Here is a 144179-nt window from a genome sequence, read left to right on the forward strand (position 1 = left end):
TGTAGCTACCATCTATCATCATATAACACTATTATAATACAACTGACTATATTTCCTATATAGTACTTTTCATCCCCATGACTTATTGATTTCATAACTGGAAACCTGTACCTCTCATTTCCCTTTACCCATTTTGCCCATTCCCCCTTCTGGCAAGCACCAGTTTATTTTCTACACCTATGGGTCTGTTTCTGCTTTTTGTTTATTATGTTTTGTTTTTAGATTACACATATAAGTGAAATCATATGGTATTTGTCTTTCTCTGTTTAACTTATTTCACTTAGCATAATACTCTCTAGGGTCCATCCAGCTTGTTGTAAATAGCAAGATCTCACTTTTCATATGGCTGAGTAATATTGGAGAGCAAAGAAAACCATCTATAAAACAAAAAGGCAACCTACTGAAGGAGAGAAGAGTAGTATATCCAATAAGAGGTTAATATCCAAAAACTATAAAGAACTTCTATGCACTGATGGGAATGTAAGCTGGGACAGCCACTAGAGAAAATGGTGTGGAATTTCCTTTAAAAATTAAAAATAGGAATACCAGGAGCTTAGGGAGATGGCAGAGTAGGAGGACCCTAAGTTCACCCCATCCTGTGTTTACAATTAGATATTACTCACATTTGAGTAACTAAACCAGTGAATAATCCAAAAACTGGCAGAAAAAATTCCACAACCAGATGAAGAAAAGAAGCCATACTGAAGAGCTTAGGAAGGGCAGAACAGTGGTCAGGAGATGCTTGCAGGAGGGAAGGAGCTGTGGGTTCAGAGAGGGGAAAGCACCAGAGAGTCCACATGGGGAACATAAATTCCCATAACATCTCACCTTGAAAACCAGAGAGGCTGAATTCCATGGGTTTGTATAACTAGTGGGACTTGGATCCTGGAGTTTTAAAAGTCAGCTGACTCAGCACTGAGAAAGCTGGGAGGGAGAGTGATAGCTGGGTCCCCACCCTTAAAGAGACAGCAGACCCTAGAGAGGCAACATAGAAGGAACAGTTCGGACAACCACTGGGGCAAATGGCAGGGAGATCTGTTTATACTGATTTTGGAGTGTGTTAGCAAACTTCTCTTTGAACAAACCTGGCAGGGGACATTTTCCTCCCCCATTCCCCAGTTATAAACACATCACCACCTGTGGAAGGCAGCTTTGCACAGACACTTGCTACCTGAACTACTAACAGTGTTCCTTGCTCATGACTTCTCCTGAGGACTAGCCCTCTACAAGTCTGTTGACATCTACTCTGGGCTCAGCACAAATTTTAACTCCACATGCACCCACCCACCTGCTGCCTCCTTGTACAATGTCCCCAGCAGCCACCTTGCTTCAGGAGATTGGGCCTAGGACTAGCGACTCAGCACAAATTTTGCTAACACCACACACATCATCTGTCCTGTTGCCACCCTCACAGATGCCATGCACCCTCGACCACTGACAACACCTTCACCCACAATGCCCCCAGCTGCCACTGCCACCTTTTGCCACACCCTGCAGCCACCACACCGTGGGGGATCTAGCTCAAGGCTAGAGGCTCAGTGCAAATTTTGCCAACACTGCCACCCACTCATGAGCCTCCCTGTGATCATGTCCCCTCAGAGTCTCCCTGGGTCTCACTAACATCACAAAGAGCAAGCACAGCCCACAATAGCTAAAAGTCAGTGCAGACAGCTGGACTGAAAGAAAAAGTGACTCCAACACAATAACAGGATGCAAGTAACACACATAGGAGACTCCATTGAAATGCCAGGCTCTGGTGGAAAGGAGACATTACCCTGAAGGGCACTACAGGGACTCTTTTTCATAAAGCCACTACTTTCAAGAGCACTACTTTCAAGCACAAAAACATAGCTGACTCTCTTAACACACAGGAACAGACACAGAGGGGTAGAAAAAATTAGGAGACAGAAAAATGTGTCCCAAATGAAAGAACATGACAAATTCACAGCCGGAGATTTATGTGAAATAGAAATAAGTACTATGCCTGATAGAGAATTCAAAGTAATGATCATAAAGTTACTCACTGGACTTCAGAAAAGGGGGAAGACAGCAGTGAAACCCTTGACAAAGACATAAAAAATACCATATCAGAGATGAAGAACTCAATAAGTGAAATTGAAAGTACAATAGATGGAATACATAGTAGGCTACAAGAAACAGAGGAAGGTACCAGTGACCTGGAGGATAGAGTAATGGAAAGCAATCAATATGAAAGTTGAGAGACAAAACAAAACAAAAAGCAAAAACCAAAATGAAAAAAGAAACAAAAATAAAACCCTGCATAATAAGAATAGACTTAGAGAACTCAGTGACTCCATCAAGCATAGTAACATTCACATTTTAGGTATCTAGAAGGAGGAGAGAGAGAAGGGGGGACAGAAAATGTATTTAAATAAAAACTGAAAATTCCCTGAATCTGGGGAGGGAAACAGAGATCCAGATTTAGGAGGGACAGAGGTATCCCAAAAAATTCAACCTAAGGGATACACATCAAGACACAGTAATTAAAATGGCAAAAGAAAATCATATTATAAAAAAAAAGAATTTTAAAGGTTGCAAGAGAAAAGAACACACTTATATACAAAGGTAACTCCATAAGGCTATCAGTAGATATCTCAGCAGAAACTTTGCAGTCCAGAAGAGAGTGGCATGATGTATCCAAAGTTTGGAAAGGGAAAAATCTGCAACCAGGAATACTTTATCCAGGAAGGTTACCATTCAGAATAGAAGGAGCGATAGTTTCTCATACAAACAAAAGTTAAAAGAATTCATGATCACTAAGCCAGACCTACAAGAAAATGTGCAAGGAAACTCTGTGCATTGGAAACAAAAACCATAAGTAAGAGAGAGAGGGGCAGAAGGTATATTGGAGCAAATTATAGCAGAGAACTTCCCTAATTTGGGGAAGGAAACAGGCATCAAAATCCAGGAGGCACAGAGATTCCCTCTCAAAATCAATAAAAATAGGTCAACACCCAGACATCTAATTCTAACACTTACGAGTCTCAGAGACAAACAGAAAATCCTGAAAGCAGCTTGGGAGAAGAGATCTGTAACTTACAATGGTAGAAACATTAGATTGGCAACAGACCTATCCACAGAGACCTGGCAGGCTGGAAAAGACTGGAATGATATATTAAGACATACTACATTTAATAAATGAGAAAAATATGCAGCCAAGAATACTACATCCAGCTAAGCTGTCACTGAAAATAGAAGGAGAGATAAAAATCTTCCAGGACAAACAAAAACTAAAGGAATTTGCAAACACGAAACCAGCCTTACAAGAAATATTGAAAGGGGTCCTTTAAGCAGAGAGGGCCTAAAAGTAACATAGACCAGAAAGGAGCACAGACAATATACAGTAACAGTCACCTTACAGGCAATACAATGGCACTAAATTCCTACCTTTCAATAGTTACCCTGAATGTAAATGGGCTAAATGTCCCAATCAAAAGACATAAGGTATCAGATTGGATTAAAAAAAAAAGACCCATCGATATGCTGCCTGCAAGAGACACATTTTAGACCCAATGACACCCCCAGATTGAAAGTGAGGAGGTGGAGGGCGCCTGGGTGGCTCAGTTGTTAAGCGTCTGCCTTCAGCTCAGGTCATGATCCCAGGATCCTGAGATCGAGTCCCACATCGGGCTTCCTCCTTGGCGGGAAGCGTGCTCTCCATCTCCCACTCCCACTGCTTGTGTTCCTGCTCTTGTTATCTCTGTCTCTGTCAAATAAATAAATAAAATCTCTAAAAAAAAAGAAAGCGAAGAAGTGGAAAACGATTTACTATGCTAATGGACACCAAAAGAAGGCTGGGGTGGCAATCCTTATAACAGACAAATTAGATTTTAAACCAAAGACTATAATAAGAGATGAGGAAGGACACTATATCATACTCAAAGGGTCTATCCAACAAGAAGATCTAACAATTGTAAATATCTATGCCCCTAACATAGGAGCAGCCATTTATATAAGCCAATTAATAACAAAAGCAAAGAAACACATCGACAATAGTACAATAATAGTGGGGGACTTTAACACCTCCCTCACTGAAATGGACAGATCATCTAAGCAAAAGATCAACAAGGAAATAAAGACTTTAAATGACACACTGGACCAAATGGACTTCACAGATATATTCAGAACATTCCATCCCAAAGCAACAGAATACACATTCTTCTCTAGTGTCTATGGAACATTCTCCAGAATAGATCACATCCTAGGTCACAAATCAGGTCTCAACCGGTACCAAAAGATTGGGATCATTCCCTGCATATTTTCAGGCCACAATGCTTTGATACTAGAACTCAGTCACAAGAAGAAAGTCAGAAAGAACTCAAATACATGGAGGCTAAAGAGCATCCTACTAAACAATGAATGGGTCAACCAGGAAATTAAAGAAGAATTAAAAATATTGGTGGATACACATGAAAATGAAAACACAGCTGTTCAAAATCTTTGGGATGCAGCAAAGGCAGTCCTGAGAAAAGTATATAGCAATATAAGCCTTTCTGTAGAAACAAGAAAGGTGTCAAATACACAACCTAACCCTACACTTAAAGGAGCTGTAGAGAGAACAGTGAATAAAGCCTAAACCCATCAGGAGAAGAGAAATAATAAAGATCAGAGCAGAAATCACTGAAATAGAAACAAAAAACAAACAAACAAACAAACAAAACAGTAGAACAGGTCAATGAAACTAGGAGCTGGTTCTTTGAAATAATTAGTAAGATTGATAAACCGCTGGCCAGACTTAACAAAAAGAAAAGAGAAAGGACCCAAATAAATAAAACCATGAATGAAAGAGGAGAGATCACAACCAACACCAAAGAAATACAAACAATTATAAAAACATTACGAGCAAATATATGCCAGCAAATTAGATAATCTGGAAGAAATGGATGCATTCCTAAAGATGTCTCAACTACCAAAACTGAACCAGGAAGAAATAGAAAACCTGAACAGACCTCTAAACACTAAAGAAAATGAAGCAGTCAACAAAAATCTCCCAACAAACAAGACCACAGGGCCAGATGGTTTCCCAGGGCAATTTACCAAACATTTCAAGAACAATTAATACCTATTCTTCTGAAACTGTTCCAAAAAATAGAAATGGAAGGAAAACTTCCAAACTCGTTTTATGAGGCCACCATTACCTTGATCCCCAAACCAGACAAAGACCCCATCAAAAAGGAGAATACAGACCAATATCCCTGATGAATATGGATGCAAAAATTCTCACCAAAATACTAGCCAATAGGATCCAACAGTATGTTAAAAGGATTATTCACCATGACCAAGTGGGATTTATCCCTGGGCTGCAAGGTTGGTTCAACACACACAAGTCAATCAATGTGATACAATACATTAACAAAAGAAAGAACAAGAATCATATGATCCTCTCAATAGATGCAGAAAAAGCATTTGACAAGTACAGCATTCTTTCTTGATCAAAACTCTTCAGAGTATAGTGATAGAGGGTACATACCTCAATATCATAAAAGCCATCTCTGAAAAACCTACAGCAAATATCATCCTCAGTGGGGAAAAACTGAGAGCTTTCCCCCTAAGGTCAGGAACATGGCAGGGATGTCCACTATCACCACTGCTATTCAGCATAGTGTTAAAAGTCCTATCCACAGCAATCAGACAACAAAAAGAAATAAAAGGCATCTGAATCGGCAAAGAAGAAGTCAAACTTTCACTCTTTGGAGATGATATGATACTTTATGTGGAAAACCCAAAAGACTCCACCCCAAAACTGCTAGAACTCATACAGGAGTTCAGTAAAGTGGCAGCATATAAAATCAATGCACAGAAATCAGTGGCATTCCTATATACCAACACAATACAGAGGAAAGAGAAATTAAGGAGTCAGTCCCATTTACAATTGCACTCAAAACCATAAGATACCTAGGTATAAATCTAACCAAAGCAGCAAAGAATCTGTACTCAGAAAACTATAAAATACTCATGAGAGAAATTGAGGAAGACACAAAGAAATGGAAAAACATTCCATGCTCATGGATTGGAAGAACAAATATTGTGAAGATGTCAATGCTACATATTCTACATATTCAATGCAATCTACATATTCAATGCAATCCCTATCAAAACACCATCCACTTTTTTCAAAGAAATGGAACACATCATCCTAAAATTTGTATGGAACCAGAAAAGACCCAGAGGAACGTTGATAAAGAAAAGCAAAGCTGCAGCATCACAATTCCGGACTTCTGACTCTATTACAAAGCTGTCATCATCAAGACAGTATGGTACTGGCACAAAAACAGACACATAGATCAATGGAACAGAATAGAGAGCCCAGAAATCGACCCTTAACACTATGGTCAACTAATCTTTGACAAAACAGGAAAGAATGTCCAATGGAAAAAAGACAATCTCTTCAACAAATGGTGTTGGGAAAACTGGACAGCCACATGCAGAAGAATGAAACTGGACCATTTCCTTACACCACACACAAAAATAAACTCCAAATGTTTGAAAGACCTAAATGTGAGACAGGAGTCCATCAAAATCTTAAACGAGAACACAGGCAGCAACCTCTTCAACCTCAGCCACAGCAACTTGCCCCTAGAAACATCGCCAAAGGCAAGGGAAGCAAGGGCAAAAATGAACTATTGGGACTTCATTAAGATAAAAAGCTTTTGCACAGCAAAAGGAACAGTCAACAAAACCAAAAGGCAAGGTGGTTTAGCCACTCTGGAAAACAGTATGGAGGTTTTCAAAAATTAAATATAGAGCTACCATACTACCCAGGAATTGCACTACTGGGGATTTACCCCAAAGATACAAATGTAGGGATCCGAAAGGGTATATGCACCTAGATGTTTATAGCTGCATTGTCCACAATAGGCAAACTATGGAAAGAGCCAAGATGTCCATCGTCAGATGAATGGATAAAGAAGCTGTGGTATATATATATATAAAGGAATATTATGCAGTCATCAAAAGGAATGAAATCTTGCCATTTGCAATGATGTAGATGGAACTGAAGGGTATTATGCTGAGCGAAATAAGTCAATAAGAGAAAGACATGTGTCATATGACCTCACTGATATAAGGAATTCTTAATCTCAGGAAATAAACTGAAGGTTGCTGGAGTGGTGGGAGGGTGGGAGTGATGGGGTGGCTGGGTGATAGACATTGGGAGTGTATGTGCTATGGTGAGTGGTGTGAATTGTGTAGACTGTTGAATCACAGACCTCTACCTCTGAAACAAATAATACATTATATGTTAAAAAAATAAAAAGAAGAAGATAGCAGAAGGGTAAAATGAAGGGGGAGGATTCGGAGGGGAAGACAAACAATGAGAGACTATGGACTCTGGAAACAAAGTGAGGGTTCTAGAGGGGATGGGGGATGGGGGGATGGGTTAGCCTGGTGATGGTTATTAAAGAGGGCACATACTGCCTGGATCACTGGGTGTTATACACAAACAATGAATCATGGAACACTACATCAAAAACTAATGAATTAATGTATGGTGATTAACATAACATAATAAGAAAAGAAAAAAGGTAAACAATCAAATATTAACATATTTTTCCTCCTTCACACACACACAAAGCATCAGTAATAGATAAGCAAAAGAGTAAGAAACCCAAGTAAATCAGTAAAGAAAACAAGCAAACCATGAAACAGAGATTAGAAAGGATCAGAAAAACAAAACAAAACAAAAACAACCGCTAAAGAAGTAACTAAATGTCAATAAATACATATCTATTATTATTTTGAAAGGAAATAGACTAAGTGCTCTAATCAAAATACATAGGATGACAGAATGGATTAAAAAGAAGACCCGTTTCTATGCTAAAGACACATGTAGATTGAAAGTAAAGGGATGGAGAAAAATTTATAATGCAAATGAATTCAAAAGAAAGCGAAAGTACCAATATTTATATTAGACAAAATAGACTTTAAAACAAAGTCTGTAACAGGAGGCAAAGAAGAGCACTAATATTGTATAAAGGACAATCCAACAAGCAGATCTAACAATTATAAATATGCACCCAACATGGGAGCACCCAAGTACATAAAACTGTTAATAACAAACATAAAGGAATTAATCAATAGTAATACAATAATAGCAGGGGACTTTGATACCTCATTTACATCGATGGACAGATCATCTAAACAGAAAATCAATAAGGAAAGAGTGGCTTTGAAGGACCACATGGACTTAAACATATTTTCAGATTATTCCACCCTAAAATAGCAGAATACACATTCTTTCAAATGCACGTGGAACATTCTCCTGGAATAGATCACATATTTGGCCACAAAACTAGTCTCAAAAAATTAAAAAAAATATTGAAGTTATACCATGCACCTTTTCTGAACACAATGGTATGAAACTAGAAGTAAACCACAAGAAAAAAAATCTGGAAAGACCAGAAATACATGGAAGTTAAACAACATGCTACTAAACAATGAATGGATCAACTAGGAAATCAAGAAGAAATAAAAAAATAAATGGAAATAAAGGAAAATGAACACAATGGTCCAAATCCTTTGGGGTGCAGCAAAAGCAGTTCTGAGTGAAGTTTATAGTAGTACAGGCCTACCTCAAGTGCAAGAAAAATCTCAAATAAGCAACATAACCTTACACTTAAAGGTGCTAGAAAAGGAACAACAAACAAAACCCAAACCCATTAGAAGGTAGGAAATAATAAAGATTAGAGCAGAAATAAATTATATACAAACTACAAAAACAATAAAACACATCAATGAAACAAGGAGCTTGTTCTTTTAAAAGATCAAGAAAATTGATAAACTTCTAGCCAGACTCATTAATAAAGGGGGAGGGACTAAAACAAACAAAATAACAAATGAAGGAGGAGAAATAACAACTAACAACACAGAATTACAACTATAAGAGAATATAAGAAAAACAGCATGCCAACAAAATAGACAGGCTAGAAGAAATGGATTAATTCCTAGAAACATATAACTTACCAACACTGAAGCAGGAAGAAATAGAAAACTTGAATAGACCAATTACCAGCAGAGATTGAACCAGTAATCTAAATACTTCCAACAAACAAAAGTCCAGGACCAGATGGCTTCACAGGAGAGTTCTACCTAACATTTCAAGAACAGTTAATACTTATTATTGTCAAACTATTCCACAAAATGTAAGAGGAAGAAAAACTTCCAAATTCATTCTATAAGACCAGCATTATGCTAATACCAAAACCAGATAAAGACATCACAAAAAGAGAGAACTACAGGTCAAAATTTCTGATGAATATAGATGCAAAAATCCTCAACAAAATACTAGCAGGCCAAATCCAACAATACATTTAAAAAAATTCACCACAATCAAATGGGATTTATTCCTGGGTTGTAGGGTAGCTCAATATTTGCAAATCAATCAATGTGATACATCACATCAGTAGGGAAAAGGATACAAAACATATGATCATTTCAACAGACACAGTAAAAGCATTTGACAAAGCACAACATCCATTCATGCTGAAAGCCCTCTACAAAGTAGTTTCAGAGGAAACATACCTCAACACAATAATGGTCATATATGAAAAACCCACAGCAAACATCATCCTCAATGTGGAAAAACTGAGAACTTTTCCCCTAAGGTCAGAAATAAGACAAGGATGTCCATTTTCACACTTTTATTCAGCATAGTACTAGAAGTCTTAACCACAGTAATTAGAAACAAAAATAAATAAAGGGTGTCCAAATTGGGAAGGAAGAAGTAAAACTTTCACTATTTGCAGATGACATGATACTATATAGAAAACCCCGAAGACTCCACCAAAAAGCTACTTGAAGTGATAAATTAATTCTGTAAATTCACAGGATACAAAACCAATGGGCAGAAATCTGTTGCGTTTCTATACACTAATAATGAGGCAGCAGAAATAGAAATTAAGAAAAAAAATCCCATTTACAATTGCACAAAAAAATAATAAGATGCCTAGGAATAAAACTAACAAAAGAGCTGAAAGACCTATAATCTGAAAACTATAAAACACTGATGAAAGAAATTGAAGATGACACAAAGAAATGGAAAGACATTCCATGCTCATGGATTGAAAGGACAAATATTGTTAAAATATTTATACTACCTAAAGTAATCTACAGATTTAATGCAATCCCTATCAAAATACCAACAGCATTTTTCACAGAACTAGAACAAAAAAAATCCTAAAATTTATATAGAAGCATAAAAGACCCCAAATATCCAAAACAATTTTGAAAAAGAAAAGCAAAGCTGAAGGTATATTAAAAGATGTAGTAATCAAAACAGTATGGAAGTGACACAAACATAAACACATAATTCAATGGAACAGAACAGAAAACCCAGAAATAAACCCATAGTTATATGGTCATTTTTCAACAAAGCAGGAAAGAATATCCGATGGGAAAAAGACAGTCTCTTCAACAAATGAGGTTGGGAAAACTGGACAGCCACATGCAAAAGAATGAAACTGGATCACTTTCCTACACCATACACAAAAAATAAGTTAAAAATATGTTAAAGACCTAAATGTAAGACCTGAAGCAATAAAAATCCTAAAAGAGAGCACAGGCATTAACTTCTCTGACATTGGCCATAGTAACTTTTTTCTAGCTAGGCCCCCTGAGGCAAGAAAAAGAAAAGCAAAAATGAACTATTGGGACTACATCAAAATTAAAAGTTTCTGTACATTGAAGGAAACAATCAACAAAAACTAAAAGGGAACCTACTGAATGGGAGAAATTATTTTCAAATGACATATTCAATTAATGGTTAGTGTCCCAAAATATATAAGGAACTTCTACAACTCAACACCAAAAAACTAAACAGTCCAATTTAAAAATGGGCAGAAAACATGAATAGACATTTTTCCAAAGACATAGAGATGGCCAACAGACACATGAAAATATGCTCAACATCGCTCATCATCAGGGAAATGCCAATCAAAACTACAGTGCAATATCACCTCACACCTGTCAGAAGGGCTAAAATCAACAAAATCAACACAAGAAACAACAGGTGTTGGAGAGGATGTGGAGAAAAGGTACACCTTTGTAAACCCTTGGTGGGAATTCAAACTGATGTATCCACTGTGGAAAACAGTATGGGAGTCCCTCAGAACTACCCAATGATCCAGTAATCATACTACTGGGTATTTACCCCCAAAATACAAAAACACTAATTCAAAGGGATGCAGCCCTATGTTTATTACAGCATTATTTACAATAGCCAAATTATGGAAGCAGCCCATGTCCATTAATTGATGAATGGATAAAGAAGATATATATATCTTATATATATATAATGGAATATAATTCAACCATAGAGAGGAATGAAATCTTGCCATTTGCAACAACATGGATGGAGCTATAGAGTATAATGCTAACTGAAATATGTCAGCCAGAGAAAGACAAATACTGTGTGATTTCTCTCATATGTGGAATTTAAGAAACAAAACAAATGAACACAGGAGAAAAAGAGAGACAAACCAAGAAGCAGACTCTTATCTACAGAGAACAGGCTGATGGTTGCTGGGGGGGAGGTGGGTTGGGGGATGAGTGGAATAGGTCGATGGGTATTAAGGAGTGCACTTGTTGTGATGAGCACCAGGTGATGTATGGAATTATTGAATACTATATTGTACTCCTGATACTGATATAACACTGTATGTAACTATACTGGAATTAAAGTTAAAGTAAATTAAATAATAAAATTAAATTAAATTAAATTAAATAAAAAATAGAAGTACCATATGATCCAGTAATTCCACTACTGGATATTTACCCAAAGAAAATGTAAACAGTAATTCAAAGAGACATATGCACCATTATGTTTATTGCAGCATTATTGACAATAGCCAGGATACAGAGGCAACCTAAGTGCTCGCTGATAGATGAATGGATAAAGATGTGATATTTGTATACAATGATGTGTAACACTTAAAAAAAAGATTCTTTCCGGAGCAAGTGGGTGGTTCAGTCAGTTAAGTGTCTGCCTTCAGCTGGGGTTATGATCCCAGGGTCCTAGGATCGAGTCCTGAATTGGGCTCCCTGCTCAGCAGGTTGTCTGCTTCTCCCTCTCCCTTTGCTCCTCCCCTCCACTTGTACTCTCTCTCATACACTCTCTCTTTCTCTCTCAAATAAATAAATAAAATATTAAAAAATTCTTTCCTAATGTTTCAATGTCTTTCCTTACATTACCCATATGTTATTGCATGTCATCTACCTTTTCCATTAAAGCTCTTAACATGTTTATCATAGTTATTTTGATTCTCTGTTAATTTCAAAATTTGTGTCATATCTGAGTATGGTTCTGATGCTTGCTTTATCTCTTAAGACTGCTTTTCCTTTCCTTTTAGGTATGCCTTGAAATTTTTTTTCTTATGGAAATCCAGAAATGATTTGTTGGATAATAGGAACTGAGATAAATAGGTAGTTAGTATTAGGTTTTATGTTAATCTGGTTAGGAATTGCTTGCCAATTTTTAATGTTTGCTATAGTTTTAAGTGCCAAAGACTTCAAATTTCTTTAATGTTCCTGTTTTTGTCTCCCCTGTTGTCTTTGAGTTTCCCTAAGAATTCATCCTGAGATAGAGCATAAATTTTATGGTGCTGTCATCTGTAATCCACTGTTTTTACACTATAGCCCTGTCAGTATGTGGTAAACACTCTATAATATTGTAATTAAAGTTCAATCTCCTGGTGGCATTTTTCTCAGGGCTGTGATCTCCAAAAGTGTTTCTTAATTCTCCCTTCAACCCCCTAGGTAGGCTAGGAAGCTTAAGAGGGCCTAGAGTCAGGGCAATGCCTTTCCCCTAAGTCTGATGGAACTATGAAAAGTCTTCCCTGGAGAATGTTCTGGGAAATTTTCAAGAGGATTCCTTTTCCCCTCTCTGTCAGAGCCATGATGGCATTTTAGTTGGCTCTTCTTCATGACAGTCTGGTGAGATTTCTGGAGATAAAACTTTTGAAGGTTGGAGAATCCCTTAGAATCTGTCCCTCAGGAGTCTTCCTTGAAGCTAGTCCACTCTCAACTTCCATTAATTCATAAAAGTTACCATTTAAGTTTTCCTATCACTTTCTGGCACCAGTAACTTCTTCTTTAGGTAAGTATGTGTTGGTTGTAACTATGAATTCACCTGTCTTTCCAGAGTTGGGGTTGTTTTCATTGTGACCTCAATTCTCTGATGGGTACTAGAAAACCATCAATTCTGTTTGTTCAGCTGTGTGTGTGTGTGTGTGTGTGTGTGTGTGTGGTTAGGATGAGATTGACCAATTTCCTAGCTTTTTACATATTGTGGCTCTAATGATATCTTTATATCAGAAAGTCTAATCTTCAATAATCATGGGTATTTTGGGGGTGCACTTCTTTATAACTTTAAATATCACACTGACATGGAATCAATTTAACCTTCACACTGGGCAGGCTCTACCAAGCATTATTTAAATATACCCTTTTTATAACATTTTAATAAATAGCACCTAATTTTCCTTACTCAAATTTTTCAAGGTAGTTATAGATTTTGGGATGCCTACCTGGTTTGCCAGGACTGCTATTTTTTGGTAATGACAAAGTGAGCTCTTAGTGACCATGGCTCTCATTGGTAATTCCCCTTCCCAGGTACGGCTGCTCAATCCCAAAGGAGATATTTTATTTAAACTGGGACAATCAGGGTGGATTTTTAATGTGGAACAGGAAAGTCCATATATTCCTGTTGACAGAACTTCAATTGACATTTGTCTTTCCTGAGACTTACTTATCTGTTCTTTGAATTATATGAAACTCCATCAATTTTTAAATGCATTTCCTTTTGGATGAGCAGTAATAATAACACTTTCCATGTGACAGTCACTCAGTTTTTGATGCCTTCTAACATATCAACTCATTTGATTCTCACAGCCACCTTGGAAGTTAATTACTATTTTTTCCCACTTTTAGTGATGAGGAAATTAAAGCAGAGGAACATCAAATACTTTTACCAAGTTCTCAAAGCTAGTAAGTTATGAAGGAAGGTTTCAAATGCTTGAGTCAATTGAAGATCTGATCAACTATGGGATAGATTAGTATCAAGTAAAAAATATTTGGAGACAGTTGATATCTCTGGTGAGAAAAAAATGAAGACTTTGATTCAAGTAATCAAAGAAGTGGTGGTAGAAGGGATAGGCCAAAAGTATGCAGTGTGTGTTGGTAGGGTGTTGGTAGGGGTAGAACTAGATGATAACTCAAAACCTTTTATTCTGGAAACCTGGGTGGATGGTGACATCATTTTCTGACATAAAAAGAACAACTTTAAAGAGGTGGAGAGAGAAATTGAAAGAGATTCAAATGAGTTAAACTTAGGGCTTGATGACTTTAGGATCTTATGAAATACACATATGGATATATCTACAACTTTAGAAGTGTATATTCATTTCAGAAGATAATTTTAATCTGGAGATATAGGTTTGGAAGTCACTAATTAAACTAGTTAAATTAGATTCTTATTTTATTTATTCGAGAGAGAAAAAGAGGGTGAGTGGGAGGGAGAGGGAGAGAGAATCTGAAGCAGACTTCACTTTGAGCTCAGGGCCAGTTGTGGGGCTCGATCCTATGACCGCCATGAGATCATGACCTAAGCCAAAACCAAGAGTTGGATACTTAATGACTGAGCCACCCAAGCACCCCAAATTAGATACTTATTAAATCAAACAAGTGGATATAGTTTTTAAAAAATATTTTATTTATTTATTTATTTATTTGACAGAGAGAGAGAGCACAAGCAGGGGGAGCTGCAGAGGGAGAGGGAGAAGCAGACTCCTCACCGAGCAGGCAGCCTGATGTGGGATCCATCCCAGGACCCTGGGATCATGGCCTGAGCTACAGGCAGATGCTTAATTGACTGAGCCACCCAGGCATCCCTGGATATAATTTTCTAGACATTAAATATATTTTTAAAAGATAGGTGAAGTCCTCTAAATTTCGGAGAAAGGGGAACCCTCCTACATTGTTGGTGGGAATGCAAGCTGGTGCAGCCACTCTGGAAAAGAGTATGGTGTTTTCTCACAAAGTTGAAAATAGAGCTACGCTACAACCGCAAAGGAGATGTTTTATTTAAACTGGGACAATCAGGGTAGATTTTTAATGTGGAACAGGAAAGTCCACTGTTGATAACAGTGATAGAACACACAGTGTGTGCTTACCATGTTCTAAACATTACTTGTTCTAAACATTTCATAAGTATTTAATTTTTAAAATAACCTAAGGGTGTTAATAATTTTTCTTCTTTTTTTAAAGAGCTCTCATAGAATATTATTTCAATGCATTCTTCTAAGCATCAGATAAAAATAGATCAGAGTTGACTCCTGGGCTTAAAACATTTTGTCAGTCCATGTCAGGGAATTTTTAATGATGGTTAACCAGCTGTGACCTATTAGGCTAAAGCAGTATTGGGATTATTTATGTAAATTTATAGGGTGGAAATTATTGAAGATATCTATTACATACCAATTAAATAAGTTAGTGCTACTTTCAGAGGTAATATCCTAGAAAAAAAATTTTAATTTAATTTTATTATGTTATCTTAGTCGCCATACATCATTAGTTTTTGATGTAGTGTTCCATAATTCATTGTTTGCATATAACACCCAGTGCTCCATGGAATACATGCCCTCTTTAATACCCAACACCGGGCTAACCCATCGCCCCAACCCCTCCCCTCTAAAACCCTCAGTTTGTTTCTCAGAGTCCATAGTCTCTCATGATTCATCTCCCACTCCAATTTGCCCCCCTTTATTTTTCCCTTCCTACTATCATCTTCTTCTTCTTCTTCTTCTTCTTCTTCTTCTTCTTCTTCTTCTTCTTCTTCTTCTTCTTCTTCTTCTTCTTCTTCTTCTTCTTCTTCTTTAACATATAATGTATTATTTGTTTCAGAGGTACAGGTCTGTGATTCAGCAGTCTTACACAATTCACAGCCCTCACCATAGCACATACCCTCCCCAATGTCCATCATCCAGCCACCCAATCCCTCCCACCCCCCACCACTCCAGCAACCCTCAGTTTGTTTCCTGAGATTGAGTCTCTCTGGTTTCATCTTGTTTCATTTTTTCCTCCCTTCCCCTATGCTCCTCTGTCTTATTTCTCAAATTCCTCATATCAGCGAGATCATATGACACTTGTCTTTCTCTGATTGACTTATTTCGCTTAACATAATACCCTCTAGTTCCATCCACAACATTGCAAATGGCAAAATTTCGGTTTTTTGGATGGCTGCATAATATTCCATTGTGTATATATATATAATATACCAAATCTTCTTTATCCATTCATCTATTGATGGACATCTTGGCTCTTTCCATAGTTTGGCTATTGTGGACATTGCTGCTATAAATATTGGGGTGCACGAACCCTTTCAAGTCACTGTATTTGTATCTTTGGGGTAAATACCCAGTAGTGCAATTGCTGGGTTGTAGCGTAGCTCTGTTTTCAACTTTGTGAGGAACCTCCATACTGTTTTCCAGAGTGGATGCACCAGCTTGCATTCCCACCAACAGTGTAGGAGGGTTCCCCTTTCTCCACATCCCCACCAACATCTGTCCTTTCTTGACTTGCATCGGACTGGTGTGAGGTGGTATCTCACTGGGGTTTTGATTTATATTTCCCTGATGCCGAGTGATGTTGAACACTTTTTAATGTGTCTGTTGGCCACTTGGATATCTTTGCAGAAATGTCTGTTCATGCCTTCTGCCCATTTCTTGATTGGATTATTTGTTCTTTGGGTGTTGAGTTTGAGAAGTTATTTATAGATTTTGGATACTACCCCTTTTTATTTTACTTAATTTATTTTTTTATTTTATTATGTTATATTAATCACCATACATTACATCATTAGTTTTTGATGTAGTGTTCCATGATTCATTGTTTGCATATAACACCCAGTGCTCCATTCAGTACGTGTTCTCTTTAATACCCATTTCCAGGCTAACCCATCCCCCACCCCCTCCCCTCTAGAACCCTCAGTTTGTTTTTTAGAGTCCATAGTCTCTCATGGCTCATCTCCCCCTCCGAGTTCCCCTGCTCCATTTTTCCCTTCCTAATATCTTCTTCTTTTTCTAAATATATAATGTATTTTTTGTTTCAGAGGTACAGGTCTGTGATTCAACAGTCTTACACAATTCACAGCACTTACCATAGCACATACCCTCCCTAATGTCTATTACCCAGCCACCCCATCCCTTCCACCCCCACCACTCCAGCAGCCCTCAGTTTATTTCCTGAGATTAAGAATTCCTCATATCAGTGAGATCATATGATACATATCTTTCTCTGATTGACTTTCTTCCTCGGCATAGTACCCTCCAGTTCCATTCACATCATTTCAAATGGCAAAATTTCATTCCTTTTGATGGTTGCATAATATTCCATTATATATATATATATATATATATACCACATCTTCTTTATCCATTCACCTGTCGATGAATATATTGACTCTTTCCATGGTTTGGCTATTGTGGACATTGCTGTTATAAACACCGGGGTGCATGTATCCCTTCAGGTCCCTACCTTTGTATCTTCGGGGTAAATACCTAGTAGTGCAATTGCTGGGTCGTAGGGTAGCTCTATTTTCAACTTTTTGAGGAACCTCCATACTGTTTTCCAGAGTGGTTGTACCAGCTTGCATTCCCATCAACAGTGTAGGAGGGTTCCCTTTTCTCCCCATCCCTGCCAACATCTGTCATTTCCTGACTTGCATTCTGACTGGTGTGAGGTGGTATCTCATTGAGGTTTTGATTTGTATTTCTCTGATGCCGACTGATGTTGACACTTTTTCATGTGTCTGTTGACCAATTGGATGTCTTTTTGGAAAAATGTCTGTTCATGTCTTCTACCCATTTCTTGATTGGATCATTTGTTCTTTGGGTGTTGAGTACGGTAAGTTCTTTATAGATTTTGTTACTAGCCCTTTATCTGATATGTCATTTGTAAATATCTTCTCCCATTCTGTTGGTTGTCTTTTGGTTTTGTTGACTGTTTCCTTTACTGTGCAAGAGCTTTTTATCTTGATGACGTCCCAATAGTTCATATTTGCCCTTGATTCTCTTGCCTTTGGTGATGTGTCTAGGAAGAAGTTGCTGCAGTTGAGGTTGAAGAGATTGCTGCCTCTGTTCTTCTCATGGATTTTGATAGATTCCTGTCTCACATTGAGGTTTTTCATCCATTTCGAGTCTATTTTTGTGTGTGGTGTAAAGAAATGGTCCACTTTCATTCTTCTGCATGTGGCTGTCCAAATTTCCCAACACCATTTGTTGAAGAGACTCTTTTTTCCATTGGACATGCTTTCCTGCTTTGTGGAAGATTAGTTGACCATAGAATTGAGGTTCTATTTGTGGGCTCTCTATTTTGTTCCATTGATCTATGTGTCTGTTTTTGTGCCAGTACCATACTGTCTTGATGATGACAGCTTTGTAACAAAACTTGAAGTCCAGAATTCTGATGCCACCAGGTTTGCTTTTCTTTTTCAACATTCCTCTGGCTATTTGGGGTCTTTTCTGGTTACATACAAATTTTAGGATTAGTTGTTCCATTTCCTTGAAAAAATGGATGATATTTTGATAGGGATTGCATTAAATGTGTACATTGCTCTAGGTAGCATAGACATTTTCAAAATATTTGTTTTTCCAATCCATGAGCATGGAAGTTTTTTCCATTTCTTTGTGTCCTCCTCAATTTCTTTCCTTAGTATTCTATAGTTTTCTTAGTACAGATCCTTTACCTCCTTGGTTAGATTTTTTTTCCTAGGTATCTTATGGTTTTGGGTGCACCTGTAAATGGGATGGACTCCTTAATATCTCTTTCTTCTGTCTTGTTGTTGGTGTATAGAAATGTCACTGATTTCTGTGCATTGATTTTATATGCTGCCACTTTACTGAACTCCTGTATGAGTTCTAGCAGTTTTGGGGTGGAGTCTTTTGGGTTTTCCACATAGAGTATATCATCTGCAAACAGTGACGTTTGACTTCTTCTTTGCTGATTCGGATGACTTTTATTTCTTTTTGTTGTCTGATTGCTGAGGCTAGGACTTCTACTACTATGTGGAATAGCAGTGGTGATAGTGGACATCCCTGCCGTGTTCCTGGCCTTAGGTGGAAAGCTCTCAGTTTTTCCCCATTGAGAATGAAATTTGCTGTGGGTTTTTCATAGATGGCTTTTATGATATTGAGGTATGTACCCTCTATCCCTACACTATGAAGAGTTTTAATCAAGAAAGAATGCTGTACTTGTCAAATGCTTTTTCTGCATGAATTGAGAGGATCATATGATTCTTGTTCTTTCTTTTATTAATGTATTGTATCACATTGACTTGTGGATGTTGAACCAAACTTTCAGCCCTGGGATAAGTTCCACTTGGTTGTGGTGAATAATCCTTTTAATGTACTGTTGGATCTTATTGGCTAGTATTTTGGTGAGAATTTTTGCATCCATGTTAATCAAGGATATTGGTCTGTAATTCTCCTTTTTGATGAGGTCTTTGTCTGGTTTGGGGATCAAGGTAATGGTGGCCTCATAAAACGAGTTTGGAAGTTTTCCTTCTATTTCTATTTTTTGGAACAGTTTCAGAAGAATAAGTATTAATTGTTCTTGAAATGTTTGGTAGAATTCCCCTGGGAAGCCATTTGGCCCTGGGCTGTTGTTTGTTGGGAGATTTTTGATGACTGCTTCAATTTCCTTACTGGTTATGGGTCTGTTCAGGTTTTCTATTTCTTCCTGTTTCAGTTTTGGTAGTTTATACCTCTCTAGGAATGCATCCATTTCTACCAGATTATCTAATTTGCTAGCATGTAGTTTCTCATAATATGTTCTTATAATTGTTTGTATTTCTTTCATGTTTGTTGTGATCGCTCTTCTTTTTTTCATGATTTTATTTTTTGGGGTCCTTTCTCTTTTCTTTTCATAAGTCTAGCCAGGGTTTTATCAATCTTATTAATTCTTTCGAAGAACCAGCTCCTTGTTCGTTGATCTGTTCTACTGTTCTTTTGGTCTCTATTTCATTAATATGCTTTGATCTTTATTATTTCTCTTCTCCTGCTGGATTTGGGCTTTATTTGTTGTTCTTTCTCCAGCTCCTTTAGGTGTAGGGTTAGGTTGTGTATTTGACACCTTTCTTGTTTCTACAGAAAGGCTTGTATTGCTATACTTTCCTTTTAGGACCACCTTTGCTGCATAACAATTTTGAACAGTTGTGTTTTCATTTTCATGTGTTTCCACCAATATTTTCAATTCTTCTTTCATTTCCTGGTTGACCCATTCATTGTTTAGTAGGATGCTTTTTAGCCTCCATGTATTTGAGTTCTTTCCGCCTTTCTCTTGTGGTTGAGTTCCAGTTTCAAAGCACTGTGGTCTGAATATATGTAGGGAATGATCCCAATATTTTGGTACCGGTTGAAACCTGATTTGTGACCTAGGATGTGATCTATTCTGGAGAATGTTCCGTGGGCACTAGAGAAGAATGTGTATTTTGTTGCTTTGGGATGGAATGTTCTGAATATATCTGTGAAGTCCATTTAGTCCAGTGTGTCATTTAAAGTCTTTATTTCTTTGTTGATATTTTGCTTAGATGATCTGTCCATTTCAGCGAGGGGGGTGTTAAGGTCCCCTACTATTATTTTTTGTTGTCGATGTGTTTCTTTGCTTTTGTTATTATTGCCTTATATAATTGGCTGCTCCCATGTTAGGGGCATAGATATTTACAATTGTTAGATCTTCTTGTTGGATAGACCCTTTGAGTATGATATAGTGTCCTTCCTCATCTCTTATTATAGTCTTTGGTTTAAAATCTAATTTGTCTGATATAAGGACTGCCACCCCAGCTTTCTTTTGGTGTCCATTACCATGGTAAATGGTTTTCCACCCCCTCATTTTCAATCTGGAGGTGTCTTTGTGTATAAAATGAGTCTCTTGTAGACAGCATATTGATGGGTCTTGTGTTTTTCACCAATCTGATAGCCTCTGTCTTTTGATTGGGGCATTTAGCCCATTTACATACAGGGTAACTACTGAAAGATATTAATTTAGTGCCATTGCGTTGCCTGTAAATAGACTGTTACTGTATATTGTCTCTATTCCTTTCTGGTCTATGTTACTTTTAGGCTCTCTCTGTGCTTAGAGGACCCCTTTCAATATTTCTCATAGGGCTGTTTTGGTGTTTGCAAATTCTTTTAGTTTTTGTTTGTCTTAGAAGCTTTTTATCTCTCTTTCTATTTTCAATGACAGCCTAGCTGGATATAGTATTCTTGGCTGCATATTTTTCTCATTTAATGCTCTGAAGATATCATGCCAGTCCTTTCTGGCCTGCTAGTTCTCTGTGGATAGATCCACTGCCAATCTAATGTTTCTACCATTGTAGGTTACAGATGTCTTGTCCCGAGCTGCTTTCAGGATTTTCTTCTTGTCTCTGAGAGTTGTAATTTTTACTATTAGATGTTGAGGTGTTGACCTATTTTTATTGATTTTCTGGGGGAACCCTGTGCCTCCTGGATTTTCATACCTTTTTCCTTCCCCAAATTATGGAAATTCTCTGCTATAATTTGCTCCTTATACCTTCTCTCTCATCTTCTTCTTCTGGGATCCCAGTTATTCTATATTGTTTTGTCTTACAGTATCACTTATCTCTCGAATTCTGCCCTCATTATCCAGTAGTTGTTTCTCTCTCTTTTTCTCAGCCTCTTTATTTTCCATCATTTGGTCTTCTATATCACTGATTCTCTCTTCTGCTTCATTTATCCTAGCAGTTAGTGTCTCCATTTTTGATTGCACCTCATTAATAGACTTTTTGATTTCGACTTGGTTAGATTTTAGTTCTTTTATTTCTCCAGAAAGGGTTTCTCTAATAACTTCCATGCTTTTTTCAAGCCCAGCTAGTATTTTTAAAATCATCCTTCTGAAGTCTAGTTCCAACATCTTACTAATGTCTGTATTGAGTAGGTCCCTGGCAGTGGTACTGCCTCTCATTCTTTTTGTTGGGGTGATTTTTTCCGTCTTGTCATTTTGTCCAGAGGAGAATAGATGAATGAGAACAAAATGTTACCAGGGTAACAACGTCCCCAGAAAATATACTCTAAACAAATCAGAAAAGACCTGAAACCGGGGAAAAGAAAGGGAAAGGAAGAAAAAAGAAAGAATAGAAAGAAAAAGAAAAAGATGAAAACAAACAAAAACAGAACAAAACAACAACAAAAAACAGAATATGATCAAATATGAACAGGTTGGTACATAGATCAGTGCCACCCACTAGATTTTACGTCTATTTCCCTGTTAGAAAAAAGTGCCTCCCAAAATTTTAAAGAAAGAAAAACTTATATATGTACAAAAATAAGGGTTAATACAATGAAGGGATGGAATATGACTGTAAAGATGAAAATTATAAAAAATTTTATAAAAGGATTTGATAAGAAGTTGGTTTAAAAAAGAAAAGAGAGGATTTTAAAAAAAGGAAGAAAAAGGGAGAGAATGTGATCAGGAAGCAGCCTAGAACAAAGCCATATGCTAGAGATTTAGGGTATATTTTGATCTGTTAGAAGAAACTGTATCCCAAAATTTAAAGAGAGAACAACTTATATATATATGCCAAAAATAAGGGTAACTACTATGAAGGGATAGAATATGACTCTAAAAATGAAAAATAAAAATGTTTTTTTAAAAAAGGGATTCATCAGATGGTTGAAAAAGGGAAAAGTAAAAATTAAAAAAAACAAGATACTTAAAAAAATTAACTTTGAAAGACTAAAGAATCATGGTAAAAAGCCATGAATTCTATGTGCAGTATTCCCCTAGCACAGGAGTTCTGCCATTCTCATTGATCTGTAAACTTGGTCTTGGCTGGCTGTTCTTGCTGATCTTCTGGGGGAGGGGTCTGTTGCCATGGTTCCCAAATGTTTTTGTTGGAGGCAGAATTGTTCCGTCCTTCCCGGGTCTGGGGCTAAGTAATTTGCTTGGGTTTGTTCTCTGGAACTTTTGTTCCCTGCAAGCATTCTATACAGCTTTGGAGGATGAGAGTGAAAATGGCGGCTTCCCGATCTCCACCCCGGAGGACCCGAGAACTCAGAGACCTGTTCCTCAGTGAGCCCCTAGAGAAAAGCAGTCAATCACTCCTGTCTCCTCCGTCTCTGGCTGCACTCCGTGCTCATCCGGCCTGTGACCAAGCATTTCTATCTCTGACACTTGACCCTGGTGGAGTCTCCAAACCCAGCAGATCCCTGCAGTGCACTCCCGCACTGCTTCTTCTTGGGGAGGAAGGGGAGTCTCCCTGGATCTGTTGCTTGTTGGGTCCCTGCTGGAAGAGCAGTGGCCCGACTGTGGTGCAGATCAAGATTTATGGCAACCCTGAGCTGAGAGCCCATTCCTCGGCTCTGTCTCTGCTGCTGGCTTCCCCATTCTGATACCTGGGAGCTCTGCCACACTCAGGCACCCCAGGTCTTTCTGTGACACCAAGGGTCCTGAGACAACACTGCCTTGTGAGGTAAAAATGTTACCCCAGGTAAAATGTTTTGCAAATTATAAAAACTTTATATATGCAAATGATTATTATAGGAATCTACAATCAAATATTAATTCGTGTTAGAAATGAAGATAGGTATGATATATAAATTCTTAAAGTGACTGAAGATTATATATATATGGATAGAGAGACAGAAAGAGACAGAGAAAGATAGAGACAGAAAGAGAAAACTGTGCCCCAAACATTGATTTATGGTTATTACACAAATTAATTTATTTACCCATACCACAATCTAATCTCAGATATAGTCACCATTAGTTTCCCCATTTTATAAATGAGAAAAATAAACACATATAATTTATGTAACTGCATAAGATCATATAACTAGAAAGTGAGAAAATAGATTTAAACTGACTATAGAGATCTCATTATTAATTATTATATTGTACTTACTGAAGTTTTTTTCTAGCTCTAAGATTCTATGATCCTAAGAGGGTGAAAGAGTAGGAGACCCTATTTCAACCAGTCCCCTGAATTTAGCTGGATATATATCAAACCATCCTGAACACCCATGAAATTAGCCCAAGATGTAAGAATATATATCTGGATCTCTAGAACAGAATATCTCTGGCAGTCTTGAGGTATGAAGCATGGAGCCACAACTCAGAAGGGGGAGGGAGCCACCATAAGCTGATGCTGGGAAGGTGATATAACACTGGACTGCAAAAGCATTCCGTGCTGGGAACCAGGCACAAACTTGCAGACCAGTAGTGGCGGGAAAAAGACTTTAGTCCAGCCCCCTGACAAGATCCAGGAGCTGCAGGTGCATGCATGCAAACCAGGGACAGCTCACGGTTTTAGAAACACAAAGGGCAGAGATGTGCCTGGCCCTGGAATCCACCTCTGGGAGTGTTGCTGTGGGGCTCACAACCAGGCAGGCTGTGGTTTTTAGCAGCACAGACAGAAACAGAGACTGTGTGTCCTGGAGAGCTCAGTGAAGAGCAGACTGTGATCTCTCTGTTCTGACAGAGGTTTGGATGTAGTTACTTCTGTTCTGACTCTCTGAAGAGACATGGAAAGCCACCAGGGAAAGCCACCAGAGAACAAAAGCCGAAAAACAAGTTTTCACTGAACCCGCCCCCCCCACAGGGGGCAGGGCAACTCTGCCCAAGCAGGGTCCCCTGAGTAATAGTGCAGCATGCCCCTCCCACTGAAAGACAGGCTGGAAGAACAAGAGGACAACAAGCCTAAGGTCCCTATAAAACAGGTGCATCTTGCTTGGGTCATGGTTAACATTTTGATTCTGTACATTTCCTCACCCACCTCCCAACAGAATGACTAAGAGGAGGAATCCTCATCAAAGGAAAGACTCAGAGACTGTGGCTTCTGCCACAGATCTAGTGGATATGAATATTAACAGGGTGTCAGAAATAGACTTCAGAGTAACAACAATTATGAAGTTGATATCTAGGCTTGAGAAAAATATTAGAGACAATATAGAATCTCTAAGGGCAGAAATGAGATCTAATCAGGACGAACTTAAAAATGCTATGAATGAAATGCAGTCTAAACTGGATACTCTGACTGCCGGGGTAAATGAGACAGAAGAACAAATTAGTGAGCCAGAAGATAAACTGACAGAAAAGAAGGAAACTGAGGAAGCTGGGTAAAACAGATTAAAGCCCAAGAGATCAGACTGAGATTAATGACACCATGAAATGTTCCAATGTCAGAATTACTGGGATCCCTGAGAGGATGGAGAGAAAGGTCTAGAAGATATATTTGAGCAAGTCGTAGCTGAGAACTTCCCTAATCTGAGGAAGGAAACAAGCATTCGTGTCCAAGAGGCAGAGAAGACCCCTCCCAAGATTAATGAGAACAGACTGATGCCCCGATATAATAATAATAGTACAATTTGCAATTATTAGATCCAAGGAAACAACTCTGAAAGCAGCAAGGGGGAAGAGATTTCTTATGTACAGAGAGAGGAACATCAGAATAACATCAGACCTGTCCACAGAGACTTAGCAAACCAGAAAGGGCTGGCAAGACATATTTAGGATACTAAATGAGAAGAACATGCAGCCAAGGATACTTTATCCACCAAGGCTGTCATTCAGAATGGATACAGAGACAAGGAGCTTCCAAGACCAGCAGAAAATGAAAGAATAAGTGACCACCAAGCTGGCTCTGCAAGAAATATTAAGGGGGATTCTATAAAGGAAGAAAGACCCCCAAGAGTAATATACACCAGAAATTTACAGAGACAATCTATACAAGCAAGGACTTCACAGGGAACATGATGACAATAAACTCGTCTTTCAATAATCACTCTCAATGTGAACGGCCTAAATGCTCCCATGAAATGGCATGTGGTTACATATTGGATAAAAAGACATGACGCATCCATATGCTATCTACCAGAGACTCATTTTGAACCTAAAGATACATCCAGGCTGAGAGTGAGGGGATGGAGAACCATTTTTCATGCCAACAGACCTCAAAAGAAAGGTGGGGTAGCAATTCTCATATCAGACAAATTAGACTTGAAGCTAAAGAGTAGTAAGAGATACAGAAGGACACGATATCATTCTTAAACGGTCTATCCAACAAGAAAATCTAACAATTGTAAATATCTATGCCACCAACATGGGAGCAGCCAACTACATATGCCAACTGTTAGCCAAAATAAAGAAACATATTGATAATTACTTCAATAGTAGGAAATCTCAACACTCCACTCTCAGAAATAGACAGATCATCTAAACAGAAAATCAACAAAGAAACAAGAGCTATGAATGACACACTGGACCAGAAGGACTTCATAGATATATACAGAACATTCCACCCTAAAACAACAGAATACTCATTCTTCTCAAATGCACATGGAACTTTCTCCAGAATAGACCACATACTAGGTCACAAATCAGGTCTCAACCAATACCAAAAGACTGAGATTATTCCCTGCATATTATTATACCACAATGCTTTGAAACTGGAATTCAGTCACAAGGAAGAGTTTGGAAGGAATTCAAACACTTGGAAGCTAAAGACCACCTTGCTAAAGAATTATTGGATCAACCAGGAAATTAGAGCTCAAACATTCATGGAAACCAATGAGAACAAAAATACATCAGTCCAAAACCTATGGGATACTGCAAAGGCAGTCTTAAGGGGGGAAATACATAGCCATCCAAGCCTCATTCAAAAAATAGAAAAATCCCAAATGCACAAGCTAACTCTACAACTTAAGGAACTGGAGAAAGAACAAATAAAACCTTAACCAAGCAGGAGAAAAGAGATAATAAAAATAAGTGCAGAGATCAAAGAATTAGAAACCATAAATACAGTAGAGCAGATCAACAAAAGTAGAAGCTGGTTCACTGAAGAATTAATAAGATCAATAAACCTCTGGCCAGACCTATCCAAAAGAAGAGAAGGGACCCAAGTTAATAAAATTATGAATGAAAAGGGAGAGATCAGAACTAACACCAAGACATACAAACAGTTGCTAGAAATTATTACCAGCAACAATATGCCAACAAATTAAGCAACCTAGAAGAAATGGATACCTTCCTGGAGACCTATAAACTACAAACTGAAAGAGGAAGAAATTGACAATCTGAAGAGACAAATAACCAGTAATGAATTTGGAGCAATATCAAAAATTTCCCAAAATACAAGAGTCCAGGGCCCTGATGTATTCCTAGGGGAATTCTACCATTCAAAGAAGAAATAATACCTATTCTTCTTAAGCAATTTCAAAAAGTAGAAACAGAAGGAAACTTCCAAACTTCTTCTATGAAGCCAGCATTACTTTGACCCCAAAACCAGGCAAAGACCCCATTAAAAAAGAGAAGTACAGACACTTGATAGTCTTAGGGTAGGGGCTGGTCATGCTAGAAAGATTTATTTTGGGAATCCTTCAAATTTGTAATAGGTGTCAGAAGTGAAAGGAGTCTTGGGGATGATTTTCTCTTACCATTGCAGTTTGGATAACTACAGTTAAGTACCAACTGATGGGGGGGCGGAGCAAGATGGTGGAGGAGTAGTAGACCTGGCTTTCGTCTGATCTCAGGAATTCAACTGAATAGGGATCAAACCATTCTGAACACCTATGAACTCAACAGGAGACTGAAGAAGAGAGTAGCAACAACTCTCTGAACAGAGAAGCGACCACTTACTGGAAGTCGGGCCACTACTCCTCCAGCAGGGACCCAACAAGCGGCAGATCTGGGGAGACTCCCCTCCCTCCCCCGGGAGGAATGGCGCAGGAGTGCACTGCAGGGATCTGCTGGGTTTGGAGACTCCACACGGGGTCGGGTGCCAGAGATAGAAACACTCGGTCACAGGCCGGGTGAGCGCGGAGTGCGGCTGGAGACTGGGGACACAGGAGTGACTGCTTTTCTCTAGGGGCGCACTGAGGAGCGGGGCCCTGAGTTCTCACCTCCTCTAAGTGGAGATTGGGAGGCCACCATTTTCACCCTGGTCCTCCAAAGCTGTACCAGAGCTTGCAGGGAACAAAAGCTCCTGAGAGCAAACCCGAGCAGCTTGCTTAACCTGGACCGACAAGGATGGGCAATTCTTCCACCGGCAAAGACATTTGGCAACCACAGCAACAGGCCCCTCCCCCAGAAGATCAGCCAACACGAACATCAGCACGAACAGCCAACAAGCCAAGACCAAGTTTACCGATCAAGGAGAACGGGAGAACTCCAGCGCTAGGGGAATACTACACATAGAATTCATGGCTTTTTTTTTTTTTTTTACCATGATTCATTAGTTTTTCAAAGTTAATTTTTTAAACGTTTTTTTTTAATATTTCTTTTTCCCTTTTTCAACCAACATCTTATCAATCCCTTTTTTAAAATTTTTTTTTTATTTTTCATTTTTAGAGTCATATTTTATCCCTTCATAGTAGTTACCCTTATTTTTGGCATATATATATATATATAAGTTGTTCTCTCTTTGAAATTTTGAGATACAGTTTCTTCCAACAGATCAAAATATACCCTAAATCACTAGTGTATGGCTTTGTTCTAGTCTCCTGCCTGATCACATTCTCTCCCTTTCTTTTTCTTTTTCTTAAATCTTCTTTTTTCTTTTTTCAAACAACTTCTTATCATATCAATTCCTTCTATAAAATCTTTATAATTTTCATCTTTAAGGTCATCTTCCATCCCTTTATTGTATCAACCCTTAATTTGTACGTATATACGTCTTTCTTCCTTTAAAATTTTAGGAGGCACTTTTTTCTAACAGACCAAAATACGCCCCAAATCTACTGTGTGGCACTGATCTATGCACTAGCCTGATCATATTTGATCATATTCGGTTTTGTTCTATTGTTCTGTTTTTGTATTTATCTTTTCCTTTTTGTTTTTTTCTCTTTATTTTTTCTTTCTTTCCCTTTCTTTTCCCCTGGTTTCAGGTCTTTTCTGATTTGAATACAGTATATTTGCTGGGGACGTTGTTAACCTGTTAGCATTTTGTTCTCTCATTCATATATTCTCCTCTGGACAAAATGACAAGACGAAAAAAATCGCCTCAGCAAAAAGAACAAGAGGTGGTACCATCAGCCAGGGACCTACTCAATACGGATATGAGTACGACGTCGGAACTAGAGTTCAGAATCATGACTTTAAAGATACTAGCTGGGCTTGAAAAAAGCGTGGAAGTCATTAGAGAAACTTTCTGGAAAAATAAAAGAACTAAAATCTAACCAAGTCGAAATCAAAAAGGCTATTAATGAGGTGCAATAAAAAACGGGGGCACTAACTGCTAGGATAAATGAGGCAGAAGAGAGAATCAGCGATATAGAAGACCAAATAATGGAAAATAAAGAGGCTGAGAAAAAGAGAGAGAAACAACTAGAGGATCACGAGGGCAGAATTCGAGAGATAAGCGATATGATAAGATGAAACAACATTAGAATAATTGGAATCCCAGAAGAAGAAGAAAGAGAGAGAGGGGCGGAAGGTATATTGGAGCAAATAATAGCAGAGAACTTCCCTAATGTGAGGAAGGAAACAGGCATCAAAGTCCAGGAGGCACAGAGAACCCCTCTTAAAATCAATAAAAATAGGTCAACACCCCGACATCTAATAGTAAAACTTACGAGTCTCAGAGACAAAGAGAAAATCCTGAAAGCAGCTCAGGAGAAGATATATGTAACCTACAATGGTAGAAACATTAGATTGGCAACAGACCTATCCACAGAGACCTGGTAGGCCAGAAAGAACTGGCATATCTTCAGAGCACTAAACGAGAAAAATATGCAACCAAGAATACTATATCCAGCTAGGCTCTCATTCAAAATAGAAGGAGAGATAAAAAGCTTCCAAGACAAACAAAAAGGAAAGGAACAGAGAAAATATACAGTTAACAGTCACCTTACAGGCAATACAATGGCACTAAATTCATACCTTTCAATAGTTACCCTGAATGTAAACGGGCTAAATGCCCCAATCAAAAGAAACAGGCTATCAGATTGGATTAAAAAACAAGACCCATCTATATGCTGTCTGCAAGAGACTCATTTTAGACCCAAAGACACCCCCACATTGAAAGTGAGGGGGTGGAAAACCATTTACCATGCTAATGGACACCAAAAGAAAGCTGGGGTGGCAATCCTTATATCAGACAAATTAGATTTTAAAACAAAAACTGTAATAAGAGATGAGGAAGGACACTATATCCTACTTAAAGGGTCTATCCAACAAGAAGATCTAACAATTGTAAATATCTATGCCCCAACATGGGAGCAGCCAATTATATAAGGCAATTAATAACAAAAGAGAAGAAACACATCGACAACAATACAATAATAGTGAGGGAGTTTAACACACCCCTGACTGAAATGGACAGATCATCTAAGCAAAAGATCAACAAGGAAATAAAGGCTTTAAATGACACACTGGACCAAATGGACTTCACAGACATATTCAGAACATTCCATCCCAAAACAACGGAATACACATTCTTCGCTAGTGCCCATGGAACATTTTCCAGAATTGATCACATCCTAGGTCACAAATCAGATCTCAACCAGTACCAAAAGATTGGGACTATTCCCTGCATATTTTTAGACCACAATGCTTTGAAACTAGAACTCAATCACAAGAGGAAAGTTGGAACGAACTCAAATACATGGAGGCTAAAGAGCATCCTACTAAAGAAGGAATGGGTCAACCAGGAAATTAAAGAATTAAAAAAATTCATGGAAACCAATGAAAATGAAAACACAACTGTTCAAAATCTTTGGGATACAGCAAAGGCAGTCCTGAGAGGAAAATATATAGCAATAGTAGCCTTTCTCAAGAAACAAGAAAGGTCTCAAATACACAACCTAACCCTACACCTAAAGGAGCTGGAGAAAGAAGAGCAAATAAAGCCTAAACCCAGCAGAAGAGAAATAATAAAGATCAGAGCAGAAATCAATGAACTAGAAACCAAAAGAACAGTAGAACAGATCAACAAAACTAGGAAATGGTTCTTTGAAAGAGTTAACAAGATTGATAAACCCCTGGCAAGACTGATCAAAAAGAAAAGAGAAATGACCCAAATCAACAAAATCATGAGTGAAAGAGGAGAGATCACAACCAACACCAAAGAAATACAAACCTTATAAGAACATATTATGAGCAACTCTATGCTAGCAAATTAGATAACCCGGAAGAAATGGGTTCATTCCTAGAGATGTATCAACTACCAAAATTGAACCAGGAAGAAATAGAAAACCTGAACAGACCTATAACCACTATGGAAATTGAAGCAGTCATCAAAAATCTCCCAAGAAACAAAAGCCCAAGGCCAGATGGCTTCCCAGGGGAGTTCTATCAGACATTTAAAGAATAATTAATACCTATTCTCCTGAAATTGTTCCAAAAATAGAAATGGAAGGAAAACTTCCAAACTCATTTTATGAGGCCACCATTACCTTGATCCCCAAACCAGACAAAGACCCCATCAAAAAGGAGAATTACAGACCAATATTCTTGATGAACATGGATGCAAAAATTCTCACCAAAATACTAGCCAATAGGATCTAACAGTACATTAAAAGGATTATTCACCATGACCAAGTGGGATTTATCCCTGGGCTGCAAGGCTGGTTCAACATCCGCAAATCAATCAACGTGATACAATACATTAACAAAAGACAGAACAAGAATCATATGATCCTCTCAATAGATGCAGAAAAAGCATTTGACAAAGTACAGCATCCTTTCTTGATCAAAACTCTTCAGAGTATAGTGATAGAGGGTACATACCTCAACATCATAAAAGCCATCTATGAAAAACTTACAGCGAATATCATTCTCAATGGGGAAAAGCTGAGAGCTTTTCCCCTGAGGTCAGGAACGTGGCAGGGATGTCCACTATCACCACTGCTATTCAACATAGTACTAGAAGTCCTAGCCACAGCAATCAGACAACAAAGAGAAATCAAAGGCATCCAAATCAGCAAAGATGAAGTCAAACTCTCACTCTTTGCAGATGATATGATACTGTATATTGAAAACCCAAAAGACTGCACCCCAAAACTACTAGAACTCATACCGGAATTCAGGAAAGTAGCAGGATATAAAATCAATGCACAGAAATCTGTGGCATTCCTATACACAAACAACAAGACAGAAGAGAGACAAATCAACGAGTCGATCCCATTTACAATTGCACCCAAAACCATAAGATACCTAGGAATAAATCTAACCAAAGAGGCAAAGGATCTGTACTCAGAAAACTATAAAATACTCATGAAAGAAATTGAAGAAGACACAAAGAAATGGAAAAACGTTCCATGCTCATGGATTGGGAGAACCAACATTGTGAAGATGTCAATGCTACCTAGAGCAATCTACACATTCAATGCAATCCCCATCAAAATACCATCCATCTTTTTCAAAGAAATGGAACAAATAATCCTAAAATTTGTATGGAACCTGAAGAGACCCCGAATAGCCAGAGGAATATTGAAAAAGAAAAGCAAAGCTGACGGCATCACCATTCCGGACTTCCAGCTCTATTACAAAGCTGTCATCATCAAGACGGTATGGTACTGGCACAAAAACAGACACATAGATCAATGGAACAGAATCGAGAGCCCAGAAATGGATCCTCCACTCTATGGTCAACTCATCTTTGACAAAGCAGGAAAGAATGTCCAATGGCAAAAAGACAGTCTCTTCAACAAATGGTGTTGGGAAATTTGGACAGCCACATGCAGAAGAATGAAACTGGACCATTTCCTTACACCACACACAAAAATAGACAAAATGGTTGAAAGACCTAAACGTGAGACAGGAGTCCATCAAAATCCTAAAGAAGAACACAGGTAGCAACCTCTTCAACCTAAGCCGCAGCAACTTCTTCCTAGAAACATCACCAAAGGCAAGAGAAGCAAGGGCAAAAATGAACTATTGGGATTTCATCAAGATAAAAAGCTTTTGCATAGCAAAAGAAACTGTCCACAAAAGCAAAAGACAACCGACAGAATGGGAGAAAATATTTGCAAATGACATATCAGATAAAGGGCTAGTATCCAAAATCTGTAAAGAACTTATCAAACTCAACACCCCAAGAACAAATAATCCAATCAAGAAATGGGCAGAAGACATGAACAAACATTTTTCCAAAGAAGACATCCAAATGGCCAACGGACACATGAAAAAGTGCTCAACATCGCTCGGCATCAGGGAAATCCAAATCAAAACCTCAATGAGATACCTCCTCACACCAGTCAGAATGGGTAAAATTAACAAGTCAGGAAAGGACAGATGTGGCGGGGATGTGGAGAAAGGGGAACCCTCTTACACTGTTGGTGGGAATGCAAGCTGGTGCAACCACTCTGGAAAACCGTATGGAAGTTCCTCAAACAGTTGAAAATAGAGCTACCATACGATCCAGCAATTACACTACTGGGTATTTACCACAAAGGTACAAATGTAAGGATCCGAAGGGGCACCTGCACCCCAATGTTTATAGCAGCAATGTCCACAATAGTCAAAGTGTGGAAAGAGCCAAGACGTCCATCGAGAAATGAATGGATAAAGAAGATTTGATATATATACACAATGGAATATTATGCAGCCATCAAAAGGAATGAGATCTTGCCATTTGCAATGACGTGGATGGAACTGGAGGGTGTTATGCTGAGTGAAATAAGTCAATCAGAGAAAGACATGTATCATATGACCTCACTGATATGAGGAATTCTTAATCTCAGGAAACAAACTGAGTGTTGCTGGAGTGGTGGGGGGTGGGAAGATGGGGTGGCTGGGTGGTAGACATTGGGTCGTGTATGTGCTATGGTGAGCACTGTGAATTGTGGAAGACTGCTGAATCACAGATCTGTACTTCTGATACAAATAATGCAACATATGTTAAGAAAAAAGAAAAAGAAGAAGATAGCAGGAGGGAAAGAATGAAGGAGAATAAGTCGGAGGGGGAGACGAACCATGAGAGACGATGGACTCTGAAAAACAAACTGAGGGTTCTAGAGGGAAGGAAGGTGGAGGGATGGGTTAGTCTGGAGATGGGTATTAAAGAGGGCACATTCTGCGTGAAGCAGTGGGTGTTATGCACAATGAACCATGGAACACTACATCAAGAACTAATAATGTAATGTATGGTGACTAACATAACAATAAAAAAATTTAAGAAAAAAGTACCAACTGATAGGGGTCTACGGACATGCATATGTGTTCCATTATACCTAGCAATGATATCTGGCCTCACAAGTCCCTCAAAAGAAGAAAATTCACTTGGAGGTTCTTTTAAAATAGTCTAAATTTGGTAAGTTGAGGAAAATCAGCATTAGGCAAACCTCTTTTTATGCATCCATTTGAAATTAGAACGATCTTAATGGGTTTGAATGATTTTTCAGGGGTTGCAAAAAAAAACAAAACAAAACAAAACAAAAACCTTATGGGCCCAGGCAGATTACCTAAGTGAAGCACTAGGTAAGATCTGTGGTGAACTGAAGAACATATGCCTAGTCTAATGACATTCAGGGTTAACAAAAAATGTGAAACACTAGAAGGACTATAGAAAGCATCTGTAACAGAAGCTGGCCCAGAGACGACCAGTTTTTGCCTTTTCTCTATAATCTGAGCAGAAGTCTCCAGTTGCAGGTTGGTTATTTTTTATAAATGAATATTTTAAGATCATTCAACTTTTCTATTTCCCTCTCTTAATTTTTTTTAAGAATCTGTTCATTCAACTCAATTTATTTCAAAGTTACTGGCATAAAGTTGTTTGTCATACCTTCTATGACTTTTTTTAATGTTTATAGAATCTATGGTAATGCTTCATTTTAAATTTCTAACTTTGATTATTTGTGCCTTCTATCTACTTTTCTTGGTGTCTTATCATGGGTTTATTAATTTTGATAGTTTCTCCAAAAATAAACTTTGTTGGTTTTCTTTAAAAAAAAAAAAAGAAGTACAGAACAATATCCTTGATGAATATGCATGACAAAATTCTCAACAAGATTCTAGCTAATAGTATCCAATGGTACATTAAAAGGATCATCCAACACAACCAGGTGGAATACATTCCTGGGGTGCAAGGTGGTTCAATATTCGAAAATCAATCAGTGTGATAGAACACATTAATAAAAGAAGAGACAAGAACCCTAGATCCTTTCAATTGATGCAGAAAAAACTTTTGACAAAATACAGCCTCCTTTCCTGATTAAAACTCTTCAGAGTGTAGGGGTAGAGGGAACATTACTCAATTTCATAAAAACCATCTATGAAAAGCTCACAGCGAATATCATTCTCAATGATATTGATATACATGACAAGGATGCCCACTCTTACCACTCTTGTTCAACATAGTACTAGAAGTCCCAGCATCAGCAATCAGACAACAGAAAGAAATAAAAGGCATTCAAATTGACAAAGAAGAAGTCAAACTCACTCTCTCTTTGTAGATGACATGATACTTTATGTGGAAAACCCAAAAGACTCCACCCCATAATTGTTAGAACTCATAGAGAAATTCAGGAACATGGCAAGATACAAAATCAATGCACAGAAATCAGTTGCTTTTCTATACACTAACAATGTAACTGTAGAAAGAGAAATTAGGGAATCGATGACAATAGCACCAAAAACCTTAAGATACCTAGGAACAAACCTAACCAAAGAGGTAAAGGATCTATATTCTAGAAACTACAGAACACTTATGAAAGAAATTGAAAAAGATAAGAAAAGTTGGAAAAATATTCCATGCTCACGGATTGGAAGAATAAACATTGGTAAAATGTCTATGCTGCCCAGAGAAATCCATACTTTCAATACCAACCCAATCAATAGAACAATGGCATTTTTCAAAGAACTGGAACTAACAATCCTAAAATTTGTATGGAACCAGAAAGACCTTTAATCTCCAAGGTTATGTTGAGAAAGAAAAACAACCCTGGGGGCATCACGTTGCCTGATTTCAAGCTATATTACAAAGCAGTTATCACCAAGACAGCATGGTACTGGCACAAAAACAGACACATAGATGAAAGGAACAGAATAGAGAGCCCAGAAATGGACCCTCAACTCTATGGTCAACTGATCTTTGACAAATCAGGAAAAAATATCCAATGGAAAAAAGACAGTCTCTTCAATAAATGGTGCTGGGAAAATTTGACAGCTATATACAGAAGAATGAAACTCGACCATTCTCTTACACCATACACAAAGATAAACTCAAAATGGATGAAAGACCTCAATGTGAGACAGGAATCCATCAAAATCCTAGAGAACATAGGCAGTAACCCCTTTGACATTGGCCATAGCAACTTCTTTCAAGACTTGTCTCCAAAGGCATGGGAAACAAAAGTAAAAATTAACTTTCCAGACTTCATCAAGATAAAAAGTTTCTGCACAGCAAAGGAAAAAGTCAACAAAACAAAGAGGCAACCCACAGAATGTGAGAAGATATTTGCAAATGACATTACAGATAAAAGGCTGGTATCCAAGATCTATAAAGAACTTCTCAAGCTCAACACCCAAAAATAAAATAATCAAGTCAACAATAGGCAGAAGATATGAACAGACACTTCTCCAAAGACATATGTCTGGCTAACAGACACATAAAAAAATGTTCAATATCATTAGCCATTGGGGAAATTAAAATCAAAACCACATTGAGATACCACCTTACACCAGTTAGAATGGCAAGAACTAACAAGGCAGGAAACAACAAATGTTGGTGATGATGTGGAGAAAGAGGAAACTGCCTACAGTGTCAGTAGGAATGCAAGCTATTACAGCCACTTTGGAAAACAGTATGGATGTTCCTCAAAAAGTTAAAAATAGAGCTACCCCGTGACCCAGCAATTACATTACTAGGTATTTATCCCGAAGACACAGATGTACTGAAAAGAAGTGACACATGCACCCAATGTTCATAGCAGCAATGTCTGCAATAGCCAAACTGTGGAAAGAGCCGAGATGCCCTTCAACAGATGAATGGATAAAGAAGATGTGGTTCATATAAACAATGGAATATTACTCAGCCATCAGAAAAGATCAATACCCACCATTTGCATTGACATGGATGGAACTGGAGGGGATAATGCTAAATGAAATAAGTCAAGCAGAGAAAGACAATTATCATATGGTTTCATTTATATGTGGTACATAAGCAATAGCACAGAGGACATTAAAGGAAGGAAGGGAAAACTGAAAGGGGGGGCAGTCAGAGGGGAAGAGGAACCATGAGAGACTATCAACTGTAGGAAACAAATTGAGCATTTCAGAGGGGAAAGGGGTGGCGGGATTGTTAACCCAGTGATGTGTATTAAGGAGAACACATATTGCAATGAGCACTGGGTATTATATGCAAACAATGAATCATGGAACACTACATCCAAAACTAATGAAGTACTGTATGGTGACTAACATAATAAAAAAACAAACAAACATTCTGTGATCCCAGATAAACAAAAATTAACATAAAATTCAAAAGAATCTTTACTGAGTATAGGAGATGAGACATAAATGGAGAGAAAGCAACAATAGTAGGGATTCCACTTAAATTCTAGCATTAAATTACACATACCCACACAGACACATACATCCCAAGACACGTTGAAAATGAAATGTTTCTTTCATCTGAATCCTTCCAATTCCAGCTAAAACAATCCTTAGAGACCTCATCTGAGAACAACTAAAAAAAAAAAAAAGTTGTGAATGCACAAACAGGCTTCTTTGTGCATATACAAGGTATATGACTCCTTTTATTAAAATAGAGACATAAAATTAAAACAAAAACACAATAAGAACTCATGAGAGTCTTGGGCTGATATTTAGGATTCAAATAATAAACTAGCCATGAGAATTTGAAATGAGTAATTAAAGAAACCAAAGAAATTAATCCTTACACCTTCTAAAAGAGACAGTTTATGAAATCAGGTCTAGTTTCTTTAAAGTACTACATTAAGTATAGAATCTGTTGCTGACATCAGCATGACTATATTGAGAAAGTCTTTATCTCTCATGAGGAATATGACATGGTAAATTGTTTAGATCAAATGTCAGGAAGATTTATTCAAAATCTTTACAAGAAAATTGTGAATTTATATGAATTTGTCCTGTCTGATCTATAAATAAACATGAGTGAATAAATGGAAGATCAGCTTTGTCATGAGTAATCAGAGACTGTAGATGAAATAGTTAGGGATGGATAGATACTGAAAATAAGGACAAATGCATGCTAAATTATTATCTTTGAATTATAAGTCTAAAAATATCTTAACTCACAAGACTTAATGATTAAAAAAATGATAATTTAAGGAAGGATGGGGGAGTAGAAGCATCCTGAGCTCACCCTGTCCCATGTTTTCAATCAGATATCAGTCCATATCCAAATCAATAAACAGAAGAGTGATCCAAAGCCTGGCAGAACAAACTCCACAACTAAATATCAGAGAAGAAGCTGCCTCTGAAAGATTAGGAAGGTCAGAAAGGCAGAGGGAGTTTGCCTGCAGAAGGGAGGGATCTGTGCACACAGAGAGGGCAGAGAAATGAGCCCTCCCACCAAGGACCTCACACAAGGAGAATAATCCCCATAATATTTGGGTTTAAAAATCAGAAGGGCTGAATTCCATAAGGTTGTAAAACCAGTGGGACTTGGAAACTGGAATTTTAAAAGTCAGCTGATTCAGCACTCTACAAGCCTGAAGGGTGAATGATAGCTGGGACTCTGCCCTTGAAGAGAGAGTAGCCTGCCTAGAGAGGCAACATGAAAATAGCAGTTTACACAACAGCACAGGGCAAATGGGAGACAAATTTGGCAGGTTTCATTTCCCTCCCCAAGCCCCATCATAAACACAGACACACCTGCAGGAGGTGGGGTGCACAGACACTGGATGCCTAATGGGCTACCAGTGTGTAGTGCTCAAGAGTCCTCTTGAGTACTTGCCCACTTCAAGCTTGCTAGCCTTGGCCCTGGGCTCAGGGCAGATTTTATTAAAGCTTGGTATGTGTACCATTCAGCCCTCAGGTGCACTGTTGCCACTACACTATGTCATTCACCCTGCCACACCCAGGTATGCTTCTCCAGCCATCATCGCATGCCTGCCCAGCTGCAAGCCTGTACAGCCATGCACCCCTAGGTGCCGGTGGGTGTGGTGCCACCACTGTGCCCATCTGCTACCCCAGGCTCAAACATGCACTGCACCCAGCCCTGAGCTTGAGCCACCCTGACATGAAGGCCCTAGGTGTTGCAGTGCTGGGATTGGTAGCCCAGCACACATTTTGTTAACACCACCACCCTGTTCCCAAGTTCCTCCATGGGCATGCCACTCAAAGCTGACCTACCTGGGTTCCATTAATATCTCAGAGCAAGCATAGCCCACAATAGACAGAGAGAGTGCAGACAACTGCACTGAAAGATAAAGTGACTCAGACACAACAGCAGGGTATAAGCAACACATATAGAATACTCTTCTGAAGTGCCAGGTTCTGGTGAAGAGGGGACACTGCACGGCAGGGCACTCCAGGACCTCCTCTTCATGAAGTCACTATTTTCAAGAGCAGTAGACATAGCTGACTTTCTTAAAACACAGGAACAGACACAGAGAGGGAGAAAAAATGAGAAGACAGAAATTTACCTCAAATGAAAGAATAAGACAAGGCCACAGCCCGAGATCAAAGTGAAACAGATATAAGTAACATGCCTAATAGAGAATTTAAAGAAATGATCATAAGGATACTCACTGGACTTGAGAAAAGAAAAGAAGATATGAGTGAGACCCTTAACACAGAAATAAGGAAGGGAAAAAATGAAGGGGGGGCGGAATCAGAGGGAGAGATGAACCATGAGAGACTATGGACTCTGAGAAACAATTTGAGGGTTTTAGAGGGGATGGTGTGGGGGATGGGTTAGCCTGGTGATGGGTATTAAAGAGGGTACATACTGGGTGGAGCACTGGTGTTATATGCAAACAATGAATCATGGAACACTACATCAAAAACTAATGATGTAATGTATGGTGATTAACATAATATTAAAAAAAAAAGGAATGTCAAAGGGGAATCTTTGAGTGGAAGGAAAGACCATGTGTGAGAGAATAAAAAGGAAAAGCAATAAAACAAAAACAAAAGTGGTAAGCAAATTCAGGAGGATCAAAATCATACCAAGTACGTTTTCTGACCCCAACACTATGAAACTGGAAGTTAACATAAGAAAAAAATCTAGAAATATCACAAATACATGGAAGTTAAAGAACATGCTACTAAACAATGAATGGGTCAACCAAAACATGAAGAAAGACATAACAAAGTACATGGAAACAAATGAAAATGAAAACAAATGATCCAAAGCCTCTGAGATGCTGCAAAGGTGGTTCTAAGAGGGAAGTTTATAGAATACAAGTCTAACTCAAGAAGCCAGAAAAATCTCAGATAAACTACCTAAACTTGCATGTAATGGAGCTAGGAAAAGAACAACAAACAAAACCTAAAACCAGCAGAAGGAAGGAAATAATAAAGATTAGAGAAGAAATAAATGATACAGAATCTACAAAACAGACAAACAAACCCAATAGAACAGATCAATGAAACCACAAGGTGGCTCATTGAAAAAAAAATAAAATTGATAAACCTCTGACCAGACTAATGAAGCAAAAGAGAGAGATAAGACTCAAATAAATAAATAAAATCACAGATAAGAAAGGAGAAATAACTAACACCACACAAAAACAATAATCATAAGAGATTTATTATGAAAAACTATATGCCAAAAAATTGGACAGCCTAAAAGAAATGAATAAATTCCTAGAAACATATAAACTACTAAAACTGAAACAGGAAGAAAATAGAAAATTCAAAACAGAACAACAACCAGCAAAGAAATTGAATCAGTAATCAAAAATCTCCCAACAAACAAAAGCCCAGGACCAGATGGTTTCAAAAACAAATTCTAGCAGACATTTAAAGAAGAATTAATACCTATTCCTCTCAAACTATTCCAAAAGATAGAAAAGAAGGAAAACATTCAAATTAATTCTATGAACTCACCATTACCTTAATACCAAAACCAGATAAACACACCACTAAAAAAAGAGAACTACAGGTCAATATCCCTGATAAACATAGATTCAAAATCCTAAACAAAATACTAACAAGCTGAATCCACAATACTTTAAAAAAAATCATTCACCACTACCAAGTGGGATTTATTCCTCGCTTGCAAGGGTGATTCAATATTTGCAAATCAATCAGTGTGATACATCACATTAATAAAAGAAAGGTTAAGAACCATATGATCATTTCAATAGATGAAGAAAAAGCATTTGACAAAGTACAACATCTGCTCATACTAAAAGCCCTCAACAAATTAAGTTTAAAGGGAACATACAGCAACAAAATAAAGACAATCTATCAAAAACCCATAGCAAATACCATCCTCAATGGAGAAAAACTGAGAGCTTTTCCCCTAAGGTCAGGAAGAAGACAAGAATGTCCATTCTCACCACTTTTATTCAACATAGTCCTGGAAGTCCTAGCCCCACCAATCAGACAACAAAAAGAAATAACAGGCACCCAATCAGCAAGGAAGAAGTAAAATTTCCACTACTTGCAGATGACATGATACTCTATGTAGAAACCCAAAAGATTCTACCAAAAACTACTAAAACTGAGAAGCAAATTCAGTAAATTTATAGGATACAAAATCAATTTACAGAAGTCTGTTGCATTTCTATACACCAATAATGAAGCAGCAGAAAGAGAAATTGAGAAAACCTAACCAAAGAGGAATAAACCTAACCAAAGAGGTGAAAGACCTGTACTCTGAAAACTATAAAACACTGATTAAAGAAAATGAAGATGACACAAAGAAATGGAAAAACATTCCATACTCATGGATTGGAAGAAAAATTTTGTTAAAATGTCTCTACTACCTAAAACAATCTACACATTTAATGTAATCCCTATCAAAATATCAACAATGTTTTTCAGAACTAGAACAAACAATACTAAATTTTGTATGGAACTACAAAAGACCCCAAATAGCCAATGCAATCTTAAAAAAGAAAGTCAAAGTTGGAGGCATCACAATTGCAGACTTCAAGTTATATTACAACTTTGTAATATATTTGTAATATATTACAACTTTGTATATAACTGGCACAAAAATAGACACATAATCAAGGGAACAGAATAGAAAGTCGAGGAATAAACCCACAACTATGCGGTCAATTAATCTTTGACAAAGCAGGATAGAATATTCAATGGACAAAAGACATACTCTTCAACAAATGGTGTTGGGAAAACTGAACAGCAATGCAAAAGAATGAAACTAGACCACTTTCTTACATTATACATAAATAAATTCAAAATGGATTAAATACCTAAATGTGAGACCTGAAACCATAAAAATCCTAAAAGAGAGCAGTAATTTCTGTGACATTGGTCATAGTAACTTTATCTAGATAGGTCTCCTGAAGCAAAGGAAAGAAAAAGCAAAAATGAACTATCAGGACTACATCAAAATTAAAAGCTTCGGTACGGTGGGGGAAACAGCAAAACTAACAGGCCACCTATAGAATGGGAGCAAATTTTTGCAAATGACATATCTGATAAAGGGTTAGTATCCAAAATATATAAAGAACTGATACAACTCAACATCCTAAAAACCAAATAATCCAATTAAAAGTGGGCAGAAGACATAAGCAGACATTTTTTTCTGCATAAGATACCCACATGGCAAGAGACACATGAAAAGAATTGCAACATCACATATCATCAGGGCAATGCAAATCAAAACTACAAGGTGATAGATAGCACCTCACACTTGTCAGAATGGGTAAAATCAACAACACAAGACCACAACATGTGTTAGGATTTTGGAGGGAAAAGAAACCCTTTTGTATTGTTGGTGGAAATGCCAACTGGTGCAGCCCCTCTGGAAGGATAGTTTTGGAGGTTCCTCAAAATTTAAAAATAAAACTACTTTATGATCTGGAAATATGTACTACTGGGTATTTACCCAAAGAATACAAGAACACTAATTCAAAGGGATATACACATCTCTGCATTTATTGCAGCATTATTTACAATAGCCAAATTATGGAAACAGCCCTTGTCTATTGATTGATGAATAAACAAGAAGTCTATATATATACAATTGGAGATTTTATTCAGCCATAAATAAAGAATGAACCTTGCCATTTGCAATGTTGTGGATTGAGCTAGAGTATAATGCTAACTGAAACCAGTCAGATAAAGATAAATACCTGGGGGCGCCTGGGTGCTCAGTTGGTTAAGGTGACTGCCTTTGGCTCTGGTCATGATCCAGGGTCGTGGGATCGAGCCCTGCATGGGGCTTCCCTGCTCGGCGGGAAGCCTCCTTCTCCCTCTCCCACTCCTCCTGCTTGTGTTTCCCTCTCTCGCTGTCTCTCTCTCTCTCTGTCAATTAAATAAATAAATAAATCTTAAAAAAAAAGATAAATACCATCTGATTCAGTCATAGTGCAATTTAAGAACAACAAAAAAACAAGCAAAAGGAAAAAAATAAGAGAGAGATAAGACAAAGCAACAAATACTCTTAATTATAGAAAACAAATTAAGATGGTACCAGAGGGGAGGGGAGTGGGGGGCTGGCTTAAATAGGTGATGGGGGGATCAAGGAGTGCATTTGTCATGATAAGCACAGTATACTGTTTCAGTAGTGTTGAATTCTATATTGTACACCTGAAACTAATATACACTGTAGGTTAACCAACTGGAATTAAAATAAACACCTAAAAAGCATAGTAACATATATTATTAAAAACGATTATTTTTTTCTGAAGTATTGGCTTTGGGGTTTTGTTCTAAAATTTTTTTTGAAGTCCATTATGTGTAAAAGTTCTGGTATGAAGTTACTACATTCACTCATAGAATTCTCTTCCCAAGTAAATGACAGAAATCCTGGAAAATAAATTAATAACATTGAAATATTTACGCAAATATCTAGTAAATATACATTTTTTCTGTTTTTGATAAAGTCATTAAGTGATTAACATGAAATATATGTAAAATTTTTAAATGATAAATCCCCAATAATCTAAAATTTATTTTTTAAGTTTTTATTTTAATTCTAGTTAGTTAACATACTGTGTTATATTAGTTACAGGTGTACAATATAGTGATTCAACAATTCCATACATCACCCAGTGCTCATCAAGACAAGTGCATTCCTTAATCTCCATCACCTAATTCACCCATCCCCCCACCCACTTCTCTGATAATCATCAGTTCTTCTCTTTAGTTAAGAGCCGTATTTCTTATTTTGTCTCTCTCCCTCTTTTTTTTTCCCTCTCTCCTTATTTGTTTGGTTTCTTTTTTTAAATCAATATTGTATACATTATTTTTTGTTAAAAAATAAAAAAATAACAAGTATACAATCTTCAAATCAAAGGCACAATATCTTCAATAGTACCAACAAGGTAAAATCATTTTTTTATACCAATGGACTCTTCTTTGTTCCTGGCCTACTGAACAGGTATGTAGGATTCTCCTTATTATGCAAAATGCTCCAGGACCAGCATTTCTCTATGTCCTGAGACTTCTAACCATCCTATTCTTTCTATATCCCACTCTTACCTCCATTTCTTATCCATCCCTGCTTTTGTCTCTCCCCTACCCCCCTCTGTCATTTTCATTCCACTCCCATCTCCAGTCCTGTATGAGCAGATGGTGCAAGCAGATGCCCAGTTGTTTGGTTTCTTAAAATTTAAAACTTATATCTGTTTCACTTAGATCTTTGGCCATGGCCCAGTACTCTTCTTTCATTTGGAATGAATTTCTATCTTCTCATTTTGTCTAAGTCTCTGTGCCTGATTCTGTATGTAGGGAAGTCAACTAAATCTTGTGTTCTTGAGGGTAAGGGCCTTATGAAGAAGAGGTCCTGTAGTACCTTGCAGTGTAGGGTCTCCTGTTACCCAGGGCCTGGCACTTCAAGGAGTGCTTGTTGCTCCAACGGATGCTTGGTGCACTCTGCTATTGTGTCCTGGCCACTTGCTTTAATCCTTCAGACCAGTTGTCTGTAGACTCTCTTTGCTTGTTGTAGGCAGTAGTTGGTCCCTGGCCTGAATATGGTGCATTTTAGGTAGGGTGTGCTCTGGGTCTGCTTATGAAATGAAACCTGTTGCTACTGCTGCAGGAATCAAGGCTTCTGCAAAACTCCTGAGTCAGGAGATGCAATGTGGACAGGAGTTTGACCTGTCTTCTGGGGTAGGGGGGCCCCACTACCCTAGAACTGAGGCAGTCATGAGTGGGAAGGGCAGTTCTACTGGAGTGCAGGGTGTGGACAGGGGCTTGGTTTAAGCTAGGTAGGTAGCAAGTGTTAGTACTGAACTGGTTCCTTCCAGGTGTCTATGCTCTACTGATAGGAGGGGCAAGAAATTTGGCACCTGTCAGTTTCTTTGTTCCTGGAGAGGATCTTTTCCATGAACTCTGCCTCTCTGGGACACACTATAAGATGAGCAAATAACCTCCCCATTGTGTGTGCAGTCACTTTTCAGAATAGCTATTTCCACAGTGTATGTCCAAGAGGCTGTTTGCCTTGCCTTCTCTCTAAGAGTAGCCCCAATGCCTCCAGCTCTCCCCAAGCCAAGCCTGCTGACCTTTACAACTCCAGGCTTTAAGCCCCACTGGGTTGCAAGAACTCATGAAATTTAGTCCCTGTCACTTTCCAAGCTAATTGCTATGGGGATCTGTTTCCCAGATGCTGCCCTGTGTTTTAGTCTGTCTCTTGCCCTTCTCCACGACCACACCTCCCTTCCTACTGCAATAACCACAATCAGTTTCTCTCCCAAACTTCTTCTCTATACTTTCTTACCTTCGTCAACATGGGCCTTTTCTCTACCTTTAGTTGTGTAGTTTGTTCTGCCAGCCTTCAGGTTGATTTCTGGGGTATTTAAGATGATATGATAGTTATCTAGTTGAATTTGCAAGATGAGTTGAGCCTAGGGTTCTCCTACTCTGCTGCCACCTTCCCTCAAAGAATTCTTAAGGGAGAAGTTTTTGTTGTTTAGAAATACAAATTTGAGGATCCTTTTTTGATGAGGAGCTAAGTTCCCTTACATAACCAGGATTACAATGGCAAAACAAAGAATGACTGGATAGAGTGCTGAGTAATAAACTAAGAGGAATATAAAGTTAACACTTCCTTGGGAAAAGGAGCATGGTAGACACAGATACAGAGATAAAAAAGAAAGAATTCCAAGAATATGTTACCCCAAAGACACAGATGTGGTGAAAAGAAGGGCCATATGCTCCCAATGTTTATAACAGCAATGTTCACAATAGCCAAACTGGTGGGAAGGACACAAGATGCCCTTCAACATACTAATGAGATAAAGAAGACATGGTTCATATATACAATGGAATATTACTCAGCCCATCAGAAAGGATGAATACCTACTTTACATCAGCATGGATTGGACTGGAAGGAGATTATGCTAAGTAAGTAAGTCAAGCAGAGAAAGTCAATTATCATATGGTTTCACTTATTTGTGGAACATAAGGTATAGCATGGAGGACATTAGGGAGAAGGAAGGGAAAAATGAAGGGTGGGAAATCGGAGGGGGGAGATGAACCATGAGAGACTATGGACTCTGAGAAACAATTGAGAGTTTTAGAGGGAGGGAGTGGGGGGGATGGGTTTAGCAGGGTGATGGGTATTAAGGAGGGATGTATTGTATCAAGTACTGGGTGTTATACGCATACAATGAATCATGAAACGCTACATCAAAAACGAATGAAGTACTGTATGGTGACCAACATAACATAATAAAATAAAATTTAAAAAAAGAATATCAAACTTGATTAGAATTTAGGACTTTACATCCATATTGCAATTCAACCATCACAATAACCTTGGGAGATACGCAAAATCACACAGAGAATTGCTTCTAGCAAGTTAACTTAATTAAAAAGATTTTGCAATTTTATTGAGATATTCTAACATTAATTGGAGATTGTATATTTCCATTGAAGCCTTCATTTGTAAAAATAATTATTTTAAAAATATATTGAAAACATACCAGGTTTAAAAAAAAACAAAAACATTCTTTATCTTCTTTTTGTTTCTTATTCTTTGCCATTTAGCTACCATGACTTGACTATTTTAAAAATCCACATTCTGCCTTATGTGCATATTCCCTTGCACATACTGTGCTTTCCACCACAAAAATCTTCTTTTTTGAATCAGGTGAATTTTTTACTCATCATTCAAAACAGATCTCAATATCAAACCCTCCAGAACCCTCTCAAATCTCAACGATTCTTGGTAAAGTCAATCATTTTGTCATCTGTACTGTCTTTTATCTTCTACAAAATTCATTATTTTATTTTTTTATCTTTTTTTATTCAAGTGGAATTAACATATGTTTATATTAGTTTCAGGGTGTACAATATAATGATCAACAATTCTATAAATTACTCAGTGATATCACAATGAACGTTCTCTTAATCCCTTTCACCCTATTTCACCCGTTTCCCCATCTGCTTCCCCTCTGGCAACTGAAATTTGTTCTCTATATTCTGAGTTTGTCTCTTTGTTTCTTTGTTCATCTGTTTGGTTTCTTAAATTCCACATGCCTGAAGTCATATGGTCTTTATCTTTCTTTCACAGGACTTATTTCACTTATCATTATGCTCTCTAGGTCCAATCCACGTTGTTGCAAATGGCAAAATTTAATCTTTGTTATGGCTGAGTAACAGCCCATTATATATAGATGTACTTATGTATATATACATTATGTATATATATATGCCACATCTTCTTTATCCATACATCTATCAATGGACACTTGGGACTGCTTCCATAATTGGGCTATTGGAAATAACGCTGCAATAAACATAAGGGTGCAGATGCATATATCTTTTAAATTACTGTTTTCATTTCTTTTTGGGGAGGGGATAAATACCCAGTAGTGGACTTATGGATCATATGGTAATTCTTTTTTTTTGACGAACCTCCATACTGTTGTCCACAGTAATTGTACCAGCTTGTATTTGTACCAACAATGCATGCAAAGTTCTTTTTTTCTCCACATCCTTGCCAACACTGTTGTTTCTTGTGTTTTTTTATTGAAGCCATTCTGAACATGTATAAGGTGATATCTCATTGTCGTTTTGATTTTCATTTACCTGTGATGAGTAATATTGAGCATTTTTACATGTGTCTCCTTGGCCACATGTATGTCTTCTTGGAAAAATGTCTATTCATTCATCTGCCCATTTTTTAACTGGGATTATTTATGGTTGTTTTCAATGTTGACTCGTATAAGATTTTTATTTATTTTGGAGATTAACTCCTTATCAGATATATTATTTGCAAATATCTTCTTTTTCATTTGGTAGGTTATATTTTGTTTTGTTTTGTTTTAAAGATTTTATTATCATTCAACAGATAGAGAGCACAAGTAGGCAGAGTAGCAGGCAGAGGTAGAGGGAGAAGCAGGTTCTCCACTGAGCAGGGAGCCGGACATGGGGCTCGATCCCAGGACCCCAGGATCATGACCTGAGCCAAAGGGTAGCCATTTAACAGACTGAGCCACCCAGGTGCCCTATATTTTTGTTTTGTTAATGGTTTCCTTCACTGTGCAAAACTTTTGTTTTGATGTAATCCCACTAGTTTATTTTTGCTCTTTTTCCTTTACCTGAGGAACATATCCAGAAAATGTTTCTACCACTGATGCCAATGTTTTCTTCTAGGAATGTATGGTTTCACGTCTCACATTTACTCTTCAAATCCATTTTTAGTTTATTCTTGTGTATGGTGTAAGAAAGTGGTCCACTTTCATTCTTTTGCACATAGCTGCCCAGTTTCCCAACACCATTTATTGAAGAACTTGTCTTTTTCCTATTGGATATTTCTGTCTCCTTTGTCATAGATTAATCAACTAATGAGCTTATTTCTGGATTATCTATCTGTTCCATTAATCTATGTGTCTGATTTTTGTGCCAGTACCATACTGTTTTTATTACTACAGATTAGTAAATTTTGAAATGTGGGTTTGTGATACCTACAGTTTTGTTTCATTCTTTTCAAGATTTCTTTGGCTATTTGAGGTCTTTTGTGGTTTCATACAAATTTTAAGTTTATTCTGGTTTTATGGAAAATGTTAATATTTTGATAGAAATTGAATTAAATCTGTTGATTACTTTGGGTAATATGAACATTTTAACAATATTAGTTTTCCTCAACCATGAGCATGGAATATCTTTCCATTGTTTGTGTGTCATCTGCAACTTTTTTTCATCAATGTTTTATTGTTTCCCTAGTACACAGTATACTTTCCAGAGCACCTTTGTGTTTTCAGGGTGTCTCCTAAGTGTGTTGCACTGCACCCTACTATTGTGGTTGAGCGACATTTGCCTTCAGTCCAGTTGGCTACAATGGCCTCCTTTACTGTTGTGAGAAGGATTTGTCCCTATGTTAAGGGGCAAGTATGGAGCCATGTTGGGCTTGTAGTTGGTTCAGACAGATGCTGGCCCTTAGCCCATTTGCCACACTGATCCAGAGTTTTCTCTCCCTGCATTGTCTCCTGAAGCTTTGTTGGTGGTGGGTCCTGTAGTCAGACCAAATGTCTACCTCTAGTCTATCTTTTGGGTTTCAGTGACCCCCTAAATGCAGGGCTCTCTTCTGTGTTGTTCCCTATGATTTTTTGTCCGTTTGTGGACAAGACCAGCTGTCATATCAGATGTCTGTCCCCAGCCCATTTTCTGAGGCTACATGAAACTTGTGTATGTGGTTTTCTTCCTCTCTCTCCAGGGGGGCAGGAGTGACCTTGGAGTGGTACTGGGTCAAAACAGGGCTGCTTGCAGAATGAATCTTTGAGGCACTACTTTGGAGGGACTCCTGCTGAGTTGGGTGTGTTGGATGGAGAGTCCATAGGAGAAATGGGGGGCATTTCCTGGGTTACTTGATATGCCTGTTACCTAGGTATATCTGTGGGAGGAGGTGAGCTTAGGGTAATCCTACTCTGTCATCTTCCAGGCTGTTCAGCAAAATTCTATTCTTACCTTTAATACATGGTACCTTATTTGTCCATATGTCTGGTTTGTGAGCAGGGACCATATTATATCCTCAAAACCTACATCAGTGAATTAGTAAAGGAATCTTATTAGATTTCAATAATGTTTTTTAAGTTCAATTGAATTAAATTGATGTAGACTGGCATGGAACCTAAAATTTTCATATTTTTGTAATATTAAATAATAACATTTATTGAGTCAGTAACATTTAATGTCACCAAGAAAAAAAAAACAATGTCCGTAAATTAAAATTGAATTAAAAATTTAACTTTACTTTAAAAAGTATTAGTTTGTCCACAATCTAGAGATCAATCAGAAATTGATCCTAGTTATATATGTAAAGATGAAATATATATTCATATGCAAAATGAAAGGTGCCATCCTATATTTAGTGAGGATATATGCATCTTTTCTGATTTTATGATTCAAAGTGTTTTATTCCAAATTCAGAGATTCTACTCTAGTCTCAATAAGTAGAGTGTTTTAGATTAATGATATGGGAGAAGTTCAATACATTTACTTTTTAAAAAATTTTTATTATGTTATATTAATCACCATATATTACATCATTAGTTTTTTGATGTAGTGTTCCATGATTCATTGTTTATGTATAACACCCAGTGCTCCATGCAGAACGTGCCCTCTTTAATACTCATCACCAGGCTAACCCATCCCCCCACGCCCCTCCCCTCTAGAACCCTCAGTTTGTTTCTCAGAGTCCATGGTCCTCTCATGGTTCATCTCCCCCTCTGACTCTCCCCCTTCATTCTTCCCCTACTGCTATCTTCTTTTTTTTTCTTTTAATATATAATGTATTATTTGTTTCAGAGGTACAGGTCTGTAATTCAACAGTCTTACACAATTCACAGCACTCACCATTAGCACATACCCTCCCAAATGTTTATCACACAGCCACCCCATCCACCCACCCACCCCCAACAACTCCAGCAACCCTCAGTCTGTTTCATGAGATTAAGAATTCCTCATATCAGTGAGGGTCATATGATACATGTCTTTCTCTGATTGACTTATTTTGCTCAGCATATACCCTCCAGTTCCATCCTTGTTGTTGCAAATGGCAAGATTTCACTCCTTTTTGATGCCAGCATAGTATTCCATTTTATATATATATATTATATATATATTATATATATATAATATATATATATACCACATCTTCTTTATCCATTCTTCTGTCGATGGACATCTGGCTCTTTCCACAGTTTGACTGTTGTGGACATGCTGCTATAAACATTGGGTGAATGTACCCCTTCGGATCTCTCTACATTTGTAATGTTTGGAATAAATACCCATAGTGCAATTGCTGGGTTGTACAGTAGCTCTATTTTCAACTTTCTGAGAACCCCCATACTGTTTTTCCAGAGTGGCACCACTTGCATTCCCACCAACAATGTAGGAGGGTTCCCCTTTCTCCCATCCCACCAACATCTGTCCTTCCCTGACATGTTAATTTTACCCATTCTGACTGGTGTGAGGTGGTATCTCATTGAGGTTTTGATTTGGATTTCCCTGATGCCGAGCGATGTGAGCACTTTTTCATGTGTCTGTTGGCCATTTGGATGTCTTCTTTGGGAAAATGTCTGTTCATGTCTTCTGCCCATTTCTTGGGTTGGATCATTTGTTTCTTTGGGTGTTGAGTTTAAGAAGTTCTTTACAGATTTTGGATACTAGCCTTTATCGGATATGTCATTTGCAAATATCTTCTCCCATTCTGTGGGTTGTCTTTTGGGTTTTGTGGACTGTTTTCTTTTGCTATGCAAAAGCTTTTTATCTGTGATGAAATCCTCAATAGTTCATTTTGCTCTTGCTTCCCTTGCCTTTGGTGATGTTTCTATGAAGAAGGTGCTGCGGCTGAGGTCAAAGAGGTTGCTGCCTTTGTTCTCCTTAGGATTTGATGGATGCCTGTATCACATTGAGGTCTTTTAACCATTTGAGTCTATTTTGTGTGTGGTGTAAGGAAATGGTCCAGTTTCATTCTTCTGCATGTGGCTGTCCAATTTTCCCAACACCATTTGTTGAAGAGACTGTCTTTTGCCATGGGACATTCTTTCCTGCTTTGTCAAAGATAAGTTGACCATAGAGTTGAGGGTCCATTTCTGGGCTCTCGATTCTGTTCCATTGATCTATGTGTCTGTTTTTGTGCCAGTACCATACTGTCCTTGATGATGACAGCTTTGTAATAAAGCTGGAAGTCTGGAATTGTGATGTTGCCACTTTGCTCTTCTTTTTCAAACATTCCTCTGGGCTATTCGGGCTCTTTTCTGGTTCCATACAATTGAGGTTTTCAATTCTCTTCAGTGGCTTATTTGTCTGTTTTTATTCCAATAGCCATACAATTTTGATGATTATAACTTTACTGTACAGCTTGAAATCAGGTATGTGATGTCCCTTGGCCTTGCTATTCTTTTTAAAGTTTCTTGGCTGATGCAGGGTCTTTTGTAGTTCTTTATAAATTTTAGAAGAGGTTTTTCTACTTCTGCAATAAGTGCCATTGAAATCTTGTAGGGATTACATTGAATCTATAGATTGGCTTTTTGATAGTATTGATAGTAATTGACATTTTAAACAATATTAACTCTTCCAATCCATAAACATAGAATACGTTTCATTTTATTTGTGTCTTCTTTGACTTCTTTCATCAATTTCTTGCAGTTTTCAAATTGAGATCTTTTATCCCCCTAGTTAAATTTATTACTAATTATTTTATTGGTGGTTTATGATATTGTAAATGGAATTGATTTCTTTATTATCGATTCAAAAAAAGTCTTTGTTTACACTACTGATTTTTGCGTGTTAATTTGTGTTCTCCAATTTTTACTAAATTTGTTGATTAGGTCTAACAATTTCTTGGTTGAGTCTTTAGGACTTTATATAAAAATCATTTGGGGCACCTGGGTGGCTCAGTCAGTTAAGCATCTGCCTTTGACTCAGGTCATGAGTCCCAGGGTCCTAAGGCCCTAATCAGGGCTCTATGCTCCGCAGGGAGCCTGCCACTCTGCCTGTTGTGCTCTCTTTCTCTCTCTGTCAATAAATAAATTTAATCTAAAAAAAAATCATGTCATCTACAGATAGAGATAATTTTACTTTTTCTTTCCAATACTGAAAATGTCTATTTCTTTTTCTTTTTTGATTGCTCTAGCTAGGAAACTTAGTACTTTGTTGACTAAGAGTGTTAAGAACAACCACCTTGTCTTGTTCCTGATCTTAGAGTAAAAGTGCTTAACCTTTTATCACTGAGTATGATATTAACTGTGGCATTGTCAAAATAGCCTTTGTTACATTGAGCTATGTTCCTTCTATGCCTAATTTGTTAAAAGTTTTTATCCTTAATGGATGCTGAATTTCTTCAAAAGTGTTTTTCTCTATTGAGATGATCATATTGCCTATACTTCTCTTCTAGTTGTGTCCATTCTGGTTTTGTTTTTGGGGATAATATTAGTCTAGTAAAATGAATTTGAGGGTGCCCTCCTCTGATTTTTTCGGAAGAGTTTGATAAGAGTTGGTGTTAATTCTTCTTTAAATGTTTGGTTAAATAGGTCAGTGAAACTTCTGGTCATGTCCACCACAACAACCATCCCTCCACCACCGAGAGATTCTAAATCACTGACTCAATCTCCTTAATACTAATTGGTCTATTAAGATTTTTTATTTCTTCCTAATCAAATCTTGGTAAGTTGCATGTTTCCAAGAAATTTTCCATTTCTTCTGGGTTGTCCAGTTTGTAGGCATATAGTTGTTCATAGTAACCTCTTATGATCCTTTGAATTTCTGTGGTATCATTTGTAATGTGCCCTTTTTCATTTGTAATTTTGTTGAATTGAGTCCCTTCTCTTTTTTTCCCTTTGTTAGGCTAGCTAAAGGCTTGTGAGTTTTATCTTTCCAAAGAACCAACTCTTACTTTGGTTATCTTTTCTCTTGTTTTTCTGTTCTCTATTTCATTTATTTCTGCTTTAATCATTATTATTTCTTTTCTACTAACTTTGGATTATTTGTGCTTTTTTTTCTAGTTCCTGAAGGCATAGTTAGGCTGTTTATTTAGGATATGTCTTGCTCCCTAATATATGTGTTATTACTGTTAACTTTTTATTAGAAATGTTTTAGCTGCATCCCACAAGTTCTGGTATGTTGTGTTTCTGGTTTTGTTTCAAGAAAATTTTATTTCTGCTTTAATTTCCTTCTTTGATTCATTGGTTATTCAGGAAGATGTTTAATTTAAAGTCATTGCTGTTACAATTTACATGTTTTTTATAGTGTAACTAATAACAGATTGTTGTAATTATGGTTATTTTTACTATGATCATTTTTCAAAATCTTTTAAACTAAAGTTTTAAGTGAATACCTGTAACTATATATTCCCCATTACCAGTGAGATTTATGTTACTTCTTTATCTTTTTATGATGTTAATTAGTGTTCTTTCACTTCCACTCTATGAACTCCTCTTAGCATTTCTTATAAGGCAGGTTTGGTGGTAATGATATCCCCCAGTTTTTGTTTGTATGGGAAAATCTTTATCATTCCTTTCATTTTTAAAAAACAGCCTCACCAGGTATGGAATTTTTAGTTGACAGTTACTTTTTTCAATATTTTGAATATAGCATCCCATTCACTCATGGCTTAAGAAATTTTTGTTGAACAATCCACAAATAGTCTTATGAAAGTTCCCTTGTATATAACTTCTCTTCTCTTTTTACTCTTAAAATTATTATGTTTTGACTCTTGACAATTGAATTATAATGTGTCTTGGTGTGTCTTTATTCAGGTTCAACCTATTTGAGATCAACTGGGCCTCATCAACTTGGATGTCCATTTCTCTTTCATGATTGGGGAAGTTCTCAGCTCTTATTTCTTTAAATATACTTTATTTTCCTTTCTCTTTCTCTTCTCTTTCTGGAATTTTCATAATGCAAATATTGTTTCTTTCATTGTGTCCCATAATTCTTATTTGGCTTTCTTCGCTCTTTAATTCTTTCTCCTTTTTGCTCTTCTGATTGGGTAATTTCCAATGTCTTATACTCTGGGTCACTTATTCTTTCTTTCCATAGTCAAGTCTACTTCTAAAACTCTCTGTTGAATTTTTCAGTCCAGTTATTGTATTTTTCAACTCTAGGATCTCTGAGGATTTTTTAATATTTGCTGTTTCCTTGTTGAACTTCCCATTTTATTTATGCATTGTTTTCTTAATTTGTCCAGTTGTCTGTGTTTCCTTGTAATTCACTAAATTTCCTTAAAAGGATTTTTCTGACCTTTTATAGATCTCCATTTCCTTATGGTCAGTTATTACGGTTTTTAAATTTTCCATTGGTGGTATCACTGAGCACCTCATATTCACCTGACATTTTATGATACTTGATTCCTTGCATTGGTATCTGCACATTTGAGTCATCAGGGTCCTTTTCTACAGTTTATAGTTTGCTTTGGACAGAGAGAGTTATTTATCAGTCGGCTCAGTTTTGATGTCTGGGTGGGTCTGCTGGTATTGTCCTTGGGCAATTGGGTCCTACTATTATGTTCATTTTGTAGTGAAACAACTGCTCAAGCTCTGATGGTGAGGATGGGGTTGTGCTTCTCACTGAGAACAGTTGGATAGGATGACTGGCTTGATTTCCTACTCAAGTGAGGGTGTAGAATGATTTTTATGGTTTTACTATATTCGGGGAATTAATGAAGCTATGAATTAACTTCTCTGTGTTGGTGGGCAGCAGGATGGAACCCAGAGCCTGTACAATTCATTGTTTGAAGTTCTGAATCAGAATGTGGTACTGAATTCCCTGGTCATGTGTGGCCATCAGTTTTGCTCTGCAGACATGGGAAGCCATAGGTTGTGCTTTCTGTTCATGTGCTACTGTACACAGGCTGTTGAACGAGCTGTGTAGCTTCCTATGTGCTCTGGCTAGGTTACATGGTCAGACAGACTGAAGACTGTTTTCAGCAATGAGCAAGGCTACAAATTATATTCTTTGCCTTGGCACAGCAAAGGAAGCAGTCTAAAGCTGGTAAAGTTTTTGTTTTTGTCTAACTCAAGGCAACATTCACCCCAAGTTTCCTGATTGAACAAGGCCACTGTTTGGGCTTTGCAAGCTATTAGTTCTACCTGCCTCTCAACTCATGTCCCTTTGGGCTGCACAGCTTCCATTTTATCCAGCCTTTCTAGTCACATCAAACCAGAAGACACCCTTGGGCACCTGGGTGGCTCAGTCAGTCATCAGACTCTTAATTTCAGCTCAGGTCATGATCTCAAGGTGGTGGTATCGGACCCTTCATAGGGCTCTGCACTCAGGGGCATAGTCCCCTTCAAATTCTCTCTATCCCTCTCCCTCTTACACCACCCCTGCTTGCTCTCTCCTACCCTCTCTCTATTGCATGTACACATCTATGCTCTCTAAAATGAATAAAGAAATAAATAGACACCTCCACAGAGTGTGGGGCTATATCTCAGCTCCCTTATCAGGTCGGGGAGAAGCCACTCCAGGCCACTTTCAATTTCTCAAGTAGACTCTTGGTTGATAGGGGTTTGGAAATACACTGAACCTTGGCTATGAATGAATCCTGCTTATATGTAGAATAGGAACCCACCATGCCTCTTACTGTTTTGCTCTGGGGGTGATCCTGCATCTTGCATCCTGATTGGATAATCCCTGGGATGTGCAATTCTTAGGAGTTGTCATTAGCCTTTCTAGACAGATGGTTCAGAAGACATTCTCTAGAAAAGGTGAGTCTTTGAGTCACTTCCTTTCTTGGATGTGGGGCAAACTGGGCTCTGGGACTAGCAAAATTCCTTGTGGGAGAATCTGAATCATACAGATCTGCATTGCCAAGTTCCTTGGTCAGAATGTACCCCCAGCTTGATTCTGCAATGAGCAAGGTCTCTGTTACCTGGGCATGGCAAGTGTGAAATTAGTCTCCAAATATCCACGTGCTGATTGTTTGCAAGACTCTTGCCACTTCTCTGTCACATAGGAGTTTAGTGTCATAAATTCCCCTATAATTCCCATGGTGCGACATCAGAGTAGGGACTCCTGCAAAGTGACCCACCATGCTTGGGGGGCTGTTTGTCTACTCTGTTTCTCTCTCCCACTGGAGGAACTGGAAGCTTAAGGGAGACCTCTCTGCATGGTGCTATGCTGGCTGGGGGAGGGTCAATGTGGTCAATTTATAGCTGCTTCTTTTATTACCCAATGCAGTCTGTTTTTGTGTCTGTGGTGCAGGGACTTGCCTCAGCAACACTTCCGTGTTCTAAGATTCTCTCAGTGTTGTCTTATTATTTAGTAATTAGTATTTTTCTCTTTGTGAGGAGAAAGAGAAATCAGGAACAATCTATGTTGTCACCTTGGTATTATCACGCCTAAGGTTAAATTTTGAAATAATCTTAGTTGTTTTTTTTTTTATTATGTTCAATTAGCCAGCATATCGTACATCATTAGTTTTTGATGTAGTGTTCAAAGATTCATAGTTGCATAGGACACCCAGTGCTCATCACAACACATGCCCTCCTTATTACCCATCACTGGTTACCCCCATCCCACCAGACCCTTCCCTTCTGTCACCCTCAATTTGGTTCCTGGGCGTCCAGAGTCTCTCATGGTTTGTATCCCTTTCTGATTTCTTCCCATTCAGTTTCCCCCACCTTCCCCTATGGTTGGTCCTCTGTGCTATTCCTTATGTTTCACATTTGAGTGAAACCATATGAATATTGTCTTTCTCTGCTTGACTTATTTCACTTAGCATAATCCACTCCAATTCCATCCATGTCAATGCAAAAGTGGGTGTTCATCCTTTCTGATGGCTGAGTAATATTCCATTGTATATATGGACCACATCTTCTTTATCCATTCGTTTGTTGAAGGACATCTCAGCTCCTTCTACAGTTTGGCTATGAACATTGGGATGCATAGGCCCTTCTTTTCACTACATCTGTGTCTTTGGGGTAAACACCCCGGTAGTACAAATGCTGGGTCATAAGGTAGCTCTATTTTTAATTTTTTTGAGGCACCTCCACACTGTTTTCCAAAGTGGCTGTACCAGCTTGCATTTCCACCAACAGTAGAAGAGGGTTCCCCTTTCTTCAAATCCTTGCCAACATTTGGTTGTTCCCTGTCTGTTAATTTTTGCCATTCTAACTGGTGTAAGGTGGTTCTCAATGGTGGTTTTGATTTGTATTTTCCTGATGGCTAATGATGTTGAACATTTTTCATGTGTCTGTTAGCCATTCATATGTCTTCTTTGGAGAAGTGTCTATTCATGTCTTCTGCCCATTTTTTGATTGGATTATTTGGTTTTTGGGTGTTGAGTTTAAGAAGTTATTTATAGATCTTGGATACCAGTCCTTATTTGTAATGTCATTTGCAAATATCTTCTCCCATTCCATGGGTTGACTCTTAGTTTTGTTGACTGCTTCCTTTGCTGTGCAGAAACTTTTATCTTGATGAAGTCCCAAAAAATTCATTCTTGCTTTTGTTTCACTTGCCTTGGAGATGGGTCATGAAAGAGGTCATAGTGGCCAATGTCAAAGAGATTACTGCCTATGTTCTCCTCTAGGATTTTGATGGATTCCTGTCTCACATTGAGGTCTTTCATCCATTTTGAGTTTGTCTTTGTGTGTGGTGTAAGAGAATGGTCCAGTTTCATTCTTCTGCATGTGGTTGTACAATTTTCACAGCACCACTTATTGAAGAGACTGCCTTTTTTCCTATTAGATATTCTTTGCTGATTTGTCAAAGATTAGTTGACCATAGAGTTGAGGGTCCATTTTGAGGCTCTCTATTCTGTTCCATTGGTCTATGTGTCTGTTTTTGTGCCAGTACCATGCTGTCTTGATCACAGCTTTGTAATATAGCTTGAAGTAAGACATCGTAATGCCCCCAGCTCTATTTTTCTTTTCAACATTTCCTTGGAGATCCAGGGTCTTTTATGATGCCATACAAATTCTAGGATTGTTTTGTTCCAGCTTTGTGGAAAATGTCAATGGTATTTTATAGGAATTGCATTAAAAGTGTAGATTGCTCTGGCAGCTTCAACATTTTCACAATGTTTATTCTTCCAATCCATGAACATGGAATGTTTTTCCAATTTGTGTGTGTGTGTGTGTGGTGTGTCTTCTTCAGTTTCTTTCATAAGTGTTCTGTAGTTTCTAGAGTATAGATCCTTTACCTCTTTGGTTAGGCGAATTCCTAGGTATCTTATGGCTTCGGTGCTTTTGTAAATGGAATCGATTCCTTAATTCTCTTCTTCAGTCACATTGTTAGTGTGTAGAAAGCAACTGATTTCTGTGCATTGATTTTTTTGTCCTGCCATATTGCTGTATGAGTTCTAGCATTTTAGGGTGTAGTCTTTTTGGTTTTCCACATAAAGTATCATGTCATCTGCCAAGAGAGAATTTGACTTCTTTGCCAATTTGGATGCCTTTCAATTTCTTTTTGTTCTGATTGCTGGTGCTAGGACTTGTAGTATTATGTTGAACAATAGTGGCAAGAGTGGGCAATCCTGTCGTGTTCCTGACCTTAAGGAAAAGCTCTCAGTTTTTCACACATTGAAAATGATATTCACTGAGGGCTTTTCATAGATGACTTTTATGAAATTGAGGAATGTTCCTTCTATCCCTACACTCTGAAGAATTTTAATCAGAAAAGGAGGCTGTATTTTGTCAAATGCTGTTTTCTGCATCAATTGAGAGGATCATATGGTTCTTGTCTCTTCTTTTGTTAATGTGCTCTATCACCTTGATAGATTTGCAAATGTTGAACCACCCTTGCAACCCCAGGAATAAATCCAACCTGGTCATAGTGAATATCCTTTTAATGTACTGTTGGATCCTATTGGCTATTATCTTGGTCAGTATTATGGCATCCATGTTCATCAGGGATATTGTCTGGTAATTCTCCTTTTTGATTGGGTCTTGTTTGGTTTTGGGATCAAGTAATGCTGGCCTCATAGAAGGAGTTTGTAAGTTTTCCTTCTGTTTCTATTTTTGAATTTGTAGGTATGATTTCTTCTTTAAATGTTTGTTCGTATTCCCTTGGGAAGCCATCTGGCCCTGGACTCTTGTTTTTTGAGAGGCTTTTAATTACTGTTTCAATTTCCTTGTTGTTATTGGTCTGTTCAGATTGTCTATTTCTTCCTGTTTCAGTCTTGGTAGTTTGTAAGTTTTCAGGAAGGCATCCATTTCCTCCAGATTGCTTAATTTGTTGGCATATAGTTGCTGGTAATTTCTAATAATTGTTTCTCTTTCCTTGGTATTAGTTGTGATCTCTCCCCTTTTGTTCATAATTTTATTAACTTGAGTCCTTTCCCCTTTCTTTTGGATAAGTCCCGGGCAAGGTTTATTGATCTTATTTATTCTTTCAGAGAATGAGCTTCTAGTTTAGTTGATCTATTCTACTGTTTTTTCTGGTTTCTATTCATTGATCTCTGCTCTAATCTTTGTTATTTCTCTTCTCCTGCTTGGTTTAGGCTTTATTTGGTTTGGTTCTTTCTCCAGAGTCTTAGGTGTAAGGTTAGTTTGTGCATTTGGGGGATTTTTCCTAATTTTTTGAGAGAGGTTTGGAAGGCTATGCACTTCCCCCCTTAGGAACAGCCTTTGGCAGTATCCCATAGGTTCTGAACTGATGTTTTTTTCATTTTCCTTGGTTTGCATGAATGTTTAAGTTATTCTTTAATTTCCTGGTTAACCCATTCATTGTGTAGCAGGATACTTTTTAACTGCCAACTGTTTGCATTCCTCCCAAATTTTTCCTTGTGGTTGAGTTGCAGTTTCAAAGTATTGCGGTATAAAAATATGCAGGGAAGTGTCTCAATCTTTTGGTATCATTCGAGACCTGATTTGTGACCCAGTAAGTGATCTATTCTGAAAACGTTCTGTGTACACTCAAAAAGAATGAATATTCTGTTGTTTTAGGTGGAAAGTTCTGTATATATCTGTGAAGTCCATCTGGTCCCATGTGTCCTTCAAAGCTCTTGTTTCTTTGTTGATTTCTTCTTAGATGATCTGTCTATTGCTGGGATTGGAGTGTTGAAGTCTCTTACTATTAATGTATTATTATCGATATGACTCTTTATTTTGGGTTATTAGTTGGTTTATGTAGTTGGCTGCTCCCATGTTGGGGGCATAAATATTTATACTTGTTGGATAGACCCTTTAAGTATGATATAGTTTCCCTCTACATCTCTTACTGTGGTCTTTGTTTTAAAATCTAATTTGTCTGATATAAGAATTGCTACTCCAGCTTTCTTTGAGGTCTGTTGCCATGGTAAATTGTTCTCCATCCTTCACTTTAATCTGGAGGTGTCTTTAGGTTCAAAATGAATCTCTTGGAGACAGCATATGGATGGGTTCTGCTATTTTATCCAATCTGAAACCCTGTGTCTCTTGATGCAAGCATTCAGCCCATTCACATCGAGAGTTTAGTGCTATCTTATTGTCTGTAAAGTCCCTGTTTCTATAGATTGTTTTTGTAACTTTTCGGTCTATGTTACTCTTGAGGTCTTTCTTCTTTTATAGAATCCCTCTTAATATTTCTTTGAGGGCCGCTTTGTGGTCACATATTCTTTCAGTTTCTGCCAGTCCTGGAAGCTCTTAATCTCTCCTTCCATTCTGAATGACAGCCTTGGTTGGTATACAGTATCCTTGGTTGCATGTTCTTCTCATTTAGTACTCTGAATATGTCTTGCCAGCCCTTTCTGGCTTGCCAGTCTCTGTGGGTAGGTCTGATGTTATTCTGATGTTCCTCCCTCCGTATGTAAGAAATCTCTTCCCCCAGCTACTCTCAGGATAGCTTTCTTGGCTCTAATATTTGCAAACTTCACTATTATATGTCAGGGTGTTGATCTGTTATTGATTTTGGGAGAAGTCCTCCCTGCCTCTGGGACATGAATGCTTGTTCCTTCCCCAGATAAGGGAAGTTCTCAGCTATGTTTTGTTCAAATATACCGTCTAGTCCTCTCTCTCTCTCCACCCTCTCAGGGATCCCAATAATTCTAACATTGGAACTTCATGGTGTCATTGATCTAAGTCTATTCTCATGGGCTACTATCCCTATCTTCCTCAGCTTCATTGTTTTCTCTCAGCTTATCTTCTAGATCACTAATTCGTTCTTTTGCCTCAGTATATATAATTGAACAGAGTGAAAAATGGGCTGGTATGGGGCAATAAATCTATAAAACATATCTGTGAAAAAAAATTTCAGAAGCAACTTAAAAACATAGGGTGGAAATAAGAATCTGTTTGAAACGGGAGCAGGGGTTAGAATGAAAGAAAGAAAGGAAGAAAGAAAGAAGAAAGAAAGAAAGAAAGAAAGAAAGAAAGAAAGAAAGAAAGAAAGAAAGAAAGAAAGAAAGAAAGAAAGAAGAAGAAAGAAAAGAAAAGAAAAGAAGAAAGAAAGAAAGAAAGAAAGAAAGAAAGAAAGAAAGAAAAGAAAGAAGAAGAAAGAAAGAAAGAGAGAGAGAGAAAGAAAGAAAAAGAATAAGAAAAGAAACTAGAAAGATATGTAAAATTTTCACCTGAAATATAAGTGAGTTGTGAGGGAACACCAGGAGATTCCCTATATTATTTTCCCCTGGCACTAGAGTTTTACAGCCCGGTGTGAAATAAGCTTATCATTTACCTGTTCTTCCATCTGTCTTCTGGGGAAGGAGCCTGCTGCTCGACTTCACAGGCATCTTTACCCTGGTGAAATTGCCCCCTGCCCATTTTCAGGGGGATGGGCTTAATGTGACCTCGTTGGCTGTTTGACTTTTGTTCCCTGGCATCTTTCACTTCTTTTTAGAGGATGAGAGCAAATATGGCCATGTGGGAATCTCCAGCCTGGAGCCACAATGTTCCAGGCCAATCCCCTCAACAAATCCTTCTGGTCATCTGTCTCCACCTCTGCACTTACCAAACTCCACAGACTCACCCATCTTCTGGGGGAGGGGCCTGTTGCATTGATTCTCAAATGTCTTTGCCTCAGGCAGAATTGCTCTGCCCTTGCCTGGCACCAGGCTAAATAATCTGCCCTGGTTTGCACTATGTGGCTTTTTATTCCCTGGAAGGCTTACTGCAGAGCTTTAGAGGATGTGATGTAAATGGTGGCCTCCCAATCTCTGGCCCTGGAGCTGAAAGCTCAGGGTCCCACTCCTCTGTGAGCACTCAAAGAAAAGTGCAGCAGTCAGGCACCCCCAGTCTTCCTGGGATCCCAAGGAATCTGAGACCACACTGTCCCAGTGAAGGTTCCAGTCCCTTGCTAGCCACCTGAGCAGTGTCCCTCACTAGAGCAAACCTGTGAAAGTTCTGATTTTGTGCTCTGCTGCTCTATCACTTGCCAGTAGCTGGCTGACGGAGGCTCCCTCCCACTATGGTCTGTCTTCCCATATATCATCTTGGATTCATTTCTCCACACCTCCTACTTTGCACAAAATGGTTGCTTTTCTATTTGTAGAGTTGCAGCTATTCAGGTGTTCAGAATGGTTTGATAGCTATCTAATTGAATTCCTGGGATTGGACAAAATTAAGGTCTCCTAATCCTCCATCATCTTGGACTCCTCCCCTCAAATAATCTTAGGTTGTTAATGAGAAAAATATGTAGGCTTTAAGGTAGTACAATTGTTAAAATGAATTTCTTGAAATTAGTGTATGAATACATGGTATAATGACACATCTGTAAATGTACTGACATGAAAATAATATTAATTGAGGAGAAAAAGGGAAATTTAATTATTTTAAATATGTATACATATATTCTTCTCTGCTAATCATCAAATTGTTTAGTTTCTGGCATAAATGACTAGTTCTAGTTATAAATTTCAAACAGTCCATTTTGATCAAAGAACCATATGTGGTATATAATAAGACTTTGATGTTAGTGTTTATTACAAATTTATTAATATATAAGAAATATATTAACCTCTACATGCCCCTCCTACGAAACATATTACTCTAATTTTACTCATGAATTCAAAATAGACACGTATTTGTTTGTTCAGTGTGACACAACTCAAAAGAAGTAGAACTAACAGAACTATTATTTATTTACACAAAGTATACAGTTGCCATTAACGTTTTTATTTCTTGATCAGATGTTAAAGAAACCTGATATTATACTCAAACTGACTACTGGGCATTGTTTTGCCACTATTTATCAATTTCAAGAAAATTCTGGGTCAATAAATATGTCTTTCATATAAATATATACCTATTTGCATACTCAGAATTACATAGTATATATCAACACAATATTCCTTTCACTGTTTACCCAAGATTGTGTTTTTTTAAATTTTTTATTGTTATGTTAATCACCTATATTACATCATTAGTTTTTGATGTAGTGTTCCATGATTCATTGTGCATACACCCAGTGCTCCATGCAGAATGTGACCTCTTTAATACCCATCACCAGGCTAACACATCCCCCTACTCTCCTCCCCTCTAAAACCCTCAGTTTGTTTTTCAGAGTCCATCGTCTCTCATGTTTCGTCTCCCCCTCTGACTTACTCCCCTTCATTCTTTCCCTCTGCTATCTTCTTCTTTTTCTTTTTTCTTAACATATGTTGCATTATTTGTTTCAGAAGTACAGATCTGTGATTCAACAGTCTTGCACAATTCACAGCGCTCACTATAGCACATACCCTACCCAATGTCTATCACCCAGCCACCCCATCCCTCCACCCCCCACCACTCCAGCAACATTCGGTTTGTTTCCTGAGATTAAGAATTCCTCATATCAGTGAGGTCATATGATACCTGTCTTTCTCTGATTGACTTATTTCACTCAGCATAACACCCTCCAGTTCCATCCACATCGTTGCAAATGGCAAGATCTCATTCCTTTGATGGCTGCATAATATTCCACTGTGTATATATACCACCTCTTCTTTATCCACTCATCTGTTGATGGACATCTTGGCTCTTTCCACAGTTTGGCTATTGTGGACATTGCTGCTATAAACATTGGGGTACAGGTACCCCTTCGGATCCTTACATTTGTACCTTTGTGGTAAATACTCAGTAGTGCAATTGCTGGATCGTATGGTAGTTGTATTTTCAACTGTTTGAGAAACTTCCATACTGTTTTCGAGAGGGGTTGCACCAGCTTGCATTCCCACCAAAAGTGTAGGAGGGTTCCCCTTTCTCCGCATCCCACCAACATCTGCCGTTTCCTGACTTGTTAATTTTAGCCATTCTGACTGGTGTGAGGTGGTATCTCATTGAGGTTTTGATTTGGATTTCCCTGATGCCGAGCGATGTTGAGCACTTTTTCATGTGTCCGTTGGCCATTTGGTTGTCTTCTTTGGAAAAATGTCTGTTCATGTCCTCTGCCCATTTCTTGATTGGATTATTTGTTCTTGGGGTGTTGAGTTTGATAAGTTCTTTACAGATTTTGGATACTAGCCCTTTATCTGATATGTCATTTGCAAATATTTTCTCCCATTTTGTGGGTTGTCTTTTGGTTTTGTGGACTGTTTCTTTTGCTATGCAAAAGTTTTTATCTTGATGAAATCCCAGTAGTTCATTTTTGCCCTTGCTTCCCTTGCTTTTGGTGATGTTTCTAGGAAGAAGTTGCTGCGGCTGAGGTCGAAGAGGTTACTACCTGTGTTCTCCTTTAGGATTTTGATGGACTCCTGTCTCACGTTTAGGTCTTTCCACCATTTGGAGTCTAGTTTTGTGTGTGGTGTAAGGAAATGGTCCAGTTTCATTCTTCTGCATGTGGCTGTCCAATTTTCCCAACACTATTTGTTGAAGAGACTGTCTTTTTGCCATTGGACATTCTTTCCTGCTTTGTCAAAGATAAGTTGACCATAGAGTTGAGGGTCCATTTCTGGGCTCTCGATTCTGTTCCATTGATCTATGTGTCTGTTTTTGTGCCAGTACCATACTGTCTTGATGATGACAGCTTTGTAATAGAGCTGGAAGTCCGGAATTGTGATGCCGCCAGCTTTGCTTTTCTTTTTCAATATTCCTCTGGCTATTCGGGGTCTCTTCAGGTTCCATACAAATTTTAGGAAAATTTGTTCCATTTCTTTGAAAAGAGTGGATGGTATTTTGATGGGGATTGCACTGAATGCGTAGATTGCTCTAGGTACCATTGACATCTTCACAATGTTGGTTCTCCCAATCCATGAACATGGAACGTTTTTCCATTTCTTTGTGTCTTCTTCAATTTCTTTCATGAGTATTTTATAGTTTTCTGAGTACAGATCCTTTGCCTCTTTGGTTAAATTTATTCCAGGTATCTTATGGTTCTGGGTGCAATTGTAAATGGGATCGACTCCTTGATTTGTCCCTCTTCTGTCTTGATGTTGGTGTATAGGAATGCCACTGATTTCTGTGCATTGATTTTATATCCTGCTACTTGACTGAATTCCTGTATGAGTTCTAGCACTTTTGGGGTGGAGTCTTTTGGGTTCTCCACATACAGTATCATATCATCTGCAAAGAGTGAGAGTTTGACTTCCTCTTTGCCGATTTGGATGCCTTTGATTTCTTTTTGTTGTCTGATTGCTGTGGCTAGGACTTCTAATACTATGTTGAATAACAGTGGTAAGAGTGGACATCCCTGCCACGTTCCTGACCTTAGGGGAAAAGCTCTCAGCTTTTCCCCATCGAGAATGATATTCGCTGTAGGTTTTTCATAGATTGCTTTTATGATGTTGAGGTATGTACCCTCTATTCCTATACTCTGAAGAGTTTTGATCAAGAAAGGATGCTGTACTTTGTCAAATGCTTTTTCTGCATCTATTGAGAGGATCATATGATTCTTGTTCTGTCTTTTGTTAATGTATTGTATCACGTTGATTGATTTGCTGATGTTGAACCATCCTGCAGCCCAGGGATAAATCCCACTTGGTCATGGTGAATAATCCTTTTAATGTACTGTTGGATCCTATTGGCTAGTATTTTGGTGAGAATTTTTACATCCATGCTCATCAAGGATACTGGTCTGTAATTCTCCTTTTTGATGGGGTCTTTGTCTGGTTTTGGGATCAGGGTAATGCTGGCCTCATAAAATGAGTTTGGAAGTTTCCCTTCCATTTCTATTTTTTGGAACAGTTTGAGGAGAATAGGTATTAATTCTTCTTTAAATGTCTGATAGAACTCCCCTGGGAAGCCATCTGGCCCTGGGCTTTTGTTTCTTGGGAGATTTTTGATGACTGCTTCAATTTCCTTAGTGACTATAAGTCTGTTCAGGTTTTCTATTTCTTCCTGGTTCAATTTTGGTAGTTGATACATCTCTAGGAATGCACTCATTTCTTCCAGGTTATCTAATTTGCTGGTATAGAGTTGCTCATAATATGTTCTTATAATTGTTTGTATTTCTTTGGTGTTGGTTGTGATCTCTCCTCTTTCACTCATGATTTTGTTGATTTGGGTCATTTCTCTTTTCTTTTTGATCAGTCTGGCCAGGGGTTTATCAATCTTGTTAATTCTTTCAAAGAACCAGCTCCTAGTTTCGTTGATCTGTTCTACAATTCTTTTGATTTCCATTTCATTGATTTCTGCTCTTATCTTTATTATTTCTTTCTCATGCTGGGTTTAGGCTTTATTTGCTCTTCTTTCTCCAGCTCCTTTAGGTGTAGGGTTAGGTTGTGTATTTGAGACCTTTCTTGTTTCTTGAGAAAGGCTTGTATTGCTATATACTTTCCTCTCAGGACTGCCTTTGCTGTATCCCAAAGATTTTGAACAGTTGTGTTTTCATTTTCATTGTTTCCATGAATTTTTTTAATTCTTCTTTAATTCCCTGGTTGACCCATTCCTTCTTTAGTAGGATGCTCTTTAGCCTCCATGTATTTGAGTTCGTTCTGACTTTCCTCTTGTGATTGAGTTCTAGTTTCAAAGCATTGTGGTCTGAAAATATGCAGGGAATAGTCCCAATCTTTTGGTACCAGTTGAGACCTTATTTGTGACCTAGGATGTGATCCATTCTGGAGAATGTTCCATGGGCACTCGAGAAGATATGTATTCCGTTGCTTTGGGATGGAATGTTCTGAATATGTCTGTGAAGTCCATTTGGTCCAGTGTGTCATTTAAAGTCTTTATTTCCTTGTTGATCTTTTGCTTAGATAATCTGTCCATTTCAGTCAGGCGGACGTTAAAGTCCCTCACTATTATTGTATTGTTGTCAATGTGTTTCTTCTCTTTTGTTATTAATTGCCTTATATAATTGGCTGCTCCCATGTTAGGGGTATAGATATTTACAATTGTTAGATCTTCTTGTTGGATAGACCCTTTAAGTAGGATACAGTGTCCTTCCTCCTCTCTTATTACAGTCTTTGTTTTAAAATCTAATTTGTCTGATATAAGGATTGCCACCCCAGCTTTCTTTTGGTGTCCATTAGCATGGTAAATGGTTTTCCACCCCCTCACTTTCAATCTGGGGGTGTCTTTGGCTCTAAAATGAGTCTCTTACAGACGGCATATGGATGGGTCTTGTTTTTTAATCCAATCTGATAGCCTGTGTCTTTTGATTGGGGCATTGAGCCCATTTACATTCAGGGTAATTATTGAAAGGTATGAATTTAGTGCCATTGTATTGCCTGTAAGGTGACTGTTACTGTATATTGTCTCTGTTCCTTTCTGATCTGTGCTGCTTTTAGGCTCTTTCTTTGCTTAGAGGACCCCTTTCAATATTTCTTGGAGGGCTAGTTTCGTGTTTGCAAATTCCTTTAGTTTTTGTTTGTCTTGGAAGCTTTTTACCTCTCCTTCTATTTTCAATGACAGCCTACCTGGATATCATATTCTTGGCTGCATATTTTTCTCGTTTAGTGCTCTGAAGATATCATGCCAGTCCTTTCTGGCCTGCCAGGTCTCTGTGGATAAGTCTGTTGCCAATCTAATATTTCTACCATTTTAGGTTACATATCTCTTCTCTTGAGCTGCTTTCAGGATTTTCTCTTTGTCTCTGAGACTCGTAAGTTTTACTATTAGATGTCGGGGTGTTGACATATTATTATTGATTTTGAGAGGTGTTCTCTGTGCCTACTGGATTTTGATGTCTGCTTCCTTCCTCACATTAGGGAAGTTTTCTGCTCTTATTTGCTCCAATATACCTTCTGCCCCTCCCTCTCTTTCTTCTTCTTCTGGGATTCCAATTATTCTAATGTTGTTTCATCTTATAGTATCGTTTATCTCTTGAATTCTGCCCTCGTGATCCTGTAGTTGTTTCTCTCTCTTTTTCTCAGCTTCTTTATTTTCCATCATTTGGTCTTGTATATCACTGATTCTCTCTTCTGCCTCATTTATCCCAGCAGTTAGCACCCCCATTTTCGATTGCACCTCATCAATAGCCTTTTTGATTTCAACCTGGTTAGATTTTAGTTCTTTTATTTCTCCAGAAAGGGTTTCTCTAATAACTTCCACATTTTTTTCAAGCCCAGCTATTATCTTTAAAATCATGATTCTGAACTCTAGTTCTGACATCGTACTAATATCTGTATTGAGTAGGGCCCTAGCAGACGGTACTACCTCTTTTTCTTTTTGCTGAGGTGATTTTTTTCGTCTTGTCACTTTGTCCAGAGGAGAATAGATGAATGAGAGAACAAAATGCTAACAGGTTAACAACGTCCCCAGCAAATATACTGTATACAAATCAGAAAAGACCTGAGACCAGGGGAAAAGAAAGGGAAAGAAAGAAAAAAGAAAGAGAAAAAAAGATAAAAACAAAAACAGAACAATACAAAAAAGCAGACTATGATCCAATATGCTCAGGCTAGTGCATAGATCAGTGCCACACACTACATTTGGGGCGTATTTTGGTCTGTTAGAAAAAAGTGCCTCCTAAAATTTTAAAGGAAAAAAGAGATATATATACAAAATAAGCATTGATACAATGAAGGGATGGAAGATGATTGTAAAGATGAAAATTATAAAAGATTTTATAAAAGGAATTGATAAGTTGTTTGAAAAAAGAAAGAAGATTTAAAAAAAAGAAAAAAGGGAGAGAATGTGATCAGGCAGGAGACTAGAACAAAGGCATACACTAGTGATTTAGGGTATATTTTGATCTGTTAGAAGAAACTGTATTTCAAAATTTTAAAGAGAGAACAACTTATATATATATGCCAAAAATAAGGGTAACTACTATGAAGGGATAAAATATGACTCTAAAAATGAAAAATAAAAAATGTTTTTTTTTTTAAAAAGGCATTGATAAGATGTTGGTTGAAAAAGGGAAAAAGAAAAATTTAAAAAAACAGTTAAAAAATTAACTTTGATTAACTAATGAATCATGGTAAAAAAAAAAATCCATGAAATCTATGTGCAGTATTCCCCTAGCGCTGGAGTTCTGCTGTTCTCCTTGATCGGTAAACTTGGTCTTGGCTTGGTGGTTGTTCGTGCTGATCTTCTGGGGGAGGGGCCTGTTGCCGTGGTTGCCAAATGTCTTTGCCCGAGGCTGAATTGCCCCACCCTTGTCGGTCTGGGCTAAGCAAGCTGCTCGGGTTTGCTCTCAGGAGCTTTTGTTCCCTGCAATCTCTCGGTACAGCTTTGGAGGACCAGGGCGAAAATGGTGGCCTCCCAATCTCCCCCCGGGGAAGCTGAGAACTCTGGCCCCACTCCTCAGTGCGCCCCCAGAGAAAAGCAGTCACTTCCGTCTCCCTGGTCTCCGGCCGCTCTCCGTGCTCACCCGGCCTGTGACTGAGCGTTTCTATCTCTGGCACCCGACCCCGTGTGGAGTCTCCAAACCCAGCAGATCCCTGAGGTGCATTCCCACGCTGCTCCTCCCAGGGGAGGGTGGGGAGTCTCCCTGGCTCTTCCGCTTGTTGGGTCCCTGCTGGAGGAGCCGTGGTCCAACTGGGCCGCGGATCACAGTTTATGGCAACCCCAAGCTGAGAGCCTGCCCCTCGGCTCTGTCTCTGCAGCTGGCTTCCCCGCTCCGATACCTGGGAGCTCTGCTGCACTCAGGCACCCCCGGTCTTTCTGTGACCCCAAGGGTCCTGAGACCACACTGTCCCGGGAGGATTCCACCTCCCCGCTTAGCCACTGCAGTGAGGTCCCTCAGCGGAGCCAACTTCTAAAAGGTCCGATTTTGTGCTCTGTGGCTCTATCACTTGCCAGAAGTGGGCGACGGAGGCCCCCTACCCCGCCCTCTATCCTCCCGAATATCGCCTCGGATTCACTTCTCCGCACGTCCTACCTTCCAGTAAGTGGTCGCTTCTCTGTTCAGAGAGTTGTTGCTACTCTCCTCTTCGATCTCCTGTTGAGTTCGTAGGTGTTCAGAATGGTTTGATCCCTATTCAGTTGAATTCCTGAGAGCAGACAAAATCTAGGTCTCCTACTCCTCTGCCATCTTGCTCCGCCCCATCGACTATTTTTATTGAAGACATTATTTAACTATTTACCACTTCAAGTTGAATTTTATACAAGAAAACATAGTTTTTAAAATCATGCCAAGAATAGAATGAAATATGCAAATTTACATTATACAAGATTACAAATTAAGTAAACTATTACCTCTTTCCAACCTTTTATGTCCAACAACTAACTTGACTCTTTAATTTATTCAATTTTTCATTCTTAAATTACAATGTTTTCACTACATATAAGCATCCTCCTCTAATAATTTATTTTGATAATTCACAAATTTCCAGATTGAAAGGTTTCATCCAATTCCAAGCAAGATTATTGCTCTGTGTAAGTGATTATAATCCTCATCTTTGTAAGGCTTCAGTTGTGTATTTTGTTCAGGAAACTAAATCAACCTATTATCACTAAAATTAGCTGAAATCAGGAAATTACTTCTGAATTTGAGAAAGTTATAACAACATTGGTGAGGGAACATAAATAATAACGAAACTTGTCTGTCTGTCAGGCACTGTGCTAAACACTTTGAATGAATATGATCATTTCAAAATTATGTACTGAAAAATAAATGCAAAAACAATAAATACAAAAGAAAAAGTATTTGCTTTAAGTAGATATCATTTCCATTCTTCCTACAGTGTAGATTTTTACCCCTGGCAGATCCTTTTTCTCTCTCTTTTTATTTTTTTTAACTTAAATTTTTTTAGTTTACATAAAGTAGAATTCAGTGATTCATCACTTACATTCTTTAACTTTAGACATTTTATGTCTAACATTTTATAAATTTTGGCTTAAAGTTTTATTTATTCATTTTATATTGTATTCATATAAATCTTGTATAAAATTGACTGTTTTAATCTATTATGATATTTAGAAGTTATTCTTTTGCATTTGAAATTTTGAACATTTAAAACATTCGAAAATGCCTCATGGAAGAAATGGTATTTTATTTTAAGTAGTATTAAAGTAAAATAAACGTTTTTGACTCATAAAAACACACTTCATTTTTATCCTTTCTGTTATTTTTCTTACAAATGGTACTTGAATATTTTAAGTAATCTTCAAAACATTAATATGTTTTGAAAAGATCACATAATTTTAATTCAACATTTCAAAAAAATGAAAGTCTAAATCCAATTCTAATTCCATTTACTTGAAAAACTATAATTCTCACTGGGTATAAATTTATTTATATGGGTGTAATGTTTATCATTAAAGAAACACAATAGAGTCATTGTCAAATTGGGTAATGAATGTTTAAAAAACAATGAAAGCTTATACTACTTGTGCATATATATACATTTACACACACATGTATATATGTACATATATACACACATTGGAATGCCAAAGGATATCTATCATTTGAATACTTTGCATAAAATCCAAATCAAAGAAGCCACTTGAATGCAAGCTTAAAATCCCTGAGATGAGTTGCTTCTGAAATTCTTACAGGATATGGAGAAATTTAAAAATATTGTTTAATCAGCTTCTTTGTTATTATTAGGAGATCCTTACAAGCTGAGCAAATGGAGATATTCTCTTACTAAAACTTTTGGTCAATAGTCAAGTTTATAATGTAAGGGTGAAGATCCTTACAAGCTAAGAAAATGGAGATATTTTCTCACTAAAACTTTTGGTCAATAGTCAAGTTTATACTGCAAGGGTGATTCAAATGGCAGATTCAAAGTCAAATATGAGGGTGTTTGTAGCCCATTCTTATTTTTATTCAAACACAAACCACTCACATCTGCTAAAACAGAAACTAAAGATGCAGGTGGAGGAAAACAGGTTCTAGACCACTTGGAGGTGCCAGATCTGTTAAAGGGTTTACCATGTCGCTCACACAGACACAGATTTCAAAGTGGCTTAATCCTTTAGGAAATTGGTTTTAACATCCAATTCTTTAGCTATTTATTTTCTTCTTTATAAAAGACATAACAAACATAAAAACAAAATATTCTCCATTATGGTTTTTCAAAGTTTAAAAAAAAGGATTTGAAAGATTTAATGATAGATGTAGGAAGTAACTTGACTGATATATTTGTTCATTTCTGAGATTTACAACTTTCATAAAGAAAGCCAGGAGAGGGACTGAAGTAACTTTTGTGTTGTACTGTGCTCCACAGAAACAATGAGCCACATGTACATCAGGAAGACAAAACCAAAGAAGGATTTAGAAAAAAGAAAGAAAAAAAAGGTGTTAGGGGCGCCTGGGTGGCTTAGTTGGTTAAGCAACTGCTTTCGGCTCAGGTCATGATCCTGGAGTCCCGGGATCGAGTCCCACATCGGGATCCCTGCTCAGCAGGGAGTCTGCTTCTTCCTCGGACCCTCCCCCCTCTCATGCTCTCTCTCTCTATCTCATTCTCTCTCTCAAATAAATAAATAAAATCTTTAAAAAAATTAAAAAAAGAAAAAATCTGTTATTTAATTTCTCTAAGTATTTTTTAAATTCGGAATGATAGGTGATTGTTTTCATATTAATTTTAATAGAGAAATTAAATATAATTTAATAGATTTTTATATATTATTTATATATGTTTTATATATTTTAATATATTTTATATATTATTATATATTATTAATTTGAAAACATGATTTGCATTATATGTAATTATTTCAAATATGATGATGGAAATAAAAGAAATTGGTTTTCTTTAGATTCTGTTACTTCTTTCTCAGAATAATTAAAACTATTTTCTAATGTAGATTAATGTCAAATTTTCTCACTTTTAGAGATTTTATTTTTTTTAAATTTTTTTAAAGATTTTATTCATTTATTTGAGAGAGCGAGAATGAAAGAGAGAGAGCACATGAGAGAGGGTAGGGTCAGAGGGAGAAGCAGACTCCCCGCCGAGTGGGGAGCCCGATGCGGGACTCAATCCCGGGACTCCAGGATCATGACCTGAGCCGAAGGCAGTCGCTCAACCAACTGAGCCACCCAGGCGCCCCTCACTTTTAGAGATTTTAAATGATATGAGAGATTAGCCCATTATTAGCTGTTCTAGGTAATAGCACAATTAACTGTTCTATGGAATAGAGTCCAACTACTCTCAGAAAGATTGTAATTATGTACTTTAAACTTGGACATTTGTTTTTACTTATTGATATAAATCCTTTTGTGGTATATATATATATATTTACAGTTATGGATTTATTATTTTCCAGTGGCAGTTACAGTTGTATATGTTAAGTGTTACAATAGAGGAAGTTACATGGTCGTCTAGAAGTTTAAAAAAAAGAGGTAAAAATGATCACATCCTTTTAATCAGACAGATAAATTCTTCATAAAATTGAAAATATTTTCATTGAGGAATGCATAAAAGTTGACAAAGTTAAGAATGGTCAAAGCAGAAGGAATAGAAAAATAAGGGTAGAGTTGTACAAAAGAGTGTATCTTTGACAGAACATAATCATTTCTGTGTGTGACTACAGTGTGGGTTTGTGGATGAAAGTGGTAGATAACTGAGGAAAATATCCCTGAATATCAGTGAGTTTGTATTTTACCTTCAGATGATGGGAAATAAATAAAACATTTTCCCAAGAGTACTATGTATATACTTTTGCATTCTAGATGTCTTTGGGATCTATTTAGAAACAGAAGACAAAAAGAGCAGTAGCACAGCCATGTTGCTATGAGTGTCTGAATTAAAATATCTGCAGTGATACAGAAGAGAAGTGATGCATTAGCAAAATAATTCAAGATAGAAATAACAAAATTTAATGATTTGATTTAGAAGGGTCAAGGAATACTCAGATTTTTTGGTGACTGGTTTGATATTATCATTAGCTGAAATGAGCAATACCTTAAAAAAGAATGGGTTTGTTTGCCAACATATGAAATTTGTTCATGGATATGTTAAACTTTAGGTGTAGGTAGTAAATATAGTTAGAAAGGCAACAATTAAAAATATGGGTCTGGAACCTACAAGAGAAATCTGGAGTAAAAATTTGTCACAAGTCAGAGGAAATATTAGAAATGAGGGGATGGATAAGAAACAAACAAAAACAAAACAAAATTAAAAAAACAACAAGAAAGTGTTTAGAACATTGTTTCCCAAAGTGCTATGGTCACACACACACAAATACACTCATTCACAAACACACAAATATTTCATGGTCAAAACATTTAGGAAACATTTAGTTAAACACAATTAATAATATTTCTTTACTGCAAAATTTCTTGGAGACTTTTACATCACATTTACAGTATATAGTATATAACATTGCCCAAACTTATCAGAGAATTACTGGTGCAGAATAATAAGATAAGAAATACGTATCAAGACCAGTATTTACACAGTGAGAGTAAGTAGAAGACAGCAAGAAGAGAAAGTTGTTTAATGGGGCCAGCATTGAATTGCCTTAAGGAAGTTAAGACAGAAGAAAATTTCAAGAAAATAGGAAGAGATACAAAATGTTTAGAAGGATCAATTAGGAAGATCACATAAAAATTCTCCCTGTATACTATAAGGAATTCATTGATAACTTTAACAATACTATTTAAAAAAGTGATAGTTGTTGAAAAAAATAGCAGTGAGTTAAAGATTTTAAAAGAAGGTAAGATGTATTTAAAAAGGGAAGATAGCATGGAAGCAATGTTGGAGGAAAGGTAATTTATTATTGTGATTATTTGCTTTGAATGGAAAAGATAATGTACCAATGAATTTCAACTTTTGAGTGCTTAAGAATCTGGAAACATAATAAAAGAAATAAAAAATAAATTTATCAAAAAAAGGATCTGGAATCCATATTAATATATATATATAGATGTATATTATATGCATATATATTATATGTGTATGTATTATATTGTGTATATGTATATATACACATCATGCTCTTTCTGAAGGCTCTAGGGGAGGAATATTTCTTTGCTTTTTCTTATGTCTGGTAATTGCTGGCAATCCTTGGCATTCCTTGACTTGTGGATGCATTAACCTCTGATCTCTGTCTCCTTCTTCATGTGGCCTTCTTTTCCATGTGTCAATGTCTCTTTACCCTTTCTTATAAGGATATTAGATATATTGGACTATGGCCCACCCTAATCAAATATGACCTCATCTAAATTATATCTTAATTACATCTGCAAAGACCATATTTCCAAATAAAGTTATATTTACAGGTAACAAGGGCTAGGACTTCCACACATTTTTTATGAGGATACAATTCAATCTACAACAGAAGGGAAGGACATTAAGGTAAGATACTAAATAATTCTAGTAACAAGATAATATGCTTTAAAAATAGCATATCGGGGCGCCTGGGTGGCTCAGTCGTTAAGCGTCTGCCTTGGGCTCAGGTCATGATCCCAGCGTCCTGGGATCGAGCCCCGCATCAGGCTCCCTGCTCGGCGGGAAGCCTGCTTCTCCTTCTCCCACTCCCACTGCTTGTGTTCCTGCTCTCGCTCTTTCTGTGAAATAAATAAATAAAATCTTTAAAAAAATAAATAAAAATAAAAAATAAAAATAAAAATAGCATATCAATCTCTACAAATGTCAGATGACTGATAAGATAAATGTCGTCCATGAGATAGACAATTGTTGGCCTCATCTGGCATTTACCTGAAATTAAATTACTATGGTAATATGCATTATCATTGGTGGTTGTAGGCTTTGGGTGAGCATTTACATTTTACACAAATATTATATCTACTGCCAATTCTACTCTTAGGGCAAACCATAAAACCTCTGCATAAGATAATTTTTATAGAACATGATAAATGTAATTCTACCCAATTAATGGATTTCTTTTCTACCCAAAGATGTCACCATCAAGTAGGGATATAATATGATAGAGATCCACTTCCAGCACGTGGCCACAGAATATGAGGGGCTATCTGAAATCCAGACATTTTTCCTATCATCCAGTCACAAGCAACTCTCTCTGTCACTGAAATGTGTATAGAAGGAAGGGTGGCAATGCCTCAGGAGTAGGCATGCTGGAAATGTGTGTAACCTGCTCATTAAATTGTGCCTTGAGAATTGCTCAGGCACAGAACCCTATGCACAATTTTCACTTGAAGATAGAGGCCTGCTTTGAGGTTAGTTTGATTATTTAATGCTCCTTTCATGATAGTTATCTCATGATAAGGCATTCCTTTTAATCATTGATCAAGTGTCAAACTGTTTCTCAAAAAGAAAGCAATTTCTTGCAAAAAGGGATTTTGCTCCCCCCCAATCAAGTGGCTCTCATTGTATTTATCCTCTAAGGACTTGCTACAGGCTCCAGATAGCAATTCTATCAACCATAGGTACCTGAATCATTGGTTGCCTTAAAAATAACAATAACAATAATAATAATAATAACAGTAACAGGTATAATTTGTTGCAATCTTTTATAGCCCAAAACTATTCTCTTTCTCTGAGTCCCACTCATAGTTAACATCATTCTTAGCACCTATATGTAAATTAGGACACAAATCCAAATACCTTATATGTTACCTCTAACATTCAAAAGAACCCACTAACAGTATTCCTCTTAATGTATTTACCTTTCATTTGAAGGTAGGATCCCCAAATGCCCCCACACTTTTGAATTCTTAGACTATACTAAGATGGAAACCATGATTTTTGCCATGTATGTTTCCAAGATATCTAAGGTACACTTTATTTCTCTTTAGAGCTCCAGAACTCATCTACCTGTTGCCGTCCATGTAATATAGCAAGGTTATGTCCCTTGGGAGAGGTAGCCAGGGTTTCTAAGAATGAAATTGTGACACAGTGAAGGAGAGTTACACTTCTAAAGCTGGATAGTAAGAATGTTTTACCAGTTTAAATCATTTCAGTTATTTTCCATCTATGGAGCTAGAGAAAAATAATTTGCCTAGCTGTGTAACAGGTACAAGAAATTAATGTATCTACTACAGTAAATAAACTACATCTGAATTTAAAATTTCCATTTTATTTAGCTTGCAATACTATCATTTTCTAGTATCCAACCCTTGCACATTAACCAAAATGAAGGCTTAAATGAGAATATGGAAGGAATCAACACATCTGCACTTTCCAAATAGTTGATGTTGATATTCTCTGTAAATCCCTCAGACAGTAGAGTGGTGATGATGATGATGATGATGACAGCAATAAGTAACATTTACCAAGAACTTACTGTGTAACAGCTACCAATCTAAGCATGTTATATGTGTTATCACCAGTGGCTTTGCTGATGACTAAATAGAGTAATAGAGAGGTCTCTAAGGACTATTACTGAGCCCTTCCTACAATAATATTATTTCCCACATCAGATAGGATCGTGTGGGGATTCTTCCATTTCCTGAGGAAATCTTGTCTGTTTGACAATCTAAAGATGGAGAAATAACCACTGATGGGGGTGGGGAGACATTCCCAGAAATCCACTATTGGTTAATACTTTGGTTAATACTATTCAACCTTTGGTTAATACTATTCAACTCTTTGGTTAATACTATTCAACTCTTTTTTTTTTTATTTTTTTATTGTTATGTTAATCACCATACATTACATCATTCGTTTTTGAGGTAGTGTTCCATGATTCATTGTTTGTGCATAACACCCAGTGCTCCATGCAGAATGTGCCCTCCTTAATACCCATCACCAGGCTAACCCATCCCCTCCACCCCCCCTCCCCTCTAGAACCCTCAGTTTGTTTTTCGGAGTCCATCGTCTCTCATGGTTCGTCTCCCCCTCTGACTTACTCCCCTTCATTCTTCCCCTCCTGCGATCTTCTTCTTTTTTTTTTCTTAACATATGTTGCATTATTTGTTTCAGAAGTACAGATCTGTGATTCAACAGTCTTGCACAATTCATAGCACTCACCATAGCACATACCCTCCCCAATGTCTATCACTCAGGCCACCCCATCCCTCCACCCCGCAGCACTCCAGCAACCCTCAGTTTGTTTTCTGAGATTAAGAATTCCTCATATCAGTGAGGTCATATGATACCTGTCCTTCTCTGATGACTTATTTCACTCAGCATAACAACCCTCCAGTTCCATCCATGTCATTGCAAATGGCAAGATCTCATTCCTTTTGATGGCTGCGTAATATTCCATTGTGTATATATACCACCTCTTCTTTTTTTTTAATTTTTTATTGTTATGTTAATCACCATATATTACATCATTAGTTTTTGGTGCAGTGTTCCATGATTCATTGTTTGTTCATAACACCCAGTGCTCCATGCAGAACGTTCCCTCCTCAATGCCCATCACCAGGCTAACCCATCCCCCTACCCCCCCCCTCTAGAACCCTCAGTTTGTTTTTCAGAGTCCATCATCTCTCCATGGTTCGTCTCCCCCTCTGACATACTCCCCTTTTCTTCCTCTCCTGTTATCTTCTTCTTTTTCTTTTTTCTTAAAATATGTTGCATTATTTGTTTCAGAAGTACAGATCTGTGATTCAACAGTCTTGCACAATTCACAGCGCTCACCGTAGCACATACCCTCCCCAATATCTATCACCCAGCCACCCCCAACCCACCCCCCCCCAACCACTCCAGTAACACTCAGTTTCTTTCCTGAGATAAGAATTCCTCATATCAGTGAGGTCATGTGATACATGTCTTTCTCTGATTGACTTATTTCACTCAGCATAACACCCTCCAGTTCCATCCACGTCGTTGCAAATGGCAAGATCTCATTCCTTTTGATGGCTGCATAATATTCCATTGTGTATATATACCACCTCTTCTTTATCCATTCATCTGTCGATGGGCATCTTGGCTCTTTCCACAGTTTGGCTATGGTGGACATTGCTGCTATAAACATTGGGGTACACGTACCCCTTCGGGTCCCTACATTTGTATCTTTGTGGTAAATGCCCAGTAGTGCAATTGCTAAATCGTATGGTAGCTCTATTTTCAACTTTTTGAGGAACCTCCATACTGTTTTCCAGAGTGGTTGCACCAGCTTGAATTCCCACCAAAAGTGTAGGAGGGTTCCCCTTTCTCCGCATCTCCACCAACATCTGTCATTTCCTGACTTGTTAAATTTAGCCATCCTGAATGGTGTGAGGTGGTATCTAATTGAAGTTTTGATTTGGATTTCCCTGATGCCGAGCAATGTTGAGCACTTTTTCATGTCTGTTGGCCATATGGATGTCTTCTTTGGAAAAATGTCTGTTCATGTCTTCTGCCCATTTCTTGATTGGATTATTTGTTCTTTGGGTGTTGAGTTTGATAAGTTCTTTATAGATTTTGGATACTAGCCCTTTATCTGATATGTCATTTGCCAATATTTTCACCCCATTCTGTCGGTTGTCTTTTGGTTTTGTTGACTGTTTCTTTTGCTGTGCAAAAGATTTTATCTTGATGAAATCTCAAGAGTTCATTTTTGTCCTTGCTTCCCTTGCCTTTGGCGATGTTTCTAGGAAGAAATTGCTGCGGCTGAGGTCGAAGAGGTTGCTGCCTGTGTTCTCCTTTAGGATTTTGATGGACTCCTGTCTCACATTGAGGTCTTTCAACCATTTGGAGTCTATTTTTGTGTGGGGTATAAGGAAATGGTCCAGTTTCGTTCTTCTGCATGTGGCTGTCCAATTTTCCCAACATCATTTCTTGAAGAGACTGTATTTTTTCCCTTGGACATACTTTCCTGCTTTGCAAAGATTAGTTGACCATAGAGTTGAGGGTCCATTTCTGGGCTCTCGATCCTGTTCCATTGATCTATGTGTCTGTTTTTGTGCCAGTACCATACTGTCCTGCTGATGACAGCTTTGTAATAGAGCTGGAAGTCCGGAATTGTGATGCCGCCAGCTTTGCTTTTCTTTTTCAAGATTCCTCTGGCTATTCGGGGTCTTTTCTGGTTCCATACAAATTTTAGGAAAATTCGTTCCATTTCTTTGAAAAAGTGGATGGTATTTTGATAGGGATTGCATTGAGTGTGTAGATTGCTCTAGGTAGCATTGACATCTTCACAAAGTCTGTTCTTCAATCCATGAGCATGGAACGTTTTTCCATTTCTTTGTGCCTTCCTCAATTTCTTTCATGAGAATTTTATAGTTTTCTGAGTACAGATCCTTTGCCTCTTTGGTTAGATTTATTCCTAGGTATCTTATGGTTTTGGGTGCAATTGTAAATGGGATTGACTCCTTCATTTCTCTCTCTTTTGTCTTGTTGTTGGTGTATAAGAATGCCACTGATTTCTGTGCATTGATTTTTCTATGCTGCCACTTTACTGAATTCCTGTATGAGTTTTAGCAGTTTTGGGGTGGAGTCTTTTGGGTTTTCCACATAAAGTATCATATCATTGGCAAAGAGTGAGAGTTTGACTTCCTCTTTGCCGATTTGGATGCCTTTGATTTCTTTTTGTTGTCTGATTGCTGTGGCTAGGACTTCTAATACTATGTTGAATAGCAGTGGTGATAGTGGACATGACTGCTGCGTTCCTGACCTTAAGGGGAAAGCTCTCAGCTTTTCCCCATCGAGAATGATATTCGCTGTAGGTTTTTCATAGATGGCTTTTATGATCTTGAGGTCTGTACCTTCTATCCCTATACTCTGAAGAGTTTTGATCAAGAAAGGATGCTGTACTTTGTCAAACGCTTTTTCTGCATCTATTGAGAGGATCATATGATTCTTGTTCTTTCTTTTGTTAATATATTGTATCCCGTTGATAGATTTGCGGATGTTGAAAGCAACCTTGCGGCCCAGGGATAAAACCCACTTGGTCATGGTGAAAAATCTTTTTAATGTACTGTTGGATCCTATTGGCTAGTATTTTGGCGAGAATATTTGCATCCATGCTCATCAAGGACATTGGTCTGTAATTCTCCTTTTTGATGGGGTCTTTGGTTTTGGGATCAAGGTAATGGTGGCCTCATAAAATGAGTTTAGAAGTTTTCCTTCCATTTCTATTTTTTTGAACAGTTACAGGGAGAATAGGTATTAATTCTTCTTTAAATGTTTGGTAGAATTCCCCTGGGAAGCCATCTGGTCCTGGGCTTTTGTTTGTTGGGAGATTTTTGATGACTGCTTCAATTTCCTTAGTGGTTACAGGTCTGTTCAGGTTTTCTATTTCTTTCTGGTTCACTTTTGGTAGTTGATACATCTCTAGGAATGCATCCATTTCTTCCAGGTTATTTAATTTGCTGGCATAGAGTTGCTCATAATATGTTCTTATAATTGTTTGTATTTCTTTGGTGTTGGTTGTGATCTCTCCTCTTTCACTCATGATTTTGTTGATTTGGGTTATTTCTCTTTTCTTTTTGGTAAGTCTGGCCAGGGGCTTATCAATCTTGTTAATTCTTTCAAAGAACCAGCTCCTAGTTTCGTTGATCTGTTCCCTTGTTATTTTGGTTTCTAGTTCATTGATTTCTTCTCTGATCTTTATTATTCTCTTCTCCTGCTGGGTTTAGGCTTTATTTGTTGTTTTTTCTCTAACTCCTTTAGGTGTAGGGTTAGGTTATGTATTTGAGACCTTTCTTGTTTCTTGAGAAAGGCTTGTATTGCTACATAGTTTCCTCTTAGAACTGCCTTTGCTGTATCCCAAAGATTTTGAACAGTTGTGTTTTCATTTTCATTGGTTTCTATGAATTTTTTAAGTTCTTCTTTAATTTCCTAGTTGACCTATTCATTCTTTAGTAGGATACCCTTTAGCCTCCATGTATTTGAGTTCTTTCTGACTTTCCTCTATGATTGAGTTCTAGTTTCAAAGCATTATGGTCTGAAAATATGCAGGGAATAATCCCAATCTTTTGGAACCTGTTGACACCTGATAGAGACCCAGGATGTGATCTATTTTGGAGAATGTTCCATGGGCACTAGCGAAGAATGTGTATTCCGTTGCTTTGGGATGGAATGTTCTGAATATGTCTGTGAAGTCCATTTGGTCCAGTGTGTCATTTAAAGTCTATATTTCCTTGTTGATCTTTTGCTTAGATGATCTGTCCATTTCAGTCAAGGGGGTGTTAAAGTCTCCCACTATTATTGTATTGTTGTTTATGTGTTTCTTCGCTTTTGTTATTAATTGCCTTTTATAATTGGCTGCTCCCATGTTAGGGGCATAGATATTTACAATGGTTAGATCTTCTTGTTGGATAGAGCCTTTAAGTAGAATATTAGTGTCCTTCCTCATCTCTTATTACAGTCTTTGAATTAAAATCTAATTTGTCTGATATAAGGATTGCCACCCCAGCTTTCTTTTGGTGTCCGTTAGCATGGGTTTTCCACCCCCCTCACATTCAATGTGGGGGTGTCTTTGGATCTAAAATGAGTCTCTTGCAGACAGCATATTGACAGGGCTTGTTTTTTAATCCAATCTGATAGCCTGTGTCTTTTGATCGGGGTCTTTAGCACATTTACGTTCAGGGTAACTATTGAAAGATAATAATTTAGTGTCACTGTATTGCCTGTAAGGTGACTGTTACTGTATATTGTCTCTGTTCCTCTCTGGTCTATGGTGCTTTTAGGCTCTCTCTTTGCTTAGAGGACCCTTTTCAGGATTTATTGTAAGGCTGGTTTCGTATTTGCATATTCCTTAATTTTTGTTTGTCCTGTAAGTTTTTTTAGCTCCCTTCAGTTTTCAATGAGAGCCTAGCTGGATATAGTATTCTTGGCTGCATATTTTTCTCGTTTAGTGCTCTGTATATATCATGCCAGTCCTTTCTGGCCTGCCAGGTCTCTGTGGATAGGTCTGTTGCCAATCTAATGTTTCTACCATTCTAGGTTACATATCTCTTCTCCCGAGCTGCTTTCAGGATTTTCTCTTTGTCTCTGAGACTCGTAAGTTTTACTATTAGATGTTGGGGTGTTGACTTATTTTTATTGATTTTGAGAGGGGTTTCTCTGTGCTCCTGGATTTTGATGCCTGTTTCCTTCCCCACATTAGGGAAGTTTCTCAGTTATACTTTGCTCCAATATACCTTCTGCCCCTCTCTCTCTTTCTTTCTTCTTCTGGGATCCCAATTATTCTAATGTTGTTTTGTCTTATGGTATCGCTTTTTCTCTCGAATTCTGCCCTCGTGATCCAGTAGTTGTTTATCTCTCTTTTTCTCAGCTTCTTTATTTCCATCATTTGGTCTTCTGTATTGCTGATTCTCTCTTCTGCCTCATTTATCCTAGCAGTTAGTGCCCCCATTTTTGATTGCACCTCATTACATCCTTTTTGATTTCGACTTTGTTAGATTTTAGTTTTTTTTCTCCAGAAAGGGTTTCTCTAATAACTTCCATGCCTTTTTCAAGCCCAGCTATTATCTTTAAAATCATGATTCTGAACTCTAGGTCCGACATCTCACTAATGTCCATATTGAGTAGGTCACTGGCAGACGGTAGTACCTCTTGTTCTTTTTGTTGAGGTGATCTTTTTCTTCTTGTCATTCTGTCCAGGGAAGAATAAATGAATGAGAGCACAAAATGCTAATAGGGTAATAGTGTCCCCAGAAGTGATATTCTAAACAAATCAGAAAAGACCTGAAACCAGGGGAAGAGAAAGGGATAGTAAGAAAAAAGAAGAAAAAAAAAAAAAGAAAAGAAAATTATAAAAAACAAACAAAAACAGAACAAAATGAAACAAAACAAAAAAAAACAGAATATGATCAAATATGATCAGGCTGGTTTATAGATCAGTGCCACACACTAGATTAAGTGTATTTTGGTCTGTTAGAAGAATGTGCCTCCTAAAATTTTAAGGAAAGAAAGAGTTAAATATGTATAAAATAAGGGTTGATACAATGTACGGATGGAATATGACTGTAAAGTTGAAAATTATATAAAAATATTCAAAAGGGAATTAATAAGGTGTTGGAAAAAAGAAAAAAGAGGATTAAAAAAAGAAAGAAAGAAAAAAAAGGGGAGAGAATATGATCAGGCAGGAGAGTAGAACAAAGTCATACACTAGAGATTTAGGGTATATTTTGATATGTTAGAAGAAACTGTATCTCAAAATTTTAAAGCGAGAACAACTTATATATATATATGCCAAAAATAAGGGTAACTACTATGAAGGGATAGAATATGACTCTAAAAAATGAAAAATAAATTAAAAAAAGGGATTGATAAGATATTGGTTGAAAAATGGAAAAAGAAAAATTCAAAAAAAAATGTTAAAAAAATTAGCTTTGAACGCTTAATGAATCATGGTAAAAAAGCCATGGATTCTATGTGCAGTATTCCCCTAGCGCTGGAGTTCTCCTGTTCTCATTGATCGGTAAACTTCGTCTTGGGTGGCTGTCCGTGCTGATCTTCTGGGGGAGGGGCCTGTTGCCGTGGTTCCCAAATGTCTTTGCCTGAAGTGGAATTGCCCCGCCCTTGCTGGGCCGGGCTAAACAATCTGCTTGGGTTTGCTCTTGGGAGCTTTTGTTCCCTGCAAGTTTTCCGTACAGATTTGGAGGATGAGATTGAAAATGGTGGCCTCCCAATCTCCACCCCGGAGGAGCCGAGAAGTCAGGGTCCCTCTCCTCAGTGCACCCCCAGAGAAAAGCAGTCAGTCACTCCCGTCTCCCCAGTCTCCGGCCGCACTCCGTGCTCACCCGGCCTGTGACCGAACGTTTCTATCTCTGCCACCTGACTCAGTGTGGAGTCTCCAAACCCAACAGATCCCTGTGGTGCACTCTCGTGCCGCTCCTCCCCAGGGAAGGAAGGGGAGTCTCTCCGGATCTGCCACTTGTTGGGTCCCTGCTGGAGGAGCAGTGGCCCAACTGTCACTGATCACAGTTTATGGCAACACCGAGCTGAGAGCCTGCGCCTCGGCTCCGTCTCTTCTGCTGGCTTCCCTGCTCTGATTCCCTGGAGCTCTGCTGCACTCAGGCACACCTGGTCTTTCTGTGACCCCGAGGGTCCTGAGACCACACTGTGCTGCGAGGGTTCCACCCCCAGCTTAGCCACTGGTGCTACGTCCCTCAGCGGACCCGACTTTTAAAAGTTCTGATTTTGTGCCCCGCGGCTCTATCACTTGCCATAACTGGCTGACGGAGGTCCCCTCCCCCGCCATCTATCCTCTGAATATTGCCTCAGATTCACTTCTCCGCACGTCCTACCTTCCAGAAAGTGGTCTCTTTTCTGTTTAGAGAGTTGTTGCTATTCTTTTCTTCGATCTCTTGTTGAGATCGTAGGTGTTCAGAATGTTTTGATTCCTATCCAGCTGAATTCCTGAGACCAGACGAAATCCAGGTCTCCTACTCCCCCACCATCTTGCTCCCTTCCCCCCCAAGCCCTTTATCATGGGCTTTAGTTGTCTATCTCTGTTTTCCTCAACTTCCTTCCTTTCCATCAACTTGTCTTCTAGATCACATTCTCTCTTCTGCCTCATTGACCCTAGCTGTTAGAGTATCCAGTTTAGACTGCCTCTCATTCATAGCGTTTTTTTTTCATTCATAGCATTTTAAGTTCAGCCTGATTAGCTCTCATTTCTGGTCTTAGAGATTCAATATTGTCACTAATGCTCTTTTTAAAGCGTAGGTATTAACTTTATGATTGATATCCTGAATTCTATCTCTGTCATCTTATATCTATATCGATTAGCTCTGTGGCAGAGAACACTGCCTCTGGTTCTTTGTTCTGTGAGTTCCTCCTTCTAGTCATTATGCCCAAAGAACGATGGGTGAGTGAATGAACAGAGTCCAAAATATCAACCATGACCCAAGCAAGATGGATCCTTGAAAAATCTAAAATAAAATAAAAAGCAACTGTGAAATATAAGTTGGTACAATAAGCATCTAGTTGAAATGGGATGAAGGTAAAAAGAAAAAAAGAGAGAAAAAGCATAAGAAAAAAAAAGAAAAGGAGAATATTATCTGAAAAGTAAATGAGTCATGAGGCAACACCTGGAGCTCCATATACTATTTTCTTCTGGCTTTGGTATTTTACAGTTTTGTGGGATCTATAAGATTGTTGTACACCTATTCTTCTAGTCTGTCTTCTGGGGGGAGAGGCCAGCTGTACTGTTTCTCAGGTAACCCTGCCTGGGCAGAGTTGCCCCATCCCCTGTCAGGGGGATGGGCTCAGTGTACCTGGTCTTCTGTGTGGCTTTTTTTCCCTGGACACTTTCCTGGCCTCTTTAGTGGATCAGAGCAAAAATGGCTGTGCCCAAACTTCTGGCCCAGAGCAAAAAATTTACAGTCTTCCCTCTTTAATAAACCCTCCAGTACAAAGAGTCTCCACTTCTGTATGGGCCAGAAAACCACAGTGTCCCACAGTGCATGCCCACTGCAAATCTGAGACAGTCCCAGGGGCCCAGGCGTGCCACTGCCCTTTGTAACTCTAAAACCACAAGTGGCTGTGGGCTTGTGCTCCTACCCAAAGCTCCTGGATCATGTCTGGGTGACACCCAAATGTCCTTTCCAGGCCGCTACCACGCTGCAAGCTTTTGCCCAGTCCTGGGTGCAGCTGTTTCACCCCAGGTTCCAGTCTTTTATAGGCTGCTCAGGAAAAGGTTGATTACCAACCAGACTGGCTCAAGATTTATGGCAACCTGAGCTGAGAGTGCCCTCCTGGACTTGCTGACTATATCTTGCTTCCAGGCTCCACTGTTCGGGCACTCTACTGGTTCAGACATCCCTGTTGGCTCTGTGACTCCTCAGATTCCAAGAGCACAATGCCCCACTTAGAATTCTGCCTTTTCATTTTCAGAGCCCTTTCAGAGAGGGATGTCTCTCACTAGAGCAGATTTCTAAGGGTTCCAATTTTGCCCTCTGGTGTTATATCACTTTCCAGGAGCCAGCTTATGTAGGCTCCCTCCCTATTCTGTTTATCTTCTGATATCTTCCCATAGATTCATGACTCTGCACATCCTACCTTGCGAAAAGCAGTCTCCTTTCTGCTTTTAGAGATCCAGATATATATTCTTACATCTCAGGTTGTTTTCGTGGGTGTTCAAAATGGTTTGATAGCTATCCAGCTAAATTCAGGGGACCAGTTGAAGTAGGGTCCCCTCCTCCTCTGCCATCTTGCTTCTTCCTCCTCTTCAATTATTTATTTTCAAAGCACAAGTAAGTCCTCCTGAGCACATCACAGTTATTTAAATACACATCACTGATCATCATGCTAAATTTCTGGTTGATTGTTAAACTTAAATTGTGCCAAATCAATAATATTGTACATCAAAACCTTCACATTAGCTTTCCTTTTATGCAATCCATGGTTCACCCTTAAATGATATACTTTTAGCATTGCCATTTTCTTGTAATTACATTGACATGCTTTATTATAAGCATATATTTAATTTACAGAAGAAATAAAATCCCCATACAAATGAACACCTCAATTCATATTTCTATTATGTCTACACTTGTTTTATCTTACAACTCTTTTTGTGAACAGTTTATACTAACATTTCTCTTGAGGATTATTATGAGTGCATGCTCTTTTAAAAATTTAACTTTTCTAATTAATTATTATATTAACAAAATACTATGTCATTATCAAATAAAATAAAACATAATAGAACTAATACTCTTTATTATTTTATTTTCAGACTGTTAAAAAATGAATATTAGGACAGTCTTTAATTGACACCTTTCTATACTTCCCCCTGAAATTTGCAAAGTCCTTTCATGTTTTATAACAAAATATTTCAGATTTAGGGTAATTTTTTCACTTCAAAACAAGGAATTAACTAGCTTCAAGGAGTCTGAGTTTCTTTTAATGGAGTATAGCATTAGAATTGATATCTAGGGTTAGTGTTGCACATAAAAAAATAACATTGATTAAAAATTCTCCTGTTGGTGTTGACAGAGATTGAAAAATACTGCATTTTTGAGTTCACATTTATTTTTTCCAATTTATCATGTATTTGTATACCCTTACTGCTTCTAGAGTACAGTTATTGCCATTGATTGCTGTTCTACTGTAATGATACTTTGCTTTATAGTAGTCAATGCTACAGTGTAATTTAAGATACAATTAAATGATTTGTTAGATTTATGTTTTTTTTTCTACTTTCTGGCTAATAATGACCTCACCGCTTTTTTTTTTTTTTTGCAAAATAATGAAGCAACAATATTTGGTGATTTGATTTTTTTGTGAATGACAGTTATAATTCCTCAATATTAAAAATTGTACAAATAGGTGCAAAGCAAAATAATATTTAATTGGGTTCAGTGTGAGTGCTGTTCTCATTGACACAATAGCTTGTTGTGCACATGAAAATGTGTATTTATTGCCACAAGAAGAAGGGTGCGAAAAGGTCCAGGCAGTAATGTGCAGATATGTGTAGTACTCTATTTCAACTTCTTTTATGGACCATCTTCCTCTATGATCACACAACTGTTGAGGACAAAATATCAAGAACATAGAATCATTATTTTTGATCTCTGGATACCAGAACACATAGAAACAAATCTCCAACCACCAGATTTTATAGTGATGATATGAGTAATGTCTGGATATGTAAATGACCTATGACAGTTTGGGACAAACCAGGTACAAACTTCCTAATTTAGCAAATAAATGGAACATTGAAGAGTTGCTTTTTACTGAAAATATGAACATATGAATGTGTCTTTGCAACATAATTTTGGAAAGTTTTGAAAAGCTGGGGTATATTAGGAATATAAATATCTGCTTTCAATAATTACAAATTCAAAGCTCAAGAAAAGATAATATACAAAAATGCCCTTCATATGCCATGAATATATGCACACAGATATCTGATAAATCAAGAATAATAAACTGTATACAGTGTTGAACTTTGCACTGTATAGTAAGAAACTGGCCTTTAAAATTTTGATGTGGTGCAAATCTTCTCAAGAGACAGTTTGAGATCTAGATTAAAACTGGGTAATTACCTTTGTTTCCTAAGTGCATCTATTTTTAACTCTTAACTAGACTATGAGTAGTGCCTCTGTGTGATTTTTCTGAACATAATTTCATATGTTTACATTCTTATTTAAAGTTCCAAAAAATAAAATGAAATGAGTTTTTATTTGATTTGGGATTGATTTAGTATAAAGTTTACCCCTTTGTTTTTCTTTTGTCTGAAAAATGATTGCTTTGAAAATCTACTCCTGGAAGAATGTCTGAGAAACACAACTTTTAAAAAGTTTGTGCATCTGAAAGGAAATATAATTTTATTAAATTTTCAAATATGTTTTCCTCTTATTTTTTCCTCTTTTCAATTTTTCGTTTTTTTCCTAGATGTCCCATTTGTGTTCCTTTCCATTTGCATGAATTACCGATCAGTTAACAGAAACTTAAGAGGCAGTCAAAACAAAATGTTGATTTTTTTAAAGTTTTAAAGATAATGAAATAGAAGAAAAAAAGTTACATCCCAGAGCATATATTATACTGAGAGAAACAAATAGTTCTTGGATATGTCTTACTATAATAAAATGTCTGATAGAGCTTCTGAGAACTTATTGTTATAAACAACTAAAATATTATCCTTAAAAATAAAATTTTCAGGGCACCTGGGTGGCCCAGTCATTAAGCTTCTGCCTTCGGCTTAGGTCATGATCCCAGGGTCCTGGGATCGAGTGCCACATCAGGCTCCCTGCTCAGCGGGAAACCTGCTTCTTCCTCTCCCACTCTCCCTGCTTGTGTTCCCTCTCTCGCTGTCTCTCACTCTGTTAAAAAATAAATAAATTCTTTAAAAAAATAAATAAAAATTGCGGAGTTAAGCAATAGGGAAAAATTACTTCCATCTTCTCTACTCATCTTTTTGCACATACACACACACACACACACACACACACCCCTAAGATTATAATTTAGTAATAGCACTACAAAAGAAAAGCGATGTATATAGAAATGAGATCCTGACAAATAATTGCATTTCTGTTTAGTCATAGATTTGGATGACTATGCTGTATATATGTTCCTTCAAGTGTTTCTCTTATGGATGTTAGAACATGAGTCCAATGTGTGAACTAAAACACCCACCTACTTGAATTAAACACTTGTGTATGAAGAGCTAATATCACAGTTGCAGAGATGCACTTTGCACATTTCAGAGTGTAATAGGAAGCTAAAAGTTAAGTCAAAAGAGTTGGTTTGACTTACCAATTCTCAACCAAAAAAAATTACAAAGAGATTAGAACTATTCCACCAGCCTTTCAAATATAAGCTATAAGAATTTTTTATCTTATATCCAACCACTTCACAGAAAAAAGCCATTTTTTTATGGCATAGAAAGAAATAATACATTTGAAAGCCAAAATGTTGATACCAGTTTAAGAATTCTAAAATACATTTTAAAGTATGACAATACTTTGAGGATGACAATATTTATGTAAATATTCCTATCTTTAAATCTTTTCTATAATAGTTTTGTCAACATTAATTTTATATTAATAATTTTACATCAATATTCACGTTTCCCCAATTTTAAAATTAGCTGAAGTTCATTTTTGCTTTCAAATATATATTTCAAATTTAATCTCATATAAAATACTAATTTCGTTCTCATGTTTTCCTTAGCAAGCAAATATCTAACCTCTTAATTCTTTGCCAAGATGACCTCAAAATATTATATTTAAAAGACACATAAAGAACACAAACTTGTTCAAACTCTCAGCATATTGGAACCTGAAACTCTGAAAAAGCCTTTAACTAAAACCAATGAACTTTTCAGAGCTGTTGAGAAATGACCAGAGGGGCCAATTAACTATTGCACAATTGGAATCTTCCTGGCACTTTGTCAATAATTTATAAAATGGGGAGGGCAGAGGGGTCACTGTCATTGAAGGGAGGTCAAAATTAAAATGTTTCTCTTATATATTGTACTCTAAAAAGCCAGAGGATACTTTTTTCCAGAGGAAATTCATTTTTATATAAAACAGACAATAAATTGTGCTTTATCAAAAACTAAAATTGTATAGTAGCCATTAATTGTTTTTGCATACAATCTTTCTTACCTGTTTTAGATTTCAAATCCCTGGTAGTTAATGCAAACATATTGGTTTAATTTTTATTCTCTATTGGTATTTCTATGTATTCTTAAAATTCCAATTGCTACATTTCCTGAAAAAGAAGTATAACCAATCTTTTTTCTTTCTTTACTCATTAATATAAATAAGTTTTGTAACTAAAATATTACCCATTTACCTTTGTGTCTAGCTTCAAATTACCTATTAGTCACAAAGGTATATGGACCCTTTATTCCATTTAAAGAGAATGGATATCCTGAAATTGAGATTACTATAACTAGCAGGACTACGTTCAACTCAATTCTCAAACTTTGTGACACTATGAGAATTATATGGAGCTGTCATTATTCAGTAAGTTCATTAAAATATGATAAATTTAAAATATGGCTATAGTAATAAAAATCAAGCTGAGAGTAAATGCATAATAACAAAATACATTAGTTTTGTAAAATTTTTGGAGGTAGGAACTTTTTATAGGTAATAGTTTAGAGTCAGGAGAATTCTAAAGACTTGTGAGTCATGAGAGTCAGGAGTTAACTACAGATAGACCTTAATGAAAAGGCAGAGTGGAAGCAAGTGAAAACAGAGATGAAGCTAAAGATGATTCACTAAAACTGATCACTCCATTTATTTAATATTCATCAAAAATACTTCACCATTCACAATATATACATAAATCATCATAGTGTACACTTTAAATATCTTACAATTTTTTAACTTTAAATTTTTTATTGTTATGTTAATCACCATACATTACATCATTAGTTTTTGATGTGGTGTTCCATGATTCATTGTTTGTGTATACACCCAGTGCTCCGCGCAGAACGTGCCCTCTTTAATAACCTTCACCAGGCTAACACATCCCCCCACTCCCCTCCCCTTAGAACCCTCAGTTTGTTTTTCAGAGTCCATCGTCTCTCATGGTTCGTCTCCCCCTCCGATTTCACCCCTTCATTCTTCCCCTCCCGCTCTCTTCTTCTTCTTTTTCTCTTAACGTATATTGCATTATTTGTTTCAGAGGTACAGATCTGTGATTCAACAGTCTTGCACAATTCAAAGCGCTCACCATAGCACATATACTCCCCAAAGTCTATCACCCAGCCACCCCATCCCTCCCACCCCCACCACTCCAGCAACACTCCGTTTGTTTCCTGAGATTAAGAATTCCTCATATCAGTGAAGTCATATGATACATGTCTTTCTCTGATTGACTTATTTCACTCAGCATAACACCCTCCAGTTCCATCCACATCGTTGTAAATGGCAAGATTTCATTCCTTTTGAAGGCTGCATAGTATTCCATTGTATGTATATACACCACTTCTTCTTTATCCATTCATCTGCCGAGGGACATTTTGGCACTTTCCACAGTTTGGCTATTGTGGACATTGCTGCTATAAACATTGGGGTGCACGTACCCCTTCGGATCAATACATTTGTATCTTTGTGGTAAATACCCAGTAGTGCAATTGCTAAATCGTATGGTAGCTCTCTTTTCAATTTTTTGAGGAACCTCCATAGTATTTTCCAGAGTGGCTGCACCAGCTTGCATTCCCACCAACAGTGGAGGAGGGTTCCCTTTTCTCCGTATCCCCGCCAACATCTGTCGTTTCCTGACATTAATTTTAGCCATTCTGACTGGTGTGAGGTGGTATCTCATTGAGGTTTTGATTTGGATTTCCCTGATGCCGAGCGATGTTGAGCACTTTTTCATGTGCCTGTTGGCCATTTGGATGTCTTCTTTGGAAAAATGTCTGTTCATGTCTTCTGCCCATTTCTTGATTGGATTATTTGTTCTTGGGGTGTTGAGTTTGATAAGTTCTTTATAGATTTTGGATACTAGCCCTTTATCTGATATGTCATCTGCAAATATCTTCTTCCTATCTGTCGGTTGTCTTTTGGTTTTGTTGACTGTTTCTTTTGTTGTGCAAAAGCTTTTTATGTTGATGAAATCCCAATAGTTCATTTTTGCCCTTGCTTCCCTTGCCTTTGGTGACGTTTCTCGGAAGAAATTGCTGTGGCTGAGGTTGAAGAAGTTGCTGCCTGTGTTCTCCTTTAGAATTTTGATGGACTCCTGAAAGACCTGAGGTCTTTCAACCATTTGGAGTCTATTTTTGTGTGTGGCGTAAGGAAATGGTCCAGTTTCATTCTTCTGCATGTGGCTGTCCAATTTTCCCAACACCAATTGTTGAAGAGACTGTATTTTTTCCATTGAGCATTCTTTCCTGATTTGTCAAAAATTAGTTGACCATAGAGTTGAGGGCCCATTTCTGGGCTCTCTATTCTGTTCCATTGATCTATGTGTCTGTTTATGTGCCAGTATCTTACTGTCTTGATGATGACAGCTTTGTAATAGAGCTGGAAGTCTGGCATTCTGATGCCACCAGCTTTGCTTTCCTTTTTCAACATTCCTCTGGCTATTCGGGCTCTTTTCTGGTTCCATACAAATTTTAGGATTATTTGTTCCATTTCTTTGAAAAAAATCGATGGTATTTTGATGGGGATTGCATTGAAATGTGTAGATTGTTCTAGGTAGCATGACATCTTCACACAATATTTGTTCTTTCAATCCATGAGCATGGAACTTTTCTCCATTTCTTTGTGTCTTCCTCAATTTCATTCATGAGTATTTTATAGTTTTCTGAGTACAGATCCTTTGCCTCTTTGGTTAGTTTTATTCCTAGGTATCTTATGGTTTTGGGTAACAATTGTAAATGGGATCGACTCTTTCATTTCTCTCTCTTCTGTCTTGTTGGTAGTGTATAGGAATGCCACTGATTTCTGTGCATTGATTTTATATGCTGCCACTTTACTGAATTCCTGTATGAGTTCTAGTAGTTTTGGGGTGGAGTCTTTTGGGTTTTCTACATACAGTATCATATCATCTGCAAAGAGTGAGAGTTTGACTTCTTTGCTGATTTGGATGCCTTTGATTATTTTTGTTGTTTGATTGCTGTGGCTAGGACTTCTAATACTATGTTGAATAGCAGTGGTGATAGTGGACATCCCTGCCGCATTTCTGACCTTAGGGGGAAAGCTCTCAGTTTTTCCCCATTGAGAATGATATTCGCTGTAGGTTTTTCATAGATGGCTTTTATGATCTTGAGGTATGTACCCTCTATTCCTATGCTCTGAAGAGTTTTGATGAAGAAAGGATGCTGTACTTTATCAAAAGCTTTCTCTGCATCTATTGAGAGGATCATATGATTCTTGTTCTTTCTTTTGTTAATGTATCACGTTGATTGATTAGAGATGTGAACCAACCTTGTGGCCCATGGATAAATCCCACTTGGTCGTGGTGAATAATCCTTTTTAATGTACTGTTGGATCCTATTGGCTAGTATTTTTGTTGAGACCTTTTTGCATCCATGTGCATCAAGGATATTGGTCTGTAATTCTTTTTGATGGGGTTTTTGGTCTGGTTTGGGGATCAAGGTAATGGTGGCCTCATAAAACGAGTTTGGAAGTTTTCCTTCCATTTCTATTTTTTTGGAAACAGTTTCAAAAGAATAGGTATTAATTCTTTAAATGTTTGGTAGAATTCCCCTGGGAAGCCATCTGGCCCTGGGGTTCTTGTTTGTTGGGAGATTTTTGACGACTGCTTCAATTTCCTTAGTGGTTATAGGTCTATTCAGATTTTCTATTTCTTCCTGGTTCAGTTTTGTTAGTTGATACATCTCTAGGAATGCGTCCATTCTAGTCCATTTATATTGCTGACATATAGTGCTCATAATATGTTTTATAATTGTATTTCTTTGGTGTTGGTTGTGATCTCTTCTCTTTCATTCATGATTTTATATATTTGGTCATTTTTTTTTTCTTTTTGATAAGTCAGGCCAGGGGTTTGTCAATTTGTCAATTCTTTCAAAGAACCAGCTCCTAGTTTCATTGATCTGTTCTACTGTTCTTTTGGTTTCTATTTCATTGATTTCTGCTCTGATCTTTATTATTTCTCTTCTGCTGCTGGGTGTAGGCTTTATTTGCTCTCTTTCTCCAGCTCCTTTTTGGTCTAGGGTTAGGTTGTGTATTTGAGAGCTTTCTTGTTTCTTTAGAAAGGCTTGTATTGCTATATACTTTCCTCTTAGGACTACCTTTGCTGTATCCCAAAGATTTTGAACAGTTGTGCTTTCATTTTCATTGTTTCCATTAGTTTTTAAAATTCTTCTTTAATTTCCTGGTTGACCCATTCATTCTTTAGTAGGATGCTCTTTAGCCCTCGATGTATTTGAGTTCTTTCCGACTTTCCTCTTGTGATTGAGTTCAGTTTCAAAGCATTGGGGGCCGAAAATTTGCAGGGAATAGTCCCCAATCTTTTGGTACCGGTTGAGACCTGATTTGTGACCTAGGATGTGATCAATTCTGGAGAATGTTCCATGGGCACTCGAGAAGATATATTCCGTTGCTTTGGGATGGAATGTTCTGAATATGTCTGTGAAGTCCATTTGGTCCAGTGTGTCATTTAAAGTCTTTATTTCCTTGTTGATCTTTTTGCTTAGATGATCTGTCCATTTCAGTGTGGACGGTGTTAAAGTCCCCCACTATTATTGTATGTTGTCGTTGTGTTTCTTTGCTTTTGTTATTAACTGGCTTATATAATTGGCTTCTCACATGTTAGGGGCATAGATATTTACCAATTGAAAGATCTTCTTGTTGGATAGACCCTTTAAGTAGGATATGGTGTCCTTCCTCATCTCTTATTACAGTCTTTGGTTTTAAAATCTAATTTGTTTGACATAAGGATTGCCACCCCAGCTTTCTTTTGGTGTCCATCAGCATGGTAAATTGTTTTCCACCCCCTCACTTTCAATCTGGGGGTGTCTTTGGGTCTAAAATGAGTCTGTTGTGAACAGCATATCAATGCGTCTTGTTTTTTAATCCAATATGATAGCCTGTGTCTTTTGATTGGGGCATTTAACCCATTTATATTCAGGGTAACTATTGAAAGATAGGAATTTAGTGCCACTGTATTGCCTGTAAGGTGACTGTTACTGTATATTGTCTGTGTTCCTTTCTGGTCTATGCTACTTTTAGGCTCTCCTTTTGCTTAGAGGACCCCTTTCAATATTTCTTGGAGGGCTGGTTTCGTGTTTGCAAATTCCTTTAGTTTTGTTTGTCCTGGAAGCTTTTTAGCTCTCCTTCTATTTTCAATTGCAGCCTAGTGGATATAGTATTCTTGGCTGCATAATTTTCTCATTTAGTGCTCTGAAGATATCATGCCAGTTCTTTCTGGCCTGCCAGGTCTCTGTGGATAGGTCTGTTGTCAATCTCATGTTTCTACCATTCTAGGTTACATATCTGTTCTCCCGAGCTGCTTTCAAGATTTTCTCTTTGTCTCTGAGACTCGTAAGTTTTACTATTAGATGTCGGGGTTGTTGACCTGTTTTTATTGATTTTGAGAGAGTTCCTCTGTGCCTCCTGGGTTTTGATGCCTGTTTACTTCCCCAAATTAGGGAAGTTCTCTGTTATAATTTGCTCCAATGTACCTTCTGTTCCTCTCTCTCTTTCTTCTTCTTCTGGGATCCCAATTATTCTAATGTTGTTTCGTCTTATAGTATCGCTTATCTCTCGAATTCTGCCCTCGTGATCCAGTAGTAGTAGTTTATCTCTCTTTTTCTCAGCTTCCTTATTTTCCATCATTTGGTCTTCTATATCACTGATTCTCTCTTCCACCTCATTCATCCTAGCAGTTAGTCCCCCCATTTTTTATTGCACTTCATTAGTAGCCCTTTTGATTTCCATTTGGTTTGATTTTAGTTCTTTTATTTTTTCCAGAAAGGGTTTCTCTAATAAACTTCCATGTTTTTTTCAAGCCCAGCTAGTATCTTTAAAATCATGATTCTGAACTCTAGGTCTGACTTCGTACTAATGTCCGTACTGAGTAGGTCCCTGGCAGACAGAACTACCTCTTGTTCTTTTGTTGAGGTGATTTTTTCGTCTTGTCATTTTGTCCAGAGGAGAAATAGATGAATGAGAGAACAAAATGCTAACAGGGTAATAGCGTCCCCTGAAAATATATTCTAAGCAAATCAGAAAAGACCTGAAATCGGGAAAATCTAAGGGATAGAAAGAAAAAAGAAAGAGAAAAAAAGAAAAAGAAAAAGATAAAAACACACAAAAACAGAACAAAACAGAAAAAAACAGAATATGAGCAAATATCATCAAGCTGGTTCATAGATCAGTGTCACACACTAGATTTTGGGTGTATTTTGGTCTGTAGAAGAAATTATCTCCCAAAATTTTAAAGAAAGAAAGACATATATGTACAAAATAAGGGTTGATACGTTGAACGGATGGAATATGACTGTAAAAATGAAAATTATAAAAAATTTTATAAAAGGAATTGATAAGAGTTGTTTGAAAAAAGAAAGAAGAGGATTAAAAAAAGAAAAAAAAAGGTGGGAGGAGAGAATGTGATCAGGCAGGAGACTATAACAAAGCCATATACTAGAGATTTCGGGTATATTTTCATATGTTAGAGAAACTGTATCTCAAAACTTTAAAGAGAGAACAACTTATATATATATGCCAAAAATAAGGGTAACTACTATGAAGGGATAGAATACTCTAAAAATGAATAATAAAAATGTTTTTTTAAAAAAGGGATTGATAAGATGTTGGTTGAAAAAGGGAAAAAGAAAAATTAAAAAAAAAAAGACAGTAAAAAAATAACTTTGAAAGAAAAGACTAAAGAACCATGGGAAAAAAGCCATGAAATCTATGTGCAGTATTCCCCTAGCGCTGAAGTTCTGCTGTTCTCATTGATCAGTAAACATGGTCTTGGCTGGCTGTTCTTGCTGATCTTCTGGGGGAGGCGCCTGTTGCCATGGTTCCCAAATGTCTTTGCCAGAGGCGGAATTGCCCCGCCCTTGTCGGTCCCGGCTAAGTAATCTGCTCAGGTTTGCTCTCAGGAGCTTTTGTTCCTTGCAAGGTTTTGGTACAGCTTTGGAGGGCAAGAGTGAAAATGGTGGCTTCCCAATCTCCGCCCTGGAGGAGCCAAGAACTCGGGGCCCCGCTCCTCAGTGCACCCTCAGAGAAAAGGGGTCAATCACTCCTGTCTCCCCGGTCTCCAGCTGCAGAGCACACTGTGCTCACCTGGTCTGTGATTGAGCATTTCTACTTCTGGCACCCGACTCGGTGTGGAGTCTCCAAACCCAGCAGATCCCTGTGGTGTGCTCCTGCGCCACTCCTCCCGGGGGAGGAAGGGGAGTCTCCCCGGATCTGCCGATTGTTGGGTCCCTGCTGGAGGAGCAGTGGCCTGACTGTGTCACCGATCACAGTTTATGGCAACCCTGAGCTGAGAGCCTGCGCCTCTGCTCCATCTTTGCAGCTGGCTTCCCTGCTCCAATACCCAGGAGCTCTGTCACACTCAGGCACTCCCAGTCTTTCTGTGACCCCGAGGGTCCTGAGACCACACTGTCTTGTGAGGGTTCCCCCCCCACTAACCACTGGAGCGAAGTCCCTCAGCGGAGCCGACTTCTCAAAGTTCCGATTTTGTGCTCCGCTGCTCTATCACTTGCCTGAAGTGGTCAATGGAGGCTCCTTCCCCTGCCATCTATCCTCCAGAGTATTGCCTTGGATTCACTTCTCCACACGTCCTACCTTCCAGAAAGTGTTCACATTTCTGTTCAGAGAGATGTTGCTATTCTTTTCTTCGATCTCCTGTTGATTTCGTAGGTGTTCAGAATGGTTTGATCCCTACCCAGCTGAATTCCTGAGACCAGAGGAAATCCAGGTCTCCTACTCCTCCGCCATCTTGCTCCACCCCCTAAATATCTTACAATTTTATTGTCAATTATACCTCAATAAAGATGGAACATATACTAAATAAATATATTTAGACAAAAAGTCATCATAAAACTCAAATGAACATAAAATTCTTGAGATGAAAATAAATTTACTGAGAATTCAGAAGAATAAAAAAATTTTCCTTAGCTTTTGAATAGAATTTAACATTAACAATTACTTTCTAGTTCTTTCTTAAGTTCAAAGTGTACTCCTTCAATTGGAGGAATGGAGATAAAGAAATGAAAAAAATGGTAGCAAATAGTAAATAATAAAATTGTATTCAGGGACAAGTAAAGGATACAGTTCAGTATACTTAGACACTCAAAAAAAATAATATAACTCATAAACTTTATTAAATAGCTTCTGAACTATACCAGAGTCATCCCAGCAACCAGAAATTTCTAGCACTAAGGAGCATGGTCCTAGGTCTTCTATATGTTGGGAAGAAGGCACTCCATCCCACAATTCTACACCCTTTCCTTTGAATTCAGCTAACCATGGTTCTACCCTTTTTCTTTTCCTACATTCACCCATATTCTTTGGGCACTCCCATCCTACCCCCTCACCTTTGATTGACACTTAAAGTCTCTGAAACCTATTTCTGACTCAAACCCATCAAGGTTAACTCACTTATTCATCTTTTTCTATGGCAAATTGTGCTTATATATGTACCCCTCAAACATATCCTCTGTAAAAATACTTAGGTAGATACTGCTTCAGTGATGTCAATATTTTTCTCTGTTCCATTTCTTACCCTCAGTAGAGACCTCTTTCATAATTACTTATTAATTTCTTCCCTGAAGTTCCATCTTCAGAGTTCAAACTCTTTGAACATCTTCTTGGCACTTGTTTTGGCAACTTATTATTATGTTATAGATAGATCTCAGCTTACCTTACTTCTGCTACCAGTTAAAGGATATCATAACAACTGAGCTTATTCTGGCTTCCTGAATATTTATTCCTGGTGATGGTGCAGAATATCAGGCCCTCTGTTATAAGATGGGGTTATTGGACAGATGAACCCAGCAGTCCTCTTCTCTTACAAAATTTCTCATTGATGTTGAGTTAAAATTGAAGTACTTATCCTAGCAAACAACTCCTGGTGCTTTCTTCTCTATTATATTTCTTGGTTAGCCTGGATAAATGCTAACCAATTTAATCGACTTTTTAAGGAACTAGATTTTGGCCAGATGGAAAAGATGGAGGAAGAGTAGGGGCTCTATAACAACCAGTTGAATTGAGCTGAATATCTACTGGACCACTCTGAACACCCACAAAATCAGCCTGAAATGTAAGAAGATATATCTGGATCTCTACAAACAGAATATCTCCAGCAGTTGGTCTCTAGGTATGTAGCTGGGAGCTGTGATTCTGTGGGCAGATATCGGCAGATAAACGGAAGGGGAGGGAACCTCTGGGATCCTGCACTGCCGGATCGCAAAAACCTCCCATTCTGGGGACTGGGCAGACTCACAGACTGGTAGCAGCGGGGAAAGGACTAGGGCAGCCCGCCAGAATGAAACCTGGAGCTGCAGGGGTTCCCTTGTGAACCAGGGGTGGCTTGTGGTTTTAGAAGAACAAAGGGCAGAGACGTGTCCGTACCTGGAAGTGAGGGATGGGAGTGCTGCTCTAGGGGGCACAACCCAGAACACCGTGGTTTTTAGCACCACAGACAGTGTGGCTTGGAGAGCTCATTGAAGAGCAGACTGTGATCTCTCTGTTCTGAGACAGGGGTTTGGATACAATCACTTCTGCTCTGACTCTCAGAAGAGACGCAGAAACCCACAGAGAACAAAAGCCCCCCAAAACTGGTTTTCACTGAGGCCATCCACCCCCCACAGGGGGCAGGGCAACTCTGCCCAAACAGAGTTCCCTAAGTAACAGTGTGGCAGGCCCCTCCCCCAGAAGACAGGCTGCAAGAACAAGAGGCACACAACTCTAAGGTCTCATTAAACAGGTGCATCTTGCTTGGGTTGTGGTCAATAATTTGGACTCTGTACATTCCCTCAACCACCCCTCAACAGAATGACTAAGAGGAGGAACCCCCAACAAAGGAAAGATTCAGGGATGTGGCCAAGGCCACAGAACTAATGGATATGGATATAACCAAGGTGTCAGAGATAGACTTCAGAGTAACAATTACCAAGGCAATATCTAAGCTTGAGAAAAATAACAACAATGTAGATTCTCTGAGGGCAGATATGAGATCTAATCAGGCCAAACTTAAAAAATGCTATGAATGAAATGCAGTTTAAATGATACTCTGACTGCCAGGGTAAACAAGGCAAGAAAACCAATTAGTGAGATAGAGGATAAAATGGTAGAAAAGAAGAAAATCCAGGTGGCATGGGAAAAACAAATTAAAACCCAAGGAATCAAATGGGAAAGATTAGTGACTCAAGGAAACATTCCAATATCAGAATTACTGGAGTCCCTGAAGGGGTGGAGAGAGAGGTCTAGAAGATATATCTGAGCAAGTTCTAGCTGAGAACCTCTCTAATCTGGGGAAGGAAACAAGCATTCCTGTCCAAGAGGCAGAGAGGAACCACGCCCCCCCCAAGATCAATGAGAACAGACCAATGCCCTGGCATATAATAATAAAACTTGCAAATCTTAGAACCAAGGAAACATTCCTGAGAGCAGCTAGGGGGAAGAGATTTCTTATTTATGGAGGGAGGAACATCAGAATAAAGTCAGACCTGTCCACAGTGACCTGACAAGCCAGAGAGGGTTAGCAAGACGTGTTCAGGGTACTAAATGAGAAGAACATGCAGCCAAGGATACTTTAACCAGCAAAGCTGTCATTCAGAATGGATGGAGACACAAAGAGCTTCCAAGACCAGCAGAAAATGAAAGAATATGTGACCACCAAGCCGGCCCTGCAAGAAATATTAAGGGGGATTCTATAAAAGGAGAAAGACCCCAAGAGTGACATAGATCAGAAATTTATAGAGACAATCTATAGAAACAAGGACTTCACAGGCAACATGATGACAATAAAATCATATCTCTCAATAATCACTCTCAACATGAATGGCCTAAATGCTCCCATGAAATGGCACAGGGTTGCAGATTAGATAAAAAGACATGACCCATCCATATACTGTCTCCAAGAGATTTATTTTGAACCTAAAGGTACATTCAGACTGAAAGTGAAGGGATGGAGAACCATTTTTCATGCCAATGGACCTCAAAAGAAAGTTGGGATAGCAATTCTCATATCAGACAAATTAGATTTTAAGCCAAAGGCTGTAGTTAGAGATACAGAAGGACACTATATCATTCTTAAACGGTCTACCCAACAAGAAAATCTAACAATTGTAAATATCTATGCCCCCAACATGGGAGCAGACAACTACATATGCCAGCTGTTAACCAAATAAAGAAACATATTGATAATAATACCCTAATAGTAGGAGATTTCAACACTCTACTCTCAGCAATAGACAGATCATCTAAGAAGAAAATCAACAAAAAACAAGAGCTTTGAATGACACACTGGACCAGATAGACCTCATAGTTATATACAGAACATTCCACCCTAAAACAACAGAATACTCATTCTTCTCGAACGCACATGGAAGTTCCTCCAGAATAGATCACATACTGGTCACAAATCAGGTCTCAACTGATACCTCAATCAAAAGATTGAGATTACTCCTTGCATATTCTCAGACCATAATGCTTTAAAACCGGAACTCAATCACACACAAAAATTTGGCAGAAATTCAAAAACTTAGAGGCTAAAGACCACTCTGCTAAAGAATGTTTGGGTAACTGGGAAATTAAAGAAGAACTTAAACAATTCATGGAAACCAATGAGAATAAAAACATATCCGTCCAAAACCTATGGGATACTGCAGAGGCGGTCCTAAAGGGGAAATACATAGCCTCACTCAAAAAATAGAAAAATCCCAAATACACAAATTAACTTTACGCCTTAAAGAACTAGAGAAAGAACAAGAAATAAAGCCTAAGCAATGCATAAGAAGAGAAATAATTAAGATTAGAGTAGAGATTAATGAAATGTAGTAGATCAGATCAATGAAACTAGAAGCTGGTTCTTTGAGAGAATTAATAAGATCAATAAACCACTGGCCAGACTTATCCAAAAGAAAAGAGAAAGGATGCAAATTAATAAAATTATGAATGAAATGGGAAAGATCACGGCTAACACCAAGGAAATAGAAACAATTATTAGAAATTATTATCAACAACTATATGCCAATAAATTAAGCAAACTGAAAGTAATGGATGCCTTCCTGGAAACCTATAAACTACCAAGACTGAAACAGGAAGAAATTGACAACCTGAATAGACCAATAACCAGTAAGGAGATTAAAGCAGTGATCAAAAACCTCCCAAAAAACAAGAGTCCAGGGCCTGATGGATTCCCTGGGGAATTCTATCAAACAATCAAAAAGAAATAATACCTATTCTCCTGAAGCTGTTTCAAAAAATAGAAACAAAAGGAAACTTCCAAACTCCTTCTATGGAGCCAGCATTACCCAGATCCCAGAACCAGACAAAGACCCCATCAAAAAGGAGAATGACAGACCAATATCCCTGATGAATATGGATGCCAAAATTCTCAACAAGATCCTAGCTAATAGAATCCAATGATACATTAAAAGGATCCATCATGATCAGGTAGGATTTATCCCTGGGATGCAAAGGTGCTTCAACATTCGCATATCAATCAGTGTGATAGAACACATAAATAAGAGAAAAGCAAGAACCACATGGTCCCCTTAGTTGATGAAGAAAAAGCATTTGACAAATAGAGCCTCCTTTCCTGATGAAAACTCTTCAGAGTGTAGAGATAGAGGATATTTCTTAATTTCATAAAAACCATCTATGACAAGCCCACAGTGAATATTATCCTCAATGGGGAAAAGCTGAGAGCCTTTCCCTTAATATCAGGAACACGACAAGGATGCCCATTCTCACCACTATTTTTCAACATAGTATTGGAAGTCCTAGCATCAGCAATCAGAAAACAAAAAAGAAATAAAAGGCATTCAAATTGGCAAAGAAGACAAACTCTTTCTTTCTTTGCAGATGACATGATATTTTATGTGGAAAACCCAAAAGGCTCCACCCCCAAATTACTAGAACTCATACAGCAATTCAGTAATGTGGCAGGATACAAAATCAATGCACAGAAATCAGTTGCTTTCCTATACTCTAACAATGTAACTGTAGAAAGAGAAATTAGGGAATTGATTCCATTTACAATAGCACCAAAAAGGTTAAGATACCTTGGAATAAACCTAACCAAAGAGTTAAGGATCTATACTCTAGAAACTACAGAACACTTATGAAGAAAATTGAAGAAGACACAAAAAGTTGGAAAGACATTCTATGCTCATGGATTGGAAGATTAAACATTGTGATAATGTCTAAGCTGCCCAGAGAAATGTATACTTTCAAAACCATTCTGATCAATATAACAATGGCATTGTTTGAAGTGCTGGATCAAACAATCCTAAAATTTGTATAGAACCATGAAAGACCCCGAATAGCCTAGGAAATGCTGAAAAAGAAAAACAAAGCTGGGGGCATCACAATGACTGATTTCATGCTATGTTACAAAGCCTTGATCAACAAGACAGCATTGTATCAGCACAAAAACAGACACATAGATCAATGGAACAAAATAGAGACCCCAGAAATGGACCCTCAACTCTATGGTCAACTAATCTTCAACAAAGCAGGAAAAAGTATCCAATGGAAAAAAGTCAGTCTCTTCAACAACTGGTGCTGGGAAAATTGGACAGCCACATGCAGAAGAATGAAACTGGACCATTTCTTTATACCACACACAAAGATAAACTCAAAATGGATGAAAGGCCTCAATGTGAGTCAGGAATCCATCAAAAATCCTAAGAACATAGGCAATAACCTCTTTGACTTTGGCTACAGCAAATTCTTGCAATACACATCTCCAAAGCGAAAATTAACTTTTGGGACTTCATCAAGATAAAAAGCTTCTGCACAGCAAAGAAACAGTCAACAAAACAAAGACGCAACCCACAGAATGGGAGAAGATATTTGCAAATGACACTACAGATAAAGGGCTGGAATCCAAGATGTATAAAGAACTTCTCAAACTCAACACCCAAAAAACAAATAAGTCAAAAAATGGGCAGAAGACATGAACAGACACTTCTCCAAAGAAGACATATGAATGGCTAATAGACACATGAAAAAAATGTTCAACATCATTAGCCATCAGGGAAATTAAAATCAAAACCACATTGAGATACCACTTTACACCACTTAGAATGGCAAAAATTGACAAGGCAAGAAACAACAAATTTTGGAGAGGTTGTGGAGAAAGGGGAACCCTCTTACACTGTTGGTGGGAATGCCAGTTGGTACAGCCACTTTGGAAACTTGGTACTTTGGAAAACAGTGTGGAGGTGCCTCAAAAAGTTAAAAATAGAACTACCCTATGACCCAGCAATTGCACTACTGGGTATTTACCCCGAAGACACAGATGTAATGAAAAGAAGGGCCATGTGCACCCCAATGTTCTTAGCAGCAATGTCCACAGTAGCCAAACAGTGGAAGGAGCTGAGATGCCCTTCAACAGATGAATGGATAAAGAAGATGTGGTTCATATATACAATGGAATATTACTCAGCCATCAGAAAGGATGTTGCATCAACATTGATGGAACTGGAGGGGATTATGCTAAGGGAAATAGGTCAAACAGAGAAAGACAATTATCTATATGGTTTCACTTATTTGTGGAACATAAGGAATAAGCATGGAGGACATTAGGAGAAGGAAGGGAAAAATGAAGGGGGAGGAATTGGAGGGAGAGATGAACCATGAGAGACTATGGACTCTGAGAAACAAACTGAGGGTGGTAGAGGGGAAGAGGGTGAGGGGATTGGCTAGTCTGGTGATGGCTATTAAGGAGGGCACGTACTGCATGAGACATTGGTTTTTATACACAAGCAATGAATCATGGAACACTATATCAAAAACTAATGAAGTACTGTATGGTGACTAACACAACATAATAAAAAATATTAAAAAAAGGAACTAGATTTTGGTTTAGTTGCTTTTATCTATTGCTTTCAATTTCATGGATTCTCTTCCAATTTTTATTATTTCTATATTTCTGTTCTTTATGTTGCTCTTCTTTCTCTAGTTTGTTGACCTGGACATTTATTACTAATTTTAAAACTTTCTTCTTTTTTAATATATACATGTAATACTCTAAATTTTACCCTAAACCCTTTGTTATGTCTTACAAGTTTTAATGTTATTTTTTAATTTTTCAACTAGTTCAAATATTTTTATTTAATTTGAGAAGTCTGACTGGTGAATTATTTAGAAGTGTGTTAATTTCCAAATACTAAATTCCAAATATTCCAATATTATCAGGGATCTTTCTGTTACTGATTTGTAGTTTAATTTCATGTGGCCTAATAATATACCTTGTATGATTTCTATTGTCTTAAATTTGCTAAACAATAGTCTACGGCTGAGAATGTATTCTTGATTAATGTTCCATGGGTTCTTGAAAGAATGTGTATTATGTGGTTGTTGGATAGAATATTATATAAATGTCAATAAGATCAAATTGATTAATATTGCTATTCACATCAAATATATCCTTATTGATCCTCTGGCTGCTTGATCACTGAAGGGGTTGCTGAAATCTCCAACTATAGGAGTGTAATTTGTCTACTTCTACCAGTTCTTTCAGTTTTTACTTTATCTATGCTTTATGTATTTTGATGTTCTGTTGTTTGACATATACACAATTAAGATTGTTAAATATTCTTGGAGAATTGACCCTTTTATCATATGTAACGCCTTTCTTTATCCCTAACAATGTCCTTGTCTAAAGACTGCTTTGCTTGAAATTAGTATGGATACCCAGCTTTCTTTTAATGAGTGTTAATGTGTGATATCCTTTTCAATTCCTTTACTCTTGTGGGTTTCTTGTAGACAACATATTTGAATGTTTTTTTTTGTTCACTGAAAGTTTCTGTTTTCTAATATGTGTATTTAGACCATGCACATTAAAATTAAATAGTTATAAAGTTAGAGTGATATTTTACATGTGTATAACCATTCTTTTTGTTGTATTTCTCTGGTTTTAATTGAACTTTTTTTAAAGTTTTTATTCAAATTCTAGTTAGCTAACATACAGTGTAATATTAGTCTCAGGTGTACAATATAGTGATTCAGCACTTCCATACAACATCCGGTGCTCATCACAAGTGCACTCCTTAATCCCCCCAACCAACTTCCCCTTTGGTAATCATTAGTTTTTCTCTATAGTTAAGAGTCTCTTTCTTGGTTTGCCCATCTCTCTGTCTTTTTCCCCCTTGCTCATTTATTTTGTTTCTTAAATTCCACATATGAGCGAAATCATATGGTAATTGAACATTTTTATAGGATTCCATTTTAGTTTCTTAGCATATCAATTACATTTATTTATAAAAACTCTGTTGCCCTAGAGGTTACAACATATACTGAACTAATTGAAGTCTACCTTCAAATAACACTATGACATTTCATGTATAGTACAATTAATTATAACTAAATATCTCTAATTCATCCCTTTTGTCCTTTATGACATTCTTGCCATTGATTTCACTTATTCATATGCTATCTTCACCCAATACACTGTTACTATTATTGCTTCAGTTATCTTTTAAATTAATTACAAAATCAGAAGTATAAATGATTTTTTTAATTTTCAGGTACTACTTGTCTGAAGCACTTCTCTTCCTTAGGTTAGATAAAAGTTATTTTTTGTTTTGTTTTGGTTCAGTTTGGTTTTTTGCTTGTTTGTTTCCTATCTGAAGAATTTCTTTTAACATTTCTTTCAGAGCAGGTATGCTGGCACTGAATCTCTGCCCCCACTTTTTTTTTCTAAGACCGTCTTTATTTCTTTACTTTTAAGGACACCTTTACTAGATATACAATTTTAAGTTGGTGAGGTTTTTTTTTTTTTTTAACACGAAATATTTCACTACACTCTCCCTTTTGGTTGTTTCTGATGGGAAATCTGTTATAATTCTTATCTGTGTTCCTCTATTTTATTTGATTTATTTTCTTTCAAACTTTTCTCTTTGCAATTGAACTATAATACACCTATATATTTTCTTTCTTTCTTCTCTCTTTCTTTCTTTCTTTCTTTTTCTTTCTTTCTTTCTTTCTTTCTTTCTTTCTTTCTTTCTTTCTTTCTTTCTTTCTTTCTTTCTTTCTTTCTTTCTTTCTTCTTCTTCTTCTGTTTTTCTTTCTTTTTCTTCTTCTTTTGGGGTGGGGTATGGGAGAGAGGGTAGTCATTCTTTTGGTGTCCTTTAGATTTCCAGATCTGTAATCTGTTATCTATCATTGATTTTAGAAAGTTCTTTGTCATTATCACTTCAAATATTTATTCTGCTCTATTCTCTCTTTCATCTCCTTCTGATATTCCCATTATGCATATGCACCTTTAGAAACTTTTCCATAGAATTTAATGTTTTGTTCTAGTTTTTTCATTCTATTTCCTCTTTGGATTTCAGTTTGGGAAGTTTCTATTGATCTTTCTTCAAGAACACTTATTATTTCTTTGGCTATGTACAGTCTATTGACAAACCTATCAAAATAATTTTTATTTTTTGTATAATTTTTAGTATCTTTAAATTCATTTTTAGAGTTTCCATCTCTCTGCTTTCATTACATATGTATGCAATGAAATTGTATATGTATTAATGAATATATATATATAATGTTTCTTTTTTCATATAGCTCTTAAGATATTTTATTATTATATTTTAAATTTCCTATGTGATAATGCTAACAATCTGGGTCCCATCTGAGTCTGGTTCTGAATGTGTTTTTTTCTTGCAAATGGGCATGTCTTATAATTCTGTTGTTGTTGTTAAAACCCAGACATTTTGTATTGGGTAATAAGAACTGATGTATGTAGGTATTTAGCATAAAATAAATATTAATTTGGCTAGGAGGTGGGTTGTGCTTAATATTTGCTAATGCTTTTGGGACCAGAAGCTTCAAATTCTTGTGTCTGTTTTTGTCTCTCCTCTTGACCTTGGGATACCCTAATTACATTAACTCAGAAACTGTCTGTATCTTACAACTCTTCCAGCTATAATCCACTATTAGTCATAGTGGAGCCCTGCTGGTATGGTGGTGAGGTACGAGGAGGAAGATCATTCAATAATTTTATAACTAATTAATTATAATAATGATTAACAATTATAATAATTCTATAATAAATGAAATCTCAGTATTGCTGGGCCCAGGTATGGGTACATGAGAATTTCTCAAGGGGTGTAGCTTCTTTCACTTTGCTTCCTTTTCCCTTACCTGGTTGCAAGTTTCCTAATCTGTTTTCTTGAAACCTTCACCTTTTTCATATAAGTATGCACAATTATAGTTTAAAAATATTTGCTTGTTATGTATTTATATTATTACTTTTATTTTATTTTGGGATAATTGTAGATTCAAACATTGTTGTAAGAAATAATACAGATAAATTGCCTTTACTCATTTCCCCCCCCAGTGGTATCAACTTACACAATTATATTACATTATTGTAACCAGGATATTGATACTGATATAGTCAAGATACAGTACATTGCCATCATCACAAGGATCCTTCATATTTTCTTTTATATCCATATTCACTTCCCTCTCAACCCTACCCTATTCATAATCCCTGGAAATAACTAATCTGTTCTCTATTTCTATAAATTTGTCATTTAAAAAATATTATATGGACATTATCAAGATGGTGAAATAGGTTGTTCCTGACTCTTCTCCCCCTCTAAAGAGGAACAACTAACAACTACTCAAGACAAAACAACACTGAGAAAATTCTGGAACATAGGGATGAGGCTAAGGCACCCCCAAAAGACAGAGACCAGCATAGACTGCTTTAGAGGGTAAGAGAAGCAGCTACACATTGACAATATTGCCCCTTCCCAGGACAGTGAAACATCATGTCAAGAGGTTCCTCCAGTGGGAAAAGAGAATGAAAAGGACACAACCTTCCTTGCCTGTCCAGCATTGGGGTCACTTTGTGGGAGCCCCTGCTCTGGTCTAGCACTACGGGGATTGCAGAAAAATCTGTGGGGCTCAACCACTGAGAATTTGACTGTGACACACAAGGGGAAGTGGGGTTCAAACGTTCAGCACATGGGTCTTGGTAACCCGAGTTCATACCTGCAGTGCCCAGTGTTATTCCAACTAGTTGTTTTGCTCATCTGCTGAGCCATGTCAGGGGCACATTCTGATCAGGAAACTTAGCAGAGTCTAGATCTGCCTGCTTTGGGTTCTTAAATAAGGACTTAGAACCCAGTTTATCCATGCCCAGGCAAGAAGCTGAATCACAGACCCCACTTGCTGTAGAGAGCATCTTCTGGTCCCATAGACCAAAAGGGCTGATAACAATTCCTGGAAGCTGGACTGCCCAGTAGTATTCCCACCAAGATGTGGGCAGACAGAGCTAATTTCACCCAGACGAAAGCCAGTACAGGGCATGATGAATTCTTGTGCTATGCCTAGGCAGGCAATCCACCATGGTAGATTAATTCATAACCAAGGATGAGGAGGGTAGCTCCTGGCCCTTCCCAAGTGGAGAATCTGTTTTGGAAATTGAGAGTGACCTAGAGTGGCCCCTCCCCCTCCCACTCAGCAAAGGAGCTAAGACATAGCCTCATCCTCTGTGAAGAGTGTTTTCCAGCCCCAGCTGATCAGAAGACTGGCAAAAACTGCTGGAAGTTGTATCTTCAAGCAGTGCTCAAACCTAAAAAAGGGCAGGTAGAGTAGACAGTTTAGAAAACAAAGCCAGTATCCCTCTTTGGCCAGAGTATTTGGGGTGTAGTCAGCTTGAGTTGAGACAACAAAGAGCTTTATCAGCTTATCTTACTGTGCCAAGGCAAGGATTCTAATTTGTAGTCCTTCTTATCATTGAATACAACCTTCAGCCTGTCCAGCCAGGGAGCCTACCCAGAGCACATGGGAAGCTGCATAGCCCATTCAACAGGCTTATAAACAGTGGTACTTTAACAGACAGCACAGCCCATGGCTTTCCCCATTTGCAGAGCAAAATCAGTAACCTCAGTTGACTAGGGAAATCAGACACACTCTGGCCTGATTTGCATCCCCAAATAATGAACCATGTAAGCCCTGGGACACATCCTACTGCCTGGCCAGGGCAGGGAAGCTATTTCATAGCCTCATCTATTACTGAATGTAGTACTTAGTCCCAACCATCTAGTAAGCCTGATCAGAGAATCTAGACAAACATGGAGGCCATCTTACAACCAACCTCACTAGTAGGGAAGCAAGCAGCAGTTCTATCTAATTGTTCTTAGTGAGTGATACAGCCCCAATCCTCATTCTCAGAGCTCAAACAAATGTTTCACTCAAATATAGAGCATGATAGCTGGACCCAAATGCCCAAAGACATTATCAGCAGACACACCCAGAAATCCGAACTGAGCTGATTTCACAAAGCAAACCTATAAACTTTAGGAGAAGAGCCTGAGTAGAGATCTACCTTCTCATACAAAGTTAAAATATAGACAAACTATTTAGGATACTCCTGAAGAAGCTTGGAACCATGACTGTAGGAGAGAGCTGGAAGAGAGTGAGTGAGCTGGTGCAAGAGAGAAATATAGAGAGTGTCTAACATAAGAACATACCATCTTCTCTTTAGTGTCGAAGAAGTCTTGCTAAACCAGATTCCTGCTGTCAACTTTGATGCAGATGATCCTCCAACAGATGAGGAAGATGAAAATGAAAATTTTGAAGAGGGGAGTGATGATGATGATTCTGTATCACCTCTTGCAGAACTAGAAAAAAATAAAAATGCAAGAGCTGAAGATCAGTCCAGGAAGGAACAAGAAGAGAAAGCTGAAGAGGAAAGAATACATATGGAAAACATTTTGAGTGGAAACCTTCTCAATCTCACTGGCCCATCACAGCCTCAGGCCAACTTTAACGTTAAAAGAAAGTAGGATGATGATGTTGTTTTCAAGAACTGTGCAAATGGTGTAGATTATCAGAAGAAAGACAGGGACCCCTGGGTGGCACAGTCAGTTAAGCATCCAACTCTTGATTTCAGCTCAGGTCATGATTTCAGGGTTGTGGAATCAAGCCCTGAGTTGGGCTGCTTGAGATTCTCTCCCTCTCCCTGCCCCTCCTGCTTGTGCTCTCTCTCTCTAAAGTAAATAAATATTTTTTTAAAAAGAAAGAAGAATGACAAAAGATTTGTAAATGATACACTGTGATCTGAATTTCACAAAAAGTTCATGGAGAAATATATAAAATAGTTGTTTCATGTGCTTAATTAAAGACCAAAAATGTAAAAAAAAAGTTAAAAATAAAAAAATTTAAGAAAACAGAGAAAAGAGAATTACATACAAAGGAATATAAGACTATTGGATTTCCCAACAGAATCTTTTCAGATCAAGAAAGAGTGGAATGACATAATAAAAACATTGAAAGAAAATTACTGTCACCCAAGAGTTCTACACCTGGGGAAGCTGTCCTAGAGAAACAAAAGAAGGGATACATCTTCCTCATCCAAAAACAAAAAAAAAAAATCTGAAGGACTTTATTACAACCAGACCTGCCTGGGAAGTCCTAAAGAGAGTTCTTTGAATGGAAGTAAAAGAACAGTAATTAACACAAAAGCAAGGAGGTAGCACAAATTAAACTGGTAATGGTAAATATATAGATATAGTTAGATTCTGCAATATGGTAATAGGGTGCATAATTCACTTAAAGCTCTAGTTTAAAAGTAAAAAAGAAAAAAACAATTAAAACAGCCATAACTACAATAATTTATTGTTACACAATACACAAAAAACCACGCAAATTATAAAAGCAATAACCTAAAATATGAAGAATGAAAGTTTAAAGTTTACAAATTCTATTAAATTTAAGTTTTTATCAATAAAAATAGGATGTTATAAGCTTAAGATATTTTATGTAAGCTTCATGGTCACCAAAAGTAAAAATTCCGTAGTAAAATGAAAAACAATAACAACAAAAACATGATAAAGGAGTTAAAGAATACTGATACTAAAGACATTAAAACACATACACAAAACCCAGCAGGATAAGAACAAGGAACAATGGATCTACAAAACAACCAAGAAACAATGAACAAAATGACAATAGTAAGTCTTTATCTATCAATAATTACTTTAAATATAAATGGATTAAGTTTTGTTATTGAAAGGCAAAGGATGGATTAATGGATTAAAAAAAAATCCAACAATATGCTATTGACAAGAGACTCTCTTAGCCTTAAAGACACATATAGACTGAGAATAAAAGGATTGAAAAGAACATTCAAACGAATGGTAACAACTAAAACAACCAAAAAAAAAATGAGGGGTAGCTCTACCTATATCAGACAAAATAGGCTTTAACCAAAAATGGAAAAAAGGAACAAAGAAGGTCATGATAATAGGGTCAATATATCAAGAAAATATAACATTTGTAAATATTTTTGCAACCAACATTGGAGCACCTAAATATATAGAGCAAAAACTAACAGCTAAAAGCAGAAATAGTATATGATAATAATTGGATACCTTAATACTGAACTCTCAGCAACGGATTAATCATTCAGACAGATAGTAAATATGAAAACAGCAATTTGAAGAACACTATAGACCAAATTGACCTAAGAGACATATGTAGAATATTCTATCCAATAAGAGAAAAATTCACATTTTTCTCAAGCTCACATGGAACATTTTTCTAGGATACACTATGTCAGGCCACAAAACAAATCAATAAATTCAAGAAGATTGAAATCATACCAAATATGTTCTCTGAACACAATCACATGAAACTAGAAATCAATAGAGGAAACTTAAAAAAAATTACAAACACATGAAATTAAATAACACTCTCCTGAACAATCAATAAATCAAAGAAAACTCAAAGGGAAAATAAAAAGTTTCTTAAAAAAAGAGAAGCACAATATACCAGAACTTATGGGATAAAGCAGAAGTTTTAAGAGGAATGTTTATAGCAATAAAAGCCTACAATAAAAGGCAAAAAGATCTCAAATAAGCAATATTAACTCCATGCCTTAAGTACTAAAAAAGAAAGAAAGAAAGAAAGAAAGAAAGAAAAAAGAAAGAAAGAAAGAAAGAAAGAAAAGAAAGAAAGAAAAAGAAAAGAAAAAGAAAGAAAGAAACGAATTTATAGAAAAATGTTAACCAAATGTAGGTTTATCTTTGACAAGATAAAATTGGCAAACCCTTATCTAAATCAACCAAGGGGGAGAAAGACCCAAATCAACACAATATAAATGAAAAAGGACACATTACAACCAATACCACAGAAATTCAAAGGATCATAAGAGGTTATTATGAACAAATATACACCAATAAATTAGACAAGTGAGAAGAATTGGAAAAATTATTGGAAACCTACAACTTATCAAGAATGAATCAGGAAGAAATAGAAAATCTAAATAGGCTAATTACTAGTAAGGAGTCTGAATCAGTTAGCAAAAATCTCCCAGTGATGAAAAACATGGGGCCAGATGGTTTCACTGGTGGATTTAATTAAATATTTAAGGAAGAATTAAAAATAATCTTTTTCAAATCTCTTCCAAAAAAATTGAAAGGTAAGAAACTCTCCTAGACTCATTTTACCAGGCTAACATTATCCTGAAAACTAAAACCCAAAGAGGATACTACCAGAGGAAAAAACTATAGGCCAATATTTCTGCTGAATATAGATGCAACAATTCTCAATAAAATGCCAGCAAAACAAATTCAGCAACACAACAAGCAACACAGGATCAGTCACTATGATTAAGTGGGATTTATCCTGAGGATGCAGGTATGTGATAAATCACATTAATAGAATGACAGAGAAGAATCATATTATCATCTCAGTAAATACAAAAAAAGCATTTGACAATATTTAGCATCTATTCATGACAAAAACTCATAACATATTAGGCACAGAATGAACATATCTCAACATAAAAAGGCCATGTAAGACAAACCCACAGCTAATAGCACTCTCAAAAGTAAAGGTTGAAAGCTTTTCCTTTAAGATCGGGAACAAGACAAGAGTTCCCTCTTTCACGACTCCCGGTCAAAATAGTACTAGAAATCCTAACTAGAGCAATTGGGCAAGAAAAATAAATAAAAGGTATCAGAATTGGAAAGGAAGAAGTAATATTGTCTTTATTTGCAGAAGACATAATTTTATATACAGAAAATCCAGAAGACTCAATGAAAAATCTGTTAGATCTAATCCACAAATTTAGTAAAATGCATGACTCAAAATCAATATACAAAAATTGGTGTTTTTATACGTAAAAAACTTTTTAAAAGAGAAACAAAGAAATTGATTACATTTAAAATAGCATCAAAACGAGTAAAATCTTGGGAATACATTTGTTTAAGGAGATGAAATATATCTGTACTCCGAAAACTTACACTGATGAAAGAAATCAAAGTAGACACACATAAATGGAAAGTTATCCCGTGTTCACTGGAAAAATTAATATTGTTAAAATGTCAGTACTACCAAAAGCCATCTATAGATTCAAGATTCAAATGGGGAATTTTTGCAGAAGTAGAAAAGACACTCCTAAAATTTATATGGAACCACAAAGGATTTTGAATAGTCAAAGAAATCTTGAGAAAGAAGAAGAAAGCAGGAAGCATTACACTTCCTGATTTGAAGCTACACTATAAAGTTAGAGTCATCAAAACTATGGTACTAGCATAAAAACAGACAAAAAGACTAATGGAACAGAATTGAGAGCCTAAAATTAATCCAAGCATATAGGGTCAACTAATACTTAATGAGACTATGCCAATGGAGCCAAGAATACTCAATGGAGAAAGACAGTCTCTTTAATATATGGTGCTGGGATAATTGGATATTTGCATGTAAATAAATGAAAGTGGGTCCATATTTTACCTCACTCATGAATGTTAACTCAAAATGGATTAAAGACTTAAATGCAAGACCTGAAAATGTGAAATATCCAGAAGATAGCATAGGAACAAACTCTTAGACATGAGCTATAGTAGTGTTTTTTTTTTTTTTAAATGACACCTAAAGCACAAGCAACATAATAAAAACTAAACATGTGGGACTACATCAAATTAAAAAGTTTCTGCATAGCAAAATGGAAGAATAAACAAAGTGATAAAACAACCTAAAGAATTAGAAAAAAAAATTGCAAACCATATATCTGATAAGGACTACTATCCAAAATATATAAAGAACTCATTAGCAAACAAAACAAAACAAAACAAAAAAACACCTCCAAATAACCCATTTAAAAATAGCTGATCTAAATAGACATTTCTCCAAAGAATATACAAAAGGCCAACAGGCACATGAAAAATGTTCAACATTACTAGTTATTAGGGAAATGAAAATTCAAACTACAGTGAAATATAACCCCACACCTTTTAGAATGGCCACCATCAAAAAATGAAGAGATAACAAATGTTGGCTGGATGTGGAGAAAAGGGAAACTGTCTGACTATTGGTGGGATTGTAAATTGGTACAGCCACTATGGAAAACAATATGGAGGATCACCAAAAAAAGAAAAAAAAAGTAGAAGTAGCATCCAATCCAGCAACTCCACTTTTGAGAATACATCCAAAGGAAAAGGGAACACTATCTTGAGATGATATATGCACCCCTATGCTCATCACGTAATTATTTATAAAATCTGAAACATGGAAACAACTTATTCATTCACTGATGGATGAATGGATAAAGAAGTTGTAGTATCTATAAAGAATGGGATATTATCCAGCCATAAAAAATAGGAATTCCTACCATTTGTGACAATATGGATGAATCCTGGATGCATTATGCTAAATGTTATAAGACAGAGAAAGACAAATACTTTATTATCTCACTTATATGTGGAATCTAAAGACAAAAAAAATTAATAATCAAAGAAACCCACAAACTCATAGAAAAAGAGATGAAGAGAAAAAAGAAGTGGGGGTGGGAATTGGAGCGGGAGATGAACCATGAGAGACTATGGACTCTGAGAAACAACCTGAGGGTTTTAGACGGGAGGGGGGGTGATGGGTTAGTCCAGTGATGGGTATTTAAGGAGCGCATGTATTGCATGGAGCACTGGGTGTTATACAAAAACAATGAATCATGGCAACCCACATCAAAACTAATGATGTATGGTATGGTGACTAACATAACATAATAAAATAAAATAAGATTTTAAAAAAGAAAGCTGGATTAAAAAAAAAAAGAAAAAAAGAGATCAAACCTGTGATTATTAGAGGTGGAAGGTGGGAGAAGAAAGAATTAAAGGAAGCTAGTCAAAAAGTAAAAACTTCAAGATAAATAAGTAGTAAGGATGTTATGTACAACAATGATTATAGCTGACACTGCTGTATGATATACTGGAAAGTTACTAAGAGAGTAAATCCTAGGAGTTCTCATCAAGATTTTTTTCCTTTTTGTCTTCATTCCTTATACAATAACATGTCAATTTTTCTCAGTAGAATTGGAAAAAGATGTGGTATATTCATACAATGGAAAATTATTCAGCCATAAAAAATGAAATACTAAGACATGCTACTAAATGGATGAGAGTTGAATATATGATGCTAAGTGAATAGAGTCATAAAAGACAATATATTATGCTTCCATTTATTTATTTATTTTTAAAGATTTTATTTATTTAAATCAGAGAGAGAGAGAGCACAAGCAGCGGGGAGGGGCAGAGGGAGAGGGAGAAGCAGTCTCCCTGCTGATCAGGGAGCCCCCCAACGCAGGACTCAATCCCAGGACCCTGGGATCATGACTTGAGCTGAAGGCAGACGCTTAACCGACTGAGCCACCCAGGCACCCTATGATTCCATTTACATAAAATGTTCAGAGTAAGTAAATTTATAGAGACAGGAAGTAGGTTAGTGGTTCTCTAGGGCTAGAAGAGATGATGATTTGGGGGTTGTTCATTAATGGGCTAATGGTTAATGGGTACAGGGCTTTTTGGGTGGTAATGAAAATATTCTAAAATTGATTATGGTGATAGAGGCACACCTTTGTAAACATACCGAAAGTCATTGACCTATATAGTTTAATGAGTGAATTGCATGATATGTGAATTATACCGCAATAAAACCAATAAAAATAACATAAATGGAATCATGCAGTATGTAACCTTTGGGGTTTGGCAGTTTTCACTCAGTATAATTTTCTGGCAATTACTCCAGGTTGTAGGATGTATGAATAGTTTTTAGCTTTTTATTGCCAAGTAGTGTCCCACTCCATGATATGAATGTGCCACAGCTTATTTAACAATTTACCTATTGAAGAACATCTGTATTGCTTCCAGTTTTTTGGCTATTATATATATAGATTGTGACTGATGTTGGTGTATGGGTTTTTGTGTGAATATAAATCTTATTCCTCTAGGATAATGCACGGGAGTACAACTTCTGAGTCATAGGTAGTTGCCTGCTTAATTTTCTTTCCTTCTATCTTTTTCTCTTCTCCTCTCTGCTCTCCTCTCTTTTCTTTGCTTTTCTCTTTTCTTCTTAAAATTGTTTTCCAGAATGACTATACCATTTTACATTCTCTCCAGAAATGTATGAATAATGATCCATGTTCTCTGCACCCTTGGCAGCATATGGTATTTCTATTTTTTTATTTTAGCCATCCTGATAGGTTTATAGTGGTATCTTATTGTAAGTGGTGGTGGTATCTTATTTTAATTTGTATTGCCCTCACAGTTAATAAACATTTTCTCGTGTACTTTTTTGTCATCTTTATCTTCTTTCGTGAAATGTCTTGTCATATCTCATGTCCATGTTCAATTTGTTTTTGTTTGTTTTGCTGTTGAGTTGTGAGAACTTTTTGTAGATCTAGATACTATCCTGTGACTGAAATGTGGTTTGCAAATAATTTCTCCCATTCCACAGCTTACTTTACATCGTCATAGAGCAAAAGTTTTGGTTTTGTGAAGTTCAATTTATCAATTTTTTCTTTTATAGGACACACTTTGTGTCAAGTCTAAGTGTCTAGTCCAAGATCCTAAATATTTTATCCTGCATTTTTTCTAAATATTCTATAATTTTACATTTAAATCTATGATCTGTTTTGAATTAATTTTTGTATAAAATATAAGACTAAAATGAGGTTCATCTTTTTGCCTAGGGATATCCATTACACTAGCACCATTTGTTGAAAAGATTTGTTCCTCTATTGAATTGCTTTTTAAAAACTTTGTCAAAAATTAGTTGGGCTTATCAGTGTGGAGATCTATTTCTGGTATTTTTTAGATTTTATCTATCTATTTGACAGAGCGGAGTGGGGAGAAGCAGGCTCCCACCTGAGGAGGGAGCCCAAGGTGGGGCTCGATCCCAGGACCCTTGGATGATGACCTGAGCTAAAGGCAGATGTTTAACCTACTGAGCCACCCAGGTGCCCCAATTTCTGTGTTCTTTATATTTTTTTTCATTGATTTGTGTGTCTTTCCTTCCCACCAATTACACACAGTCTTGATTACTGTAGATACATAATAGTTTTGAAATCAAGTAGACTGATTCCTAACATTTTATTCTTTTTTTCTAAAATTGCATTTTTACTTTCATTCATATTTTCCTTGAGGTTTCCTATTTGACAAAGTTATTATTAAGAAATGTGCTTTTCAGTTCCCAAGCATTTGGAGATTTTTTTTTCCTGTCTTTAATTTTGAGTTTGATTTCACTGCATTCACAGAACATCCTGCATAATTTCAATTATTTTAAATTTGTTCAGGTTTGCCTATGGCCCAGACATGGTTTATCTTAACACATACTCCATGAGTACTTCTGTTCTTAGTTAATGTGTTCAATAAACATGATTAGATCCTGTCTGTTGATGGAGTTGTTGACTTTTGCTATATTCTTGATGATTTTCTGTTTAGCTGTTTTAGCAATTATTGGGAACAAGATGTTGAAGCCTCCAAGTATAATTGTAGATTTGTCTATTTCTCCTTTATCTTCTATCAGTTTTTGCTTCATATATTTTATTTTTTTTGTTTGGTGCATACATATTTAAGATTGCTATGTCTTCTTTGTAGATTGACCATTTCATCTTTATATAACCTCCTTCTCTGTCTCTAGTAAGCTTATTTGCTCTAGTAAGCTTATTAATATCTTATCTGATATTAATATAGCTACTTTGAATTTTTTATTAATTTTTGTATAATATACCTTTTTTCATTCCCTTATTTTCTATCTGCCTTTATCATTATATTTGAACTGAATTTCTTGTAGGTAGTAAATAGCTCAGTCATTTTTGTTTTGTTTTTTAAAAGATTTTATTTATTTATTTGAGAGAGAGAGAGAGAAAGCATGAGATGGGTGAGGGGTAGAAGGAGAAGCAGACGACCCCATGAGCCAGGACTCTGGGATCATGACCTGAGCTGAAGGCAGACATTTAACCAACTGAGCCACCCAGGTGCCCCTTTTGTTTTGTTTTAGTTCACTTATGTTTTTAACTACAATGACAAATTATGTCTCTTAATTGCTATATTTAGACCATTTATATTTAATGTGATTAGTGATATTTTAGTGCTTAAATTTTCCATTTTATTTTTTGTTTTCTGTTTGCTCTGTTTCTTGTTTCTCTGATTCTTTTGCTATCCTCATCTGAGTTACTTGTGCATTTTTTAGAATTCTCTTTTGATTTATCGGGTTTTTAAAAATGTATTTCTTCATACAGCTTTTTAAAATAGTTGTTTTAGTTGTTAGATTATATATCTAGTCTTATTACAGTCTTCTGGTGTCATTTTACCAGTTCAAATGAAATATAAAACTTTACATCCCTTGCCCTTCCCTGTTTGTAACTGTCTGAAATATTTCCTCCACATTCATTTAGAAACACATCAGAAAGTGTTAGAATTCTTGCTTTGATCAACATAACTTAGAAAACTCAAGTGGAGGACAGTCTACTATATTTGTCAGGAGCTCAGCTGAGTCAGCGACTGCTAAGCTGTCAGGTGTCAAAGTAGCCATTAAAAATAACAAGACAAAAATGAAAGTCTCAGGGAAGGCTTTAATTACTTACTGTGATGGTATAAGCAGGAGTCAAAAACAAAAACACCATATTTCCCCCAAGTGTATTTTCCCCTATTCAATGGTGCACTGGTTGGGGGTCAAGTGGATCACAGAGATATGGGGGTTGTCTCAAACAAAAGGTTAATGTGATTTTATGGGCCCTGAGACTGGTTACAGGACAGGGAGGAGGAAGGGGTAGTACTGAGTACTGAGAGTGGGAAAAAGTGTCTTCAAGTTTCCCCCTCCTCCTTCTGATAAGAAGGCTTCACATAGGCATCTGAAGAAGACTTCTTCCCAAGGCCTTAGATAAAAGAAAATATAAATAAAGATGCCTGGGCCAGGAATGAAAATGTGTCCAAAAGCATGGCCACCCATGGAAGAGTGACTCTTCGATTTCAATTCTCTTTAGAAACTGAAGTGTGAAAGATGATGGTGGACTGGGGGACTCCATTTCAACTGGTCCCCTGAATTTAGCTAGATATCTACTAAGCCACTCTGAACACTCACAAAATCAGCCTGAGATATAAGATTATACATCTGGATCTCTATGGGGGCAGAGGATCATCAGTTGAGAGGTACAAAAGAGTTGGAATTGCTTGGACAGATGTCAGAGGATAAACAGAAGGGGAAGGGAACTGCCAGAAGCTAGCCTTTGGAAAGTAATACCCCAGTGCAAAAGAGTCCTGTGCCTGGAGACCAGTGATAGCTTGGAGAGCAGTGGCCAAGGGACGGGAAGGAACTGATAACAGCACTCAAACAGAACACAGGGGCTTAAGGGGCAAAGGCTGGGACCGGGCAGTGGCAGCACCACCAGCCGCTGCCTGTGCCTACACCCACACTGGAGAGGACCCGGCTTGGAACTGTGCCCACAGACCCCACTGTTCCCACCAAGGCCTGGCCCACCCAGTCTGGATCGCTCACAGTTTGGTGGCACAGGGGGCAGAGAAAAGCGGGGGCCAGGGTCCACCATTAAGAGGATTGCTGGGGACATGGACGGCCTGTAGGAGGCTGCGTTTTCAGCGGAGCTTACAGAAAGGGAGACTGTGTGTTCTGGAGGATTCAGAGAGGAGCAGACTGTGGTTTCTCTCCTCTGGGGTGGAGGTCTGGTTGCAGACATTTTTCCTTTTTCTGACCCTCCAGAAAGGCACAAAAAGCTGCCAGAGAACAAAAGCTGCCAGAGAACAAAAGCCCAAAAAACGAGTTTCCACAGAGCCCAGTCCCTTGATAGGGGGCAGGGCAACTCCACCCAAGCAGGACTTACTGAAAAACAACATGGCCAGCCCCTCCTCCAGAAGACAAGCTGGAAGAACAAGGGGACAACAACACCAGGGTCCCCCAAAAACTGTAAAACCCCAACACCAGGGGAAAATTAGTATATTAAGCTCCTGGTGTTGCCTCATGGCCTGTGTATTTCTTAGATACAACTTTTCTCTCTCTTTTTTTTTTAATTCTTTCTCATGCTTCTTCTGTTTTTTTTAATTTCATCTACTTATCATTTCAACCAGATGTTTAATACAACATATTCCATAGTAATGTTTTAACTTGAACTTTTTCACAATATACTTTTTTCTTTTTCTATTTATATATGTAGATATAAGCTTCAATGTAGTCTTCTTTCCCTACTCAATACTACCTTTATATATATATACCAGTTTTAATTTCGCTGTATCTCTGGAAAGTACTCTGGAAAGTTCTCTGACAGAGAGAAGAAATACAACCAGGAAGAGCTGAAACACTCTACCTTGCCCACAAAGAGGAATTGTACCACCTTCCCTTCACCCCCCCTTTTTTTCATGTGTTTTTATCGTTTTTTTGGGTTTTTTTGTACATTTTCCTTGTTTTTATTTTTGTAATTTATAAATCTTATTCCTGAGTTTCATTTTGGCTGGATTTTTTTTTGTTGGTGGCTTCCAATTGCTCTGAACTTTCCCAGGGTGCACCTTGTCTATATTGTGATTGATATATTTTTTAATTTTTTTATTATGTTAATCACCATACATTACGTCATTAGTTCTTGATGTAGTGTTCCATGATTCATTCTTTGTGCATAACACCCAGTGCTCCACGCAGAATGTGCTTTCTTTAATACCCACCACCAAGCTAACACATCCCCCCACCCACCTCCCCTCTAGAACCGCCAGTTTCTTTTTCAGAGTCCATCGTCTCTCATGGTTCGTCTCCCCTCCGACTTACTCCCTTTCATTTTTCCCCTCCTGCTATCTTCTTCTTTTTCTATATTCTTAACATATGTTGCATTATTTGTTTCAGAAGTACAGATCTGTGATTCAGCAGTCTTGCAAAATTCACAGCGCTCACCATAGCACATAACCTAACCAATGTCTATCACCCAGCCACCCCATCGCTCCCAACCGCCACCACACCAGCAACACTCAGTTTGTTTCCTGAGATTAAGAATTCCTCATATCAGTGAGGTCACATGATACCTGTCTTTCTCTGATTGACTTATTTCACTCAGCATAACACCCTCCAGTTCCATCCACGTCGTTGCAAATGGCAAGATCTCATTCCTTTTGATGGCTGCATAATATTCCATTGAGTATATATACCACTTTTCTTTATCCATTCATCTGTCGAGGGACATCTCGGCTCTTTCCACAGTTTGGCTATTGTGGACATTGTTGCAATAAACATTGGGGTGCACGTACCCCTTCGAGTCCCTATGTTTCTATCTTTGGGGTAAATACCCAGTAGTGCAATTGCTGGATCATATGGTAGCTCTATTTCCAACTGTTTGAGGAACCTCCATACTGTTTTCCAGAGTGGTTGCACCATCTTGCATTCCCACCAACAGTGTAAGAGGGTTCCCCTTTCTCCGCATCCCCGCCAACATCTGCTGTTTCCTGACTTGTTAATTTTAGCCATTCAGACTGGTGTGAGGTGGTATCTCATTGAGGTTTTGATTTGGATTTCCCTGATGCCGAGCGATGTCGAGCACTTTTTCATGTGTCTGTTGGCCATTTGGATGTCTTCTTTGGAAAAATGTCTGTTCATGTCTTCTGCCCATTTCTTGATTGGGTTATTTGTTCTTTGGTTGTTGAGTTTGATAAGTTCTTTATAGATTTTGGATACTAGCCCTTTATCTGATATGTCATTTGCAAATATTTTCTCCCATTCTGTTGGTTGTCTTTTGGTTTTGTGGACTGTTTCTTTTGCTGTGCAAAAGCTTTTGATCTTGATGAAGTCCCAATAGTTCATTTTTGCCCTTGCTTCCCTTGCTTTTGGCGATGTTTCCAGGAAGAAGTTGCTGCGGCTGAGGTCGAAGAGGTTGCTGCCTGTGTTCTCCTTTAGGATTTTGATGAACTCCTGTCTCACACTGAGGTCTTTCCACCATTTGGAGTCTATTTTTGTGTGTGGTGTAAGGAAATGGTCCAGTTTCATTCTTCTGCATGTGGCTGTCCAATTTTCCCAACACCATTTGTTGAAGAGACTGTCTTTTTGCAATTGGACATTCTTTCCTGCTTTGTCAAACATGAGTTGGCCATAGAGTTGAGGGTCCATTTCTGGGCTCTCAATCCTGTTCCATTGATCTATGTGTCTGTTTTTGTGCCAGTACCGTACTGTCTTGACGATGACAGCTTTGTAATAGAGCTGGAAGTCCGGAATTGTGATGCCGCCAGCTTTGCTTTTCTTTTTCAAGATTCCTCTGGCTATTCGGGGTCTCTTCTGGTTCCATACAAATTTTAGGATTATTTGTTCCATTTCTTTGAAAAAGTGGATGGTATTTTGATGGGGATTGCATTGAATGTGTAGATTTCTCTTGGTAGCATTGACATCTTCACAAAGTCTGTTCTTCCAATCCATGAGCATGGAACGTTTTTCCATTTCTTTGTGTCTTCCTCAATTTCTTTCATGAGTATTTTATAGTTTTCTGAGTACAGATCCTTTGCCTCTTGCTTAAATTTATTCCTAGGTATCTTATGGTTTTGGATGCAATTGTAAATGGGATCGACTCCTTGATTTGTGTCTCTTCTGTGTTGTTGTTGGTGTAAAGGAATGCCACTGATTTCTGTGCATTGATTTTATATCCTGCTACTTGACTGAATTCCTGTATGAGTTCTAGCACTTTGGGGGTGGAGTCTTTTGGGTTTTCCACATACAGTATCATATCATCTGCAAAGAGTGAGAGTTTGACTTCCTCTTTACCAATTTGGATGCCTTTGACTTCTTTTTGTTGTCTGATTGCCGTGGATAGGACTTCTAATACTACGTTGAATAGCAGTGGTGAGAGTGGACATCCCTGCCGCATTCCTGACCTAAGGGGAAAAGCTCTAAGCTTTTCCCCATCAAGAATGATATTCGCTGTAGGTTTTTCATAGGTGGCTTTTATGATATTGAGGTATATACCCTCTATTCCTATACTCTGAAGAGTTTTGATCAAGAAAGGATGCTGTACTTTGTCAAATGCTTTCTCTGCATCTATTGAGAGGATCATATGATTCTTGTTCTGTCTTTTGTTAATGTATTGTATCACGTTGATTGATTTGCAGATGTTGAACCATCCTTGCAGCCCAGGGATAAATCCCACTTGGTCATGGTGAATAATCCTTTTAATGTACTGTTGGATCCTATTGGCTAGTATTTTGGTGAGAATTTTTACATCCATGCTCATCAAGGGTATTGGTCTGTAATTCTCCTTTTTGATGGGGTCTTTGTCTGGTTTTGGGATCAAGGTAATGCTGGCCTCATAAAATGAGTTTGGAAGTTTCCCTTCCATTTCTATTTTTTGGAACAGTTTGAGGAGAATAGGTATTAATTCTTCTTTAAATGTCTGATAGAACTCCCCTGGGAAGCCATCTGGCCCTGGGCTTTTTTTCTTGGGAGATTTTTGATGACTGCTTCAATTTCCTTAGTGGTTATAGGTCTGTTCAGGTTTTCTATTTCTTCCTGGTTCAATTTTGGTAGTTGATACATCTCTAGGAATGCACCCATTTCTTCCAGGTTATCTAATTTGCTGGTATAGTGTTGCTCATAATATGTTCTTATAATTGTTTGTATTTCTTTGGTGTTGGTTGTGATCTCTCCTCTTTCACTCATGATTTTGTTGATTTGGGTCATTTCTCTTTTCTTTTTGATAAGTCTGCCCAGGGGTTTATCAATCTTGTTAATTCTTTCAAAGAACCAGCTCCTAGTTTCGTTGATCTGTTCTACTGTTCTTTTGGTTTCTAGTTCATTGATTTCTGCTCTGATCTTTATTATTCTCTTCTCCTGCTGGGTTTAGGCTTTATTTGCTCTTCTTTCTCCAGCTCCTTTAGGTGTAGGGTTAGGTTGTGTATTTGAGATCTTTCTTGTTTCTTGAGAAAGGCTTGTATTGCTATATGCTTTCCTCTCAGGACTGCCTTTGCTGTATCCCAAAGATTTTGAACAGTTGTGTTTTCATTTTCATTGGTTTCCATGAATTTTTTTAATTCTTCTTTAATTCCCTGGTTGACCCATTCCTTCTTTAGTAGGATGCTCTTTAGCCTCCATGTATTTGAGTTCTTTCCGAGTTTCCTCTTGTGATTGAGTTCTAGTTTCAAAGTATTGTGGGCCGAAAATTTGCAGGGAATAGTCCCAAACTTTTGGTACCGGTTGAGACCTGATTTGTGACCTAGGATGTGATCAATTCTGGAGAATGTTCCACGGGCACTCGAGAAGATATATATTCCGTTGCTTTGGGATGGAATGTTCTGAATATGTCTGTGAAGTCCATTTGGTCCAGTGTGTCATTTAAAGTCTTTATTTCCTTGTTGATCTTTTGCTTAGATGATCTGTCCATTTCAGTCAGGGGGGTGTTAAAGTCCCCCACTATTATTGTATTGTTGTCGATGTGTTTCTTCGCTTTTGTTATTAATTGCCTTACATAATTGGCCGCTCCCATGTTAGGGGCATAGATATTTACAATTGTTAGATCTTCTTTTTGGATAGACCCTTTAATTAGGATATAGTGTCCTTCCTCATCTCTTATTACAGTCTTTGTTTTAAAATCTAATTTGTCTGATATAAGGACTGCCACTCCAGCTTTCTTTTGGTGTCCGTTAGCATGGTAAATGGTTTTCCACCGCCTCAGTTTCAATCTGGGGGTGTCTTTGGGTCTAAAATGAGTCTCTTGCAGACAGCATATTGATGGGTCTTGTTTTTTAATCCAATCTGATAGCCTGTGTCTTTTGATTGGCGCATTTAGCCCATTTACTTTCAGGGTAACTATTGAAAGGTATGAATTTAGTGCCATTGTATTGCTTGTAAGGTGCCTGTTACTGTATATTGTCTCTGTTCCTTTCTGATCTATGCTGCTTTTAGGCTCTCTCTTTGCTTAGAGGACCCCTTTCAATATTTCTTGGAGGGCTGGTTTCGTGTTTGCAAATTCCTTTAGTTTTTGTTTGTCTTTGAAGCTTTTTATCTCTCCTTCAATTTTCAATGAGAGCCTAGTTGGATATAGTATTCTTGGCTGCATATTTTTCTCATTTAGTGCTCTGAAGATATCATGCCAGTCCTTTCTGGCCTGCCAGGTCTCTGTGGATAGGTGTTGCCAATCTAATATTTCTACCATTGCAGGTTACATATCTCTTCTCCTGAGCTGCTTTCAGGATTTTTCTCTTTGTCTCTGAGACTCGTAAGTTTTACTATTAGATGTCGGGGTGTTGACTTATTATTATTGATTTTGAGAGGGGTTCTCTGTGCCTCCTGGATTTTGATGTCTGTTTCCTTCCTCACATTAGGGAAGTTCTCTGCTATTATTTGCTCCAATATACCTTCTGTTCCTCTCTCTCTTTCTTCTTCTTCTGGGATCCCAATTATTCTAATGTTGTTTTGTCTTATCGTATCGTTTATCTCTCGAATTCTGCCCTCGTGATCCTGTAGTTGTTTCTCTCTCTTTTTCTCAGCATCTTTATTTTCCATCATTTGGTCTTCTATATCGCTGTTTCTCTCTTCTGCCTCATTTATGCTAGCAGTTAGTGCCCCCATTTTTGATTGCACCTCTTCAATAGCCTTTTTGATTTCGACTTGGTTAGATTTTAGTTCTTTTATTTCTTCAGAAAGGGTTTCTCTAATAACTTCCACGCTTTTTTCAAGCCCAGCTAGTATCTTTAAAGTCATGAATCTGATCTCTAGGTCTGACATCGTACTAATGATAGTATTGAGTAGGTCCCTGGCTGACGGTACTACCTCTTGTTCTTTTTGCTGAGGCCATTTTTTTCGTCTTGTCATTTTGTCAGAAGAGAATAGATGAAAGAGAGAACAAAATGCTAACAGGTTACAACATCCCCAGCAAATATACTCTATACAAATCAGAAAAGACCTGAAACCAGGGGAAAAGAAAGGGAAAGAAAGAAAAAAGAAAGAGAAAAGAAAGAAAGAAAAAAAGAAAAAGAAAAAGATAAAAACAAAAACGAACAATACAAAAAACCCCGAATATGATCAAATATGATCAGGCTAGTGCATAGATTAGTGCCACACACTAGATTTGGGTCGTATTTTGGTCTGTTAGAAAAAAGTGCCTCCTAAAATTTTAAAGGAAGAAAGACTTATATATGTACAGAATAAGGGTTGATACAATGAAGGCATGGAAGATGACTGTAAAGATGAAAATTATAAAAGATTTTATAAAAGGAATTGATACAATAAGAAGTTGTTTGAAAAAAGAAAGAAGATTTTTTTTAAAAAAAGGGAGAGAATGTAATCAGGCAGGAGACTAGAACAAAGCCATACACTAGTGATTTAGGGTATATTTTGATCTGTTAGAAGAAACTGTATCTCAAAATTTTAAAGAGAGAACAACTTATATATATATATGCCAAAATAATGGTAACTACTGTGAAGGGATAAATATGACTCTAAAAATGAAAAATAAAAAATGTTTTTTTTTAAAATGGGATTGATAAGATGTTGGTTGAAAAGGGGAAAAAGAAATATTAAAAAAAAAAACAGTTAAAAGATTAACTTTAAGAACTAATGAATCATGGTAAAAAAAGCCATGAGTTCTATGTGCAGTATTCCCGTAGCGCTGGAGTTTTCCTGTTCTCCTTGATCGGTAAACTTGGTCTTGGCTTGCTGGCTGTTGTGCTGATATTCTGGGGGAGGGGCCTGTTGCCGTGGTTCCTGAATGTCTTTGCGGGAGGCAGAACTGCCCCACCCTTGTCAGTGCGGGCTAAGGAAGCTGCTCGGGTTTGCTCTCAGGAGCTTTTATTCCCTGCATGCTCTCAGTACAGCTTTGGAGGACCAGGGTGAAAATGGTAGCCTCCCACTCTCGGCCCAGAGGAGCTGAAAACTCGGGGCCCTGCTCCTCAGTGAACCACCAGAGAAAAGCAGTCAATCACTCCCATCTCCCCGGTCTCTGGCTGCACTGCGTGCTCACCCGGCCTGTGACCAAGCGTTTCTATCTCTGGCACCCGACCCTGACCCCGTGTGGAGTCTCCAAACCCAGCAGATCCCTGCGGTGCGCTCCCGCGCCACTCTTCCCGGGGGAGGGAGGGGAGTCTCCCCAGCTCTGACGCTTGTTGGATCCCTGCTAGAGGAGCAGTGGCCTGACAGGGCCATGGATCACAGTTTATGGCAACCCCGAACTGAGAGCCCGCGCCTCCGTCTCTGCAGCCGGCTTCCCCACTCCGATACTTGGGAGCTCTGCTGCACTCAGGCACCCCGGTCTTTCTGTGACCCCAAGGGTCCTGAGACCACACTGTCCCGCGAAGGTTCCACCCCCTGCTTAGCCACTGGAGCGATGTCCCTCAGCAGAGCCGGCTTCTAAAAGTTCCGATTTTGTGCTCCGCGGCTCTATCACTTGCCAGAAGCGGCCGACAGAGGCCCCCTCCCCTGCCCTTTATCCTCCCAAATATCGCCTCAGATTCACTTCTCTGCATGTCCTACCTTCCAGTAAGTGGTCGCTTCTCTGTTCAGAGAGTTGTTGCTACGCTCCTTTTCGATCTCCTGTTGAGTTCGTAGGTGTTCAGAATGGTTTGATCCCTATCCAGCTGAATTCCTGAGACCAGACGAAATCCAGGTCTCCTACTCCTCCGCCATCTTGCTCTGCCCATGATTGATATTTTTGACTGTACATCCGCTCAACCACAATTCAACAGGGTGACTAAGAGGAGGAACTCCTAAGAAAGAAAAGATCCAGAGACAATGGCCTCTCCTGCAGACCTAATGGATATCAATATAAGCAAGAGGTCAGAAATAGACTTCAGGGTAACAGTTATTGAGATGATAGCTGGATTGGAGAAATCAATAATGGCAACATAGAGTCTCTAAGGGCAGAAATGAGAGCTGAAGTGGCAGAATTTAAGAATGCTATCAATGAGATCCAATGTAATCTAAATATTCTAATAGCTAGGGTAAATGAGGCAGAAGAACAAATTAGTGATCTAGAAGAAAAACTGATAGAAAAGAAGGAAAAAGAGGAAGTGTGGGAGAAACAGCTTAAAAGCCATGAGAACAGAATTAAAGAAATGTGATTCCATGAAACATTCCAATATCAGAATTATTGGGATTGCTGAGGGGGTGGAGAGAGAGAGAGAGGACAAAAGATATAATTGAGCAAATCATAGCTGAGAACTTCCCTAATCTGGGGAATGAAATAAGCATTTGTGTCCTAGAGGCAGAGAGGACCCCTCCCAAGATCAAGGAGAATGGAAATAAAAGGTATTCAAATTGGCAAAGAAGAAGTCACACTCTCTTCGCAGATGACATGTTACTTTATGTGGAAAAACCAAAAGACTCCACCCCAAATTACTAGAACTCATTCAGCAATTCAGCAATGTGGCAGGATAAAAATCAATCCACAGATATTGCTTTCTTAAACACTAACAATGCAACCATAGAAAGAGAAATTAGAGAACCAATTCCATTTACAATAGCACTAAAAACCATAAGATACCTTGGAATAAACCTAACAAAAGAGGTAAATGATTTATACTCTAGGAACTACAGAACACTCATGAAAGAAATTGAAGAAGACACAAAAATATGGAAAGAAATTCCATGCTCATGGATTGGAAGAATAAACATTGTTAAAATTTCTATTCTTCCCAGAGCAATCTACCTCCAATGCTATTCCCGATCAAAATTCCAATGGCATTTTTCAAGTGCTGGAACAAACAATCCTAAAATTTGTATTGAATTAGTATGGAATCAAAAAAGATCCAGAATTGCCAAGGAAATGCTGAAAAAGAAAAACAAAGCTGGGGCATTAAGTTGATTGATTTCAAGCTATATTACAAAGCCTTGATCACCAAGACAGCATGGTACTGGCACAAAAACCAATGGAACAGAATAAGATACCTCTCTAGGAATGCATCCATTTTTTTCCAGATTATCTAATTTGGTTGTATATTGTTGCTCATAATATGTTCTCATAATTGTTTGTATTTCTTTGGTGTTTGTTGTGATGTCTCCTTTTTCATTCATGGTTTTATTTATTTGGGTCATTTCTCTTTTCTTTTTGATATGTCTGGCCAGGGGTTTATCAATTTCGTTGATCTGTTCCACTGTTCTTTTGATTTCTATTTCATTGATTTCTGCTCTAATCTTTATTATTTCTCTTCTCCTGCTGGGTTTAGGCTTTATTTGGTATTCTTTCTCCAGGTCCTTTAGGTGTAGGGTTAGATTGTGTATTTGAGACCTTTCTTGTTTCTTGGGAAAGGCTTGTATTTTTATATATTTTCCTCTTAAGACTGCCTTTGCTGCATCCCAAAGATTTTGAACAGTTGTGTTTTCATTTCCATTTGTTTCCAAGAATTTTTTAAATTCTTCTTTAATTTCCTGGGTGACTCTTTCATTCTTTAGTAGTTTGCTCTTCAGCCTCCATGTATTTGACCTCTTTCCGACTTTCCTCTTTGATCGAGTTCTAGTTTCAAAGCATTGTGGGCTGAAAATATGCAGGGAATGATCCCAAACTTTTGGTACCAGTTGAGACCTGACTTGTGACCTAGGATGTGATCTATTTTGGAGAATATTCCATGAGCACTTGAGAAGAATGTGTATTATGTTGCTTTGGGATGGAATGTTCTGAATATATCTGTGAAGTTCATTTGGTCCAGTGTGTCATTTAAAGTTTTTATTTCCTTGCTGATCTTTTGCTTAGATGATCTGTCCATGTCAGTGAGGGTGGTGTTAAAGTCCCCTACTATTATTGTATTGTTGTCAATGTGTTTCTTTGCTTTTGTTATTAATTGGCTTACATAATTGGCTGCTCCTGTGTCAGGGGCATAGATATTTATAATTGTTAGATCTTGTTGAATAGACTCTTTAACTATGATAGATTGTCCTTCCTCATCTGTTATTATAGTCTTTGGCTTAAATCTAATTTGTCTGATATAAGGATTGCTACCTCAGCTTTCTTTTGGTGTCCATTAGCATGGTAAATTGTTTTCCACCCGCTCACTTTCAATCTGGGGGTGTCTTTGGGTCTAAAATGTGTCCCTTGCAGACAGCATATTGATGGGGCTTGTTTTTTTTTATCCAATCTGATACCTTATGTCTTTTGATTGGCGCATTTATCCCATTTACATTCAGGGTAACTATTGAAAGGTATGAATTTAGTGCCACTGTATTGCCTGTAAGGTGACTGTCACTGTATATTGTCTCTGTTCCTTTCTGTCTTTGTTACTTTTAAGCTCTCTCTTTGCTTAAAGGACCCCTTTCAATATTTCTTGTAGGGCTAGCTTTGTGTTTGCAAATTCTTTTATTTTTTGTTTGTCCTGAAACTTTTTATCTCCCCTTCTATTTTCAGTGACAGCCTAGCTGGATATAGTATTCTTGGCTGCATATTTTTTTCATTTAGTGCTCTGAAGATATTATGCCAGTCCTTTCTGGCTTGCCAGGTCTCTGTGGATAGGTCTGTTGCCAATCTAATATTTCTACCATTCTAGGTTACATATCTCTTCTCCCGAGCTGCTTTCAGGATTTTCTCTTTGTCTCTGAGACTCGTAAGTTTTTCTATTAGATGTTGGAGTGTTGACCTATCTTTATTAACAAAGGGTGTTCCCTGTTTTCCCTGGATTTTGATGCCTGTTTCCTTCTGCAAATAAGGGAAGTTCTCTGCTATAATTTGCCCCAATATACCTTCTGCCCCTCTCTCTCTTTCTTCTTCTTCTGGGATCCCAATTATTCTAATATCTTATAGTATCACTTATCTCTCGAATTCTGCCCTCCTGATTCAGTAGTTTTTTATCTCCCTTTTTCTCAACTTCTTTATTCTCCATCATTTGGTCTTCTATATCAGTAATTCTCTCTTCTGCCTCATTTATCCTAGCAGTTAGAGCCTCCATTTTTGTTTACACCTCATTAATAGCCTTTTTGATTCAACTTAGTTATATTTTAGTTCTTTTATTTCTCCAGAAGGGGTTTCTCTAGTGTCTTCCATGCTTTTTTCAGTCCCAGTTAGTACCTTTATATTCATCATTCTGAACTCTAGTTCTGACATCTTACTAATGTCCATATTGATTAGGTCCCTGGCAGTCGGTACTGCCTCTTGTTCTTTTTTTTTGAGGTTATTTCTTTCCATCTTGTCATTTCGTCTAGAGGAGAATAGATGAATGAAAGTACAAAATGCTAACCGGGTAGCAACGACCCCAGAAAAATATACACTAAACAAATCAGAAGAGACCTGAAACCAGGCAAAAAGAAAAGGAAAGACAGAAAAAATAACAAAAGAAAAGAAAAATGAGAAGGAAAAGAAAAAAAAAGAAAAAGAAAAAAAGAGAATATGATTGAATATGATCAGGCTGGTGAATAGATCAGTGCCACCCACTAGATTTTGGGCATATTTTGGTCTCTTAGATGAAACTGCCTGCCAAAATTTTAAAGAACGAAGAAGATGTATATGTACAAAAATAAGGGTAAATATGATGAAGGGATGGAATATGATTGTAAAGATGAAAATTATAAAAGATTTTATAAAAGGAATTGATAAGAAGTTGGTTGAAAAAAGAAGGAAGAGAAATTTAAAAAAAGGGAGAAAATTTGATCAGGCAGGGGACTAGAACAAAGCCATACACTAGAGATTTAGGGTATATTTTGGTCTGTTAGAAGAAACCATATCCCAAAATTTTAAAGAGAGAACAACTTATATATATATATATATATACACCAAAAATAAGGTTAACCACAATGAACGGATAGAATATGACTCTAGAACTGAAAAAAGAAGATTTTGAAAAAAGGGATTGATAAGATGTTGGTTGAAAAAGGGAAAAAGAAAAATTAAAAAAATAGAAAAAGAAAAAAAGAAAATTAAAAATTTAACTTTGAAAGACTAGAGAAACAGGGGGGAAAAGCCATGAATTCTATGTGCTGTATTCCCCTAGTGCTGGAGTTGTGCCATTCTCATTGATTGGTCAACTTGGTCTTGGCTCACTGTTCTTGTGGATCTTCCGGAGGAAGGGCCTGTTGCAGTGGTTCTCAAATGTCTTTGCCTGAGGTGGAATTGCATCATCCTTGCCAGAGGCCAGGCTACGTAATCTGCTCAGGTTTGCTCTCGGGAGCTTTTGTTCCCTGCAAGCTTTCCTTACGGTTTTGGAGGATGAGAGTGAAAATGGCAGACTCCCAATCTCTGCCCAGGATGAGCTGAGAACTCAGTGAACTCCCAGAGAAAAGCAATCACTCCTGTCTCCCTGGTCTCCGGCCAGACTCCGTGCTCACCCGGCCTGTGACTGAGCATTTCTATCTCTGGCACACGACACTATTTGGAGTCTCCAAATCCAGCAGATTCCTGTGGTGAGCTCCTGTGCCACTCCTCTTGGGAGAGGAAGGGGAATCTCCCCAGATCTGCCACTTGTTGTGTCCCTGATGGAAGAGCAGTGGCCTGACTGTGATCACAGTTTATGGCAACCCTGAGCTGAGAGCCCACTCCTCGGCTCTGTCTCTTCAGCCAGCTTCCCTGCTCCGATACCTGGGAGCTCTGCCGTACTCAGGCTCCCTGGTCTTTCTGTGACCCTGAGGGTCCTGAAACCACACTGTCCCAGCAAGGGTTCCACTCCCCACTTAGCCACTGGAGCTACATCCCTCAGTGGAGCAGACTTCTAAAAGTTCCAATTTTGTGCTCTGCTGCTCTATCACTTGCCGGTAGCTGGCTGATGGAGGTGCCCTCCTCCTGCGGTCTATCTTCCCATATATTGCCTCGGATTCACTTCTCCACATGTCCTACCTTACAGAAAGTGGTCACTTTTCTGTTCAGAGAGTTGCTGCTATTCTTTTCTTTGATCTTCTGTTGATTTCGTAGGTGTTCAGAATGGTTTGTTACCTATCTAGCTGAATTCCTGGGACCAGACAAAATTTAGGTCTCTTACTCCTCTGCCATCTTGCTCCCAGATCTGTTTATTGTATTTTAGAGAACTTCCTTCAACCGTCCTATTTTGGGTAAGTTTTCTACTGATGAATTGTCATAGTATTTCTTCATCTGAGAATGCCTTCATTTCCCCTCATTCCTAGATTATCTGTATTGGTAATGAATTCCAGGATAACAGATCTTTCCTTTAGCCCTTGGAAAATATGCTAGTTCCTTCTACCCTCCAGGTTTCTGATTTTTAAAAAATTTCCCAATACTCAAAATACTTTTTCTTATAGGTAAGGTGGAATTCCTCTTTTGCTGTTTACAAGATTTTCCCCATGTCTTTAATGTTTAAAAGTTTAATTATGATTTGTCTAGATATAGATTTCTTTGGGCTTGCCCTGTTTCGTGCCACTTAGCTTCTTCAACCTATAAGTTTATGTCTCTAGCCAAATTTGGAAGTTTTCAGCCATTATTCTTTTAAGTATGTTCTTTTAAGTACATTGAGACCCTCCTTTTCCTCTTTTTGGAACCTCAGTAATATGAATTTTAGATCTTTTCTTATAGTCTCACAGATTCCTTAGCCTCTGCGTATTTTTTAAATAAAATTTTATTTTCTTTCCATTGTTTACATAGGATAACATAGCTTTCTCTCTCCTAGTTCACTGATTCTTTCCTCTATTCCCTTCATTCTGCCACTCCATTCACTGAACTTTTAAGCAATTGTATTTTTCAATTCTAAAATTTTGATTTGGTTCCTCTTATATCTTATTCTTTGATGAGACTTTCTGATTATTCATTTCTTTAAAATGTGCTTGTATTTGCTTATTGAAGTATTTCTATTATGACTGCTTTAAAATCTTTATCAGGTGGTTTCATCATGTCTGTATTATTTTTTTTAAAGATTTTATTTATTTATTTGAGAGAGAGAATGAGAGATAGAGAGCACAAGAGGGAAGAGGGTCAGAGGGAGAAGCAGACTCCCTGCTCAGCAGGGAGTCTGATGTGGGACTCGATCCCAGGACTCCAGGATCATGACCTGAGCCAAAGGCAGTCGCTTAACCAGCTGAGCAACCCAGGCGCCCATTATGTCTATATTATTGATGCTGACATCTGTTGACTCTCCTTTTTTGTTCAGTTTGACATCTTCCCAATTCTTGTATGATGAGTGATTTCATATTGAAGACTGGATATTTTGTCTTATGAGACTCTGTATTTTATTTAAACTTCCTGTTTTAATTGGATTTTTCTGACACCAGTTTTTCAGGAGTACAGGGAGGCACCATTTCATTACTTCCAGGTGGGGGTAGAAGTCCAGGTTCATCACTTAGACACCATCACACCTGAGGTGGGGGGTGGAGTCCTTCCTACATTACCTTGTAGGCAATTGTGAGAGTTCTAGATTCCCATATAGTCCCCACTCACACAATAGAGGGGTTGGCTTCAGTACTACTGGGCAATGGTAAATGTCCTGATTCTCCTGTGGTCCACTCCATACACCAATATATCACAGAGGGTAAGGAATGCCTTGTTACTGCTGGGTGAGGTAGAAGTTTAAACTTCCCATGTGGTCTCCATGAACATCATGCGGTAGGAGGGCTTGTTACCAACAGGTGGGGAAGAATGTCATGGCTCACTACTTGGTCTTTTCTGATATTACCAAGGCAAGGATGTTGGATCACCTCAACACAACTCAGTAAGTTGGAAGTCTAGATTCTCCACTCGGCTTTTGTTGGTGTGGTTAGTGTTGGGATGTGTTTTTTTGTTTGTTTGTTTTTATTGTGTTTGTGCAGAATAGAAGGGTATTACCTGAAAGTTTCCTGTCATAATATGTTGTCCCTTTTGTGGTCCTCTGGCTAGAAGCAGGCTTCCATTGGAGCTTCTGTCGTTGTGCCTCTTGGCATTTCCAGATTACTAGCTTCTTCATGTCCAAGTCTTGGTTATATGAGGAAAAAAGCAAACCCAAGAATTCACCACCACGTCATTCTCTGTGTCCTGAGTTCCCTAGCTGATCAGCCTTCTTTTCTTCACTTCTAGAGTCTTCTTACATTTGTTTTATATGCAATTTCCAGGGTTGTTAGACATATTTAGCAGGAGTAATATGGGAATATATGTCTACTGCATCTTTACAGAAGCTGAAGTCCTGTTTTTGTTTGTTGGCTCCTTTTTTGGTTTTGTTTCTTTCTTTTTTTTTTTTTTTTGGTTTTTGGTTTGTTTTAGGTGAGACAGGATGGCTGGAATAGAAAGAATTCCTTTCCCTCAAATGACAAAAAAAGCTCTAGCAAGGTGCTTTCCTTTAGAGGGTAAGCCTTTGTTATGGAGAAGTCTCTGGTGCATTTCACAAGGATTACTCTTTCCTCTCCCTTCCAGTGTCAAGAGGGAATATTTCCTGGCTCCTCATGAGAACCTGATGAGGAGCTTTGGAGTAAATGTGGGGGTTCAGTTAAAACTGTAGCTTCAGGAGTTTTCTGCTTTCTCACTAGTCCACACAATGTTCAACAATTTCTAAAAATGACCTTTCAAGTAGTCCTACCAGTTTATGGTTCCAATGGCTTCTGCTCCAGGTAAATAGATCTCAGCTTTGACTTTTGGGTTGCTCCTATCTCTTCAAATTTCAAGGTGGCAGTGTGTCCTGTGGCTTCTTTTCTGATGGGTCCAAGAAAAGTTGTTGATATTCAGTTTGTTCAACTTTTTTTTTTCTTGTTATATAGTTGAGAGGTAGACTTCCACACTCTTTTCAAGTTGAAGCTAAGACTGGAAGTTCCCTGGATTTTCCTTCCCCTTCTTTTTATCTCATGCCACCTCCCTTCATATTTTTTAAAATGTAGCAAAAGATATTTTGAGCTATTAATTGAAGCACTCCTTCCAGTAGTGGCTTGTCTCCCGTGACTTTATTCTCTAAGACTTTTCAAATTTCTAATCCGGGGAAGTAATAACAAAAGAAAGGGAAAAAGAAATTAAAACGTCTCAACTCTTAATTTATAATAGCCGTGGAGACATTAACAGCAAAATCTTTGGAAAAGTATGGAGGTCTTCCAACTTCCCTGTAATCTCTGTAACACCCTCCTCCTCTCTTGAGTCCTTAGTTTGAGGTGGCAACATACAGGAATGAGAGGGAAAGAGTGACTTAACTACTAGTGATGTAGGAAAGATGTTAGGGTTTGAAGCCCATGACCAAGAAAGAGCTCTTGGTGCAAAAAGGTGATTTTATTAAAGCATGGGAACAAGACCTGTGGGCAGAAAGAGCTGCATATACTTTGAAGTTGGGAGTGGGTTAGGGATAGCGTAAGTCTCTAAGGAATTTTGGTAGCAAGGTTTCCAGGACCTTGAGGGGGCTAGCTATTGTTGGGAAAAGGTCATTTATTACCGTATAATAAAACCTTAGTCATGAGACCCTTCAGATATGTATTCGTGGGCCATATGCTTGGGGGATGATTATCAATGCATATCTTGGGGGTTTAGAGATAAAGGAAGTTTCCAAAGGAATTTTTATATGTTAAAATAGACTTACAAGATTAGGTTGGGGGGGTGGGCTAGGATTGTCTTTTGCCCTTAGCAAAGTATTAATATGGAGGCCGTTGTGTCCCTAGAGGAATGTCACTTTGCCTGTTTCAAGGACTTATCAGTGGGCTGTAAGAAGTAAGGAAATTTAATAATTTTTCTTCTGCCTTTGTTTCCCACATCACTAGTAGTTTCCTGAGCTTGAGTCATGTTCTCTTTCCCAAAGTTGAATCACATTGAGTGTGTGTGTGTGTGTGTGTGTGTGTGTGTGTGTGTGTGTAGGGGTATTGGGAGGGTGTGTATCAAAACAACAGAAACATCAAGACTGTCTTCACAGGCATGAAGTAGCACAGGGTCATGCTCTCAGAAGGACTCCACACTTATTTTAATGATTTGTTGTTGTCTTGAAATTTCTAATAATTTTTAACAACAAGACTCTGAATTTTCATTTTGTGCTGGGTCTCTAAAAATTGTACAGCTGCTCCTAGAAAATATAAGAGCCAAGGAACCTGATTCCTGGAAGGCCTCTGGATGGAAGCAAATTTCATAGAATTTCAAGAAACCCAAAGCATACTGAGAGTGCTAGTGCAGAGATGACTGCAGGGAGTGTCAGGCAGAAACGCCTGGGGAAGTGACAGTTCTCTGCATCTAACTTTGAATGAGGAATAGCCAGGTTATGATTATAGTAAAAAAGAGTGTAGGTGTTACTGAACAGAATGGGGATGAGAAAGAGGGAGGAGGAAGAGAGAGAGAGATGCTCACTTCTCTAATGCCCTAGTACTATGTTAGTCCTTGGAAATTAGACCCAGCATAGAGAATGAGGGGATATATACTATAAGTAGGCAGAGATTACCTAAAATTGATTGAAATTAACTTCCCACTATCTTGTAGAATTCGGATATCAAATCAAACTCAGTGCTAAGGACTGAATATTTGTGTCCCTCCAATGTCCATATATTGATGTCCTATCCCCCAATGTGATGATATTTGGAGATAGGGCCTTTGGAAAGTGATTAGATTATACAAGGTAATAATAGTAGGGCCCTCGTATGATGGGATCAGTGTGTTTATAAAGAGACACCAGAGAATCTGCTCTCTGTCTCGTTTGTGTGAAGACACAGTGAAAAGGTCACTATTTATGAGCCATAAAAACAGTTTTCACCAAAGCCTCCCAGCTTCCAAACTGAGACATAAATTTCTGTCATTTAAGACGTTTGGTTTATCATATTATGTTATGGCAGCTCAAGCTGACTAGGTCACTCAGAGAAAAATAAAATTATACCTAATGCCCATTTTAATTTAAAGCCATCAGTTTGTGCCCATTATAAACTCTACATTTCAGCCCAGTAAAGTGTTTGACATATCCCAAAGGTGATAGTCTTTTCTTCACTTCTGAGTCTCTGAACAGAGTTTTGTCACATTAGATTAGATTCTGACTGTCCATGGGTATGCATGTGTGTGCATGTATATGTGTATATTTCTTTTTTTATTTCACCACACCAGGGGTAAGGTCTTTGGTGGCTCCAGCCTCAGCAAAACTTTTAAGCCCTGTTTGTTGTTGGAATGCCTTGCCTTTGAACTCCAGTTTCACACAGTGAGCCTGGTTTTAAACTCATAGGATATGTGAGGCATACACATTCTCACAAAAACTGAATTCCAGGTCATGTCTTCCTATTTCTAGACCTTCAGTACAGTAAACCTGCATCTTCAACCTCCCCTTCTGCTGTATTTTCGTATTTCATTTTTAGTCCACAGAGATCCTTACCCATTTTTTTTGAGTGAAACTATATATTTAAAATATAATTTTGGTGCTTCCAGGTAAAGATAAGAAATAACAACAATGAATAAAATATAGAAGTAGAAACCAAAAGGACATAGCCACACTCCCATATAAAGCAAAAATCTCCATTGCAAATAAATTAAACTAAAACATAAAAATTTGTCAAATTGCTGGTGTATGCCTTGTTGAGTTTGGGACCAGAATTAGGCAGTGACAGTGTATTTATATCCTAAAGATTGTCGTTCAATGTGTGTCATTACAATGCCTCAGTAAACATTTTTATACATGTGTACAAGTGCATTTGTGTGAGAATTGCTGTAGGGAATATAACTAGCAGAGAAATTGCTGGGTCATGGGGACAAGGCACATTTTGAACTTTTCCAGGCATTGTTAAATTGGTTTTCAAATTGTAACAATTTATGCTTTTACTAGTACAGTTAGGAGAAATTTTATTTCTCCATGTCTTCCCAACATCAGTTATCAGACACTGCCCTCCCACCCCCCCCCACTACTACATCTAATGGAAATAATGTGGTATTTCATTGTTTTCATCTGTGTGTCCTTAGTTACTGAGGTTGAACCAGGTTTCATTTTTAAATAGGTATTTTGGGTTTCATCTGTAAACTTACCTATTTATACCGTTGCTAATTTTTCTATTGGTTTGTTTCATGTTTTTATTTTTAGGGGTTCCTTATACATTTTTTTAACTTACCTACAATCTAAGTTCCCTTCTGACTACTATACTGAACCTGCTTCCTATTTCCAAATCCCACATACACTTCTTGATTCTTATCCCACTCAATGTTTCCACATTACTCATAGAGATGACTACTCCCTTGTCTTTGTTAATTTCTTCTCTCTTGGCTTTTGTATTTCACTTTCTTGGTGTTTCTTAGAGATTATTTGTTTTCATTTATTAATTGCCAGTGCCAAGAACATTGCCTAGCACAAATCAAATATTTAATAATATTTCAGTGTATAGTTTGTAGTGAATAGTTTCTAGTAAGATCAAGATACATATTTCAGCTCTGGTCCTCTCTCTCTTTCATGAGCTAGCAGAAACACCTGTGCAAAATCTTAGGGTTTCATCCAATTACTCTTCACAAAGCATTGTTCCTCCATTTCCTCTAATGGTAATTCATATATGTTACAATTGGTAGCTTTTAAAAATGAACTTTGATCCTGAGGTTTGGTAACATTTATTCTACCAAGCTGGGGTACAGAAGGCAGAAATTGTGTTAGATTATGAATTGTGTTATGGGGTAAAATAATATCTAGAAGAGATCATTACATTCATTTTCTGTGGTGACTAATGTAGTATTTGAGGCCAGCTATTCAGAGGTAAATAGTTATATGTTGCCTACTGGGTGATTCCTTATCTCTGAACTAGAAAATAAAATAAAGTAAAATAAATAAATATATAAATAAATAAAATAAGTTAAGACTTCTACAAAGTATAAAATATTTTAAAGGGAAAGGGGAGGAGCAAGATGGTGGAGGAGTAGGAGACCTGGATTTTATCTGGTCCCAGGAATTCAGCTGGATAGGGATCAAGCCATTCTGAACACCTATGAACTCAACAGGAGATTGAAGAAAAGAATAGCAATAACTCTCTGAACACAAAAGCGACCACTTTCTGGAAGGTAGGACGTGCAGAGAAGTGAATCTGAGGCGATATTCAGGAGGATAGATGGCGGGGGAGGGGGCCCTTGTCGGCCGCTTCTGACAAGTGATAGAGCAGTGGAGCTCAAAATCGGAACTTTTAGAAATCGGCTCCGCTAAGGGACATCACTCCAGTGGCTAAGTGGGGGGTGGAACCCTCGCTGGGACACTGGTCCCAGGACTCTTGGGGTCACAGGAAGACTTGGGGTGCCTGAGTGTGGCAGAGCTCCCAGGTATCAGACCAAGGAAGCCACCTGCAGAGACAGAGCCAAGGAGTGGGCTCGCAGCTCTGGGTTGCCATAAACCTTGATCCATGGCATGGTCAGGTCACTGCTCTTCCAGCAGGGACCCAACAAGTGGCAGATCCGGGGAGACTCTCCTTCCTCCCTTGGGAGGAACAGTGCAGTGAGGAATCTGCTGGGGTTGGAGACTTCACATGGGGTTCTGTGCCAGAGATAGAAACGCTTGATCACTGGCCGGGTGAGCACAGAGTGAGGCCAGAGACTGGGGAGACAGGAGTGACTGACTGCTTTTCTCTGGGGGCTCACCGAGGAGTGGGGCCCTGAGTTCTCAGCACTTCCCTGGTGGAGATTGGGGGGCTGCCATTTCACTGTCATCCTCCAAAGCTGTATGGAGGAAAGCTTGCAGGGAACAAAACTTCCCGAGAGCAAACCGAATAGATTACTTAACCCAGAAGGGCAAGGGCAGGGCAATTCTGTCTCCGGCAAAGACATTTGGGAACCATAACAACAGGCCGCTCCCCCAGAAGATCAGCAAGAACAACCAGCCAAGACCAGGTTTACTGATCAATGAGAATTGCAGAACTCCAGCGCTAGGGGAATACTGCACATAGAATTCATGGCTTTTTTCCCATGATTCTTTAGTCTTTCAAAGTTAATTTTTTTAACTGTCTTTTGTTTTTCTTTTGAATTTTTCTTTTTTCCTTTTTCAACCAATATCTTATCAATCCCTTTTAAAAAAAATCTTTGTTATTTTTCATTTTTAGACTCATATTCTATCCCTTCATAGTAGTTACCCTTA

The 144179-nt window shown here is 37.7% G+C and overlaps 1 pseudogene; it reads left to right on the forward strand.

The window, feature by feature from the left end:
• The first annotated feature begins 13596 nt into the window (after nucleotides 1–13596).
• On the forward strand, nucleotides 13597–113180 carry LOC113922242 (annotated as a pseudogene).
• Nucleotides 113181–144179: the final 30999 nt, after the last annotated feature.

This window comes from Zalophus californianus, chromosome 9, assembly GCF_009762305.2.
Source record: "Zalophus californianus isolate mZalCal1 chromosome 9, mZalCal1.pri.v2, whole genome shotgun sequence".
NCBI classification, from domain to species: Eukaryota; Metazoa; Chordata; class Mammalia; order Carnivora; family Otariidae; genus Zalophus; species Zalophus californianus.